This window comes from Thalassophryne amazonica, chromosome 18, assembly GCF_902500255.1.
Source record: "Thalassophryne amazonica chromosome 18, fThaAma1.1, whole genome shotgun sequence".
Taxonomy (NCBI): domain Eukaryota; kingdom Metazoa; phylum Chordata; class Actinopteri; order Batrachoidiformes; family Batrachoididae; genus Thalassophryne; species Thalassophryne amazonica.
In genome coordinates, this window is record NC_047120.1 from 58,974,429 (window position 1) to 59,084,333 (window position 109,905).

The window sequence follows — 109,905 nt, forward strand, 5'->3', positions numbered from 1 at the left end:
GGACTGTTATGTATGTGACAATAACACCCCAATACACACACACACACACACACACCCTGCCAAATATGCCATGGTGGCATATTAGGATTAGGTAAAAATAAATAAAAGTGTGGGGGGGGGGCGGCGGCTCAGTTTTAAGAGAAAAAAATAATTCTTTGAGATCACAAAATAAATTAACAAGAACAAAAAAGAGATGAATGTTCTTTTGAATATTGTGTGTGTGTGTGTGTGTCTCACAGAACCACTTTGGACATAACTGATCAATACCCTGGACCACACTGCAGTATCACTAAATCACAAAAATGAATTTGCATAAATCTGTGTGAAGCCTAAGTATGTCACTCTGTCATCAATATTATTGGGTTATATCTAATATTATGTAATTGTAATAATTTTCCATTTTGTTGGTTATTCTCAGATTTTGCTTTCCCTGTTATTTCATTCTGTTATGATTTTATTTTATGATTATGTATTTATTTTAACTTCACCCAGTGTTTTTTTTTAATAAAACACTTTAATTTGTACCATTTTATTGATAATTTAGTGTGCTTTCATAGCCCATTAATCAACTTGTATGACAAATGTGATATATAAACAACGAGGATTTTTTTTAATAATCGCGTGAGTCCGTCTTCTCGCGCGTTCTTGTGTTTGTTTATGTCGGCGCTTCTGTATCTATGGTAACAGGATCGGTTCTGCTGCTATGGACGGGAATCAACCCAACCTGGCAACTTGCGCGTCGCCGTTCTGCAAGAAGAACGAAGAAATGATGGAAAATTTAGCAATTTGTCGATTAATCGTTCATAGGTAAATGTTAATTTAACTTCAAGGTGAGCCGCAGCAGTACACATTTATTTGCAGTTGTGTCTCTTACAGATACGAAGGTGAAACATGTGAAGGAGAGCTTGATGGAGAAGGTGTTGCTTATTTTCAAGGAGGCCACTTTTACAAGGTATTCAGGGTACTACATTTTATAAATTATATTCAGAACCGCTGTCGTAGAGGAAACCTCCGCCAATACTAGTTTTCAATTCCACAAATTTTTACCTTGGAAAGAAATTTCAAGGTCAAAGTCCTGCGTGGCTTTTCATAAACTAAATTAGATATGATCAAATCGAAATTTTTTGTGGTGTTGCCAGTTTTTTTTTTTTTTTAACTTTTTGCCTATCTCAATTAGCTATTGTTTTTTGGCGCTCGGTTTGCGACTGATAACCGGAAGATTGACACACCGGTGTAAAATTGGAACCTCCATCCAATTTTGGTAGTGTAGGTAAATCCATAACAGAAAAATGAGACTTTACACTGCATTTTTCTTCATTTGAAAAGGACTTACTGGGTTTTGCGTCTGAACTCTTCATATTCTAGGCATAATTTTGTTTTATTTTGAGATGGGTATTTTGAGGAAGACACTATTTTATACAAACCAATTTTTATTTTTTTTAATGAGAAAGTTTTATCTATGACACAAGCAACAGCGACCTCCAGTGGTCACCTGGACCCTGCAATTAGCAACAACACTTCACAAGCAAATGAATAGGCCTGTCTGTCTGTCTGTTTAATTTAATTAATTTATTTGCATAATAAGAGATGCCAAACTGGTATAAATTAAGAGGTCCACTGGGCCTCATTGGTGTCCATCAAAACCCCAAATTTCAGACATGACTATGCAGTAGTTTTTAACTCACTGACTGACTCCTTTGCTTGCCCTGTAAATTGCCATAAAAACAGACCAATTATTCATTTAACTTTTTTTTACTCTTTTGTTCTGAACTTAACTGTGCAATTGCTAATTTGCTTGAATGTAAAAAAAATCTAAATAAAGGATATGCAAAATGAAGCCAGGAAAATACAAAAATCTTTACAAACTGCTGTAAAATATTTATTTTTCAAAAGAAATCAACTGTCATTTTACATGTGCTAGAACAAGGCAATACAGGACTTTCTTTCAGGATGAATCTCATTTGGTGGATGGATGAAATCTCAGATTCCAACTTTAATATGTTAAACAGTACATTTGAAAAGAACTTAATTCATAAAGTGTTGCTAACTTGGGACTAAAGGCATAAAAGTAGCACTGGTGTGTGAGTGTATGTGTGTTTGCAAGCCTGTAAAGTACATTAACTGTGTAGCTGTTAGTTTTTAATCAAATGTTCTTCATCATGGGTCAACAGGACACTTCACTAAAAAAATCTAAAATTGCTGTTTCTCTCTCTCTCTCTCACACACACACACACACACATACATACACACACATATAAGAATTTGTGAAGATGAGAACAGGAGCACATTGTAAATGTTTATTTAAAATGATTACAGTGAACTATATTGATTTTAAATAAATAAATTAAAAACAAAGGTTTATTTATCCCAGTAGTTGAGCCGCCGTTCACTGCACTCTTTTATTTCGTGAGACATTTAGCTGAAAGTAACCCTACAGCAGCACAGAGTCCACCAAAAGCATAAACCCAAGGACTCTGTGTCCTGGATGTTTTCTCCTTTTCAAATGCAGCCTTCTGTTCTTCCAGCTGTCTGAGGAATTTGGCCTCTTGTTCCTCCTGCTGTCTTTTGCTGCTGGCTTTCTGTTCTTCCAGCATTTTCAAAAATTTGGCGTCCTGTTCCCTTCTACTGGTGGCCTTCTGTTCTTCCAGCTTCTTTTTGTACTTTTCTTCTGTGGCTTTCAGGTCTTTGTCATAATAGTCCATCAGACCTGCCAGCTCTTTCTGTAAGTTATCTTTCACATCTTCCAGTTGCTTCTTCAGATGTGCGGGAAAAAAAAAAACCCGTCCAAAAAAAAAAAAACAAAAAAAAAAAAAACGGGGTGGGGGCTTGTCCTGTTCGTGGTTACAACGCGCTCAACTTTTGTTCAGAATCAGCTTATCACTGGTAACGACGCGGCTTTCCTCTCACTCATTCCCGCAGCTTCACAGTGCTTTAAACGGTCCACTGAGTTCAATAGCGACACAAAGAGTGCAGCGAAACGAGACGAGTCATTGGATAAATGCTGGGCTTTGTCCCGCCCATCGGACGCTCAGCGTGTCTGGGGGTCTATGGGGCAGTGAGCTGGCCTCGGCTGTCCCGGACGCTCAGCTTCTGCATGATGATTGGATGATCTGTCTGAGGCTGAATCCCTTTTTGATTGACAGCGAAATGAGCGAATCAGCGGTATTTTCTTTGTTAAAAACGACTAGCGACAAATCGAGTTTCTATTTCTGGTGGGGGTTTTTTTGTAGCTGCTTGTGTTTGGAGACTGACTTCTACCACTCTTTCTGACTTCTATCGCAGTTTCTGTCCCTACCGAGCAGCGGGTGCTGCTGAGCTCCTTCACCGTTACAAAGCACTCACAGGCGGACAAACTTCACACTGGCCTCGCGCCATTCCCAGCTAGCTAGGTAGCAAGCTGCACATAATGGCAGACAATTTGAATGTTGTGGACCGGATTTTGGCGAAGCCATTTGATAGTCTTCCTTACGAAGAAGCCATGGCTGCTGTCATGGCTTCAGCTCTCAATGGTTTGCAGGCCAAAATTAAAGCAATAGCCCCCAGTGCAATGTTTGTGCATTGCTATGCACACAGACTGAATCTGGTTCTGTCTCAGGGGGCTAAATTCCTATCTGAGTGCAGAATATTTTTTGCATCACTCTGGGTTGGCCACATTTTTCTCAAAATCCACAAAGAGGATGTCTTTTCTTGAGTCTGCAGGCTGCTCAAGGTTGCCCAGAAATGCTCCTACTCGATGGAATTTCACATCACGGATAGTGAGCACTGGGGCAAACAATTATGATGCCCTCCTGCTAACTTTTGAGATGATCATTGCAGATAAGTCCATGGATGATGACACATTAGACTGTGCCAATTTCTTTGTGTTTGTTATTGCAGTAGTCATTAAAACCGGAAATTTGTTCTTGAAAATAGCTGTTGTGAGTTAATTTGTGGGCTTGTGGGTATTCTGGACGAAGTTAGTGTTTTCATGGGTGGTGGGGCGGAGGTGGTGGCCATGTTAGTGTGCGCGGGGGGGGGGGGGGGGGCACAGGGGGTTTCGCCCGGGGAGTAAATCACTCTTGGACCGCCACTGGACGAGCTGCTCGGATTTATTCCCCAATGTTGCTCCTGGTGTGGAAATGAGGATGAAAATTTAAGATAAAACGAATGAGTGATGTTTTTTTTGTTTGTTTTAGGGGGTCAAAGCTGTGATCTTTATTGGGACAGTAGACCAGTTATAACGGTAATAGGGGAGGCCGGGGCTGTTTGTAACAGTGTTCAAAGCTGCAGCCATGCTGGTATTTTGATTTCACTTTACACGTTATGAGGATCAGTTCACAGAAGTGAAACATTCTTTGGAGTATTCCACACTCTAAAACAAATTATTTTCTCAGTTTAAAAACAAAACAAAACAAAACCCTAAAATAGCAATTTGCATGTATTTGAAAGGAATTCTAACTCAGCCACTGAGTACACACAAGACACTCCTTTTCTCTCAAAAATTCTTGAAAGGGTAGTTGTAAAACAGCTAACTGATCATCTGCAGAGGAATGGTCTATTTGAAGAGTTTCAGTCAGGTTTTAGAATTCATCATAGTACAGAAACAGCATTAGTGAAGGTTACAAATTATCTTCTTATGGCCTCAGACAGTGGACTCATCTCTGTGCTTGTTCTGTTAGACCTCAGTGCTGCTTTTGATACTGTTGACCATAAAATTTTATTACAGAGATTAGAGCATGCCATAGGTATTAAAGGCACTGCGCTGCGGTGGTTTGAATCATATTTGTCTAATAGATTACAATTTGTTCATGTAAATGGGGAATCTTCTTCACAGACTAAGGTTAATTATGGAGTTCCACAAGGTTCTGTGCTAGGACCAATTTTATTCACTTTATACATGCTTCCCTTAGTATTATTAGACGGTATTGCTTAAATTTTCATTGTTACGCAGATGATACCCAGCTTTATCTATCCATGAAGCCAGAGGACACACACCAATTAGCTAAACTGCAGGATTGTCTTACAGACATAAAGACATGGATGACCTCTAATTTCCTGCTTTTAAACTCAGATAAAACTAAAGTTATTGTACTTGGCCCCACAAATCTTAGAAGCATGGTGTCTAACCAGATCCTTACTCTGGATGGCATTACCCTGACCTCTAGTAATACTGTGAGAAATCTTGGAGTCATTTTTGATCAGGATATGTCATTCAAAGCGCATATTAAACAAATATGTAGGACTGCTTTTTTGCATTTACACAATATCTCTAAAATTAGAAAGGTCTTGTCTCAGAGTGATGCTGAAAAACTAATTCATGCATTTATTTCCTCTAGGCTGGACTATTGTAATTCATTATTATCAGGTTGTCCTAAAAGTTCCCTGAAAAGCCTTCAGTTAATTCAAAATGCTGCAGCTAGAGTACTAACGGGGACTAGAAGGAGAGAGCATATCTCACCCATATTGGCCTCTCTTCATTGGCTTCCTGTTAATTCTAGAATAGAATTTAAAATTCTTCTTCTTACTTATAAGGTTTTGAATAATCAGGTCCCATCTTATCTTAGGGACCTCGTAGTACCATATCACCCCAATAGAGCGCTTCGCTCTCAGACTGCAGGCTTACTTGTAGTTCCTAGGGTTTGTAAGAGTAGAATGGGAGGCAGAGCCTTCAGCTTTCAGGCTCCTCTCCTGTGGAACCAGCTCCCAATTCAGATCAGGGAGACAGACACCCTCTCTACTTTTAAGATTAGGCTTAAAACTTTCCTTTTTGCTAAAGCTTATAGTTAGGGCTGGATCAGGTGACCCTGAACCATCCCTTAGTTATGCTGCTATAGACTTAGACTGCTGGGGGGTTCCCATGATGCACTGTTTCTTTCTCTTTTTGCTCTGTATGCACCACTCTGCATTTAATCATTAGTGATCGATCTCTGCTCCCCTCCACAGCATGTCTTTTTCCTGGTTCTCTCCCTCAGCCCCAACCAGTCCCAGCAGAAGACTGCCCCTCCCTGAGCCTGGTTCTGCTGGAGGTTTCTTCCTGTTAAAAGGGAGTTTTTCCTTCCCACTGTAGCCAAGTGCTTGCTCACAGGGGGTCGTTTTGACCGTTGGGGTTTTACATAATTATTGTATGGCCTTGCCTTACAATATAAAGCGCCTTGGGGCAACTGTTTGTTGTGATTTGGCGCTATATAAAAAAATTGATTGATTGATTGATTTCCGCATAGGGTTTTTCCTTTAAATCTCCCGGTTCAACACCGCAGTGAAGTTCGTTTTACGTTGGATATTTGACAGATATTTGACAGACATTTGCTCTGCTTTTCCCTCTTCTTTACTGCGGGTAAACGTCCTCTTCGCTCCAGTTAAACCTCTTCTTTGCTCCGACGACAGAGTGACTGAGCAAGCCACTCCAACATTTCAAGTGCGCCCGTATTGCAGACGTTACAGTAAACAAGCGGCGATAGTAGACGGCTACATCGAGTTCCAACTTCCTGTTTTCAAAATAAAAAGGTGGGATATTCAAACTAGAGATACTGTGTTTAAAGCTATTGAGAAGCTGTTGAGCGAAAATGCTAATGTTTACATTTAAAATTAATTAAAAATTTGAACTGATTTAAAATGCAAAAACAAGAGGCGTATCTCATGCAGCCAGTGGAGCGCTATGGTTCCACATGGATTTTGAGTCAATTGATCACATGACCTGAAAGCAATTAAGCTGAAATGCTAATATTTACATATAAAAATTAATTAAAAATATAAAAAAAATATGCCAGATACATTAATTTGGACTAATTGGACAACCCTGTCTTGTTTCTCTTTCTAGGTCAAATGAATTTGAGATGACTCCATTAATTCTAAGTTTTGTGTTTGGATTGCGACACAATGCTTGAATAGTTTTAAGTGGAAACCAAATTTTTGTAATACTCTATAAAACTCCCAACTAACTCGATCAAAAGCTTTTTCTGCATCGAGACTTAATAATACTGCCTGAATTTTATTTTTAACTATACGATATGATCAATCACATGCAATGTTCGGCGACTGTTGTCTTGTATCTGCCCTTGCTTGATGATCCTGTTTGGTCAAGGCTTATCATCTGTTATTTTCCATTCTTTTCACCAAAATATGGGAAGATTTTGTAATCTTGGTTCAGTCTATAGCTTCCCAGCTCTAATTTATCTTTACTCTCTTTTGGTATCAGTGAGATCAGACCCCATTCTATTCTGTTCTATTCTATTAGACCCCATTCCTACCAGGCTGCTCAAGGAAGCCCTACCATTAATTAATGCTTCGATCTTAAATATGATCAATCTATCTTTATTAGTTGGCTATGTACCACAGGCTTTTAAGGTGGCAGTAATTAAACCATTACTTAAAAAGCCATCACTTGACCCAGCTATCTTAGCTAATTATAGGCCAATTTCCAACCTTCCTTTTCTCTCAAAAATTCATGAAAGGGTAGTTGTAAAACAGCTAACTGATCATCTGCAGAGGAATGGTCTATTTGAAGAGTTTCAGTCAGGGTTTAGAATTCATCATAGTACAGAAACAGCATTAGTGAAGGTTACAAATGATCTTCTTCTGGCCTCAGACAGTGGACTCATCTCTGTGCTTGTTCTGTTAGACCTCAGTGCTGCTTTTGATACTGTTGACCATAAAATTTTATTACAGAGATTAGAGCATGCCATAGGTATTAAAGGCACTGCGCTGCGGTAGTTTGAATCATATTTATCTAATAGATTACAATTTGTTCATGTAAATGGGGAATCTTCTTCACAGACTAAGGTTAATTATGGAGTTCCACAAGGTTTTGTGCTAGGACCAATTTTATTCACTTTATACATGCTTCCCTTAGGCAGTATTATTAGACAGCATTGCTTAAATTTTAATTGTTACGCAGATGATACTCAGGTTTATCTATCCATGAAGCCAGAGGACACACACCAATTAGCTAAACTGCAGGATTGTCTTACAGACATAAAGACATGGATGACCTCTAATTTCCTGCTTTTAAACTCAGATAAAACCGAAGTTATTGTACTTGGCCCCACAAATCTTAGAAACATGGTGTCTAACCAGATCCTTACTCCGGATGGCATTACCCTGACCTCTAGTAATACTGTGAAAAATCTTGGAGTCATTTTTGATCAGGATATGTCATTCAATGCGCATATTAAACAAATATGTAGGACTGCTTTTTTGCATTTGCGCAATATCTCTAAAATTAGAAAGGTCTTGTCTCAGAGTGATGCTGAAAAACTAATTCATGCATTTATTTCCTCTAGGCTGGACTATTGTAATTCATTATTATCAGGTTGTCCTAAAAGTTCCCTGAAAAGCCTTCAGTTAATTCAAAATGCTGCAGCTAGAGTACTGACCGGGACTAGAAGGAGAGAGCATATCTCACCCATATTGGCCTCTCTTCATTGGCTTCCTGTTAATTCTAGAATAGAATTTAAAATTCTTCTTCTTACTTATAAGGTTTTGAATAATCAGGTCCCATCTTATCTTAGGGACCTCATAGTACCATATCACCCCAATAGAGCGCTTCGCTCTCAGACTGCAGGCTTACTTGTAGTTCCTAGGGTTTGTAAGAGTAGAATGGGAGGCAGAGCCTTCAGCTTTCAGGCTCCTCTCCTGTGGAACCAGCTCCCAGTTCGGATCAGGGAGACAGACACCCTCTCTACTTTTAAGATTAGGCTTAAAACTTTCCTTTTTGCTAAAGCTTATAGTTAGGGCTGGATCAGGTGACCCTGAACCATCCCTTAGTTATGCTGCTATAGACTTAGACTGCTGGGGGGTTCCCATGATGCACTGAGTGTTTCTTTCTCTTTCTGCTCTGTATGCACCACTCTGCATTTAATCATTAGTGATTGATCTCTGCTCCCCTCCACAGCATGTCTTTTTCCTGGTTCTCTCCCTCAGCCCCAACCAGTCCCAGCAGAAGACTGCCCCTCCCTGAGCCTGGTTCTGCTGGAGGTTTCTTCCTGTTAAAAGGGAGTTTTTCCTTCCCACTGTCGCCAAGTGCTTGCTCATAGGGGGTCGTTTTGACCGTTGGGGTTTTTCCGTAATTATTGTATGGCTTTGCCTTACAATATAAAGCACCTTGGGGCAACTGTTTGTTGTGATTTGGCACTATATAAATAAAATTGATTTGATTTGATCATTGCTTTTTTTCCAAGGAGGGGGGGTATGCCTGTTTTTATCACATAGTTGTATGTGGTATTCATTATAGGGATCAAGTAGTCTTTTATTTCCTTGTACCATTGTACATTAATTCTTATATGTAAATATTAGCATTTTAGCTCAATAGCTTCCAGGTCATGTGATCAGTTGACTCAAAATCAGTGTGGAATCATTGCGCTCCACTGGCTGCATGAGATACACCTCTTGTTTTTACATTTTAAATCTGTTCATATTTTTAATTAATTTTTATATGTAAATATTAGAATTTTAGCTCAATAGCTTCCAGGTCATGTGATCAATTGACTCAAAATCCATGTGGAATCACAGTACTCCACTGGCTGCATGAGATACACCTCTTGTTTTTACATTTTGAATCTGTTCATATTTTTTAATTAATTTTTATATGTAAATAATAGCATTTTAGCTCAATAGCTTCCAGGTCATGTGATCAATTGACTCAGAATCCATGTGGAACCATAGCGCTCCACTGGCTGCATGAGATACGCCTCTTGTTTTTTCATTTTAAATCGGTTCATATTTTTTATTAATTTTAAATGTAAACATTAGGATTTTCGCTCAACAGCTTCTCAATAGCTTTAAACACAGTATCTCTAGTTTGAATATCCCACCTTTTTATTTTGAAAACAGGAAGTTGGTACTCGATGTAGCCGCCTACTATCTCAGCTTGTTTACTGTAACGTCTGCAATACGGGCGCACCTGAAATGCTGGAGTGGCTTGCTCAGAGTCACTCTGTCGCCGGAGCAAAGATGTTTAACTGGAGCGAAGAGGACGTTTACCCGCAGTAAAGAAGAGGGAAAGCGGAGCGAATGTCTGTCGAATATCTGTCTAATATCCAACGTAAAACTAACTTCACTGCGGTGAGATACCATGCAAAATGTACACCAAAATGGCTTTTCAATATTAAATTCAAAATCCACGATCCGGATCCGATCCGGATCAAACTTGGTCAGGTGATAAATAGTGAGTGTCAGTCTGCACCTCACTTGGAAATATGAGAGCGATTGGGGCACGTTTGATTAAGATAATGTAAAATATACATTAAACTGGGTTTTCAATGTTCAATTTAAATGGCCACACAATCTGTAATCTGGATCAACTCAACTGGATCAGATCCGGATCAAACTTCAGTCAGTTGATAAAGGATACCATCCTACATAACACTGTCAAATATGAAAGGAATTTGATCTTTTTTGACAGAGGTATGAATTTAAAAAAATCATTTAATGTTAAAGATATGGATTTTTCCAATTTTCTAAGAGTTTTCCTGACTTTGACCTTTGGCCTATGACTTTGAAAATTGAATCACTTTTTGCCTATCAGGATATGAATTTTCAGTAAAAATTCCATAATGATATATGAAAAATTGTGGGGTCCAGGCTGTTCACCATCAGACAAACAAACAAACAAACAGGGGCGAAAACATAACCTCCAACTTCATTGGTGTTTTGTTATAATTACCCATAATCCAATGTGGCACAGCATGTTTGAGTTACACCCACATGTGGAGTTTTATTTTTCTTGCTGTGTCTGACCATTGATTTGTGTTTGAACGAAATAACTCAAAAGACTATTGATTGGATTTGGCCAAAGTTATTGCACTGTTTGAGGATCAGCCAAGAACAAATTGTGTGAAAATCTGTTCAAAGTCAAGGTTACAGGTCAAGACACAGTGTTTATATACAGGGGATGTTTGGCATTACTATCCTGAAGTATTGTTAAAAAAATGCACCTATGATTACTAATAAACACAAATAAGATGCCATATATCGCCTTTCTATTGGCCATAACCACCTTTGGGTGGAAGGGTTGTGTGTTAGTAAAGGATAAAGTGGATTAATTTAGGACGCAGCTGATCAAATGTCAAGGTTTTTGCTTGAGACCAATTCTATCAAAATCAAGTTTTACGCAAAAATATATAATATAATCAAATAATCCAAAAAATCTGCATAGCATCAGGTCCATAAGTATTAGAGAGTGACGAGATTTTTATTTATTTATAGGTAATTATACCTCTGTCCATCACCACAATGGAGTTGAAATGATGATACGGTACACATTGTTACAAACTGGCTGTGGCATCATCACAGCATTTTGTTTGTCTGCAGGGAGTGTTTTCCAAAGGTCTTATGCATGGATGTGGTGTCTTTGAATGGGCAGGCGGTTTGAAATATGAGGTATTATCGAACAATAATTATTTTTTAAAATTCTATGTTTTAATATGAATCACTTATAAAAATGTAAGTTTTTGATCTGACAGGGAGAATTCGTGTCCAATAATCTCATGGGTCGGGGCACGTACACGTGGCCAGATGGCAGCTCCTATCAGGGGGAAGTGTATAATGGTGTACGACATGGGACCGGAACTTCTAAATGTGGCAAAAGTGGTGTGGTGTACAGAGGGCAGTGGCATCGAGGAGCAAGGCACGGCAAGGTATGATCACTGAATGAAAAGCTACATGGCTCCACCTGCAAAAGTACAGGATTTCCCACAAAACAAGATAAGGACCCATGAATAAGACACAGGACAACACTTACTTAATATCATGCCAGGTGGAATCTCATCACAAATGCGTCATTAGAGGCAGATGAAATTGGAGATGCAAAATCAGTGAAAGATGTTGGAGCAATGAAGAACAAACAAGCAACTCACACCAACCCGGGCAAGAGGCTTGCTGGAGCAAAACGCAAGAAATGACTGCAAACACATCCGAGTTAGCATGAACAGACACACAATAAGAAGACTTGAAGACCGCTGAATGAATCCCACTAATCAACTGCTAACGGACCGCCAACTGTCAGCAGTAGTAAACATCATAAAGACTTGATGGACTAAGTCACCACACACACATGGGCCCAACATAATCATCCCTGGTTCTCAAGACCAGGCACCTAAGTGGCTCTAGTCTACTTTTTTCTACTCTCCTATTTTACTCTTCCTTTTTAGATATTTAGATATCTTTATATACTAGCATAGTTCCACCTTAGAATTGGAATACAATATATAACATATACCTTATTGAATTTTCATAAAGCTAAACAAAATTGAAAACACACAAAACCACACTTGAAGTTCAGAAGAACACAAAACCAATTGGAACACCTAACCATATACCAAACTACCAATAGCCAAGCTCAAAATGAAGTACTTCAGGAGCTACAGTGTACAAAACCTTTGGTTAACTTGATAGAATCATCAGTTGTTTACAAGGGCGTAGGTTTGGTCTCAGCTTTGGTAGGGACAATACCCCCCGGCCCCCCTGCCCACCACCACCCCCTAACCCACTCACACCATTAGACGCACAAGTACAGCATAATACATAACATATGACGACACTTTATTAATATTTAACACTTTATTTACATTATTAAGTGTGTAGGCAAACAAACAAATAGCTTAAATAACAAAATTGCACCCAAAATCACTAATCTATTCTATAGGCCTACACCTGAGAGAACAAGACAACAAAAAAATACTTGTGGAGCTAACAAAAAAAAAAAAAAGTTTTTGCAACCAAGATGTATAATCTATTCTCTTCATCAATAATGCAGTTGTAGGTATCTAGCAACCTAATTTGCCAAAAAAAAAAAAAAAAAAAACGATTTCCAATGATATATATGGTGTATTACGGTAAACGAAAGCCTGTGATGTCATAACGCAGAGGAAAAACACGGAAGTTTCACACTAGTGCGCCGCTGAGAAAAAAAATAAATAATAATAAAAAAAAAAAAACTAGTGCGCCGCTGATTCTCATTACCGTAAATTCTCATATAAGCCCTCACTCTGAAAAATTTGACAGCAAGCCAAGAACCCATGCTTTCCAACAGTGCGTTCGGTGACTTTTGAAACGAGGGAAAGTATGAAAAAGAGCGCAAAAGTGACAGAAAAGTACAGAGACAGACAGCAAACATAAATATAGTAATTTTTGAGGAAAAGGCAGGATGTTAGTGTCATTTGTGAAGGTGTGTGCGTGTTTGTATGGGTGTGCAGTTTATTTTAAATGTGGCGCACAGCATTGTTCGCAACCCCCCCCCCCGCCTTTCTTGCTTTTCTGCACCGGAGCAGTGTTGCCAGATATGAAATATGAAACTATCGTACCAAAACCTCAAAATGATCGTATTTTGGGAGAAATTATCGTACACAAACAAAACGCATACAACGTAGCTATTTTAGCGTTTCTTTTTTAAAATTTACAAAGAATTTTGTCACATTTTTAAACAGTAATTATAGTAATGGGGAAACTATGGCACAAAAAGAACGCAAATGCACAAGCAAATGCACTACCAGACTAGAAACATTTTTTTTTCTGTGAAGGGACACAAACGTGTTAATTACCAGACTAGAAAGAGTCGAATTCAACCTCGAGGTCGCTATCATCATCCGATGCCATGGACACTTGTGCAGATTTTGTTGAACACAGAAAAAATGTTGACACCTCCATAAGGAACTTGAACTTTTTATTTTTCTTGTATATCTCTTTGCTCTTGTGTTTTGTTCGTTTGTTATTGCATTTGTTGAAATAAAGTTTCGAAAAAAAAGTTGGCTGGGGAATCTTCCTGTCACGGCACAGATTGGATGGAACTCATTACTCTGTATGAGAGGGGGCGGGCTTTCAAATGACGGTCGCCGAAAGCCAGCAGCAGCAGCCCTGTGTGTGGTGTGTCTTTGATGCCGACTGAGTGCAGCGCCTGCAAAATGATTCTTGGGTGTCAGAGAGAGATGCGTGTTTGGGCAACCAACTGAAATTATCGTACATATTGGATTTTTTCCCCATTATTGATCGTACAGAGGGCACAACTATCGTACAAATACGATAATTATCGTACATCTGGCAACAGTGCACCGGAGCCACCCATCCTCTGTGCTCCGGGACCTCCCACTTTACAAATGAAGCACTGCCTGCCACGAGATGCACTTTGTTTACGTCCATGTGAGAAGAACGTGAGCTAATGAAATTGCAACATGGGTAACCCTGTCACTCTGGCACGTCGAAAACACAAAACATGACGACTAAAATTATAGTATCGAGTTCGCAGAAAAATAGTGAATGATTTTTTTATATAAACAAAAATGCTAAATATTGGTAGGGACTATTTTGCCATCCCAAAATATTGGTTGTGACTTGTCCCTATGGTCCATATGCAAACCTGCGCCCCTGGTTGTTTACCATGGGACCAGAGAATTAAAAACAATAGTTATTCAACCCTGGCTCCCCAAGCACTACTGATCAGGTACCACCATGCTTCAAGTTAACCAGTTCACACACACACACACACACACACACACACACACACATATATATATATATATATATATATATATATATATATATATATATATCTCAAACTCTTTAAGGGCATTTCCGGTGGCGCAGACTGAACGGTCCCCCCATACAATTCGGTCCCCCCGCCTTCACTGTGGATGCGTCGTTTTGGAGCGTCAGCTGATTATCGCCTCATTTCTGCTTAAAATGGCCTCGTTTCTGCTTAAAACTGACTTTAGAAGAATTTAAGAGGTTTTACTTTGTGATCTGATGGTTAATAATCACATTATTTCCTTTGATCAGTTTGGGTGTAGAGTCAGACTCAGAGAGTCAGTCGCAGACACTTTGATGTCTCGCTCTGATTGCTCCCCCGTCTTTTATTATGAAATGATGTTGAATTTATGTGGAAATGATTGTTGTACAAAAGCTTCAGATATCTGTCGCTGAGATAGCTGGTGACTGGAGAGCAGTTTGAAGCAGAGTCAAGGTGATAATCGGTACATTGCTGCCAGAGGTGTCAAGTAACGAAGTACAAATACTTCGTTACTGTACTTAAGTACACTTTTTAGGTATCTATACTTTACTCCATTACTTATTTTTCTGCCTACTTCCGACTTCTACTTATTACATTTTCACACAAGTATCTGTACTTTCTATTCCTTACATTTTTAAAACAAACAGCCTCGTTACTCTTGGCTTCAGCGCCGGTGGATGTGCGCTGCGTCAGCGCACATCCACCGGCGCGGCTTTACCGAGGTGCCAGCGCGGATTTATCTGACCATGGGTCCGAAGAAGGCACTGACGGCGGAGGAGGGAGACGATATCAAGAAGTCCCTGGACTTTTTGTCTGAGGAAATCTCTGTTGTTAAAATGCAGCAGAAATCCATTATGGAGCTGGTGGAAGAAGTGAAGGCTCGCCAGATCCAGAATGCTGAGAAAGACCGGCGTCTGGTGCACCTGGAGAACCGTGTTGCAGAGTTGGAACAGTACACAAGGATGAACGACGTTATTATTACAGGAATTCATATTAAACCTCAATCCTACGCACGGGCGGTGTCAGAAGACAGCGGAGGGGAGGCCAGTGAGCAGGAGGCCAGCTCAGTGGAACAACAGGTGGCTGACTTCCTGCAATCTAAAGGTATTCAAATGGACTGTAATAACATTGAAGCGTGCCACCCCCTGCCCAGTAGAGAGGATGGAGACAAGCGAGCAGTTATAATGAGGTTTGTCAACAGAAAACATAAAATGGCATTGTTAAAACAGGGACGGAAACTCAAAGGAACAAACGTATTCATCAATGAACATCTGACCAAAAGAAACGCAGACATCGCCAGGAAAGCTCGTCTCTTAAAAAAGCAGGGAAAAATTCAACAGACATGGACATCCAACTGCAAAACATTCATCAAACTGAACGGAACACCAGAACAAGCGAAGGTTATGGTAATCGGGAACATCAAGGAACTGGACAAATACGACCAATAAGGTATGAGGACACAAACACATCACAACACCATGACACAGACCAGAGGAACCTATTCATCTACTGCATCATCTACATCTGGAGACAAGAAGGATATAACTCACAGGATTGCTGATCATGGAAAACTAGAATTGAGAACATTTAAATACACAGACCACAATGTACTGGACTTGGAGCACGATATAGACCCGGACAATAATTTCTTCTCAAATATCAATGACAGTTGTTGCTATTATACAGATGAACAGTTTAATCGGATCATTAAAACGGATAACAAATTATCAATAATCCATTTCAACAGCAGAAGTCTGTATGCAAACTTTAACAACATTAAAGAATATTTAAGTCAATTAAAAAAAAATTAACATTATTGCTATATCAGAAACATGGATCAATGAAGATAAAGGAATGGATTTTGAACCAGTCGAAGCAGTGGTTTGCAGATTGAAGCAATGCTTCAACCTATTGTTTCGTTTATTCTTTCTTTCTTTCGCTTAATTTTCCCCGCTAAAACCCTAAAGAGCATACTTCTGTGAGTATTATTTACCTTTTCTATGTTAAACCGACCTATTATGGTCTTCTGAAACAGTTGATAGATGTATTTTATAACTTAAAAATGGGAGCGACACTAACGCGTTAGCATGTCTATGGCATTTTCAATGTTAAAAGTTAGCATGAAGCAGTTCCAGCTGTCTTCACGTTCGGGTGCATTTGTTTTCAAATTGTAATATTTCTTAAATTTATTTTTGTTTATATATTAATAATCTAATGATAATTATTATATACAATTTCAGAGAAAGAGACAAAAAGAACCTGAATAGAAACACAACAGAAAATAAAATATAAAAGCAACTAACAATGAACATACATACATACATACAGAAATAAGTGTTTCCTGTGAACACCTAGTGACTCTTCCACCTCCATTTCGTCCCTGTTTTATTTAAGTTTAATGACAGTTTGTTTTGGTCAAACCATATTGTCAATGTGTTAATTTCTTCAGTGATTTCCTCCAGAACTATCTGCCAAACTAGAAAACTGCTGCATCCTAGTAAGAGCAGAATACTACTGGAATGAATCTGAATAAGGAAAGTTTTTTTTTTCTCACTAAATGGATGCTGCACTCACTGCAGTTTATTGTCTGGAATAGTCCCAGATTGCATTTCAGAGCTTCTAGAATTGAAACATTTTCATGCAGGTGGTGTTGGGGGGTAATTTTGGGTTTTGGGTCTTGGGCCACATGTAGAACGAATCAGTTTTTAAATTAAGCTTTCAATTCATATAGTGGCATCTACTTTTTTTTTTTTTTTTTTTTTTTTTTTTTAAGGTTACTTTATACTTTTATACTTTAAGTAGGTTTTGGAGCACATACTTTTTCACTTTTACTTGAGTAAAGAGGTCAAGTTGATACTTCAACTTTTACCAGAGTGTTTTTAAACTGCAGTATCTATACTTCTACTTAAGTAACAAATGTGTGTACTTTTGACACCACTGATTGCTGCTGACGCTCCGAAATGACGTATGCGCAGTATGCAAAAGGGGACCGAATTTTAGAGGGAGCCAATCAGACCGCAGAATCAGGCTCCTTTTTCATCTATATACCAAGTTTGTTGGAAATAGGGCCAAGAACCTGGTAGAAGTTGGGAGATAAATAGGAAAAACTTTTCTCCAGTTCCAGTTTGATCATTTGTTGTGTTTTTTCTTCTTCTTCTTCTTCTTCTTCTTCATTAGGGTGCAGTGTTTTATAATCAGGATCAGACTTCTTGGTACAAAGGAGATTGGGTGAAGAACAACAGAGAGGGTTGGGGAGACAGACTGTAAGTACGTTATGTGTTTCTGCACATTTATACAACCTGTGAGAACCATGTGGTAGAAGGTGTCATCTGTTTCCTAACAGCTACCCGTCTGGTAACGTTTACTCGGGCGAGTGGAAGAACAATGTGACACATGGAGCGGGCACGATGAAGTGGGTGAAGCTGGGACAACAGTACGTTGGTTCATGGCAGAACGGAGTCCAGGTATTAAAAAGACAAGTGATACACTATAAATGGCAGAACCAGTTCTTTCACAAGAGTCAAACCGACACTCGAACTGTTGGGAACCAGCAGAACCAGTGACTGCTCCAGGGGTTTTTTGTGGTGGGGTGTGATTATTTAGGTGTGTGAGTGACAGAATTTGTAGCAAATGTATCAGATGAAGCCTGCTGGCTCACCCAATGATCATGTTCCTCCACGTCTGTTTAAAGAAGTGTTTCCCACAATGGCTTCCTCTGTCCTACACTGCGTCAATGGAAGCTTGATAAATGGGGTAGTGCCTGCTTGCCTGAAGCATGCGGTTGTTCAACCGTTGATAAAGAAGTCTGGTCTTGATCCTAGTGATCTATCCAACTTTCGCCCTATTTCAAAATTACCATTTTGTCATAGGTATTGGAGAAAATTGTTTTTAATCAGTTGAAAGCTTTTTTAGATGAGCATGAGATCCCTGAGGTCTTTCAATCTGGTTTTAAGAATTTTCATAGTACTGAGTCAGCTTTGATGAGGGTTTTTAATGACATGTTGGTGTCCACTGATTCTGGTCACACTGTTGTTTTGGTGTTGTTGGATCTGACCGCTGCGTTTGACACAGTGGATCATGAGATCCTCCTGGATCGCCTTAAGAATGTGGTCGGCATTCAGGGCTATGCTCTAGAATGGTTCAGATCCTACTTAACGGATAGGAGTTTTTGTGTAAGACTTGGAGATTTTGTTTCCTCCACAGCTCCTCTGTCATGTGGTGTACCACAAGGGTCCATTCTTGGGCCACTTCTTTTTTCGTTGTATTTGCTTCCACTGGGATCAGTTTTTTGTAGATTTGGGGTGTCATTTCACCTTTATGCTGATGACAGTCAAATCTATGTGCCCCTAAAGCGTGAGAATGCTTTTGGTGCCAATCATCTTCTGGAGTGCATTGAGAACATTAAAGACTGGATGTCTGCAAACTTCCTACTCTTTAATGAAAAGAAAACTGAAGTTCTTCTGGTCGGACCAAGTAAATCAGGTAATTGTGGTTCAGTAAACCTTGGACCATTGACACAATGTATTAAATCTACGGTTTGCAACCTTGGTGTGAGAATGGATAAAGATTTTAAGCTTGATAAACAAATCAGTGCTGTTGTGAAGGCAAGTTTCTTTCATCTGAGGCAGCTAGCTAAGATTAAGTCCTCACTTTCAAGGCATCACTTGGAGATTTTAATCCATGCTTTTGTTATGACCCGGCTGGATTATTGTAATGCACTGTACACTGGTATTAGCCAGGCCTCACTTGCACGGCTGCAGCTGGTCCAGAATGCTGCAGCCGTCTTTTGACTGCATTCCGGAGGTATGACCATGTTTCGCCCATTCTTTTTTCCCTTCACTGGCTGCCTGTTCGCTATCGTATTGATTTTAAAATTTTATTGTTTGTTTTTAAATGTCTTAATGATCTTGCTCCACAGTATCTGTCTGACCTGCTCGTGTCTTATTCCTCATCATGTTCTCTTAGGTCACGAGATCAAGCTTTGCTTGTAGTTCCTCAGACAAAGCTCAAACATAGAGGTGATAGAGCTTTTTCTGTTGTTGGTCCCAGATTGTGGAATGACCTGCCTCTCTGTATCAGGCAGGCGGAGTCACCTCTAGTTTTTAAATCTCGTCTTAAAACATACTTGTTTTCTGTGGCTTTTGACTAGAGGGTTGATGATTTTATTGTTTTTAAAAACTTTTATTGTTGCCAATCTATTTATTTATTTATTAATTGATTTATTTTATGTCGTACAGCGCTTTGGTCAACTTTGTTGTTTTTAAATGTGCTCTATAAATAAACTGGATTGGATTGGATGTGCAGATATGACTAATGAAGTAAATTTTAAAATCTTGTGTTGCTTGTCAGCCTGTCAGTTATTTTATTTATTTATTTTTTGTAATCCTCTTGTCTGTTGCAGCATGGCAGAGGCACACACGTCTGGTTCCTGAAGAGAGTCGATGGCATCCATTACTACCAGAGCAACCAGTACACAGGAGAATTCGTTGAGGGTCAGCGGCACGGACAGGGAACCTTTTACTACGCTGGGGGTGCCATCTATGAAGGAGAGTGGAAGAATAATAAAAAATGTGGACAGGTTTGTTTATGACGCAAAGTTACCTGTCATTGTCTTATTTTTCAAAATGCAGAAAATATCCAAAATGAAGAATAATGGCCTGATGCTTTTTCCATGGTGTAACAACAGAATATATTTACCTGTATTGTGACACAAGCAACACTTACTAAAGATAAAATCTAGCTGATTTGACTCAACGTACTGATCTAGCTGAAGCAGTTGAAGTAACTTTAGAAAAGGTAGCAGTGTCTCCATTTCGCTTGACAGATCGGTTAGCAGTTCTTTGTCTTTGTGCAGAAAATTGTGTGATAGAGAATATATATTTTATCTGACAAATCAAATGGAATACACAGAGATGTTCTGATTATACAACCCCAATTCCAATGAAGTTGGGACATTGTGTAAAAGGTAAATAAAAACAGAATACAATGATTTGCAAATCATCTTCAACCTATATTCAATTGAATACACCACAAAGACAAGATATATTTAATGTTCAGACTGATGAACTTTATTGTTTTTGTGCAAATATTTGCTCATTTTGAAATGGATGCCTGCAACACGTTTCAAAAAAGCTGGGACAGTGGTATGTTTACCACTGTGTTACATCACCGTTCCTTCTAACAACACTCAATAAGTGTTTGGGAACTGAGGACACTAATTGTTGAAACTTTGTAGGTGGAATTCTTTCCCATTCTTGCTTGATGTACGACTTCAGTTGTTTAACAGTCCAGGGTCTCCGTTGTCGTATTTTGTGCTTCATAATGCGTCACACATTTTCAATGGGCGACAGGTCTGGACTGCAGGCAGGCCAGTCTAGTACCCGGACTCTTTTACTGCAAAGCCACACTGTTGCAACACGTGCGAATGTGGCTTGGCATTGTCTTGCTGAAATAAGCAGGGATGTCCCTGAAAAAGATGTTGCTTGGATGGCAGCATGTGTTGCTCCAAAACCTGGATGTACCTTTCAGCATTGATGGTGCCATCACAGATATGTAAGTTGCCCATGCCATGGGCACTAATACACCCCCATACCATCACAGATGGTGCATGGTGGAGTTGCACTTGTAGATGTAGTGACGAACTGTGTTAACTGACAGTGGTTTTCTGAAGTGTTCCTGAGCCCATGCGGTAAGATCCTTTACACAATGATGTCGTTTTTAATGCAGTGCCACCTGAGGGATCGAAGGTCACGGACATTCATTGTTGGTTTTCGGCCTTGCTGCTTACATGTAGAGATTCTTTGAATCTTCTGATTATATTATGGACTGTAGCTGATGGAATCCCTAAATTCCTTGCAATTGAACATTGAGAAACATTGTTCTTAAACTGTTGAACTATTTTTTCGCGCAGTTGTTCACAAAGTGGTGATCCTCGCCCCATCTTTGCTTGTGAATGGCTGAACCTTTTGGGGATGCTCCTTATATACCCAATCATGACTTTTACAATTAGTGTCCTCAGTTCCCAAATGCTTATTGAGTATTGTTAGAAGGAAAGGTGATAACACAGTGGTAAACATGCCACTGTTGAAACATGTTGCAGGCATCCATTTCAAAATGAGCAAATATATGCAGAAAAACAATAAAGTTTCTCAGTTTGAACATTAAATATCTTGTCTTTGTGGTGTATTCAACTGAATACACATTGAAGAGGATTTGCAAATCATTGTATTCTGTTTTTATTTCCATTTCACACAATGTCCCAACTTAATTGGAACTGGGGTTGTGCAATCTCATTACCTATAATTTGCTACTCCCAAAAAGTATTAACAGAAATTCACTTCTGTATGCCACAGGGAAAATACACACTCCAGAGTGGGAATATGTTTGAAGGAGAGTTTGTGGATGATCAGATGTTGGTCTCCAACCTGCCTGGAAACAAAGCCAAAAGAATAAAGAGTAATTTCAGTCTCATTGCTCTATTATTTTAACTAGAGCTCTTGTCAGAATTCTATTATACCTGTATTAATGGTAAATGTCCACTAGGTGGAGATATTGCTCCATTTCAAAAACCTTGGGACATGACACGACCAATCTGTTGCTTATAGTAGTAGATAGCTGAAAAGGCATTAATGTAATTGTATTTCTGAAAGTGCCAGGTCCAGATTCATCTATCCTAGGACCACACATGGTTCTGAATATTGGCTCTCTTTTGGAGACAGTTGCTGAGAAAAAACAAGATACGGAGCGTGAACAGGTGGGATCAATCATTACCAATACAACCCTCAGTGTTTTATGATTTCCTGTTTCGTGTCATTATGTTAATGTCTTAGCTCATGTGTCACAGGTGGAGTTTGTGGTTCTGCAGAACATCACAGAGCTAAAGTCTATGTATCGGTTCTACAGCAAACTCTGTGAATCCAGATCCCCAGATAAGAACTTCCTACTGAGCCGCCTGCAGCTCTGGCGCTTGTTGAAAGATTGTAACGTGCACCATCATGACGTCACTCTGTCACAGATAGATTTGTTAATCACAGGTGGGGGTGATCCAGTTCCAGAAGATCTCTGATGTCTCTGTGCAGGATTTTATAATTTCTCTGTCTGTATCTTAGAGGACGCCACCTCATCACAGATCCACTCGCCTTTTACCTCCATCCTGTTCTGTGGCTTCCTCAGATGTCTTGTGATCGTGGCTTACCATATCTACCACAAAGACATGGAGTAAGGAACCACTCCTAACAACCTAACGTTAGCTCCACATGTTTTGGGACATTCAACTTTTATAATTAATAGTCTCATGCAACAAATAGCTTCAGTTCAAGGGTTATTACTCGTACATCTAAATCCGGTGACCTGTGCTGAAATGTACAAAAAAATTTTAAAGGGCCCCCCTTTAAAATTAAAACTTACTCCCGAATTAAACATTTTGCACTCAAAATGCCATTTGGAATGCTACATGATTAAAAAAATAAAACTACACACACACATACACATACATACATACATATATATACACATACATATATATATATATATATATTTTAGTGGCAAGTTTTGACTTCAAGTCCCATTTTTCCTTTGATACAGGTCACAAAAGAACGTTCTGGCTGCCTGCTTTTCCAGACTGATGACGGATGATGTTCTTCCTAATGCTAAGAATGTAAAAGGTGCAGCAGTTAATGTTGTAATGTGATTAAAGCGAGTACAGAAGGACCTGCACTCTGATTCATTATAGCATGAGAAGCTTCAAAAAGAAGGAAGTCTGAATTACTGCTCTCTACATCCCAACAAATCAGTAGATTCAGTTTGGTAATTACTGAGACGAGGTTTCCACTTTCTAACTAGACTCCTAGATAGAAACCTAAAGGCCAAAAAGGCCCCTTGCCATAGAATGTATATTGAAGTAAACTTGAGAATACTGAATGAAAACAAGCATATTGAATGCTACTTGATAATATAGAATGAAACTGAAGAATATACAATTTTATTCAATATACCTATTGAACAAAACTTGCAAATATGGGCAGTGTTAAATAAAACTATAAATGATGAAATAAAATGAGAATATGGAACAAAAACCTGAGAATATTGACTAAAACTTGAGAATATGTAATGAAATCCTGAGAATATTGAATGAAAAATGGAATAACTCAAGAGTAATGAATGGAACTTGAGAACACTGAAGTAAATGCAGGAATATCAAATGAAAACATGAGGATATTGAATGCAAATTGACAAGATAGAAAGGAAATCAAGAACATTGAATAAAAACTTGAGAATATGGAATAAAACTACAAATTATTGAATAAATCCTGAGAATATGGAATGAAACAAAGATTTGGAATGACTGGAAAATAATGGATGGAACTTTGACATTGAAAGTTATCCTGAAAATATTGAAAGAAAGCGTGAGGATGCTGGATACAAATTGATAATATACTATAAAGGAACTCAAGAACATGGAATCAAAACTTGGGAATCGTGACAATATGGAATAAAACCAGAAATTCTTAATTCAAATTTGAATGTATGGAATAATTGAGAATAGTGATTGAAACTTGAGAATATTGAAGGCAGAAAATAGATAGTTTGAATAAATAAAAAATATTCAGTTACAGAAGCTAGTTGCAATGGATGCCAAACCTGTATCTTTCAGATGTAAGTAATCTATTGAAGTAATTCTGAAAAATGATTCTGCAGCAGGATCCATCTAGCCTCAAACAAGTCAAAACCAGCCAGTTTTTATATGGTGGAAGTATGGTGGAAGTGTGTGTGTGTGTGTGTGTGTGTGTGTATATATATATATATATATATATATATATATATATATATATATATATATATATATATATATATATATATACAGTAGTGTTCAGAATAATAGTGGTGCTATGTGACTAAAAAGATTAATCCAGGTTTTGAGTATATTTATTATTGTTACATGGGAAACAAGGTACCAGTAGATTCTCACAAATCCAACAAGACCAAGCATTCATGATATGCACACTCTTAAGACTATGAAATTGTAGTAAAAAAAAAAGTAGAAAAGGGGGTGTTCACAATAATAGTAGCATCTGCTGTGGACGCTACAAACTCAAAACTATTATGTTCAAACTGCTTTTTTAGCAATCCTGTGAATCACTAAACTAGTATTTAGTTGTATAACCACAGTTTTTCATGATTTCTTCACATCTGCGGGGCATTAATTTTGTTGGTTTGGAACCAAGATTTTGCTCGTTTACTAGTGTGCTTGGGGTCACTGTCTTGTTGAAACACCCATTTCAAGGGCATGTCCTCTTCAGCATAAGGCAAAGTATTTTGACATAACCAAACTGATCCATGATACCTGGTATGCGATATATAGGAGAAACATGCCCATATCATGATGCTTGCACCACCATGCTTCACTGTCTTCACTGTGAACTGTGGCTTGAATTCAGAGTTTGGGGGTCGTCTCACAAACTGTCTACGGCCCTTGGACCCAAAAAGAACAATTTTACTCTCATCAGTCCACAAAATATGCCTCCATTTCTCTTTAGGCCAGTTGATGTGTTCTTTGGCAAATTGTAACCTCTTCTGCACATGTCTTTTATTTCACAGAGGGACTTTGCGGGGGATTCTTGCAAATAAATTAGCTTCACACAGGCATCTTCTGTCACAGCACTTACAGGTAACTCCAGACTGTCTTTGATCATCCTGGAACTGATCAATTTGTGAGCCTTTGCCATTCTGGTTATTCTTCTATCCATTTTGATGGTTGTTTTCCGTTTTCTTCCACGCTTCTCTGGGTTTTTTTTTTTTGTGTCCATTTTAAAGCATTGGAGATCATTGTAGATGAACAGCCTATAATTTTTTGCACCTGCATATACGTTTTCCCCTCTCCAATCAACTTTTTAATCAAACTACGCTGTTCTTCTGAACAATGTCTTGAATGTCCCATTTTCCTCAGGCTTTCAAAGAGAAAAGCGTGTTCAACAGGTGCTGGCTTCATTCTTAAACAGGGGACACCTAATTCACACCTGTTTGTTCCACAAAATTGATGAACTCACTGACTGAATGCCACACTACTATTATTGTGAACACCCCCTTTTCTGCTTTTTTTTTTTTTTTTTTTTTACTAATAGCCCAATTTCATAGCCTTAAGAGTGTGCATATCATGAATGCTTGGTCTTGTTGGATTTGTGAGAATCTACTGAATCTACTGGTACCTTGTTTCCATGTAACAATAAGAAATATACTCAAAACCTGGATTAATCTTTTTAGTCACATAGCACTACTATTATTCTGAACACTACTGTATATACACATTATCGAGACCTAGATTTTTTTTTTTATGGGACTGAACCTGAATTACATCTGTTCTCTTAAACTTCAATAACAATTAAATTATTTATTTTTTGAAAATGTCTAAATCCAAGCTGTTTTAATATTATAGCTTCTGTGTCACTCCAGGTTTCCTGTTTAATGAGCCTGGCCGCTCCGAGGATGCTGTGAACTACATGAGCGATTGCTGGGAAGTTTATCAGGATTTCTGCAGGTGCAGTGCAGCCCCCAGAACCGAGCGCACTATGACCTATCGACACCTGCTGTGGATGTTCAAGGTGTGCACATGCTCAACTTTGAGTATAATTCCATCAGGTTTGCTCAGCAGAATGGTGGCACATACGTTTGACCCAAAACTGACATTATCAGCATGTACATATCTTTGTCCAACCAACAGTATTTCATAAATGCATTTAATCTGTGCATTAAACACAAATGTACTGAGCATGATTTAATTTTTGGATGTGATTTCTGGCAGGATCTGGATCTGCTGGACAGTACACTAACCACTGCGAAGCTCCTGCAGATCATCAATGCAGAGAGCCGGGATCCCAGCAACCAGTCATCCTGCTTGAATCTGGAGGTCTGTAATTAATTCTAGTGCCACGTGAAGGAACGTGCATGATGTTCTCTGATGCACTGTTGGTCAGTAATCATGATTTATTACGGGGCCATTATTGTAGCAAAAGCATTTGCAAATGTTTATTTCTATCCACAAATGCATGCAGCGATTTGTATTGGTGTGGAGACTAACCACCAGGGGGCGCAAGCACCAATGTATGACTGATGTCATTGGTGCTTGCGTCCCCTGGTGGTTAGTCTCCACACCAGTACAAATCACTAAACTCATTTGTGGACCTTTCGCGGCAGTCAAATGTCACGTGTAAGAACACATCCAATCGAGTGGCCTGATTTTCACACACGCAAATTTTTTTTTTTTACACATTTGTGTATCTCGTTACGCATTTACAGCTACTTTTGCTACAATAATGGCCCCATGATTTATCTACAGCACACCTCATGAGCACCGTTTTCTTCTGCAGATTACATTCCTGGAGTTTTTTGAGGTCCTGTTGGGCTGTGCTCAGTTAAAATGCAGTGAGATTTTTCAGACCCAGGGAGGTCCCAGATCACCACCAAAAGGCCAACACAACACCAACACAAAGGCCAACATGGAGTCACCAGAGGAAAGCCAGTTGGTCAGTTAGTCCACCAATCCACATGTACCAAATAACATACTGAATTTTGACATGAGGTAAATATAGCAATTCAGCAAAGAAAACCAAAGTAACTAAAGTACCTCCACCAAGTTCACATTTTCTCTGCTGCCAAAATACCCACATTCACTTGTAGTTACCATATTTCCTCAAAATGTATTTATATGTTCATAAAATTTCAAGACCGTTTCTTTTTGGAGGTCAGATCCAGAATATGTTCTATATCAACCCAAAAATTACATGTTTGAGGCTAGACATTATTAGTCTGCTCACAAAATGTTAAATTAATACATTTTATAATTAAATGTTCATAGAATCCAAAACATGTTCCAAATCAAATAGCTTATTTTCTAGCACATAATCCATCAGCTCAATAAACTTCAGCTTCCTTTCAGCCTTTTCTTTGAGTTAGAAGTTACTGTGTCAAGTCATTTCTCTTATACCTCAGCCCCAGAATGTATCCTGGATCACCTCCACAATTGCTGGAAAATTATCTGCTCACCAAGTTTCATTGGAATCTGTTCCATTACTTGAGTTATCTTAACAATCACTGGTGAAAACATTACCTCCTTAACGGAGGTAATAATTAAGACATTTCTCATGTCCAACAGGCACAAATCCTCAACTTAGACATTTGTCAGAAGCTATTAATTTTAATGAGCATTGCATAGTATCCATTTGATTTCAGTACATTGATTGTTCTACTAATAGTATGTAATGATCTTTGTAACATGATGCATTTTTTTTTAAATTATTCCTCTGTTTAAATGTAGACTATGAAATCCAGTCACAAATTCAAACTGTCCACTTCAGAAGATGCAGATTGGCGGCAAGATCTGGAGTCCGTCGTCCACATGAGATCTCATTCAGGTTAGTTTTTGCTCTGGCCGAACAAACTATATAAAAATATTGCATCATTTTACCTTGTTCCTGCCTCACTTATCACACAAGCTTTATTTTTTTTAAAAACACGGTTAAGATCCTGATAACAGACACGCACACACACACTGATCTGTGACATTTAACGCAGCGCCCACTGAAGAGGATATAGATGGAGGAACAGCTGCACAGACCAAAGGAGTAGATACCAGAGGGAAGATATCTGAGCTTTGGATCCAGACACTCCATCAGTTCTTGACAAACTTTCTTGCACGCTTCTGCACATCAATGCTTAATAGAAGCACCATGAAGGAGCTCCAGAGGCAGGTAGTCCATGTGCATAGACTATACAACGATGCACCCCCTAATTAATGGCTGTATGTTAACAAGAGTTAGCTTTATTAATAAAGAGTGATTTATCCGTTTAACAACTGCTGCGGCAACAGTGTCCTCAAACACAGACTACACACTGTAAATTTAAATACACACCACTCACTCAGTTGCAAAACAACCATTTTCTTCCTAAACCTTTATTATGTGATTCTTTTTCAGCAATGCCCCAGTATTCAAAAAGTTAAATATGAGCATATATCTAACTAAAACAGGTAAATAACAGTCCCTGCCTCTCAAAGCTAAAATGCTACACAGCTGAAGGAGGTGTGAAGACCATGAGGTCACTGGGACAGACAGATTGCCGTATTCTGTCATTCAAGTTGGGAGTGAAGAGAAGCATTGTGGACTCCGCTGTGTGGGCCTGAAAGCGCCAAACAGAACAACAGTGAGGATGCTCAGGTTACAGTAAAAGAACGAACTACAGCGGGTAGAGATCAAGGCAGCTTTAGTTCAAATTCAGTATTTCAAGAGGTTAAGCAAGAACTGACCTGCAGCGACTGACGAGGCAAATCTGCAGGTGTCAGAGACAAAGCTGTGGGGGAGATCAAGACATCTGTGAGTGACAAACTGCTTTTACCATTATAAATACAGTTACTGAACTGAAGAGTTATGATAGAATTATGCAGCTACAGAATTTTCTGCATCATTTCAACAATTTCTATTGCAAAAATTCTGTTAATTTTTGAAGCAAATTTTAAAATACCCAGTTCTGGTTTCATTCTGCACGCAAATAATTATAATAATAATAATAAAAAAGGTTTTTATTGTTAAGCAATTTGCAGATAATTTCTTAAATTACTTTATTGAACATTTTAGTGCCTAAACTGTGGAAAACATTTGTTCATCTTTGATCTTATGTTGTGTAAATCTCTTTCTTCAGCAAACTTGGAGAATACAATAAGTGATCACTGCTCTGAGCTGTCTGTTTTTAAGTTATTTCCTTTCAAAACAGGAAGAAAATTAATGTTAGGCAGAGAACCACTTTCACAATAAAGCGCTTTAATGTGCAGCTGCTATTGTTTTAATGTAAAAAAAAAAAAAATGCTTTTATTGTGAAAACTTGTTACCAGTAGCGGCTTTACGTGTTGCTGACTGCTGTGGACAGCAGAACTCACTGCACCGGTGACATGGAAGGTCCACAGTTAAAGTTCTCGACACTAAAAGTGGATTAGTCGAGTTGAATTGTATTATCATATGAACCTGAAAAATCCAGGTGTGTTGTGTTTGCGTGTGCAGCGTCTGTGGGTGTGCATCATACCAGGTACATGCTGCGTTGGAACGTCCTCAGACCGACTCACGGGGCTCTTGAATTCTACATCCACTGTCATCGGGGACAGTGTCTTGCTGTCTACTCTTTCTCTCGGAGACAGACTGCACTGCTGTGAGGGCTGGAGGTAAAGCTCAAAGTCCAGACCAGGAATGTCCTCAAGACACACACATATATATATTATTTTCTTTAAAAGGAGGAGCTTCATCTCTAGCTGGTGGAGAACACACTTGGATCAGTTTTAAACTGAAGCCTGAAAGTTTGTTTACCTCGATAACAGAGTTGTCAGGAGTTGCCCCTGTGGGCTCCGGGGTGTCCACGGGGTCCTGTACTACCAGAGGAGAGGGAACCTCCTCCTGAATGGACTTTGAGAGCTGAGCGGGAGAGGCAGGAAGTGGTGTGTGAACTGGGGTCCGTGATAATGCGGTGGATTGCCGTGTGACTCGTGGTGTGTGATACACGCCGCAGGGAGACGGACGAGGCTGCGCGACGCCATTCAGACGGCTGGATCTCCTCACCGAACCTGAACACAAGCACCTGTTAGTCCAAGTGGCACAAGCAGCAGCTAACACCTGTTGCGAGTTCTCCTCTCACCTGGTGCTTTGGTTGGACTGTCACCGTGGACGACCACAGTGTTTATCTGCCCCGCCTCCTCACAGCTCACTCTGAGGTCGCTCTCTGCATCGGCTGCTTTCTCCGCCTCAGTCCCCTGCTGTCTGGCTTTCATGGCTGCTTTAGCGGCCGCCAGCCGAGACTTGGCGGCCGCTTTGGTCCCTGCTGACTTCACTACTGCAGGTTGTTTCTGTAACAAAGGACAAATTTGCAAAACATACTTTTGTTGTTCTTTCCAGAAAACAGTAATGTTGCCATTAAACTGCATGAATAAATTTAAACTTTTCCCCCTTTTATTTTCAAATTTGAGACAGTATCTCTAATGATCTAAGAGTGGCGTGCTTTGATAGAGACAAAGTTTCTGCTGTAATCAGCTCAGATTTGATGCAACCTAAAATAAATAAATAAGTGTTGAATTTATTCTACAAATCTTTTCCCTCTGGGTGATTTTTAAGAAAACACCACCTTTATGACTTTCTTCTGCTGGGGACGCGGCTTCTCCTCCTCCACCCACCCTCGAGCCTCTGCTTCTTTGAGAGCATCAAACTTCCTGTTGATGTCCTCCACCTGACAAATGACAGATGATTAACTCATCTTTTCCCAGTTACAGTTCTTGCTCATTCATTACACATTTTACTTACCTGGTAATAAACCATGTCCCAGAACCCCTGCAGGTCAGTGCAGGTGGTAATTTTGTCTCCTCGTCTGAACTCGCAGTCGTCCACCAGACCGCTGAACTGTTTAAAACGCTCCTTCATCAGCAGCCTTGCTTGTCCAACAGCTGTACGCATCTGGTCTCTCACTAAATGTGTCGCAGAAGCAGGACAGACAAAAATTGTCTTACAGCTTATGAGTACAAACACCAACACTCTGTGAAGCCTCACACTCAGTGTGTGACTGCAGCTCCGGGTAACAGGTGAGGACTCACTCTCTTCGGTGATCGACTCGTCTTCTACTTTTGGCTCCCAGCAGCCGCAGAGACTCATCAACCTCTCAGTCTCATTAGCAATTTCAGACCTGAGCACAAAAAAAAAAGAAAAAAAAAAAGATTTATAATAAACAGAAGAAAGTGGTTCTGAACTTTAGTCAGGAATGACAAAAAAAAAAAAAAAAAAAATCTGGGTGGTTAATGTTACCAAGCCTCATTTATAATAAAATATATGGGCGGTTCCACAGCCCCCAGCAGACTTGATGTTTGCCAGTAACTATCTGCAAAAGGGAACAGAGTGCAACCATGTCCTAGTGAACACACAACTTTTGAACTCAAGGCACCTTGACACTTGCATGAATTTAATCCCTGCACTGCCGCGCAATTTGTCGTGCCAATATGTCCTGCATGATGCCATGCTATATAAAATAATCATTTTGTAGCTGATGACGCATTTGTTGTCAAAATTTGTGATAAACCATTCTCTCATTGCTCCCAGATTCAGAGGAATTATCTCCAGCTGCAGGTTCTTTTGTGTGCGTCATGCGGTGGAGAATGCATTTCGAATCTTGTCTCAGAGCTAATTTATTATAATATATTTACTGTAATGGATTGGTAAAACATTTTGCATTTTCATTCCTTCTCATGAGTTTAGATAATGTATCTTTAAAGTTATGTTTATTATAGATGTAACATCTCAATCATTCAGATCCCCTCCGCACAATGACACGTAGTGACAGTGTTTTCAAAAAGGTTGCACAAAGTTCAGGATTAGTTCACGCAAGTGGCATTAAATTAACAGTTCCAAGTTTTCTTTGCACACTGGCATGCAGCTGTGCACAGCTCAGTCAACATTAGTACGTGCCAGTGTGCAGATTAATTCGTGTCAAGGTGGCTTTAGATTTACAATGAAGAAAACATGATTCCATGGTGACCACAGCTTATTTTGTTCTCTAAAGCGAGAACAATGACCTTAAAATGTATTTCCAAAACATTTTTCTGAACAGTTCATGTCTTAATTAGTAGAATACATGATTAGAAGAATAAGTTACAGCACAACTAAAACAGAAGACCAGACATGGGTTTGACTCCCTGGAACAAACAGATGTTCAAATTAATTAATAATGCTTGGATGTGCAATAAAACTTGAGAAAATTGTTTATTATGCAGATTAATGCATTTTATGACATTTGTGGCTATAATTAAAAGTAATATTGTTGCTGTTTAAAATGGGGTAATTTAGTACATTTTAAGAACACCACAGTGCTGTTTTTAGGAAGGATTTAGTCATTTTTGTTGTTTCCGACTTCAAGCCAAGTGGAAACACGATTTCTCTCTTAAAACTGCACAGTATTACCCCATTAACAACATCTTCTACAATACTATTATTTAATTATTGATAGACGTATCATAAAATGCATTAATGTGCATCATAAGTAATGTTTCCATTTCCAAGATGTCTGTGAATGTTTCTGGGTTTTAGGATCCACCTTTTTTTCCTTTTTTAAATATCATAATAATAATAAAAAAAAAAATATGTTGAAGAAATGCAGTTCTGGGTTTTAGGATCCACCTTTTCCCTTTTTTAAAATACCAAATGTGTTGAAGAAATGTAGTTCCACAAGAGTTACAGTGACTCATCTGATGCGGTATCTAAAAACAGCCATTAAAAGCACCTGAAATAAGGCACATCGCGCTTCAATCCCTGGGGTGTGACTGGAATTTTATCTGTCAGCATGGAAGACGGACAAGGACGAGCTTTAGTAGAAGAAGCTTGACTGGACCCGGCCGGATGATCAAAGCTCAGCACCGGGGCTGGAGGAAAACTGAAGCTGCAGCTGAGAAAGAAGAACCACAGCGTGGCCATGAGATGGGAAATATCAAGAACTGACTCAAGTTCTTATCCACACACACCCACAGAAGAGGATCTACATTTAAAAAAAACTAACTGTTAGTCATCTGGTTTTTGTAGCAAATTCAGTTCTTTGATGTGAAAAAGCTCAAACGGGCACCAGTGAAACTTTACCCACGTGAACAAAACATTTTATGCATCTTTAAAAATACTGTAAACGTTTATAACAAATGTTTACAGTATAATGTTTAAAAATATTAAAATTGATTTGATGTTCAAAATTTCGATAAGAAGTAAACGTATAACAAAAATGAAACCAGACCTTGGCATGAGGAAGGCGTCCGCAGAGCGAGGGGTGAGCGGCTCAAATCTGAAGGATGACAAACCCTTGGGGGCCTCGAATGTGAAGCCTTCAGGAGCGAACGAGGACAAAGCTGAAGAAGGTTTATCTCCAGCGGGGACGGGGTCCGCCGCCATAGTGCAGGGTGTCGGACTGGAAGGACAAGGATTCTGCTTGGACTCCTGCACAAAACAACCGGCAAGCTTATGGTCAAAAAGAAGAGAGGAATTTATCCTGTTTGTAAACACAGTGTGTGTGTGCGCGCAAAACACTCGCCTTAGGTGCAGACGGCTTATTAACGGATGCTGAAAATGAAAGGAATGAGACACTAAGTGTTTTAACAAACAAAAGTGAACACGGCAAAGGTGTGGGTGGTACAGGTTTTACCGCTGCAGTTCCTTTTCCTGTCAGAATAGGGGGCATTAGCGGTAATGTTCGCTTTGGTCCGTGCAGATCTTAAATCTAAGGAGAACACAGCATCTTTTTCTCTTTGCTTTTACACTTTAACCAAAATGAAATGATAATAAAAAAAAGAGCTAACAGACAAAGTCAGATTTTGTCTCAGTGTGTACCTGCAGACTTGTTCTTTGGGTTGTCTTTCACCGAAGGAACAGCCACAACTGGAGGCCTGTTGGCTGATCGGATGGACAAAGTACGTATGGTGGGGTCCACTGTCAGCAAATGAGAAAAGGCAAGAGGATAAAAGGAATGTGATGGCTGTGCTGTGGGATCAAGGAGATAAAAGGATTTTTCTTGGTACCTGCACAGACTCTGGTACTGGTCAGCAGCGGTGCTGGTGCCGGATTGGCAGCAGCAGCTGCTGCTCTGCTCCTGGTTGTTCTTTCCACTGTAGGAAAAGTGAGAACTCAGATTGTGTTCATTTTACATAAAGTGACTAAAGCTGCAAAATTCCAGGAATTTTCAATTGAAAATAAACTGGAAATTTAAAACGATAGCAGGTTAGCCTGTGTATGTGGAGAGAAGGGGGCCAAACCAAACTTAATGAAAACCTAACGGATGTGTACTGTGCATTCCCCAATCACATGCACAGATAATTTCTAGAATTCTGCACACTATAGCTGAACTATTGAAGCCATATTAATGCATTTAAATCCAAGGAGTACATTTTGAATGGGAGACAAGGTTTTTCTTTAATATGTATGTTTACTTTATTAAACATTCGTGGTTTTATTTGTTGTTCAGTTCAATTTCTACTAAAAAAAAGTCAGTTTAAAAATATGTATTAGAAATGTTTGCATTCATGTCTACTTATGAGCAAACAAAATGTTAATATTTATGCTTGTATGAGATACCGTTTGCATCAATTACCCCAAATCTCCAGTAAATTTCCATTAACTTATTTATATTCCCATGGAACATTTCCTACTCTGAAAACTGCAAATTGTTAAAGTCTAAATTACCTAAATTCCTAAGCTTAAATTCATTCAATACCGAAAGTTTCCACCCATTTGCAGCCCTAAAAACGACAACCATCATCATAAGGCTTTTTTTTCCTAATGCATATCAGTTACACATTAGAACTGCATCAACTAGTCGATTGAAAGACAATAACAGGCAACTATTTGAATAACTGACTCATTCTCATTTAAAATCATATGAGAAAAATTTCAGTTCTTCAAATGTTCAGATCTCATTCACTTCACTTTTGAATAAACTGGTTTGACAGTTTCACATCATTCACAGACATGTTTCAAATGGCTCTAAACCACATTTTCTGCCACTTTAAATAGCGGCAAAACAATGTTGACAGAAAACTGGTTTGCTGCTTTTAACCTATACCTCAAACAGCACATTAAAGAAATTGTAACTCCAAACCAGTGACAAGATGACTAAATTTATGATCAACTGGGTTGTTAGTAATCTGAATGCCGTTTGGATTTTAAAATTGTTAGTAAGTTATTTGAAGAAAACTCCTCAGGTTTATAAAAAAAGAAAAAAGGTTGTGACCATTAATGATTTCATTAATCAGGAAAAAAAGCACAGAAAATACTGTTCGTGTCAATCCTGTTATACATACAAGCATTAGAATTTCATTTTACCTTTGTTCGCAGCAGTATGTCTCTGTGTTTTTACTGGCTGTGGACACTTAAAGAAATATACAACAAAAAACATGTTACGCTGGAAAGACATTTATGATGTGGTGATTAGAAAGATGTACTGAGGCAGTATTGTACCTTCTGCTGCTGTTTCATAGAACGAGTCGTCCGCATACTCTGGGACAGACAAGTCAAAAGTAAAAATCACAAGTCAGTCTATGGAACCATTTTCCAGTACATGATATAAACCACAATGAAAAAGGGGAACATCATGTAGGTAGATTTACAGTTAATAAAAATAGTCTCACCTCCTTAAATCCTGGTGGGACCGGTGGCAGAGAGACAAACATAAGGGTGTCCTTTGGACGATACAGACCCGTCTTAAATACATCTCTGCGCTCCCTCTCTCGCTTTTCCTTCTGTAGAGCCTTACGCTCCTTCCAGCGCTCCAGCTGTTTCATCTTCTCTTCTGCCGCCTTGACTAGAAAATCAAACACACACAGGACACAAGTCATAAATTATCAACATTCAGACTCTCTCAGGATTATGATGCCTAAAATAAAGACAATCTGTGGGATTTTAGCTGTGTACAAGCAACATGGGTATGTATCCAAATGGTCTTGAGTCATTACGTTTAGCAATTTTTGCAGCACTCTGGACATTCTCCTGGACGATTGACATGTTAGTCCTCGCCATAGACAAGTCCAAGGAGGAGCATTCCAAGACAGGGAGCTGGTTAATATTCCGACGTGTGTTTATGGCCCTCTCCCGGTTCTCCTTCTGGGACTGAGACCTCCTACGGGACATTTTGACCCTCAGCATCAACACACTGTTGTCCCGTTGACGCAGCTGAGAAAATCGAGTCTCCATGGTTGAATTTCCTGGTGTGATTAGGAGAAAACAAGACTGTTGAAAGCAGCAAACCTTAATTCTGCTCCTGCAACATTATCACAGAGGACAATTAAGATGGCATAACATGCCTGATTAATCAGATGTGTTTAGGAGAGAAGAATGGTAAAATATGCAGAACTGGGAATCTTACAGGATTTAACCGTGCACAACTAGTAATGTCCACTGGAATCTTTGAGCCAGACATCACACGACAAATGACTGAGTCCCTAAATACTAAAATATTCCTACAACACATTTATATGGGTTGCCGCAGACTTTACCCGAGCGCCCCCTGGTGGCCGTTTTTGGCCGATGAAAACATCGCCGAGTTCAATACAAATACGTGCAATTTGGTTACATAAATCTCATGTTTCAGGCAGTGAAAACTATAAGCTGGTTAGAGACTAAACAAAACCAGCTGATTTCAACAGACATTCAATGCAACCCGAACGCGTTTTCATCGGGCGGCCAGTCGCAAAAGTACGAATTCTCGTCTTCGGATTCGCCACTTCGCCCGAAGTGACGTGGCTCCGTGGGAACCCACAGCACTTTCACGGTCAAAGTGCTTTACAGTGATACCTCACATGCCAAATTTTTGTTCTACCCTTTGAATTAAAGCTAAAGGTCCACATTACAAGGAGATCTTGTTTCATTTATCTCCACTGGGATGATGTGGAAACGAAAAACAAAAAACGTCCAAATACTTATGGACCGGACTGTAGACTCAACAGAATATATACCCACATTCAATAAGTATTTTAAATCAATAGTGATTACAAAATTATAACAATCCGTGTGCCTGATTGTTGGAAACTGAGTATTCTTTTTTAATCTGATCTTAGATAAGTTTCCTACATTTTCCTTGGAGAGTGTAAACAATGTTTAACGCACGCACCAGCGTTCTGTCCATCGACATTCCCAACAACAAAGGTAACCAAAACTAACACCGTTTGAAGTTATAAGTCTTAAAAGTTATTAAAACCTAGCAAGCGCTAACAGCTAACCGATGAAAATCACTAAGAAAAGCTAATTGCTAACTAAGGCTAAACATCCGAGATGTAGATGAACGATATGTTAGTTGATTTATATCGGCAACTTACCTTGAACTCTTTTAAACCACCGACTTTCAAAACAAACCCTCACTTTACTCACTTTAAAAAAAAAAAAAAAAAATGTTGACAGAAGACGGGAAAAACTCGCCACAGAAACGGCGGGTGACTTTTTAAAAATAGTCCAAAGCGATGCTCATTGGCTGGAAACGTATTCTTAGTCTTCTTCCCTGACAAGCGTAATGCACAATAAAAGAGAGCGCCACCTACGTACCTGGAATGGGCATCGCAATCACAGTGAGGGTGAAATTCTACACAATGATCCCGCCTGCGCATTCAAACTTTGGTTTAAGTTAGTGCTCAAGATATCAGTTATTTTTTTTTTATTTAATTTTGATTTAATCTTTACTTAACCAGGTAAGTTAAGAAAAAAAATTCTCATTTACAATAGCGACCTGGTAAATTAATTACTTTAATAAGTGAGGAAATACCCCATTGTCACTAGCTCCTTAAATATGACAGTTTGTTAATTTTGTGTGTGCATATGTGATATTTTTTAAAGTATATTCAATGGTTATTTGACTGATACGATGACAAAGAAGCTATTAAAATTAAGGTACTGCTGGTGTATTAAAGAAACCCCCAATATTTATTCAATGAAATTATGAAGTTAAGAAATATACTGTACTATTTTTAGTTGACTGAAATACATTTTTTGTATTTTACTGCACATAACGGACACAGTAATAATTTCAGAGAAAATGTACTTTTATTTAGTATTTTTAAAAAATATCTGGACTATAATAAACTTTGCTTTAACCCACTTTCCAATTCTCAAATCTTACTTATTGACATTGTTGAGAAGTCTTACTGTACAGTGCATCTGGAAAGTATTCACAGCACTCCACTTTTCCATCTTTTATGTTACAGCCTTATTCCATATTTTTTTTCCTCAAAATTCTGCACTCAACACCTCATAAAGACACTTTTTTTTAAAGATTTTTGTAAATTTATTAAACAACAACAAAAAAGTCACATGTACAAGTATTCACAGCCTTTCCCATGAAGTTCAAAATTAAGATCAGGTGCATCCTGTTTCCACTGATCATCATGGAGATGTTTCTACAGCTTAACTGGAGTCTACCTGGGGTAAATTCAGTTGATTGGACATGATTTGGAAAGACACACACCTGTCTACATATAAGGTCCCACAGTTAACAGTGCACGTCAAAGCAAAAGTCAAAGAAACTATCTGTAGACCTCTGATAAAGGATTGCCTTGCACAAATCTGGGGATAGGAAGGGTACAGAAACATTTCTGCTGCTTTGAAGGTCCCAATGAGCACAGTGGCCTCCATCATCCGTGAATAGAAGAAGTTCAGATCCCCCAGGACTCACCCTAGAGCTGGCCGCCCATCTAAACTGAGCAACCTTAATTTGGGAGGTGATCAAGAACCCGATAGTTACTCTGTCAGCTCCAGCATTTCTCTATGGAAAAAGAACCTTCCAGAAGGACAACCATCTCTGCAGCAATCCACCAATCAGGCCTGTATGGTAGAGTGTCCAGATGGAAGCCACTCCTTAGTAAAAGGCACATGGCAGCCCACCTGGAGTTTGCTAAAAGGCACCTGAAGGACTCACAGACCATGAGAAACAAAATTATCTGGCCTGATGAGACAAAGACAGAACTCTTTGTTTGGTGGAAACCAGGCACCATCTCTAGAGTGAAGCATGGTGGTGGCAGCATCATGCTGTTGGGATGTTTTTCAATGGCAGGAACTGGGAGACTAGTCAGGATTGAGGGAAAGATGAATGCAGCAATGCACAGAGACATCCTGGATGAAAACCTGCTCCAGAGCGCTCTTGACCTCAGACTGGGGTGTCGGTTCATCCTTCAGCAGGACAATGATCCTAAAGACACCGCCAAGATATCAAAGGAGTGGCTTCAGGACAACTCTGTGAATGTCCTTGTGTGGCCCAGCCAGCATCCAGACCTGAATCCAAGAGATGTGAAACAGGCTGTACACTGATGCAACTCCATCCAACCTGATGGAGCTTGAGAAATGCTGCAAAGACTATGGGGGAAAAACTGCCCAAAGATAGGTGTACCAAGGTTGTGGCATCATATTCAAAAAGACTTGAAGCTGTAATTGCTGCCAAAAGGCGCATTAACGATTATATATATATATATATATATATATATATATATATATATATATACATACACTCAACAAAAGTATAAACGCAACACTTTTGGTTTTGCTCCCATTTTGTATGAGATGAACTCAAAGATCTAAAACTTTTTCCACATACACAATATCACCATTTCCCTCAAATATTGTTCACAAACCAGTCTAAATCTGTGATAGTGAGCACTTCTCCTTTGCTGAGATAATCCATCCCATCTCACAGGTGTGCCATATCAAGATGCTGATTAGACACCATGATTAGTGCACAGGTGTGCCTTAGACTGCCCACAATAAAAGGCCACTCTGAAAGGTGCAGTTTTATCACACAGCACAATGCCACAGATGTCGCAAGATTTGAGGGAGCGTGCAATTGGCATGCTGACAGCAGGAATGTCAACCAGAGCTGTTGCTCGTGTATTGAATGTTCATTTCTCTACCATAAGCCGTCTCCAAAGGCGTTTCAGAGAATTTGGCAGTACATCCAACCAGCCTCACAACCGCAGACCACATGTAACCACACCAGCCCAGGACCTCCACATCCAGCATGTTCACCTCCAAGATCGTCTGAGACCAGTCACTCGGGACAGCTGCTGAAACAATCGGTTTGCATAACCAAAGAATTTCTGCACAAACTGTCAGAAACTGTCTCAGGGAAGCTCATCTGCATGCTCGTCGCCCTCATCGGGGTCTCGACCTGACTCCAGTTCGTCGTCGTAACCGACTTGAGTGGGCAAATGCTCACATTCGCTGGCATTTGGCACGTTGGAGAGCTGTTCTCTTCATGGATGATGCGAAGGAGATGTGTTGCACTGCATGAGGCAAATGGTGGTCACACCAGATACTGACTGGTATCCCCCCCCCAATAAAACAAAACTGTACCTTTCAGAGTGGCCTTTTATTGTGGACAGTCTAAGGCACACCTGTGCACTAATCATGGTGTCTAATCAGCATCTTGATATGGCACACCTGTGAGGTGGGATGGATTATCTCAGCAAAGGAGAAGTGCTCACTATCACAGATTTAGACTGGTTTGTGAACAATATTTGAGGGAAATGGTGATATTGTGTATGTGGAAAAAGTTTTAGATCTTTGAGTTCATCTCATACAAAATGGGAGCAAAACCAAAAGTGTTGCGTTTATATTTTTGTTGAGTATATAAAATTGCAAAAAAAAAAATCAATTCATGTTATTATTGGGTGTTGTGAGTACAATTTTGAGGGGAAAAAAATGCATTTTCTCCATTTTGGAATAAGGCTACTACATCAACTCTGGAAAAAGTGAAGCACTGTGAATACTTTCTGGACACACTGTAAAGGTAAGATTTGTGACAAATATTTTGAATTATGAATTAATTATCATGAAAGTCACGTACTGTATTTTACTGCTTGTAACAGACACCCCAAAATAATTTAAACAGAAAACAACACACACACAAAAATAAAGCACTTTGATCAAGTTTTCCAATCCTCAAATCTTTCTCTTTGACTCTTTGATTGTGTTGAGAAGTCTTACTGTAAATAAATGTTTCTGAATTATGGATTTCATTTTATGAAACTCAAACACTTGCAGTTACACACAAAAGGGGGGGCTATTATATTTTGGAAGACCAACATGCGATGAAATCTGACTTCACCTCAAACATCAATATTGAGGGTCGATTTAATTTTTGTAACCTAAACACTGATCAAAATGATTTGACGTACAGCTCAAACACGATTTGCATCTCCATGTCAAAATAGACATTTTTTTTACACTACGTACAATTCTTATGTTTTTAATACAAAGTTTGGCATATGTTATATTGAATCTATAACTGATCAAAGTAAAATGTCCTGGGTGGTCGTCAATATTTTAAGTTATTAATTGATAACATTGTGATTTTTCATTTAGAAAAGCCGTGTGTAAAGAAAACGTACCTTACAATTCTATACACAGGAAATGAAGCAAAATAAAGCACATGTACAGTAAAAATCTGGATTTTTACACTTAATTACAGGAGAAAATTACAACTGTGTAGTTTAAATAAAAAAAAATGTTGTGAAAGACTTCCAGTTTTTTTATTTAACAATGCAATTATTGCATTATGCTGATGCTGTCATTGATACCCTGCAGCCCTGACAGTTTATTGTGGTGAGAGCATTTCCCCCCCAATCAGTCCAAGAAGAAGATATTGTTGAACTGCGTCACACAAAGCCTCTTAACCTCCTCTGTAATGCAGAAAAGACACAAGAGTAGAAGTTAGAGAATCAAGTCAGATGGCCTGTTTGCAATGATGATGATCCAAATCTGTCGTTTGTTTTTTTTCTCTCCACATCACACGTACCGTTCACTTCGATCAGATTGGCGTTCTTCTGGTTCAAGATCACATACAGTTCCCTCTGGTCTGACTTCTTACCGACTACCCAGTAGTCGGTCATAGCTTTTACGATGATTTCTTCATCTTCATCAACCCTGAGGGGAAAAAAAAAAAAAAAAAAAAAAAAACTATGTAAAATATGTTTCACACACACGGGTGTGTGTTGATTTTAAGTAATAACACCTCAAATATTCATTTGCACAGAGAGCAAATGTTATGGTTCTAATCCCATAAATTTCTTTTGAGGCCGTCTTAACCCTCTGGGGTCCGAGGGCATTTTTTGGACAGTTCACTCGCCTGGCATAAATGATTTATTATTGCTGTTAACAGCTCTCCTTGCATCCCACAATCAAGTTTTATGTCTCTTTTTTTCAGGACAACCTGTGCTTTCAGAATATATATGCTTTTGTTGTGTTTTATAAGTGTAATAAAGGCTTAAGGTGCATTTACACATAAGCAAGACGCGTTACGAATGTCATTTTTCTGTCATTCGTGACACATTCCTGACATTCTTAATGTGACTTAACGCATCTGAATAGGTTTCTTAATAGTGCGTGTTGGTGCGTGATATTCTTGATATTCGTGGGACATGTTTTTGCCTGTCAAAAAAAATCTTCCACGAATGTCACACACCACCCTCATTTCGTCTCATGTTGTGGAGGTCGCAACTGAGCGTATTGATCCGTCTTGATGAGTATTGACCCTTAATAGAACGTGACAACGTTCATAGTAATTCTTGGAGCCCAAACTGTCACGCGTTATTACGAAGTGACACGGAAACTGTCAAGTTTTGACACGACTTGTAACGCGGCATCACATTTCACTGCGCGCCACGACGAATCAGTTTTCTGTCACGTGCGCACAATTAAACTCGGCTCCAAGTGTCATTCCACAGTTCCTGCTGAAGTTCCTCAGGACGCTCCTGCAGGTGTTCCACCCGCTGTTGTAACCGATGAACGGGAGAACGAGTCTGAGCCAGAGGAACCAGAGGAGCGAGAGGAGACTCACGTGCAGCCAGACATCTCTGCACCTCCTCCAGTCCGGCGGAGGAAGAAGCACGCGCACAAACCCTGTTGCAACGCATTCAGTTTGATTGCTAACACCAAGTTGGCTAAAAGTCTAATTTCAGTGCTCTTCAGTGCGCTCCTGCAGGTGTTCCACCTGCTGCATGTGCCTGATGCCGCATGAAGCCACACATCTGGCTCTGTCCTCCTCCTCCTCTCTGCATCACTCCATGGCACAGAGCCCAACTACGCATGCAGTCACAAAGTTCTTCTGAAAAACTGGAGCGATCTGAATTTGGTTGGATGAATATGGGTGTGTGTGTGGAGACACTTCACCTCGTTCACAACATGACAGAACTTAACGATGCGCTGTTACGCGCAATAGCGCGCAACAACGCAGAACACTATTCATGACCGTGCGTAATGGTTCCTGATAATTCTCCAACAACACGTGCCATTAATCGTAACGCGTGGTAACAGTTTGCAGCAGTTCCTGAGGACACCTGACGCCTCTGCCCCGAATCATCACATTCGTGATCAGCGGCCAAGAATGTGTACTTCGTGGCATTTATGACTTGTCGTCGTTATGTGTAAACACAGTATTACAAACAAAAATAAGAAAGAAAAAAATAAAGCGGAAAATAATTTTCCACACACATTTATTCAAAACACACAGCAAACTATAACAAACAACTGTTTTGACACTTTATAAAGGTAATTTGAGGTCTTGTGTGAAAGACTGTACAACAAAAAGGTTCAAACAATGAACACAAATGCACATTTTGAACAATATATACAAAATGGTCTATGCGTTTTGTTGTCTTCATCTCAAAGCAATTTCTGTCTGCTATTACACAAAGGTTACAACACAAACTTTTCTGTTCTGTGCTGCTCCTAAAGCCCCTGTCACAGTAGCGTATTCGTAGAGCTGCTCACTGCAGCATTGTGTTTCATTTAAATATGCCCGAAATACGCGCGTACTTAGCCTTTTTCAGTGTTTGTTCATACTTGCAGCTGCGTGTGTTCGCATTTTAATGTGTGCACACAGTCGCGTGTGCCATGCTGCACCAGTTCAGTGCTATTTTCTGCCTCTGTGGAAGTGTACTCTGTTTTCTACTGCATGGTGTGGTGCGGCTCAAAAACAGAGTCATTATTATTATTATTATTTTATTTTTTTTTTGTCTTGGTGGATCACTTTCTTTGTGTCCAGATGCTGCTGAGTCTGGCTGTGGTAAAGGCTGCCCTGAACAAAACGCTGTGACTCGTTAAACTGGGAGAGAGCGCTTTTATTGATAGCGCGCACCGTCTCCCTCTCCCTCTCTCGAGCTATAAATACTGCAAGATCGTTGCTTCACTTTATCATACTGGACTCATTATATGAGGACTGTTCACTGTGTCGCATCGTTTCATAAAAGTGCGCGCGGTCTCTCTGTGACAGAGAGAGAGAGACCACGCGCGCTATCAGACTCCTTAAAATAAAAGCGCTCTCTCGAGAGAGAGAGAGAGAGAGAGAGAGAGAGAGAAAAAAGTGTTATGTAATATCCCATGAACCTGTCTGCCACCTGTTGGACGCATGATCAAAATTAGGAGCAGGTGCGGTTGAACTTGTATGTAGCTTGTCCGCCACCTGCTGGACATGTCTGGCCTTGTTGCAGTGAATAATCACTACACAATAATAGCAATTGGGAGTATGTGTGGGTTCAGTTAAATTACCTTGTTTATTAAACCTTCCAAAGCTTAGGACTGGTGTTCACCAAAAGCAACACCAAAAACAAAATGGTAAATGTACTGCATTTATTTAGCGCTTTTCCATCTGCATCAGACGCTCAAAGCGCTTTACAAATAATGCCTCAAATTCACCCCGATGTGAGGGTGCTGCCATACAAGATACTCCCTACACACCGGGAGCAACTAGGGGATTAAGGACTTTGCCCAAGGCGCTTAGTGATTTTCCGGTCAGGCTGGGATTTGAACTGAGGATCCTCTGGTCTCAAGCCCAACAATTAACCATTAGACCATCACCTCCCCAAAAACAAAATTTCAACTAAGCTAAATATGTATTCATGCAGGGTTTTTTTTTTTTTTTTAAATACACACAAGAATCTGCTTTGTGCTCTGCAACTGTGAGAAACATAATTCCTCACTTTTTTTATCCAAGTATGTGAAATGCACCAACACTTAGCTTGTACTTGGTGGTGGTGGGGTGTCTTATCTTTGGCACCTGGCAAAGTCACAGTTGATGTCCCCGAGTATCTTCATGAGGTCAGGATGGACCGAGGTGAGGCAGATGCTGGTGGTCTTCCTCACGTGGATGGTGCTCTTCTCTGCCAGGTTCATGTGGTTGAAATAGATGAATTTAAACTGGGGCTCCTTCTCTGGACTGAAATATAAAAACAGACAAACATGAAAAAAAAATAAAACAGTCTGAAATAGAGATTAAAATGGAGCACCGCTACATGATATTGGAAGATACAAATACTGTGGCTGTGTTTTATTAATTCATTCCAGGTGTGATAAAATGGCAAGAATGTGGCCACAGCGCCGACTATGGCCGTACTGACAGACCAGGTACCCCGCAGCACCTCTCACAATAAACATTATAATTAATCAAGAGACCAGAAGTGCACAACTCAGTGGTCTTCCTGTTTGGAATACAGTCATTTCTTGCTAAAAATGCTACATTTCAGTTCATCACAGAGCTGCTGCATAAATCGATAAGATGAATCTCCCTTGAAGAAACTTGGTACAACAAAAAACTTTTTTTTTTTTTTTTTTAACTAGCTGTACTTGGCTTCCAGTGTCTCTTTATTGTTCCAAAGCCTAATTATTTACATTTACACCCGGCCAAATCAGGACATGGACCTAATGCCAGCAGGATGATTTGGATCAGCTTTATTTATTCAGTGGATTCTTCAATGAGCTGATTAAAAAGGAGCCCATCAAACTGTTCCGAGCAGGGAGTCCGGTTTTGGATTACATCTGAAGCCAACTGCCGGGGTTAAAGCAGAGTGTGCTAGGATGCAAGTCTTTAAAGCAGCACTGCTTGAGTTACGCTAAGTGGTGCCACGGCGATATCCCGTGGTGGTCTCAGCTATCGCTGTCCGTCAGACAGCTCCCACAAAGCACTGAGTGCAAACTGATGACGGCACAGCTGCTGAGAGACCACGCGCATGTGTGTGTGTGTTCATACAAAGTAACAAAGGGCTGGCAATCATGGAGACACTGTCCTGATCCAGGGGCATAGGCTGGACCAGCAGCAACATCTCTGCAAGTAACTGCACCAAACAGTATCTTCACAGTGCACAGAGGTGTACGTTTGCTCTGCACTCACCCTGAAATCCTGCGATTAATGTTGAACTGTTCACATATATCAGAGGCCAGCAGGGTCAGCTGAGGGCCCACCAAGCTGTCCAGCTGCTCACAGAAGTCCCTCGTCAGTTCCACCGAGGCTGCAAAGTGACAAAAGACAGAAGGCGCGACGGGATATAAAACTGAGGAAATCTCAATTATATTTCACAAGATTCAAAGGAATCCAATACTGATAAATTCCATCTGTTGGGTATCAAACGCGGTATGTTGTCATCTCTGATTTACATACTGAAAAAAAAAGAAAAAAGTATATTTGTCTAATTTGTTGTCACAATATCGAAATAAACTTACTGTAAAACAAAAATCACTTCAGTCAAATTTTCAGTACAATTTACAGACTTGCTCCTAAAAAAATCTTAAGTGAGAGTCTTAGAATCATCTTGTTCCAAGACATTTCAAGGTGAAAAACTTTTTGTTAAGCTGCTGTGTTGTTTGTAAATGATGCCTATAGAAGAAGTGAAAACTTACTCAAGATTTCTTGAAATGAGGTCTTGAAATTAGCTGAGAAAAATTATTCTGAACTTTATTTTATTAGTGTTTTATGTTGTAAAAATAACAGCAGCTTTAAAAAAAAAATCTTCAAAAATCAACAAATGTTTAGTCTCAGATAGGACTCAAAATAAGAGGATTTTTAAGCTGCACATGTTTATCTTACTGAAATGTTATCTTATACCAAGCACAATTAGATATTTTGACTAGACAAATGCACTTGGCAAGATTTTGTTTTTTTTGTGGTGCAGCAACAAGCAAGGCTTTGAACTAGTTCATGGAATGGAAACTTTTATGTTCCAGACTAGTAAAAAGTAAGTAAGTCCCTTCGGCTGCTCCCTTGTATGCACTTGGGGTCGCCACAGCAAATCTGGATCTGCATGTTGAATTGGCACAAGTTTTACGCCGGATGCCCTTCCTGACGCAACTCCACATTACATGGAGAAATGTGGCAGGGGTGGGATTTGAACCCGGGACCTTCTGAACTGAAACCAAGCGCATTAACCACTTGGCCACCACCACTGCTCATGTTCCAGATTAGAACAGTTTATTTAACTAGAACAGTTTATTTAAATTAATGCAGTTATTTTTTAGTTTTTGAAAAGATTTCCATTAGCAATGACCCAGTGAGGACATAGAACTCCATTAATGCTCTAGTTGGTGGCTGTAATGCACCATGTTGGTTTGCAAACCGCCAATAAACTCAACAGAAGAAAACAAAGACAACCTGATGAGCTTCACTGCCACCTGCCATTTATCTTGGATGTTCTTGGTGGGATAAAGGACTGCTGTCCTGTGTTTCACTCTGAAAAACACTGCATCTATTTGGGTCACTATTATGTGCTTTTTTTGTCTTGGTGGATCAAATGGGACTTATTTTAGTGCGCTCAGGTGGCTGAACGCTGGTAGGAATATATTTCAACTTTTAAAATAACTTATTTTTCTTGTTGACGGGACAAAGCGCTGGAGTTCTCTGGTTCAGGCTGAGAAACACCTCGAGCAGACAAACACAGAGAGACTTCTTTAAAAATGGTGCATTTCTTCAGTAAATTCCACAATAAGGAATTAAAGTATTTCCTAGACGTCCTCTTCCAAAACAAGACTGTCTTCTCGTCAGACTGTGATGATGAATCAGACTGAAACAATGTGACAGGTCAGATTAAGACTTTGGTTTTATGAAGTGGCTATTCGTACGCAGCTGTATTAATAACATTCATACGTAGAGCAGCCTTGTTATGGTTATTGCTGTGTGAGGACTGTAGCTTTGGCTAATGAGCCAATCAATGGGCAGCAGTGGGTTAACACTGTCAATTATTTTGGTACCACAAGCTTCTCTGCAAGGCGGAGAACAACACAGGGCCATGCTTTTTTTTTTTTTTTTTTTAACTACATGAACACACTGCTTCGCTTTAAATACACGAGTTTATTTCAGGTGATCAGGGTGGACCCTCTTTCTCTTAAAACGCTTTATTTTAATCAGTGTCCCATTTTGAAAAGTTCCACCTTCTGTGCCTGCTACAGTACGCTCTAGTGTCTTCTCCGTTTTTCATGGGAGCATTACAGCGCCACATACAGGTCTGGCATATACAGTGTTTTCAGTGTCCCACAGCTGACACGGAACGTTATTAACTGGTTTGAGAATTATATTTTTTGTTCCAATCGGTTTAGGAACATCAATTTTGGGGTGGAACCTGAAACCAGAAAGGTTAAAAATACTGTTTCTGTTTGGAACAAACCAGGTGGGAAAAAAAAAAAAGAAAAAAAAAAAAGTAATTCTGGCTCAAAGCCCTGGCAATGAGGATTAATTTCAACAGGATCCCAGTGTTCCATAAACAAACACTAACAGGACAGTCAGGGTGTCCTCAGCACAGGGGCAAGCACACCAAAACCTCCTTTAAATACTTCTTACATTACGCACTTTCAACTAGAAAAATGATGCTGCTGCTTGTTGCTGGTCTGTGACCACTTCCCCACCTCAAACACACACATCACCAGGAATATTAATAACTTAGCAAGACACTGTCATGAAACTGTCAAAGTGGACTAACACACAGACAAACAATATCTGAACATTTCAAAAAAATGGTGAGATGTGTCACACGGTACTCCGAGATGCATTAAAACTAACCAAACGAAGCCAATTTCATCATGTAAGTTAGTGAGCGCTCACCTTTGATCATAAAACAAGTTGCAGCACTCATCGCCTGGAAAACAAAAATCAGAGTCAAGGTCACATGGTTCAGAAAAGTTAACGTGATGCAGTTTCATCATTTTAAAATTATGCTCCTCAGTCACATATCTACAAAACTAAACTGTTCATCTTACATCTACATTTGATTTAAAAGAAAAAAGCACTCCACTCGTAGAGTGCAAACCAACACTAGTTTCCAATCTGGATCAGATCCAGATCAAACCTTGTCTGTCGATAAAGGATACCATCAATCAATCAATTTCAATATTTTTTTTATATAGCGCCAAATCACAACAAACAGTTGCCCCAAGGCGCTTTATATTGTAAGGCAAGGCCATACAATAATTATGTAAAACCCCAACGGTCAAAACAACCCCCTGTGAGCAAGCACTTGGCTACAGTGGGAAGGAAAAACTCCCCTTTAACAGGAAGAAACCTCCAGCAGAACCAGGCTCAGGGAGGGGCAGTCTTCTGCTGGGACTGGTTGGGGCTGAGGGAGAGAACCAGGAAAAAGACATGCTGTGGAGGGGAGCAGAGATCGATCACTAATGATTAAATGCAGAGTGGTGCATACAGAGCAAAAAGAGAAAGAAACAGTGCATCATGGGAACCCCCCAGCAGTCTACGTCTATAGCAGCATAACTAAGGGATGGTTCAGGGTCACCTGATCCAGCTGTAACTATAAGCTTTAGCAAAAAGGAAAGTTTTAAGCCTAATCTTAAAAGTAGAGAGGGTGTCTGTCTCCCTGATCTGAATTGGGAGCTGGTTCCACAGGAGAGGAGCCTGAAAGCTGAAGGCTCTGCCTCCCATTCTACTCTTACAAACCCTAGGAACTACAAGTAAGCCTGCAGTCTGAGAGCGAAGCACTGTATTGGGGTGATATGGTACTACGAGGTCCCTAAGATAAGATGGGACCTGATTATTCAAAACCTTATAAGTAAGAAGAAGAATTTTAAATTCTATTCTAGAATTAACAGGAAGCCAATGAAGAGAGGCCAATATGGGTGAGATATGCTCTCTCCTTCTAGTCCCCGTTAGTACTCTAGCTGCAGCATTTTGAATTAACTGAAGGCTTTTCAGGGAACTTTTAGGACAACCTGATAATAATGAATTACAATAGTCCAGCCTAGAGGAAATAAATGCATGAATTAGTTTTTCAGCATCACTCTGAGACAAGACCTTTCTAATTTTAGAGATATTGCGTAAATGCAAAAAAGCAGTCCTACATATTTGTTTAATATGCGCTTTGAATGACATATCCTGATCAAAAATGACTCCAAGACTTCTCACAGTATTACTAGAGGTCTGGGTAATGCCATCCAGAGTAAGGATCTGGTTAGACACCATGTTTCTAAGATTTGTGGGGCCAAGTACAATAACTTCAGTTTTATCTGAGTTTAAAAGCAGGAAATTAGAGGTCATCCATGTCTTTATGTCTGTAAGACAATCCTGCAGTTTAGCTAATTGGTGTGTGTCCTCTGGCTTCATGGATAGATAAAGCTGGGTATCATCTGCGTAACAATGAAAATTTAAGCAATACTGTCTAATAATACTGCCTAAGGGAAGCATGTATAAAGTGAATAAAATTGGTCCTAGCACAGAACCTTGTGGAACTCCATAATTAACTTTAGTCTGTGAAGAAGATTCCCCATTTACATGAACAAATTGTAATCTATTAGACAAATATGATTCAAACCACCGCAGCGCAGTGCCTTTAATACCTATGGCATGCTCTAATCTCTGTAATAAAATTTTATGGTCAACAGTATCAAAAGCAGCACTGAGGTCTAACAGAACAAGCACAGAGATGAGTCCACTGTCCGAGGCCATAAGAAGATCATTTGTAACCTTCACTAATGCTGTTTCTGTACTATGATGAATTCTAAAACCTGACTGAAACTCTTCAAATAGACCATTCCTCTGCAGATGATCAGTTAGCTGTTTTACAACTACCCTTTCAAGAATTTTTGAGAGAAAAGGAAGGTTGGAGATTGGCCTATAATTAGCTAAGATAGCTGGGTCAAGTGATGGCTTTTTAAGTAATGGTTTAATTACTGCCACCTTAAAAGCCTGTGGTACATAGCCAACTAACAAAGATAGATTGATCATATTTAAGATCGAAGCATTAAATAATGGTAGGGCTTCCTTGAGCAGCCTGGTAGGAATGGGGTCTAATAGACATGTTGATGGTTTGGATGAAGTAACTAATGAAAATAACTCAGAACAATCGGAGAGAAAGAGTCTAACCAAATACCGGCATCACTGAAAGCAGCCAAAGATAACGATACGTCTTTGGGATGGTTATGAGTAATTTTTTCTCTAATAGTTAAAATTTTGTTAGCAAAGAAAGTCATGAAGTCATTACTAGTTAAAGTTAATGGAATACTCAGCTCAATTGAGCTCTGACTTTGTCAGCCTGGCTACAGTGCTGAAAAGAAACCTGGGGTTGTTCTTATTTTCTTCAATTAGTGATGAGTAGAAAGATGTCCTAGCTTTACGGAGGGCTTTTTTATAGAGCAACAGACTCTTTTTCCAGGCTAAGTGAAGATCTTCTAAATTAGTGAGACGCCATTTCCTCTCCAACGTACGGGTTATCTGCTTTAAGCTACGAGTTTGTGAGTTATACCATGGAGTCAGGCACTTCTGATTTAAAGCTCTCTTTTCCAGAGGAGCTACAGCATCCAAAGTTGTCTTCAATGAGGATGTAAAACTATTGACGAGATACTCTATCTCACTTACAGAGTTTAGGTAGCTACTCTGCACTGTGTTCGTATATGGCATTAGAGAACATAAAGAAGGAATCATATCCTTAAACCTAGTTACAGTGCTTTCTGAAAGACTTCTAGTGTAATGAAACTTATTCCCCACTGCTGGGTAGTCCATCAGAGTAAATGTAAATGTTATTAAGATCAGACAGAATGGAGTTTTCAGGGAATACTGTTAAGTCTTCTATTTCCATACCATAAGTCAGAACAAGATCTAAGATATGATTAAAGTGGTGGGTGGACTCATTTACATTTTGAGCAAAGCCAATAGAGTCTAATAATAGATTAAATGCAGTGTTGAGGCTGTCATTCTCAGCATCAGTGTGGATGTTAAAATCGCCCACTATAATTATCTTATCTGAGCTAAGCACTAAGTCAGACAAAAGGTCTGAAAATTCACAGAGAAACTCACAGTAACGACCAGGTGGACGATAGATAATAACAAATAAAACTGGTTTTTGGGACTTCCAATTTGGATGGACAAGACTAAGAGTCAAGCTTTCAAATGAATTAAAGCTCTGTCTGGGTTTTTGATTAATTAATAAGCTGAAATTGAAGACTGCTGCTAATCCTCCGCCTCGGCCCGTGCTACGAGCATTCTGACAGTTAGTGTGACTCGGGGGTGTTGACTCATTTAAACTAACATATTCATCCTGCTGTAACCAGGTTTCTGTAAGGCAGAATAAATCAATATGTTGATCAATTATTATATAATTTACCAACAAGGACTTAGAAGAGAGAGACCTAATGTTTAATAGACCACATTTAACTGTTTTAGTCTGTGGTGCAGTTGAAGGTGCTATATTATTTTTTCTTTTTGAATTTTTATGCTTAAATAGATTTTTGCTGGTTATTGGTGGTCTGGGAGCAGACACCGTCTCTACGGGGATGGGGTAATGAGGGGATGGCAGGGGGAGAGAAGCTGCAGAGAGGTGTGTAAGACTACAACTCTGCTTCCTGGTCCCAACCCTGGATAGTCACGGTTTGGAGGATTTAAGAAAATTGGCCAGATTTCTAGAAATGAGAGCTGCTCCATCCAAAGTGGGATGGATGCCGTCTCTCCTAACAAGACCAGGTTTTCCCCAGAAGCTTTGCCAATTATCTATGAAGCCCACCTCATTTTTTGGACACCACTCAGACAGCCAGCAATTCAAGGAGAACATGCGGATAAACATGTCACTCATGTCACATTTCTCAAAACAGAGTCGCCAATAACCAGAGTTTGATCCTCGGCGGGTGTGTCGTTGAGTGGGGAAAAACGGTTAGAAATGTGAACGGGTTGGCGGTGTACACGGGGCTTCTGTTTAGAACTACGTTTCCTCCTCACAATCACCCAGTCGGCCTGCTTTCCCGGCTGCTCGGGATCTGCTGGAAGTGAACTAACGGCGGCTAAGCTACCTTGGTCCGCACCGACTACAGGGGCCTGGCTAGCTGTACAATTTTCCACGGTGCGGAGCCGAGTCTCCAATTCGCCCAGCCTGGCCTCCAAAGCTACGAATAAGCTACACTTATTACAAGTACCGTTACTGTTAAAGGAGGCCGAGGAATAACTAAACATTTCACACCCAGAGCAGAAAAGTGCGGGAGAGACAGGAGAAGCCGCCATGCTAAATCGGCTAAGAGCTAGTAGCTGCGCTAAGCTAGCGGATTCCTAAAAACACGCAAAGTGAATAATGTGTAAATAATTTAGAGGTGATTCAGCAGAAGGAGTACTTTAGTTAAGGCACGTGAAGATTACACTGGGAAACAAATCGTTATCTAGTTAACTAGATCAATCTAACTGCGCAAATTAAACAGCTAACAGATACAGCAAAACACCGCTGTGCTCCGGAACAGGAAGTGATACAATACCGCAGTGAGAGCCAACCACCAGTAGAGGCCTACATAACACTCTCAAATATGAAAGAAATTTGATCTTTTTTGACAGTTATGAATTTTTGAAAATTCATTCAATATTAAAGGACAGGGATCATTCCAATTTTCCAGTATTTTTCCTGACTTTGACCAATGACCTTGAAAAACGAATCAGTTCTTGTCTATGAATCCTCTGTAAAAATTTCATAATGATATGAAAAATTGTGGGCTCCAAAGTCTTCACAAACAGACAGACAAACAAAAAGCTCCACCCAACTTTGTTTTCAGAAGTGATAAACAAATCCATAAACTGAGGGTGTGGGTGGTTCTGAAACCTCACTCTACCTTATAAACAATCAAATGCAGCTCCTCGTATCCATCCTCTGTGCTGACAAATATTCTGGGAAATCGGAATTTGGCCTCTGGATCTTTAAGGTTGGAAGGTCCCGTTAAAAACCTGGAAACAGGATGGCACGGGTGACGAAAACATTCATTCCTGACACTCAACGGTATGTGAGAGCTCGCCAAACAAACAACACTTTAACAAGATGATAAGAAATGTACAATAATTTGTTTATTTCCATAAAAACCAACATGCTCGACAAATGCCACATAAACTTCCAGTCAGCTGCATTCTGACACCTTCTGTTCATCCAGTGGAAACACTGCTGCTGATGAAGTCACTGAAACATTTAAAAACCACCCTGTATGTAACCACGATGAGCCATATCAATACAATTTGTAGCAGAATGCAAAACTGCATGTTTAATGCACTTCCTCCTGCGCATCCATCCTATAAACATAATGTGTGAGGTCAGTATTCACTGGAACCAGTATCACCCGGACTGGATCGTGCTGTGCACATACGAGGGCTGTCCATAAAGTAGAGGTCCTTTTTATTTTTTCAAAAACTATATGGATTTCATTCATATGTTTTTACGTCAGACATGCTTGAACCCTCGTGCGCATGCGTGAGTTTTTCCACGCCTGTCGGTGACGTCATTCACCTGTGAGCACTCCTTGTGGGAGGAGTCGTCCAGCCCCTCGTCGGAATTCCTTTGTCTGAGAAGTTGCTGAGAGACTGGCGCTTTGTTTGATCAAAATTTTTTCTAAACCTGTGAGACACATCGAAGTGGACATGGTTCGAAAAATTAAGCTGGTTTTCGGTAAAAATTTTAACAGCTGATGAGAGATTTTGAGGTGATACTGTCGCTTTAAGGACTTCCCACGGTGCGAGACGTCGCGCAACGCTCTCAGGCGCCGTCATCAGCCTGTTTCAAGCTTAAAACCCCCACATTTCAGGCTCTATTGATCCAGGATGTTTTGAGAGAACAGAGAAGTTTCAGAAGAAGTCGGTTTCAGCATTTTGTCCGGATATTCCACTGTTAAAGGAGATTTTTTTAATGAAAGACGTGCGGGCGGATTGCAGCGTCGGCTCGCAGCCGCTGCGACGCTCCTCCACAGGAAAAACACCTCTGTTGGAAGCCTTAAGGACAAGTTGGAACATGTCCAGCTGTTAAACAATTTCTCATATACTCACTCCACTGAAAGCCATCAAAAGCCGCCTGGATTTTACAAATGGTTATCAACACAGAGGTGTTTTTCCTGTGCCGCCGCACCGCGTCGGCTGCGTCCCGACGCGCGGACCCGTCCGCACATCTTTCATTAAAAAAATCTCCTTTAACAGTGGAATATCCGGATAAAATGCTGAAACCGACTTCTTCTGAAACTTCTCTGTTCTCTCATGACGTCCTGGATCAATAGAGCCTGAAATGTGGAGGTTTTCAGCTTGAAACAGGCTGACGACGGCGCCTGAGAGCGTTGCGCGACGTCTCGCACCGTGGGAAGTCCTTAAAGTGACAGTATCACCTCAAAATCTCTCATCAGCTGTTAAAATTTTTACCGAAAACCAGCTTAATTTTTCGAACCATGTCCACTTCGATGTGTCTCACAGGTTTAGAAAAAATTTTGATCAAACAAAGCGCCAGTCTCTCAGCAACTTCTCAGACAAAGGAATTCCGACGAGGGGCTGGACGACTCCTCCCACAAGGAGTGCTCACAGACGAATGACGTCACCGACAGGCGTGGAAAAACTCACGCATGCGCACGAGGGTTCAAGCATGTCTGACGTAAAAACATATGAATGAAATCCATATAGTTTTGAAAAAATAAAAACGACCTATACTTTATGGACAGACCTCGTACGTGTTTGCACAGCAACTGTCTGTACTTTTCTGGCTTTTACCAACAAATCCTGTGCTGCAGCATCACATCACCACAAAACTGATTTCAACCAGGTGTAGTGAGAAATCAGTATGAGCAAGATGTTCTTCAGGTGAATATTTACAGTCAAACAGAACTGAAAGCGGGCTTTCCCCGAGGCTACAGTAGCATTCTAGTGCTTTACTTGGGCTTGTTAACCCAGGGAGTCACCTCCTGGACCAATCTGTTTGACTGCAAATGGAACAAAGGTGTCAGTGAGTGGAAACCAAATGATGCAAAGGCACGCCTGCATTCATAATCTGTAGTTACTCAATGTAAACAGATGGGACGTCTGCAAGCCTGCCTGTACTGGTCAGGTCAACAAAAGTTCAAATTATTTTGCACTAGTAGCAGATACAGCATAATACAGTATGTAGCATCCAGAACACCAAGGTGATTTCACACAAAAACAAAAACAAAAAAAATACAAAATCTTTTCTGCAGGCTTGTGTGGACTTGTGACCATGTTATTCTAATTTCTGAACATCTGCAGCTTCTATAAACAGTTTTCAACACCATAAGCTGCTCTGCCCGTATTTACTGTAAGCTTTGTGGTAATGCGAAACACAAGCAGAGAATAGAAAGCACTCCAGCCAAGAGTTTAATGCTTCCAGTTCTAACAACAACACAAGGATTTCTCAAACTGCATCAAGACAACCAGCACAAAGGAGGACAGAGACTCACCTCCCATAGTGCAACAGGTTCCCTGTGACCTCTGGCCTCAGAGGAGAGTTCCTGCCAGCCAACTAGGAGAAGAGTAACAGAGAAAACAAATGAGAAAGAGGGGTTAGGGTGAAAATAAGTAGTTTCTAGTATCCAGGTCATCATTATGCACAACCTGGACCATTAAGAAGAAAAAAATTGTGTGTTTGTGATCACAGGATGAAACCAAAATGGAATGTTTCATTGCTACAACAAAACAAAACTGAGCTGATAATGTGAGAATATGCAAATGATAGCATGTAAAACCAGCTGTATGACAAAAAAAAAAGAAAAAAAAAGACAGTTTTATCAGGAGCTGCTATGTGGAATTAAAGAAATTAAATAAAAACAAGTCTGGAAAACCTCACATCCCCAAACAGGGAATGTCAGGAAAAGAAGAACACAAGGAATGGCATATGCCCCCCCGCTCTACAACTGGCATGCGGCGTATTGACCCCCCTCCATTTTCAAACGGATGCTTCCTGTAGCCGCACCAACACACCACCAACAAATGGTTTCAATCAGCTGAAGCATTCTTTAGTTATTGTGCAGATGAATGTCTTTCTTCCATCCCACCTTAATTTTTCCTCCAAATGTTCATTTTGCTGCCGCTCACCTCTGGTTCAGAGTGTCTGGGGAACAGTGAGGTTGTCAGGTACTTGTACAAGATCCTCATATCATCCTGTTCTAGGCCACTCCTGCAGACAGAAAGACAGACCAACAGTTACACTCTGAGCGCTTTGTTTAAAATGTGCAACAAACATTTGGCGCGGTGTTTCTTTTAAGCACTCCATATGGCTCAGCCCAACTGTAAACGTGCTGCTAGCAGTAGTACAAAAAAGAAGCGTGACGATTCAGTGCTGAAGCCATTTCATCAGAAATCGTGTAATCCCCTGAATTATCGCGCCGAGCGAGCCGGCTGACAGTATAACAAAAGACAAGTGACACGACAGGAAACCCAGAACCTGCAAAGAGGATTAGCAGTCGTGTTTACAGCCACCTGTTTACCCAGCATGCAATGATGTGTTTACAAATGCCAAAGACGTGGTGGTTTTAACTTCGCTGTCAGTGTGCAGCAGGGGAAGACTCATCATACATAACCACACCAAGAAACAATACCAAAGGTGTGCCCCCCCAATTCAAGACTCGGGTTTGGCCCTTTAAAAAGTCTTAAACGTGTGTATTAAAGCTCCGACTCAATCAGCTTCATCGCTTCCTACGCTGCGATTTGTGGCTGCCTCCTTTCAGCCTCAGCTTCTATCACTGAAGTGAGTGAGGTGACCTGCACATTATTTCCATTAACTGACCGCACTCGAGCATTTGTGCAGACATGCAGCAGATCAGTGGTTCCCAACCACTTTTCCTTGGAGACCTGCAAATGCCTCCTGTACTCTGGATCTGTTAAACCTATCCAATCCAAAACGTCACCACATTACGTGCACGTCTCCGTGTTTGATGATAAATTTTGCCATTTTAAATTTTTGTTTGACCTTGTCATGGGACACTGAAGTCAAACGTGAACAGACACTATATTTTATTTTGTGACTCTACCTACACTGTGGCGCATCCCATAAAAACGTGGAAATAGTCAATAAAAACTGATGGATAAGTTGAATTTGAGGGACAAGCCCAGTTTCAAATGTTGCTCAGTACCAGATGAGCTGGTCATTATAGAGGAAGGCCGTGTATTTGATCAGGCTGAGGCTCTCTTCCACTCGGTTGATGAAGGACTGGATCTTCAGGTAGGTCATCTTGTCCAGCGGGAAGAAGCTGATTCCTCCGAACACATCAAGCAGGTCGCAGCACTGCAGATGGAGCGTCTGCAAATACTGGAAATGTACAGGGACACACACACACACACACACACACACACACCACAAAGACACAGGAGAAGAGAAAAGGCGTATGTTTACCCATCTACGGGGGGGGGGGGGGGGGAGACTGATGTTCTGTAGAGACAACTCGATCTCTGGCACTGACACTTAACCTCTGATACGCTCTCACTTTCTCTGAGTCTTTGGGTTACATAGCAGAAAGGGGAAGCTTGCATGAACATAAGAAGGGCATCCCCTGATTAAAAATGAATTTTTTATACATCTTATGCCTGGAGTTGACTTCTTTCAGAGAAGGACACAGTGAGCAAATTCCAGTATCCATGGAAACACTGCTGATAGATTCCAAACTCCAACTCCTGAGAAAACACTTTCAGGCCTGCTGAGTTTTTAAGCAGCAGTATTGTGTACACAAAGAAATCCACATAACTGCTGCTGCAAGCTGCGTCAATACATACAGCATCAGGCCTATGAGGAAAAACTAATGATGTCACACAGTCATCTGTCGAGTGGTGAACACGTGTGGGGACTTGGTTTGTTGCGTTTACCCTGTAGAAGAACTTTTCAAGCTTCTGTGTGAGCAGCTCCACTCCGCCAGCCTCCATCACTCTGCCAAAAGTGCCGTTGAAGAGCTACGGCATCAGAAAAACAAAAGTGTTACAGACAAACTGATCTCTTCAGTTCAGCTGCACAGTTGCTGTACTGCTATATGACTTTGCAGAGCAGGAGTGTGGCTTCCTTTGTTTTTTCTAAATACAGTGTAAACGTGTCATACATCAACTATATGGATAAGTGACAATTTTTTAAAAATAAGAAAAGAAGGGACACCCATAGAGTGAAACACCCATCACACCCATTCATCTTTGTGATTTACAGAAGACATAATTTATGGTTCTGCGTAGCTTTGACATTTGATCAATTTTGTCCAAAACCGAACCACTTCATCTCTGACAAATCCACAACCCTACCACCATGTCTAATCCACATCGGCTGCAAAAAAAAAAAAAAAACCATTCACCAGTTGGTCTTTTTAGGTCACGTATCCAATGGAGAGGTGATATATGAATTTGTATTAGTGTCTATTAGTAACCGCAGATGTATCTTTGGGCATTTCCTAGAAGCATCCATTCTAAATTCCCCCTATGGGTAAGCAGTGGACCCAAATTATGACCATTCTTGTCTCCCTCAAATCAAATCACTTTGTGCTTCACTGACTCTCAATTGTCCCAACTAGTTTAATCCACATTAGGGCAGCCTTGGAGTTATCTTGTTCACAGAGATGAAACCATCTGGATGTGATACAAAAAGCACGAAGAGCTCCGGAATTAAAAGAACGACTGATTCCAAAATATACCCGCACTCACCTTGTACATACTGTAACACTGCCTTACAACTGCACCATAAACAGTGTCCTGCAGAGGACACGGTACATTAAGAACGGCAATGACAGAAATGATGTTGAGCAAACAAGTCAAAAATACTCACAAGTATTTCTTCTTCTTGATATTCTATTGTGGGAGGGTTACTGTCTTTATTTGTTTTCTCTACCATGGGGTTTCGAACAACCTAAGCAACAGACACGCCGAGAATTAAAAAAGCAAACCGAAAGAGATCGGAGATCCACAGTTAAAACACTCAGTAGTCAATTAAGCTTTGAGAATAAGCATATAAGCCTTTAAGATACCATGACGATCCAGAAATTGTCTTCGGGCTCAAAGAAAAATTGCCGGTTCTTCTGAGTGTGCAGGGATTTAGCTGGCTTTGTTGGACAGAACGTCCTGAGAAAGAAAGGAAAGACATGCAGACAAACTCAACCAATACAATAAGTGAACTGTGTACTCTTGCAAACTACAGATATGCATCAGCAGATATCTGCTGCATTTCCCCATTTAGGTGAGCTGCCACCTTCCTGTCTTACTGCATTAAATGCAAACAATGAAAATTTGCAACATTTTACTTCACACTGTCTTCTAATCATGCCTTAAACACGGGAGAAGAAAACTGTAGTATACTGCTTCAGTCCTCAGATACCTACCTGGTGAACTGCACAATAGCTTCACAAAGGCCCACATTTCGTATTTTCTCATTCTTCTCCACCTCACTGGGATGGTAAAACAAAATCTTTTTCTCCTCCTTTAAAAGAAAAAAAAAAAAGACACCTCACATTAGCCAAGGCTTTGACAATGTTCACATTCTTTTTTTCTTCTGCAGTGTTTGCTCATCTGGTCAATAAGTTCACCTCTCCTTCCCGTGGTCCAAACAAAGGGTTATAAATGAAAAAGCTTAACAAAGTTGGTGTGTACTGCTTCTCTTGCATTCCTGAAGCCATTCTGGGACTGAAACACACACAAACAACAATCCAGTGAACAGATAAATGAGGAAAGCTCTCCATGTCTTATAAATACCAGTCATAAATAATAAAAAAAAATCACCAGTCTTACCTAATCATCAGCATTAGAGGAACTTGTGTCTGGATTTCTTTTGCCCCAAAGAGAGTCTGGTTAGCATGCCGTGTGCCTAGAGAATACAACAGGGTATATAAAGTACACAGAGAGTATTAAAGCGAGTCAGTATGTGCGCAAATTACAAAGTTTTTCACTTTTTAAAGGGTTTATGCATGCACAGAACATAAATGCCATGTCCCTTCTGAATGCTAGATTTCTGGGGTGATTTCAATGAAACTTGGGGAAATTGTCAGTTTTAACAGGAGAAAGCTTAGTGGAAATTTTGTTTTTGATCATGGCACAGATGTGAATTTCAGAGCATTATTAAGAAATGGGCATCTCTGAAGATTTTGATCAATTCTTCAGTTTTTCACTTATCACAAAACTTGATGGAATCATCAGCATGCAGTGGTGACCTTGACGTTAGAAATAAAATCAAATAAGCCTTTAATTTTAAGCTAAATGTAACTGAGTGCATCTGCTCCTAATTTCCATCATGCACATGATAATAAGATTAATCTCTGCAACAAGCATCAGACGGGTCTAAAGTGCAAAATTCATGAAGGCAAAGTCGCTTTTTGGATGATCAGGTCAGGTACAAAGTTACCCAACATGTAGCCAGTTTATCCTCATTACATGCTCTTAATTTGATGATTTACAAGATAACAGCATTTGCTGTTTTCACCAATTGTGTGCCAAAGCTTTTCCAAAGCCTAAGAATTTTGTCAAGCGAAACAGACCATAAAATTTTGGTGACAATCAGGATTCCACATTCTTTTACTTGGTGAGATGCAAAATCTTCTGAGGTTTAAATCAGTTTTTTTTGAAGAAGTAACCCTCTAATGTTACAAAAGCTATAAGTCAACACAAAAATGTCACGGAACCTAAGACACTAAAACTGCTGTATTATAGATGGAAAAATGACTTCAATCATGCAATAATATTGTTTGTGTCAATCCAAAATTCCAGAAAAGTTCAGCCCTGGCGGAGATATGCACTCCACAGTGTGCTCATCTGAATATAAATGCAGCTCTAACGTCAAATACAACAACAAAGACTGTCCGTCACCTCTATAAAGACGTCAATGAGTTAAAACGCAACTAATCAAAGAGTCAACATTTTAACTTTTACAATTACAACTGAATACATTGAAAGTGGCTACTGAAGCAGTTTCTAGCTAACAGACTAGTCGCACTGCTTAAACAGTTTTGTTTGCAGAAAAGTGTCGGAAAGACAAACAGCACAAGAAGACAAGAATGCTCACCTTATATTGCACAAATTCGACACGTCCCTCTGATAGTGTACGTAGAAGTTTAAAAAAAATAGGAAATGAGTTCCAATGCCGCATTTTACATTCTTCACTTCCTGTTTTTGACACTGCGGCGTCACAGTTTTACCCGTTCGGCGAGAATTCCCGATAAAAAAGAAAGTTCCTAGCTTAAGGATCCGGCTCGTTGAAACTAAGTTCTTGGTCATCAGACAGCATACCTGTTCATTGTTTTGTTCATTGTTCTCTGTTAATAATAATAATAAAAAAGACAGCATACCTTTATGGAACTAATAAGCACTATGAAGCACATACAGTAAAACAAGCAATTACAGACAAATATTGGGATTGGAATGTGTCATGATGTGGATACCAACGTTAGCTAACACGTGAAAAAAGTCGGACCTCCCACAATGCACTGCATACCATAGCAACCAGTGCAAAGGGTAAATGTAACTGCAACCACATCTGCTCACAATGTTGTTCAGTAGGTCTCCAAGGGCAGATTTGTGGTGTTTCTGTTTCATAGTGCCTGAAAATTGTGGTGCATTGGTGGCTGCATCAAGAACAGTGCTTAAAAAGGAAGATCTTTCATTTTATCTGAACCTGAGCAACTGAAATGAGCCAGAAAAAAGAGAAATAGCTTCAGTTAGCACTAAACTACAGCAGCCCAAATCAGATTCTCATCAAAATTTCTCCTCACATTTAGTCTACGTTTGCCGATTCACATTTAGTCTCTGCTAGTGTAATGCCAATGAATATTTTGACCATTTTCAGTGAATCCAAAATACATTTTTATTCAGTATTATCAACGGGGCTTTGGCTCACACGACTCCTGAATATGCATTCCAGACAACAGTTTTTCAATTCACATGGATCGCAAAGTAGTCTTTTAAAGTGAAACCCCAAAATGTTTCCATCTGAGCTCTATTATGAATAGTTTTTTTTGGGTTCAACACAAAAACAATCACATTTGGTCAAGTATTGAATTAGAATGCTAATCCTGTCACAAGCTAAATAGCTGTACGATGTAAGCCTGTGGGGCAATAGCTAAAAGTCTGATAGTGAACTGCTTTTTACCACCACCCAAAAAGGCAAAAATGCCGTTAGAAATGTGTGATAGCATGGAGAGGATCCGTACGGAGGTACACGTGTGCATGTTTACCTCACTTACTGTAAAGAAACTTTTTTAAACAATGTATTACACACTCAGTCACGCCTTCTTCCCATTTGTCAAAGCTGCTCTCCATGCTAGTCAACGTCAACAACAGGTTCAAGAACTTGTCAAAAATGACAACTGTCTTAAAAATGTTTGTGCCTAACAGTGTTTTGCTTTGTTTTATTTTGTTATTGTTGTTTGTGTGATACAAAATGATATTTACAGTGCTTATAAAGATGTGGAATTGATTAAGAATGTATTATGCTATGCTGTTTGCTTAGCATTTAACATGCACTATCTTAAAATGTGGACCTTTACCCAAAACAGGTGGATGAGGGGAGTCCAACTCTCAAAAGTAGCCTGCAGCAGCCAGGCGATACGTGGACCTTTCCCATTGTTGGGGTCCTCAACACTGAGATTATACCTTCATTCTTCTGCAAAGGTTTTGTCTTTGCCAAACATCTCAGTCAAGCGTCCAGGATGTCATTGAAAGTCTCGATCTTAGTCTTGGTAAAACTGATAGGAAGTATTACAGTGTTGCATTTGCATACAAATCTCTCATTTCTTATGCTTTTATTTGTTCAATTTAAAGTGTGAAATTTTCCACATTTATTTGTTGACGTAATTCACTGTCTGATAAGGTGTGACGTGACCACGAAAGAAAAGAACAGAAACTGTAAACAGAGACAGTGAACGTACAAATTAAAACCAGTTGCAATTAAATGGGCAGAACCAGGATGCCATTAAAATAATGTTCAAGTACACCTTGCAGAGCACAAAAGAATTTGGTAGAAAACAATAGAAGTCCAAAGGAATGAAGGCTGGGATCAGCGGGGAGAGGATCAGTTACTGGAACACTTTCTTTGCTAAACTCAGGAAAACACCATGGACTGGAATTCTAAAAGAAAAAAAGACAATTAGCCAGATATTACAGCACAAATTCCAAAATTATGTAGAATGTTGGCTGTGTTTATCGTTAACTGTGTGTTGTTTTTCTATTACTTTGGATTCTTCCAAAAGTGTTCCAAATAAAAATGTTTTTCTCTGTCAGAAGTGTAATTGTTATGAATTATAAACAAAAAAGGGATTGTTGCTTCTGTTTATTTGCTATTATATGTGTGATTTAACAACATATATGCAGTAGTTCCTCAAAATGTACTTTAAAGTGCATATTGGCACATTTGCTACAAATGACTGATTCCACCAAGAAAAAATAAAATAAAATTCTGGAGTCACGTTCCCATGGGATAAAAAAGCTTTTCAACCTACCATCCCTGGTTCTAAAGACCAGGCACCTAAGTGGCTCTACTCTTTTATTTTACTCTTCCTTTTTAGATATTTAGATATACCTTAGTATACTAGCATAGTTCCACCTTAGAATTGGAATATAATATATAAGATATACCTTACTGAATTTTCAGATAGGATATGAAAGGTGTGTGGTGGCTTCTAATAGGATACAATACAAAAAGACCTAGTGGCTTATCGTTCAATATTGGTGCACACCTGTTTCTGCTCTGTTGCCATCCACTTAAATTTAAAGCACCCAGCAAGATTATTTTCACGGGCATTAAATGCTTATAAAATCCCATCTGAGAAATTAGAGACTGACCCTCTGCTCCAATTCGGCCGTCACTGTCATCGTCAGCTGCTGAGATGAAGCTCTTGGTTTCTGCTTCGGTCAGCGTTCGTGCTCCTTTCAGGAATCTTTGCAAAAAGTACCTACAGGCAAAGACATAAACTGTAAAGTCTGCTGCCGTTATTTAAATGCAGGCAGGTTGAGATACGCAAGGATGCACAATCAAAGGCAATCTGTGCAATTCCCAAATCGCACAGCTTAAGACATCACACACTCACACAAAAGTAAATGAAATAACAGAAATTTAGCAATGACATGTTGGGTATAATGGATAATTAAGCAATGGCTTAGTGGTCCCATTCTAAAAATGAAACTGAGTGGTTTACTAAATCTTTTATGCAAATGTAGCCTATATTAAGCTCTTTAAGACAATGGAAAAGCTTTTACATGAAAATAATATTTGCCTTAAAATAAAACCGTGAAGGAAAGCATTTACAACTTCCTTCTTATTGACATTCTCTTCTCATCCCGATCCTTGATCCTAATCAAAGGATTGGAGATAAGTCTAATAATTTACCTTTGATCCTTATCTGTTTAGATTTGAGCACTTGTGAAAGATTAGATTAGATTAGATAGAACTTTATTGATCCCTTGGGAAGACTCCCTCAGGGAATTTGAGGTTCCAGCAGCATTGTATAGCAGCACACAGAGTAAGAAACACACAGAGTATCAAAAGTGAAAGTAAAGAAAAAAAAAAACAGTTTGCAAATATAAATAATAGACACTGCTCAATACTGGCTACTACTCTCCTTCCCGTCCCCTGTCTTCCTGTTACCTCTCCTCCCCCCAAGTGAGAAGTTGTACAGTCTGATGGTTTGAGGGACAAAGTAGTTTCTCAGTCTGTTGGTCCTGCACTTGGGAAGGAGCAGTCTGTAGGCGAAGAGGCTCCTTTGGTTGCTGATGATGGTGTGCAGAGGGTGACTGGCATCATCCATATAATGTCCAGCAGTTTGCCCAGTGTTCTCCTCTGCCACTGTCACCAGAGTATTTAAGGTTTCATGTCTTACACACACTGGCTTTATAGTATATAATAATTTGTTACTGTACTTGAGCTCAGACTGCTCGATGTAGCCGCTGTTATCCTCATCGAGGATCCGGAAGACATCCCTGACCTCCTGAGGTGTCTTTGAGGAGAGGCCACACAGCTGGAAAAATTTCTTGTAGCTGAATGAATCTGGAGCTGTTAACACATTCAAACACAATGGTAGAATAAAAAATAATAAAATATAAAAATTGGGTTAGCGTTGCCCTACATGCCTGCTGCAGGAGATTAAAACTACATGCAACTGCTGTCATGGTTTTTTATTATTTTTTAAGGGCACATGTCTCCATTAAAACAGAAAAGATGATTAAAAGCCTTTTCAAATGCATATTTCATCACAAGAAGCAGATATGATTTTTTTAATGGATATGATGAAATAATCAAAACAATGCACATATTAAGAAGATTATGCACCTTTCTTTGCAGAAGATAATGTTGAAGATCTAAGCATGATTGGATGCAGCTCATCTCATGGGGCAGCAGATAGGATTACCATGCATTTTATTAAAATTGTGTGCAAATATTCACCGGTATTTCTAGCTTTTGAACTGGTGATGGTATTATCTTAATCGGGGAGATGAGTCATGCACAGGTTTGTGTTTTTACCCTGACAGTCCTTGACAGCATTTTCAATATCCTCAGCTGAAAGGATGGAGGTGATAGACATAGTGGTCCTGTGGGATAAAGAAAAGATTCATGTGTTTAATTTCTTTTGCATGCATGGACCTGCTTATTTCCCCCATATTTCATTTTGCAAATATCACTAATATCCACTTGAATCAATCAAACAACTAGAAGCACTCAGAGAGTGCAAACCTCCGCCAAGGCCATGGGGTCACTGACGCCATAACATCTACACGCCGTGGAATCATTGAACCTAAAAAAGTCTAACAATGATGTTTGCTCAGTAATAAAAAACGTTTCATCTGCTGTGACTGGATAGCATGTATCCTTAGCGCTTGGCATCACAGTTTATTGCAACTTGCACCTTTCCCAGAAGCTACTGTCATCTGAGCACTGATATTGATATTGCATGTGCTTATAGACAAAAACAAATAAGAGACAAAATTCAATTTATTATTCAACTAAACTGCAAATATATGAATTTTTTAACATTTATGAAATACTTCTCTAAACAAGGCCATAGGGTCACTGACCCTAAAGAGATTCCCTCCTTGGCACAGTGATCTGTTCAACAATTCAGTGTTACAACCAAAACTATGATACATACACTTTTCTTTCCTTTATATTTGACATCCTTGACCATGAAAACATACCACTAGAACTTGGAATCACTTTTATGTCTTTATTAGTTCAAAAGTTATTGTATAAAAACGATTTTTTGGTAATGGCGGTTTTCTTCCGGATCTAGCTCCATAACATTTGAAGCTACATCAAATCTGATGACACCTTACTGAATCAGTACAGATTCAGCTACAATTTGGTGTTAGTTGTGCATCTCTAGCTTCATTTGTCACCTCACACTGACACATTTTCTGTTTTTCTTCCCTATATTTTTGCATATTTTGGATCACCAGATCCGGAATCCGGATCCGATCATCACCAAACTTTGTTGTTTGATAGAACATTTGACTATGTTACACCCTAATTTTTTTCAAGCCTTTCTGTTTTGTTTTTGTGGAGGTAGAAACTAGAATGTCAAAATTCCCCCTATCCCGCAATGGTGAAGAATCCTTTAAAAAATTCCTGGATCCGGATCGTGATCTGGATCACCACTAAAATGTAATCACTTGTTCCTCTTGTCATTTCCAACCACTCCACAACATTTCATCAAAATCTGTTCAAAACGTTTTGAGTTATCCTGCTGACAAACAGACAGACAGACAAACAAACGCAACCGAAAACATAACCTCCTTGGCGGAGGTAATTAGTCTGTTTAATACATGACAATTCTACAAGTCACTGAGTGTATTTGTTTAATTGGTTAATTGTCTGAGAAGATTTTGGCACTGAAGCACCCAAGTGGTTAAATGGCATTTAATTATTTTTTTGTTTTGTTTTGTTTAGATTAATCCAAAAATTAGATTCTATCAAAACCCAGTCTGCATAAAAAGCACAAATACTCTGCAAAATTAATCTTATTTAATTACTCAAATTATTGAGAAAAGTATATTATAACATATTTATTTGATTTAATCAGCTATTCAGTTCCATTTTCATTAAGTTGTTGTTCTAAAGCTAAAATGGTAATTCAGGTCAGTCTTCAAAATATGGGATAAATTCCACTTTCAATTCTGCATATAGAATCAAAGTGAATTCTCCAATTCAAAAATGTACTTGTAGTTTTTTTTTTTTTTTTTTTTGGAATACATGCAAAAGAAAGAAAGAAAGAAACAAAGAAAGAAAGAAAGGGGGGAAAAGGCATTTAAAGTCAACATTTATTAACTCCTTGAACAAAATTCTTTGTGCACACTGTGTTGGTTGACCTCAATTCAAAGGCAGTTTTTAGTGCATTTATTTACTTTTCAGTCATCAAAAACAATTCAGTATAAAAATCCCAAATTAAATTGAAATTTAAAATGTATTATATGAGTAATGTGGAATGTTATGCTATTTTCTTTGTATATTTTGAAACATCAAGTGACAACTGACATATTATTTGATGAAAAAAAGTTAATTAAATTAAAATAATTAGAAAGTACATGTAATTAGAATTAATACCAAAATTAAATGTATGTAAATGTTACAAATAACCTTGTGACACTGCAACACAGAACATGGGAAATTTAAAAATGAATGTTATGACTGAATATGGTATACAGTACTCCATTCAAAAATTCTGCGGAGAAAACAAACAAACAAAAAACAACTAAATTCTTAACTTTTTCATTTTCAAAGATTGCATCGCCATTTCTATAATTTTTTTTTCTCAATTCTGATTTTACAGTTCCATTTTGACTGGATGTCAAACCTGCATCACAAAACACTCTCGCCCAAAATCACTCATGAAGCTCCTATAGTGCCATATAGTTTTCTAGCTCCACCCCTTTATCCAAAACCTGGCCGAAAATATAACAAGCAGGTCACACTAAACATTTTCTCCAAATGTTGTGAAAAACTGTTTTTTTCCCATCCAAGCTTCCAGCTCCGCCCCTTTATCTACTTTCACCATAAAATACAATGAAATCTGATTAGCGAAACCTTTTCGCGAGTTTCGTGACACTTGCTTCATTTTGTATTCCTCGTAACAAATGAACTCAGGTGAAAAGATGACAAACACCGTATTATGACTGTAGGTAAGCAGAGGTGGGAGTAAGTCACCATCAAGTCACTCTCAAGTCATGAATCAGCAAGTCCCAAGTCAACTGTCAAACACTTGGTGGTCATGATGACTTGACAATTCATGACTTGAAAGTGACTCGATGGTGACTTACTCCTACCTCTGCAGGTAAGTGTCCGGCTGCCAGTACACCTGGTCGACACCTGTGACCAACGACTCGGGTGTGGGACTCACCAGTGTCGGCTGTGATTCAGTCTGGAGCCAAAGCAGCAGCTTTAAGACTTTGTGGTGGCTGACGACTGGCTCAGTCTTATAAATGCACCGAACGATGTTTGGTTTTCCAGCCCGTGCGTGGCTCAGGTTTCCCTTGAGTCTGCCACCTCCTTCTCGTGTTCACCTCACCTGTCCAGGTAACCTTTTCTGCTGCTGTTGTCTCTCTTTGTCTTACGCTGGGTTTTGTCTCATCATGTTTTCTCCTGTTGCTACGCTCTTCCTCCTCCCATCCGCTCTCTGTGCAGGTGCATGAAAGCTTATACATCTCACTTATAATCCAACCTCACCGGTTTTAGTCACTAATCTCTAAAATTCATGCAGCCATGGCAGCAGCAGGTCATAAATCATCTTATAATTGTGATCTGTCCATTAATCTTACGCGATCACGCTGTTATTACACCACACCAATGACAACAAGCACTAAATCCTCACTGTCTGGTTGTTATGGACTGATAGAGCACTATCATGCTCAAAGGGCTTTATAATGATGCCTCACATTGACATCACTGATGTCAACCATACAAGGCGCTCAAGTGCACACCGGCACCAAGTTGGGGATTTGAACCAAGGATCCGCTTGTCACAAGCCCACTGTGTTAACCACTTGACCATCACCTTCCCCACATGAGCCAGTATTTGTTGATCAGTGGAACATCTTTACTGTAGCAAAGCTCATTTTGGACACACCTCCGCCATCGCTGTGTGGTGTGTCATGGAGGAATGTGATGCACACTGCAGAGGTGCGCCACATCAACTGGTCAAATTTGTTGCAGAAGCGTTGACCTTTTTTTTAGCACATAGGGATGGGAATCTAGAACTGGTTCCAATTTTTTTAACCCATCAGAATCATACGCATCAGATGTTATAAATTCCTCTTATTAATGTTGGCGTGTTTCTTGCCAGTTCAGCGTTACAAGCTCATGTGTCATATAACAGAACTGAAAAAAAAAGAAGTTGACCAATAGGAAGAATTAAGGTAATCAATTCCCATTGCTATTAGCGCAGCCAATAAGTGTAGGGCGAATGACTATGCTTATAACAGATGAGAAGCTAATGCTAATAACATATGCAATGGAATTTCCAGAATTGTGCAACAACAAAGTTTCATACCGATACCCAGGTGAAAACACAAACCTGCAAAAGAAACCAGTTTGTTCTGAAAAAATACCTTGTTATCCCTAAGATGTGCAAAAACATAGCTAATGCTAGCAACACTTGGTGCAAAGTAGAAGAAAGCACCAAGAGGCAGTTCATTTCCTGCTGCTTATCCCAGTCCAGGTGATGGTCGCAGTAGACCAAGCAATTCCCTATCCTTCCTGAGCACAAGGCTGAAATAATATGAACATGCACTAAAGGTGAACTCTGAGAGATAACAAAAAAGGTTCTATTTTGGGGGCCTTCTTTTCACTCCAGATAAAAGTGAAGCTAATTGGTCAATTTTTTACTTTAAAATGCAAACAGCATCTCAGACTAACTGGCTGTGTCTTATAGAACAAGCCCCTTATTGGCAATCGACTTGTAAATACTCAGTGGAGAGCAGCACCAGGAGATGACAGCAAGGCTAAGGTAAGTGGCTAACTGTATCATTGGTACTTTTAAAAAGTTTCCTTACATTAAGTGATGTAAATGCATGTTTACTTCCGCAGAGATCCTCTCCATGATACTGGACACTTTTAATGACAATTATGCCTGCTCAGTGGTGGAAAAAAAGAAGAATTTCCTGAGAATATTTTTACCTTACCCAATGCCAATACATTACTTAGCCAGTCAGGCCTTTGTGGCATTTGTAGTCTAAATCAAGTTTGCACTAATTAATTACATTTTTATCTGAAAAGATGACCCCGAAAACATCTAAAAATGGAGCCAAAATTGTAAAATCCCCAAATCCCTTTTGAAATTGTACAAATTGCTTAAAAATGTACAGATACGCCTTTGTAATTGTTCATTTGCAAAACAGTACCCCCAAATCATTTTCATCCTCGTGGTTTTGTTTATTTGAAAATAATGCATATAAGTTAAATTTTTCCAATAGAAACTGTGTAGTGGGCCTAAATGCACAACTAGAGGATATTGTTTTGCACTTTTATGAACAACTCCATTTAAAGTAAATTAGTTTGGAATGATAGGAATAACCTGCCTTAATTACATTCACTTAAATTTGCTTTTCATGAGTAAAATAATCATAACATCAAGCCACCTCACCTCACAGAAATCCTGGATACGCCCCTGAAAATAGTAAAGCTACAAGTTAGTCACACGTTTTTGATTATCTACAATAACAATAAGGTCATTGTAGAATGATTTGGGTTTATTCAGCATTCCAAACCACTGTACACTGCAAACAAAGAGAAAACCTGATTAATTTGCTTAAATTGCTAACGCTCAAATGAAGTGTTTGTTCATATATATATACAAGGTTGGGTAGGATAATCTAAATGTATGTACATACATACATGTAATCCACATGTATTCTTTCAAAGTAATCCTACCCAACCTTGTGTGTATATATATATATATATATATATATATATATATAGTGTAGTGCATTGTTAGTTAAATCCAAATCTATAAATTTCAAAGTAAACAAAATTATCTTGAGATTACACGCGGTGTTGAATTTAGAACGTAATAATAGCATCAGTAAAACCAAAGCAGCAAGCTACGACTCACCCCCCCCCCCCCCCCCCCACACACACACACACACTGCAGCTTTATTATATGCATCCAAAAACACTTAATAAATGAACACACCTGAACTGTTGCAAAGGGTTCAGGACTTTTTTGTTTGTTTTGTTTTGATTCCCTCTGGATGCTGATGCTGTACCTGGTCACCATGGCAACTAAACTTTCTAATCCTATGAGCTAGGATGCCTTACAAACTGCATCTCTGGGGAATCCAGTCAGCACGAATCAAGCTAGAAGATACTTTTCATAACAAGAACCGAGGGAATAAATCCATCATGCTTTGAAGTTTAAAGTCACCCTCTGAATAAACTCTTTCTTTAATGGCGTAACTGCTTAATTTATTGTGCAATATTTGCTGTAAATCCAAGGGGAATTTATCAATCAAAGGAGATTTTAAGTCAATTTTCTAAAAAGATAGATAGATAGATAGATAGATAGATAGATAGATAGATAGATAGATAGATAGATAGATAGATAGATAGATAGATAGATAGATAGATAGATAGATAGATAGATAGATAGATAGATAGATAGATAGATAGATAGATAGATAGATAGATAGATAACAAGTGCCACCTGATGGTTGATTTACAACAGCACTTATGACATGGTGAATTAATGTTTTGTTGTTGTTATTATTATTATTATTATTTTATTTACATATTTCTATGGAGCAGCATGAGTCAAATTTATCATTTCATCAAATGAAGAGAATTTGTTGCATTTTAAAAAACATTCTAACGTTGGTCCAAGTCAACTCAATTGTTCTGTTCTGTTGCTTCTTGTATAATTAAAATTGTGTGAGACAGTAAGTGTTTCCTGAGTCAAATGGTTAAAAGTCTCAAACTAATGACCTGAGGGCCAGATAAGGCCTATGAGACACAATTTTTATCCTATATCAGGTCAGGTTAGGGATAGGAGCATGTGCTGATGCTGCGTGTTGCCACATCCACCACACCATGGAACCATCCCTAGTAGAGATGTGCTCCCAGTGGCAGAGCCCAGGAAGTCTTGAACCAGGACAATCCAGGTCAGATCAGCGCTGGGTGAATGTCATGCCTTATTGTTTCTTTATAAATATAGTCTGTGTGATACTTCTATGGTTTTGCATGTTGTATCAGCATTAAATCTTTGGATGGTGTTCGCCATCTGTTTGTGAATGAGATTCCAAACAACCACTTATTTTCCAGTCATGTCCTATATTTTATATATGCATGACGCCATGTTCATGCACGATTTCTGATTGGACAAGAGTCTACCATGCTAACTGAACGGTTCAGGAAAAATACATTTGCGTCCTGGACCTCTACGTGGACTTAATAATTCTCAAAAATTTGATGTTCCTGTGTATTGTTAAAAATGTTTTTATTAGTATGACCTAAGCAGTAGGTCACCCCTTTGAGTCTGGTCTGCTTGAGGTTTCTTCCTCAAAATGATCAAAGGGAGTTTTTCCTTACCACTGTCACCTGTGTGCTTGCTCTAGGGGTTGGTAAGGTTAGACCTTACTTGTGTGAAGTGACTTGAGGCAGCTTTGTTGTGATTTGGTGCTATATAAATGGAATAAATTGAAAATTGAAATTGAAGTGACTGATCAATGACTTGCAGACGTGCGTTATTGAAAAAGAACCTTTATTGTTGTCTCATTGTCCGTCCGTTTCCCGCAAAAGTGCATCATCACTGATCACACAGTAAGCAAAAACTCACATAGTAAAACGATGACAGAAGTGAGAGAGAGAGAGAGAGAGAGAGAGAGAGAGAGAGAGAGAGAGAGAGAGAGAGAAAGACACAAGTCAACCACACGTTACACTTAGTCAGGTACATTCACTGCGGACAGCAAGGGTGAGCACGGCCAGAGGGGGCAGTTTGGTTCCGGTCGGGGTTAAAAGGTCAAGTGTATAAAAGTGATGTGGAGGATGGAAGAGAGAGAGTGAGAGAGAAGGAGGAGAAGAGAAGCATGCCTTGGCTCAAGTTGCTCCTTTGGAGTAGTTAAGTAGCACGTTGGTCAGGTGGTGATTTACTGCTTGACTAAGGAAGCAAACTCTGCAATGAGACAACAAAGAAACAACAAAAGAATGTGTTAGCTCTTCTGCAAGCAGGAATTCAACAGTGAAAGTACCTCATGTCATTTCTCACCATCAATTCCGATCTTGCCATCACCATCGCTGTCTCCGGCTTTGAGAAATGTTTTGGTCTCATTGTCGGTCAGAGCTCTGGCACTGCTGGAGAAGTTCTGCAGGAACAGCCTGGACAAAAGAAGATCAGGGAACAACACTGAATACACCTTTTTAAAACAGGTGATGCATCATCTGAATGGAGTTCCAATCATCTTTAACGTTCAGATGCTTTTAGGAAACAGCCCACAAGCTCCAGCTGACTATGTTTATCCTCCTCGTCTGCCCACTAACGAGATGATACGCCAAAAGAGAGAACCGGCATGCCGTTACTCCCGAGGAGGACGCCCGCTATCCACACTCAAAAAAACAACTTGCTCAGTAAACATAAAAAAAATATGTAAAGTATTTCCACCCAAGTAAAATGCATTAACCTAGCCAGAAACAATTTTGCTGAGTGACCTAAGTGTAAATTTGTTGGGTCAACATGATGAATTTGTGTTACTGTTACATAATTCCCATGGTATAGGCCAACTAGATTTAAAAAGGTAAATGTAGACTTAAATGTAAATTTGTTGGGTCAACATGATGAATTTAGGTTACTGTTACTCAATTACCATTGTTTAGGCCAACTAGATTTGTAAGGGTAAATGTAACAAAAATAAAAAGTAAGTCCCTTCAGCTTCTCCCTTGTTTGCGCTCAGGGTCACCACAGCAAATCTGAGGTGGCTCTGCATGTTGAATTGGCACAGGTTTCACACCAGATGCCCTTCCTGACGCAACTCCACATTACAAGGAGAAATGTTGGCTGGGGGTTTGAACAGGGGACCTTTCTTACTGAAGTGCTCTAACCACTTGGCCACCATCCCTGCCCTGTAAGTAGTTACAACTATTTTTGAAATAGTACAGTTACATCAATCAATCAATCAATTTTTTTATATAGCGCCAAATCACAACAAACAGTTGCCCCAAGGCGCTTTATATTGTAAGGCAAGGCCATACAATAATTATGTAAAACCCCAACGGTCAAAACGACCCCCTGTGAGCAAGCACTTGGCTACAGTGGGAAGGAAAAACTCCCTTTTAACAGGAAGAAACCTCCAGCAGAACCAGGCTCAGGGAGGGGCAGTCTTCTGCTGGGACTGGTTGGGGCTGAGGGAGAGAACCAGGAAAAAGACATGCTGTGGAGGGGAGCAGAGATCGATCACTAATGATTAAATGCAGAGTGGTGCATACAGAGCAAAAAGAGAAAGAAACAGTGCATCATGGGAACCCCCCAGCAGTCTACGTCTATAGCAGCATAACTAAGGGATGGTTCAGGGTCACCTGATCCAGCCCTAACTATAAGCTTTAGCAAAAAGGAAAGTTTTAAGCCTAATCTTAAAAGTAGAGAGGGTGTCTGTCTCCCTGATCTGAATTGGGAGCTGGTTCCACAGGAGAGGAGCCTGAAAGCTGAAGGCTCTGCCTCCCATTCTACTCTTACAAACCCTAGGAACTACAAGTAAGCCTGCAGTCTGAGAGCGAAGCGCTCTATTGGGGTGATATGGTACTACGAGGTCCCTAAGATAAGATGGGACCTGATTATTCAAAACCTTATAAGTAAGAAGAAGAATTTTAAATTCTATTCTAGAATTAACAGGAAGCCATTGAAGAGAGGCCAATATGGGTGAGATATGCTCTCTCCTTCTAGTCCCCGTCAGTACTCTAGCTGCAGCATTTTGAATTAACTGAAGGCTTTTTAGGGAACTTTTAGGACAACCTGATAATAATGAATTACAATAGTCCAGCCTAGAGGAAATAAATGCATGAATTAGTTTTTCAGCATCACTCTGAGACAAGACCTTTCTGATTTTAGAGATATTGCGTAAATGCAAAAAAGCAGTCCTACATATTTGTTTAATATGCGCATTGAATGACATATCCTGATCAAAAATGACTCCAAGATTTCTCACAGTATTACTAGAGGTCAGGGTAATGCCATCCAGAGTAAGGATCTGGTTAGACACCATGTTTCTAAGATTTGTGGGGCCAAGTACAATAACTTCAGTTTTATCTGAGTTTAAAAGCAGGAAATTAGAGGTCATCCATGTCTTTATGTCTGTAAGACAATCCTGCAGTTTAGCTAATTGGTGTGTGTCCTCTGGCTTCATGGATAGATAAAGCTGGGTATCATCTGCGTAACAATGAAAATTTAAGCAATACCGTCTAATAATACTGCCTAAGGGAAGCATGTATAAAGTGAATAAAATTGGTCCTAGCACAGTACATGTCAGCTTAACTTTGCTGTGTTGGATCAGCACAATTTATGCAGATCCACCTTGGGTTTGCTGTGGCGACCCTGAGCGGAAACAAGCGAGCAGCCAAAGGGACTGTTTTTTTTTTTTTTGTTACATTTACCCTTACAAATCTAGTTGTAACAGTAACGCAAATTCATCATGTTGACCAAACAAATTTACTTTTTAGGTTACTCAGCAAAATTGTTTCTCGCTATGTTAAGGCATTTTACTTGGGTGGCAATACTTTCCATAACTTTATTATGTTCACTGAGCAAGATAAATTTAAAGTTGTTGCATGTTATGTTAAACCTACATGATTTGAATGTGTTCACCCATAAGACTTGATTTTATATCACACCCATGTTGGTTTTTTTGAGTGCATACTTCTCAGATGTTCCAGGTACTGACATCATAAAGTAATACTCTGAGAAGTTCATTCAGGACATGAAATCTAAGAGAGGCTGCCTACTTCAGCTCATCCTCCTCAATGAAGCCACTCTTGTCCTGGTCAATGACAGCAAATGCCTTCTTGATGTCATCAGAGCTCTTGGCGGACAGGCCAACCTTTGCGAAGAAGTCCTTGTGCTTGAAGGAGTCGGCAGCTATGGTAAGAAAAAACCGGATTGCATCAGGCGCGTGTCGCACATGATGTAACGTGCAGCAGCTTTTAAAGCATACACAGTCAGTTTTGCAGAGTAGAATATACTCTACCAGGATAACATTTGGTCCCAGTTCAAACAGAGTTAAATGAAATCTGCTCTACCGTCTTGTCAAATCATTTTTCAACATTTTTCAACTCCAATAAGAGTCATTCACAGCATGACAGAGGTGGGAGTAAGTCACCATCAAGCCATTCTCAAGTCATCAATCTGCGAGTCCCAAATCAAGGCTCAAGTCAGCTTGCAAACAACTGGTGGTCATTATAACTTGAGGCTTGCTGATTCATGACTTGAGAGTGACTTGATGGTGACTTACTCCCACCTCTACAGCATGATAGAGTTGATTTTACCCTGTGATGGAACTGATTTAGCACTGTGATAGAGTATATTTAACTCTATTTGGACTGGGACCAAATGTTATCCTGGCAAAACTTACTGTGTATTCTTTCCTTCCCTCAGGATTTACAAAACTGCCAGAAAAATAACACCCTGCAAGCATGCTGCAATCTAAGTTCTACTTGAACAAAACCTACTGCCAGCGATCCAGTTCATTGACTTTACCTTGGCAAGCAGCAAGGGCTGCAGAGATGTCAGCATCACTCAGAATGCCAGCGAATGCCATTTTCAACTGAGGGAGGAGAGCAAAAGGACAAGTTGTCAGTTCGGCAGCAGCAAATCAGTGAGCATGAAGCAGTTATTTCATATCTAAGCATGAAATCTGTTAGGCACAACAATTCAAACAAATATATCATATATAATATAAATCTCCGGGTCACTTTACTATTGCACCTTGCACTGTACAACATTCTTTTAAACTCTTATATATTTTTAAATTTTAATCCTATCCCAAGCGCACTGCAGTGAAATTTCTTTCTGTGCACATTTGTTGGACACTGAATGACAATAAAGTGTATCTAAGTCTTAGTCTAAGTCTAATATATACACTCTTCATTATATTTCACAGTCACTCTCTGCGAGTATTCCTCTCTGGCAAAAAAAAAAAAAAAAAAAAAAAAAAAAAAATGCAGAAATGATCAGAAAAGGTAGTCCAAATTTTCCCAAAACCAAACTCTCCAAGGCAAAGTATCCTTTGCAGCTGTGGTTGGTTGGCAAATAGTTTTTTCCACTTGGATCCACGGTTCATCCAAAGCCAAGCTCTGAGGTTCTGACAGTCAAAATCTGACCCGGCGTAGGGCCCTTTCCTCGTCTTTATATCCCATCGCATGAAGGCAAAACGCTTGTGTGGAAGGCTTGTTTAAAAGTCTGCATCTCTTTAGTGAAACTCACCTTCGGGTGATGTCTAAGTCTAGAGTGGATTCGCTCAGATAAAAATCTGCTCACTGCAGTGAACTCCTCAGTGGCACTCGCGCTCTTATATACCTTCACCCGGAAATATGAGGCATAGGCGATGTAATAGACACTGCGTGCAAAGCAGTCAACGCAGTGTGTCAAAAAAATGTGTCCAGTAGACAGAGCTGTTCTATTTATATGTACATAAATGAAGATGCTTAAATGGTAGGCCCAATGCAAAAGTGCTTGATATTGCATAGGGCTAATAATATATGCTGCTGATTTGAGAGAATCGTTTTGCATTGGGTTGCATGTACAGAGCACCACGGCTAGAAGGTAAACTGTGCTGTACTGTACGCCAGCTAATGCAAATATGATTCATGCACATGCAGCTTATTTTATTATAATCAGCTTTTGGTAATTATCACAGTAAGTGCTTTTGACATGTTGTAAAGAGCTTTTGTAATTATTATATCTGTCAAAGCTGTACCAAAATGCAGTTGTCTCTCTTTTTCTTTATTAAATAAACTAAATAAAACCCAGTGTGGTAACTGTTTGTGCAACTATAATTAATGATAATTGTAATTATCATTAATTAGCCACAGGTGACCGCTCAGTTCAGTTTTGGCGTCAGTGTGGCTGATTTCCTCAAGTTAAACTAAGATTTAAACAGAAGAAATCTCAATTAAAATGATATCAGCTGTATCAGTGCCACAAACTGTTATCTACGAATGAGAAAAGGTGAGGCATCCAGTGTAAAATATGTGCCAAAACAAGATACCAGATCTGCTGTGGCAACCCCAGCCAAAAAGGGGAAAAGCTAAACGCAAATGACTAGATGTTTGAGATGTGCATTATTATCCTTTAAATATGAATATTTCTCTGTTTTTGTTCATCTGAAATTTGAAGAATTTCTGGGCAAATCTAACCAACAAAATTGATTTGACTGAGACAGTGTTTAGCTATTTTTACAGTCAGTTAGCTTGATGTTCAGTTCGCTGTTTTTACAGATTTTATTAAGTTAGCTGCTTTTTTTTATAGTGTTATAGTTGTTGTTATGGATTCACTAGGTAGTGTGTTAGCTTGTTATAATCAATTAGCTTTGTATTCAGTTAATTTTTATGTTTAGTTTTATATTCTATTAGCGTTACGTTAATTAGCTTTTCAGGTTTAGCTTGTATAGATTTAGTTAGCTAATTAGGTTGACAGTTAATGTGCTATATATTCAGTTCGCTCTTCAGATTTTATAAATTCTCAGTTAGCTAATTAGTTTCTTATGTTTGGTTAATTTTATATTTAGTTAGCTCATTGGCTAGTTTAGTCTTAGCTCTCTTTTTTAGATTTAGCTAGTTTTTAATAGTCTCATCCAGCTAATCATTACTTTATGATTATCTAGCTGTATATTCAGTTGGATTCACATTCAAGTAACTATAGATTTAGCTGATTATTTTTACATTTCATTAGTTTTATCAGTTCATTTCGCTACTCAGTTAGCTTTACTCTGCATATTAGATTCAGATTCAGTTAACTGCAGGTTTAGTTGATTATTTTTTCATTTCATGAGTTTTATCAATTCAGTGAGCTATTCAGTTAGCTTTACTCTACATATTAGATTTAGATTCAGTTAGCCTGATATTCAGTTAGCCTAGGTTGAGATTCAAGTAGCTTTCAGTTATATCATATATTTATTTTGTAAGCAGTGTGATAAGCACTTTAGCTTTATGGTAACAAGGTTGTTGGCTTGGTTCCACCAAATCCCAGTTCCTTTTGGTGTGAACATTTTAGGATGTGTTCTCCCCATGTCCATGTGGGTCCAGGTTCCTCCCATCATTAAGACATGCACAATAGTTTCACTTCCCATAATGGTTTGCTGTCACGTTTGGTATTCCACTTACTGTAAAAACATTCAACCACTTCAAAACTATATGAGGATGAAGACTGGTGTGGTGCCAAAGTGTCTTCCCCGTAAGGATGGGTCAACGAGGAACCAAGGCATGCTCCACAATCTGATCTGTCTGATATTTTTGTTGGTGACAGAACTATTGGCAATAAATTTGAATGAGGAGAGTGCATGCTTCCACTGGGGTATTAATGACCAAACATAATTATCGCTGCCAACCAACATAGGTGGGGAATCAATCCAAAGTATTTGTGACATCATAAAAAGTCTTTAAAACAAACCATCAAAAAATAAATAAATAAAAATTGCATTGTCAGACAAATGGGAGGAAGTGATAAAAGTGATCTGTTAAAATCCTTTTAACTATGGACTACAAAAAAGTATATGCTGATGATGCAATCTTTTTTCTGCAAAATGTAATCACCTAAAATTTGTAATTATGGACAGACAAATTTTTCTATGTTATTGGGCTTTTGACTGACTTATGAAAAATGCATTATATTGTGAATAGGAATACTATGTAATTTTTCTGCGCATAGTATTGTGTAATATCCTTGACCAAGAAGGTTACGTTTTTATGGTTTGTTAGATTTTTTTAAGTAATGTATCTTGAGAAAGTTTGCTGGAATAGGGCATGAGCCAGTAAAGAAAAGTTGTTAGAAGTAGGAAATAATTTTTTAATCAAATTCTGATATTCTTACATTATGACATCAAAAAGGCTACAAAGGAAAACCTTAAAATCTTGCATTATAATGTTGTATGACAGTATGTATAGGTTTTTTTTAATAGATTTATTTTTTGATATATTTCAGACAGGTTGAGAACAAGGTGTGATGAGTGATCCCTCTACCTGTGCTTGCACAGGGCTGTCAAGTTATTTAATTTAATAGTACATCACCTTGAGCTAGGTGCACGCAGCTGTCATATTTTTGGCTGGTCCACAACTCTTACACCCATTCAGACAATTTCTGCTTATGGTGATAAGACTATATGTAACACTATTTCAGGAAAGCCTGAAAGATGACACAATATCATGATCATCAGGGTCATCATCATTCATCATTATCTTTACCTGTGTTTAAGTGGCTTCCATGTGACTGCATGAAAAGGCCTCACCTTTCTAAACTGTGAAACTGTGAAACTGATAAACAACACGAAGGATCTTTCCATGCTCATGGCATTAACTGGTACAGGCCTGTAATACACCAGTGGTAAGATTCCCTTCTTGAGTTGTACAATTTAGAGATAAATTTGAAAGGATAATGACATGTGTCATCTGCCTGAACAAACTGGAGTAATATGAAACATTCTTAGTTTATTTCTAACAGCAGGTGGCTCATCAGCCAATAACAAGCCATTATTTTTAATTTCTCTTCTCATCAATCTTCTTAAAAGCTCTGGAAAAGTAATCTTTGGCCTTTAACATGTGTGGTGGTCAAATAAGGACTCTCACCTCAAATGACTCAGCCATAGATACTGTAACTATTCCTGCCCTTCTTCAATATCAGGCTTAAATTACAAATATCTCAGTGCAGCAGGAATGAAACTCATCATGCGAGGCTATGAAGTTGGTTACTGTAATTCAAGACAGTGAAGAATGACTTGATGTGTCAGTTTGAACTGTACATTTCAAATTTAAGATTATGAAAATAAATATAGGGATTTTATTATTTTTTATTGTATATTGATCATCTGGAAAGTATTCAAAGCACTTCACTTTATCCACATTTTGCTATGTCATGTATTCCAAATTGGATTAAATGAATTTTTCCCCAAAAATTATACTCACAACACCCCATAATGACAACATGATTTTTTTTTAGTTTATGCAAATGTATATATATATATATATATATAAACTAAGAAATCACATGGACATAAGTATTCACATCCTTTGCTCAAAACTTTGTTGATGCACCTTTGGCAGCAATTACAGCCTCAAGTCTTCTTGAATATGCTGACTAGTCTCCCAGTTCTTGCCACTGATAAACATCCCCACAGCATGATGCTGCCACCACCAGGCTTCACTGTAGGGGTGGTGCCTGGTTTCCTCCAAATATGACACCTGGCATTCATACCAAAGAGTTCAAGCTTTGTTTCATTAGACCAGAGAATTTTTTGTCTCATGGTCTGAGAGTCCTCCAGGTGCCTTTTGGAAACCCCCGGCGGGCTGCCTTCTGCCTTTCATTAAGGAGTGGCTGCTGTCTGGCCACTCTACCATACAGGCCTGATTGGTGGATTTCTGCAAAGATGGTTGTCCTTCTGGAAGGTTCTTGTCCCTCCACAGTGGAATGCTGGAGCTCTGACAGATTGACCATTGGGTTCTTGGTCACCTCCCTGACTAAGGCCCTTCTTCCCCGATTGCTCAGTTTAGATGGGTGGCCAGCTCTAGGAAGAGTCCTGGTGTTTCCAAATGTCTTGCATTTAGAGATGATGGAGGCCGCTGTGCTCACTGGGACTCAAGACAATCCTGTCTGAAAGGTCTACAGACAATTCCTTTGACTTCATGCTTGGTTTGTGCCCTGACATGCACTGTCAACTGTGGGACCTTATATGTAGACAGGTGTGCGTCTTTCCAATTCATGTCCAATCAACTGAATTTACCCCAAGTGGGCTCCAGTTAACCAGTAGAAATATCTCAAGGATGATCAATGGAAACAGGATATACCTGAGCTCAATTCTGAAATTCATGGCAAGGGGTGTGAATACTTATGTGCACATGATTTCTTTTTTATAAATTTGCAAAAGTCTAAAAAAAACAAAACTTTTCACATTTTCATTATGGGGTATTGTGTGTAGAATTTTGAGGAAATAAATGAATTTCATCCATTTTGGAATAAGGCTGTAACAAAACAAATCTGAGTTTGAAGTTGACCACTAAAGAAGGAGAAAGCGACATACCCATTGGCTGACCTGAAGTAATGATCTGGAAAAGATGTGCAGATAGTAATATGCTGACAAATTACAAGAGTGTGTTCAGGTGGAGGGAGTATTTTGAGGAGGTGATGAGAAAAGATGATGAGAGAAAGAGAAGGTTGGATGATGTGGAGGGAGTGAGTCAGGAAGTGTGATGGATTAGTAAAGATGAAGTGAGGACAGCTTTAAAGAGGATAAAGAGTGGAAAGGCAGTTGGTCCAGATGACATTCCAGTGAAGGCATGGAAATGTTTTGGACAGGTGGCAGTGGTGTTTCAAACTAGATTGCTGAATAATACCATGGAAAGTGACAGGATGCCTGAGGAAAGGAGAAGTATAGTAGTACTGATTTTTAAGAATAAGGCTGAGGTGCAGACAAGTAATCAGCCACAGAAGGAAGTTATGGGAAAGAGCTGTGGAAACTAGGTTGAAAAGGGAGGTGAAGATCTGTGAGCAGCAGTAAGGTTTCACTCTGTCCAAAGAGCTCTAAGATACAGTATGTGCTTTCAAAGTGCTGATGAAGAAGTACAGAGAAGGCCAGAAGGACAATCCCTTTAGCCTTCTTAGAAACACTAACTGTTGTGAAAGTGTAGGAACACGGACCCACAACAGGGGGCGCAATGAACGGACAATGGAGAAGGTAAATAACAAGGTTTACTATTGTGAAACGAGCACAATAAATACAACAATCACAATTTGGGGTCGAATCCGCTGGTGTCGTGTGGGCAGGCTCGAAGGTAGGAGACGTCCGTCTCAGTCGAACCGGAACCACCCAGATCTCCTCTGCCACCGAACCCTGGAAATACTGGAACCGCCAAGTCCCGAATTCCCAGGTGGCCACTGCCTCCGCTCGTCGGATCCGGTACTGCTGGCGGGAGAGAGCAACAACACACAGGTGTGGATGCGACCGCACCCAGTAACGGAGAGGGGAGAAGCCGCCTCCACCTCTTGTCGAAGTACAGCAGGAAGGTGAGTACTTATCCAAGCAATGAAGCTATCAGTAGTCAACAGTCCTGAAAAGGTTTAACAAGTTTAGCTGGTTGTTCAGAATATAAATGCAGAGAATATTACCTCAGTCTTAGGCGATATCTCGGCACTGAGGTGGAGATGCCGTCCTCCAGATATACCTCTGTGCTGAGTGGAACAGCTGTGTCTGGTGATGGGTGACAGCTGTCACCCAGGCTACTCCCATAAGGCGGCAGCGCCCTCTGGTGCCTGGAGCCCACACTCCAGGCAGGGCGCCCTCTGGTGGTGGTGGGCCAGCAGTACCTCCTCTTCAGCGGCCCACACAACACTAACCATCAGTTGTTGGATCAGGACTTTATGGTCGGGCAAATAAAATGCAGACATACAGTTGTATGTAAAAGTTTGGGTACCCCTGATGATTTCTCTTTATAAATCATTGGTTGTTTGGATCAGGAGTTGCACTTAAATATATCATATAGCAGACAAACACAGTGATATTTGAGAAGTGAAATGAAGTGTATAGTATTTACAGAATGTGTGCAATAATTCTTTAAACAAAATTCAGTAGGTGCATAAATTTGGGCACCCCAACAGAAAAAAATACATCAATATTTAGTAGAGCCTCCTTTTGCAGAAATAACAGCCTCTAAACGCTTCCTATAGCTTCCAATGAGAGTCTGGATTCTGGTTGAAGGTATTTTGGACCCTTCTTCTTTACAAAACATCTCCAGTTCAGTCAGGTTTGTTGATTTCTGAGCATGGACAGTCTGCAGATTTTCAATAATATTCAGGTCTGGGGACTGAGATGGCCATTCCAGATTTTGAGCAGTGTTTAGGGTCATTGACTGGAATCCATGTGACCCTCAACTTTAACAAGATTCCGAGTACCTGCACTGGCCACACAGCCACACAGCATGATGGAACCACCTCCAAATTGTACTATAGGTAGCGTTTTTCTTGGAATGCTGTGTTCTTGTTCAGCCATGCATACAGCCCCTTGTTATGTCCAAATAACTCAATTTTAGTTTCATCAGTCCACAGCACCTTATTCCAAAATGAAGCTGGCTTGTCCAAATGTGCTTTAGCATACCTCAAGCAACTGTTTGGGGCATATACACAGAAAAGGCTTCCTCTGCATTACACTATCTGCAGCAAGATCATGTTGTAGGTCTTTAGAGCAGGTCTGTGGGTTGACTGACTGTTCTCACCATCCTTCGCTTCAGCTTATCTGAGATTTTTCTTGGCCTGCCACTTCGGGGCTTAACTAGTACTCACAGTTGAAACTGACAGCTGATATCTCTGAGATAGCTTTTTGTATCCTTCCCCTAAACCATGATTTTGAACAATCTTTGTTTTCAGGTCATTTGAGAGTTGTTTAGAGGCTCCCATGTTGCCACTCATTAGAAGAGATGCAAAGAGGGGAAACATTTGCAAATGGCCACCTTAAATACACTTTCTCATGATTGGATTCACCTGTATAAGGAGGTCAAGGGTCAATGAGCTTACCACCCAATTTTGTGTTCTAATAATTAGTGCTAAATGTATTCAAGTCAATAAAATGACAAGGGTGCCCAAATTTATGCACCTCCCAATTTTGTTTAAATAATTATTGCACACTTTCTGTAAATACAAGTAACTTCATTTCACTTCTCAAATATCAGTGTGTTCGTCTGCTATATGATATATTTAACTGAAATTTATGATCCAAGCAACCAATGATTTATAAAGGAATATCATGAAAATTATCAGGGGTGCCCAAACTTTTACATACAACTGTACATACAGGACGGGTCCTACATTTGGTCACACACTAAATGGGAATGTGTGTCCAAACATTTGACTGGTAGTGTACATCTGCTGCCAAGGTCCATCAGTTCTCTGTTTATATTTCTGTTGACATTTTTGTTTACCTTATTATATTTTGATCACTTTGCTTGCATTCTGAAAATTACTTGTTGATCGATTGCTGAGCTTTGATCTCGATGACTCGTCTTTGACCCTGGTCACTGATCTGTGCCAGGGAGTTTATGTTTTCATTGCCATTTGTCTCGCTGTCTGGCTTTGACTCTATTATCAGGATCAAAAGAATAAGGATCAAATGGTGGATCAGCAACTAATCAGCAATCCTGATTACAGGATTTAAAGACAGAATCTGAGTTACAGATCAAAGGAATGACCACAATCAAAGAAGTCAGAATCAAGGGGTGGATCCTGTCCTTTGATCTTGATAGCTGAACTAATCACCAATCCTAATTACAGGTTAGAAAGTCAGGATCAAATACATAGAACAAAGGACTGGGGATGATCAAAGGAATAAGGATCACAAGACACGATCTGCCACTTGGTCTGGATCCAGACAAACAGTGTGCACCAATAAGTAACCTTATTGGTGCACAAGGGTTTAAAATACAATTGTTTCAAAACTCAGGTGAATTAGCTTCATGACTTTAAACTTTTCTTGTGCATTAAACTATTTCTTCTGTGGTTTCACACTGCGGTTGGCAGAACAAAAGACTTGGTTCACACTGTGGTAAATTGCTCATGTTGCACTCTGGAGAAACCAAATCCTCCTGATCCCTCCATGCTGCATTGCTGTCCCTTCTCAATATAACATCATAATGTGAGGCACAAAATTTTGCTCATCTTTCAACAGCAGAAACTACACGCTGGGATTTTATTGGCAACATGATCTTTATTTTCTGATTTGCAGGGAAACACACAATATTTAATGTAATAATAAGTTTAAAACATAAAATTTCCCTGAAAACTATCATTCCAAACACGAGATTCCTGCTGAGCCTATTATGTACATGAGGTCCACATCACGATGAAAAGCCCAGAATTCCTCAAAGCCGTCCTGCAAGTCTTAAGACGACTTGACTAGTGCAGAAAATTCTGGAATAAAATCAAGAAAAAAAGAAACATTTTACACATGACATGATGCTTTCACATATTGATATGATAACAAACCTCACTGTCCAAATCAAGGACACTGTAAGAAGTGATCAATGCAGCTTTTTTGTGTAAAACTACAAGTTGGTAAAGATTGTTTCGATAAAACAGCCATAATTAGGATTCTGGATCATGCTTTCACTTTATATGGGTTTTTAAGGATTACGTCAAAACTACGTCAGGGATTCTCAGCAAGTTTACACACCAGATAGATAACAGGCCATGGAAGACTCCACTGAATTTTGGAGGTGAGCCACATCCGGATTCTGGATCAGGATTTCAAAGTATGCTTCCCTTTGTCAGATTTTGAGGATTACATCCAAATTACTTAATGGATTTTCATCAAATTTTCATTACACATTGGTGTTGGGCCTTGGAAGACTCCATTAAATGTTGGAGGTGATCTGGATCCAGATTCTGGATCAGGATTTCACTTTGTCGACATTTAACATTACATCAAAACTACACTCAACAAAAATATAAACGCAACACTTTTGGTTTTGCTCCCATTTTGTATGAGATGAACTCAAAGATCTAAAACTTTTTCCACATACACAATATCACCATTTCCCTCAAATATTGTTCACAAACCAGTCTAAATCTGTGATAGTGAGCACTTCTCCTTTGCTGAGATAATCCATCCCACCTCACAGGTGTGCCATATCAAGATGCTGATTAGACACCATGATTAGTGCACAGGTGTGCCTTAGACTGCCCACAATAAAAGGCCACTCTGAAAGGTGCAGTTTTGTTTTATTGGGGGGGGGGGGGATACCAGTCAGTATCTGGTGTGACCACCATTTGCCTCATGCAGTGCAACACATCTCCTTCGCATAGAGTTGATCAGGTTGTCAATTGTGGCCTGTGGAATGTTGGTCCACTCCTCTTCAATGGCTGTGCGAAGTTGCTGGATATTGGCAGGAACTGGTACACGCTGTCGTATACGCCGGTCCAGAGCATCCCAAACATACTCAATGGGTGACATGTCCGGTGAGTATGCCGACCATGCAAGAACTGGGACATTTTCAGCTTCCAAGAATTGTGTACAGATCCTTGCAACATGGGGCCGTGCATTATCCTGCTGCAACATGAGGTGATGTTCTTGGATGTATGGCACAACAATGGGCCTCAGGATCTCGTCACGGTATCTCTGTGCATTCAAAATGCCATCAAAAAAATGCACCTGTGTTCTTCATCCATAACAGACGTCTGCCCATACCATAACCCCACCGCCACCATGGGCCACTTGATCCACAACATTGACATCAGAAAACCGCTCACCCACACGACCCCACACACGCTGTCTGCCATCTGCCCTGGACAGTGTGAACCGGGATTCATCCGTGAAGAGAACACCTCTCCAACGTGCCAAACGCCAGCGAATGTGAGCATTTGCCCACTCAAGTCGGTTACGACGACAAACTGGAGTCAGGTCGAGACCCCAATGAGGACGACGAGCATGCAGATGAGCTTCCCTGAGACGGTTTCTGACAGTTTGTGCAGAAATTCTTTGGTTATGCAAACCGATTGTTTCAGCAGCTGTCCGAGTGACTGGTCTCAGACGATCTTGGAGGTGAACATGCTGGATGTGGAGGTCCTGGGCTGGTGTGGTTACACGTGGTCTGCAGTTGTGAGGCTGGTTGGATGTACTGCCAAATTCTCTGAAACGCCTTTGGAGACGGCTTATGGTAGAGAAATGAACATTCAATACACGAGCAACAGCCCTGGTTGACATTCCTGCTGTCAGCATGCCAATTGCACGCTCCCTCAAATCTTGCGACATCTGTGGCATTGTGCTGTGTGATAAAACTGCACCTTTCAGAGTGGCCTTTTATTGTGGGCAGTCTAAGGCACACCTGTGCACTAATCATGGTGTCTAATCAGCATCTTGATATGGCACACCTGTGAGGTGGGATGGATTATCTCAGCAAAGGAGAAGTGCTCACTATCACAGATTTAGACTGGTTTGTGAACAATATTTGAGGGAAATGGTGATATTGTGTATGTGGAAAAAGTTTTAGATCTTTGAGTTCATCTCATACAAAATGGGAGCAAAACCAAAAGTGTTGTGTTTATATTTTTGTTGAGTGTACTTCATGGACATGACATCACAATGCAAGACAAAGATCAGGAAGACACTATTTTGTTTCATCTTGTGTATTAAATGTCAGATTGCAACATCTTGATCAGTCCATTCTGGATCAGTATGCAATTATTGCATTATGTTGTGGAATCCGGATTTGGATGTGAATCACATATCTTTTATTTTGAGTCCTCGTCAGCCCTTGGTGGATGTCAGAAATCTCTGATTGCTTTGGTTAAATTTGTGGTAGATCAGTGCTAAATGGAATCATAAAATGTTTACACAATGCCCTGATCTGGCAACACTACAAGCTAATAAGACATCTACACTAAGGGTTGATCAGAAAAACTAGACATGTCTCCCTGGCTACCTTCCCATCCAATCTTCCCATCTCCATCCGAGTCTCCTTCCAGGAGGAAAGCTCTGGTCTCGGCCATCGTCAGGAGCCTTGCTCCTTTGGAGAAATTCTGCAGGAACAATCTGACAGAGAGACACCGTGAGACAACAAAAAACTGAAATTGATTCATTGCCATGGTAACATGATGGATTTTTTTTTGTCTGTGTAGTTATGCATGGACTCAACTGTAGCTCGTGCTGTTCTATGTAGCCACTTTGGTCCTGGTCCAGAATCTTAAAGATTCTCTCAATCTCTGTTGGGGTTTTCTTGGACAAACCCACTGTTTTGAAAAATGTCTTCGGGCTAAAGGAATCCTTTGCTGAAAGTCAAATGACAGAAAGAAGCTCTATCAAAATAGTGATAGATGACAGACAGCGTTACTGAAGTTCACAAAAATATTTTGCAGTCTTGCAATGTCCACCACTGTTTCCTGATGTAAGTCTGCTTAAAAACAAACAAACAAAAAAAAAAAACCATGAATATACTTCCTTTGACACATGACCCAAGCCTGCTTTACCCAACCCCTGTTTCATGAAAATTGATTAAACAGCTTTCAAAAATTTTTTATAAAATCTTGAAAAACATCATGTTTCACAACATTAAAGAAAATTAAATTCCTGGATCCTGAGTAGCTTTTTGTTTGGATGATTTCTGAGCTGTCCACCTACCGCCTTGAAAATTGGTTAAGAGGGTTTTGAAAAATTGTCAAAAATGCCTTCAATTCCTGTAAGACAAGACACCAGACTTCCGGGTGAGCGCTTCAAGATGGCGGTCTAGAACCTCGACGGTCCTGATCAGATGTTAGAAAAACTCCTCAAAACTCGATAAATTGACTTTGTACATGTTTATAATGACATATTATGCGTGGAGTTAGATCAAAGAAGAGACAAGGGGGTCCAAAAAACGACAGCCAAGAGAAGATTAATTCTTCAAACGCTGAGGACCAGATAAGCATGATGCAGGCCGTAGAGCCAGACGAAGGAAGCGAGCTAACTACTGCTAAAGCCTTACAGAATTTATGCGGTAATATAAAAGAAATGCAAAATGACATTAACGTAATGAAGAGGGATATCAAACAAGATTTGAGTAACTTCAAGGCTGAAGTGAATCAGAAGCTGGAAGAGGTGAGCGCGGATATTCGCAACCAGAGCTCAAGGCTAACAGAGTTGGAACAACGTGTGGACGATCTCGAGACAGTGAACATGGATCTGAGGGACACACTGCTCGATTGTCTTAAACAGCAAAAAACACTTCAGGACAAAGTTACCGACTTAGAAGGGAGATCGCGCCGCAACAATATCCGCATTTACGGTGTTAAAGAAGGGGCCGAAGGGAGCGCTATGTTAACGTTCATGACAGCATTCCTAAAAGAACAACTCTCCCTGAAGGAAGACCTGGATCTACAGATACAGAGAGCACACCGGTCATTAGGTCCGAAACCCTGGGATAATACGGTAACAAGATCTATCTTGGTCAATTTTTTCACCTACGGCATGAAAGAGAAGATATTAAAAGCGGCATGGGAAAAAAAGATAACCTTTGAGGGTAACAGGATCGCATTTGCACATGACCTGCCGACAGAAGTAAACAACAAGCTTAAAGAATATAAGCACATCAAGAAGATCCTCAAAGAGGCAAAGATTCGTTTTCAAACACCGTACCCGGCTAAGATGAGGATCCACTGGGAAGAAGGTCCATGTTTGTACAAGGATGCGACGGAGGCAGCTGAGGACATGAAGAAAAGGGGATACTCTGTACAAGTGCCAAGCCCGAGAGATGAGGATGGGCCTCGACTTTCCAGAGACACACACTGGAACAAAGTGAGCTGTTCACACATTGATCGCGCCCGCGAGAAACTCCGTGAATTCCAACGACAGCAAGTATAATCTGTTTAACAATGAGACCTACTTAATGTCATCTGAATATTTATAACTAGAAGACTATGTCTCGTTGACCCCCTGTCAACTAAACTTTTTAGTGATCATCAGGATAAATAAATAACTGTTTGCTATGCTTAAAGGAGAAGGAACACTGTTTCAAGTGGAAAAGGAGACCCTATCATGGATGGGATTATCTCTCCTACAAGACTGGATAGGACGTACTGGGTGGATAGGGCAGAACGAGGCCCTAAGGTTGGAAGTCTTTATTTCATTCTTATTTTTGTTTTTTTTACTTTTACTTGTTCCACGTTCAAATGGTTTTTGTTCTTATTGTGTAGTTGGCGTAAGTAAACAGGTGTACGGGTATGACTAATAATAATTTTAGAGCAGCTTCATGGAACATTAATGGTATGAACAACCCTATTAAGAGGAGTAGAGTAATGTCCAAAATAAAAAAGGAGAAAATTCAAATTATGTTCCTCCAGGAAACTCATTTGTCTCAAACAGAACACGAGAAATTAAAAAAATATGGATTTAGAAACACTTACTACAGTTCTTATAAATCAGGGAGCAAAAGAGGGGTAGCGGTTTTAATACATAATTCTCTGCATTTCGAATTTATTAAACAAAAACGGGACAGCGAAGGCAGGTATATAATGGTGCAGGGAAAAATAGAGGATAAATTGACTACTCTCCTCTCCGTTTATTTTCCACCACACTATGATCGGCACTTCCTGGGTAAAATCCTAGAAATAATATCCTCTGAGTCACAAGGTATATTAATATGCGCAGGTGACTTTAACACAATATTGAATGCAAATGATACAACCAACAATAAGAGGACAGTCACACCACAGGGTAAGCTGTTAAAGAAGGGCTTGGACGATTTACATTTACTGGATGTATGGCGGGAGATACATCCATTTGAAAAAGATTTTACCTACTTTTCCCCCCCTCATGCAGTATACTCAAGGATAGATCTCTTCTTGGTATTCAGGAATGATAGACATAGAATAGAAAGCTGCGATATAGGTACCAGGTGTTGTGAAAGTGTAGGAACACGGACCCACAACAGGGGGCGCAAATGAACAGACAATGGAGGAAGTCAAATAGCACTTTTACTGTTGTGAAATAAGCACAACAAACACAACCGATTACAATAATAGACAATAAAGTCGAATCACAAAGGTGTCATGTGGGCAGGCTCGAAGATAGGAGACGTCTGTCCAAAGCAGAACCGGAACCACACAATTTCCTCCGCCACCGAACCCCGGGAATACTGGAGCCGCCAAGTCCCGAACTCCCAGGTGGCCACTGCCTCCGCTTGTCGGATCTGGTACTGCTGGCGAGGAACAGAAACAGTCAGATGTGGGTGTGCCTGCACCCAGCAACACGTATGGTGGAAAAACCACCTCCACCTCTCGTCAGGAAAACACTGTTAGTGCAGGAATGTGAGTACTTATCCAAAGGGTCCAATACAGTCTCCTGCTGTTCTACTCACTATCTGCGTGAAGGCAAAAAAGTATTTATGGTCAAAAGACAACACGATTGGCTGGATACGTTACCTCCTCGGTAGAGCGATATCTCGGCAAAGAAGTGGAGATGACATCTTGCTGTTATACCGCTGCGGATCAGATGATTGGTAACAGCTGTCGTAGGTGACAGCTGTCACCCCGGCTGCTCCTGTGAGGTGGCAGCGCCCTCTGGTGCCTGGAGCCCGCACTCCAGGCAGGGTGCCCTCTGGTGGTGGTGGGCCAGCAGTACCTCCTCTTCAGCGGCCCACACAACAGGACCCCCCCCTCAACGGGCGCCTCCTGGCGCCCGACCAGGCTTGTCCGGGTGGCGGCGGTAGAAATCGGCCAGGAGGGCCGGGTCCAGGATGAAGCTCCTCTTCACCCAGGAGCGTTCTTCGGGTCCGTACCCCTCCCAGTCCACCAAATACTGGAAGCCCCGGCCCATCCTACGGACATCCAAGAGCCGGCGCACAGTCCAAGCCGGCTCGCCATCGATGATCCGGGCAGGAGGTGGTGCCGGACCCGGAGTACAGAGGGGTGAGGTGTGATGCGGCTTAATCCGGGACACATGGAAAACGGGATGGATCCGCAGTGAGGCCGGAAGCTGAAGCCTCACCGCGGCTGGACTGATGACCTTGAGGATTTTAAATGGACCGACGTACCGATCCTGCAGTTTAGGTGAGTCCACTTGGAGGGGAATGTCCTTTGTTGACAACCACACTTCCTGCCCTGGCCAATACTTAGGGGCTGGGGTCCGCCGACGGTCTGCATGGGCTTTCGTCCTCATCCGGGCCCTCAGCAAAGCAGAACGGGCTGCACGCCACACCCGACGGCACTTCCGCAGGTGGGCCTGGACCGAGGGCACACCGACCTCTCCCTCAACCACCGGAAACAAAGGAGGCTGATACCCCAGACACACCTCAAAAGGGGAGAGGCCGGTGGCTGACGACACCTGGCTGTTATGGGCATACTGGGTACTCCAGGCCGCCGGGTGCGCGGCCATCACGCAACGCAGGGCCTGTTCCACCTCCTGATTGGCCCGTTCTACTTGCCCGTTGGTCTGGGGATGATACCCGGATGAGAGACTCACCGTGGCCCCCAGTTCCCGGCAGAAGCTCCTCCAGACTTGCGAGGAGAACTGGGGACCGCGATCGGAGACGATGTCTGTTGGAATCCCATGCAGCCGGACGACGTGGTGGACCAGGAGGTCCGCTGTCTCCTGGGCAGTCGGAAGCTTCGGGAGGGCCACGAAGTGGGCCGCCTTGGAGAATCGGTCCACTATCGTGAGGATGGTGGTGTTGCCCTGGGACGGCGGGAGGCCCGTGACAAAATCCAGGCCGATGTAGGACCAGGGGCGATGAGGCACAGGCAGCGGCTGGAGCAGTCCCGAAGCCCTGCGACGATCAGCCTTGGCCCTGGTGCAGGTGGTGCAGGCCTGGATATAATCCCGGACGTCGGCCTCTAGGGACGCCCACCAGAAGCGCTGCCGGACAACTGCCACGGTTCTTTGCACCCCTGGATGACAGGAGAGCTTGGAGCCGTGACAGAAGTCCAGGACTGCAGCCCTACCCTCTGGTGGGACGTAGAGTCTGTTCTTCGGCCCAGTTCCGGGGTCCAGGCTTCGTGCCAGGGCCTCCCGGACGGTTCTCTCTACGTCCCAGGTGAGGGTGGCCATGATAGCGGACTCCGGGATGATGGGTTCCGGTGGATCCGACAACTCCGCTTTGACTTCATCTTCATGTAACCGGGACAAGGCATCCGATCTCTGGTTTTTGGTCCCGGGACGGTAGGTGATCCGGAAGTCAAAATGGCCGAAGAACAGTGACCAGCGGGCTTGCCTGGGGTTCAGCCGCTTGGCGGTCCTGATATACTCCAGGTTCCGGTGGTCAGTGAAAACCGTGAATGGCACGGACGTTCCCTCCAACAGATGTCTCCACTCTTCAAGAGCCTCTTTCACCACAAGGAGTTCTCGATTGCCGACGTCATAGTTCCGTTCGGCCGGGGTCAACCTGCGGGAAAAATAGGCACACGGGTGAAGGACCTTATCGGTCTTCCCGCTCTGGGAAAGCACAGCTCCTATCCCTGAGTCCGAGGCGTCCACTTCAACCACTAACTGGCGACTAGGATCGGGCTGCACCAGAACGGGTGCAGACGAGAAGCGCCGTTTCAACTCCTTGAACGCGGCATCGCAACGATCCGACCAGGTGAAGGGGACTTTTGGTGAGGTCAGGGCTGTCAGGGGGCTAACTACCTGACTGTAGCCCTTAATGAACCTCCTGTAGAAATTCGCAAAGCCGAGGAACTGTTGCAGTTTCCTACGGCTGGTAGGTTGGGGCCAGTCTCTCACCGCCGCGACCTTGGCCGGATCAGGAGCGACGGAGTTAGGGGAGATGATAAACCCCAGGAAGGACAAAGAAGTGCGGTGGAACTCGCACTTCTCGCCCTTCACAAACAGCCGGTTCTCCAACAACCGCTGCAGGACCTGACGTACATGCCGGACATGGGTCTCAGGATCCGGAGAAAAGATGAGTATATCGTCCAGATATATGAAGACGAATCAGTGCAGGAAATCCCGCAAGACATCATTAACCAATGCTTGGAACGTTGCGGGGGCGTTTGTAAGACCGAACGGCATGACCAGGTACTCAAAGTGACCTAAGGGGGTGTTAAATGCCGTCTTCCACTCGTCTCCCTTCCGGATCCGAACCAGGTGATACGCATTTCTAAGATCTAGCTTAGTGAACATTTGGGCTCCATGCAGGGGCGTGAACACTGAATCCAACAAGGGCAATGGGTATCGGTTACGAACCGTGATTTCGTTCAGCCCCCTGTAATCAATGCATGGACGTAGTCCGCCATCCTTTTTCCCCACAAAAAAGAAACCTGCACCCATCGGGGAGGTGGAATTCCGGATCAACCCGGCAGCTAAAGAGTCCCGGATGTAGGTCTCCATTGATTCGCGCTCAGGTCGTGAGAGGTTGTACAGCCTGCTGGACGGAAACTCAACGCCTGGAACCAAATCAATGGCACAATCGTACGGGCGGTGCGGGGGAAGGGTGAGTGCCAGATCCTTGCTGAACACGTCCACAAGGTCATGGTACTCCACCGGCACTGTCCCGAGATTGGGCGGGACTCTGACCTCCTCCTTAGCCTGGGAACCGGGAGGAACCGAGGAACCTAAACATACCCGATGGCAGGTCTCGCTCCACTGAACCACTACCCCGGACGGCCAATCGATCCGGGGATTGTGTTTTAACATCCAGGGGAACCCGAGAATCACGCAGGAGGTGGCAGGAGTCACAAAAAACTCGATCTCCTCCCGGTGGTTCCCTGACACCGCCAGAGTTACTGGAGGTGTCTTATGTGTGATTAAAGGGAGTAGGGAGCCATCTAGTGCCCGTACTTGCACAGGTGAAGTAAGTGCCACCAGAGGGAGCTCTGCCTCCCTGGCCCATTTGCTGTCTAGCAAATTCCCTTCAGAGCCCGTGTCCACCAGTGCTGGGGCCTGAAGGGTTAAATCCTCATAAAGGATTGTAACCGGGAGTCGTGTGGCAATATGGGTGTGTCCCACGTGAATGTCTTGGCCCACCCCTAGCCCAGTTTCTAGGGGCGGGCGTTGGTGTTTAACCGCTCGGGGCAGTCCCTCACCTGATGCTCTATCGAGCCACAAACAAAGCACGCTCCGCGGACCAGCCTCCTCTGTCTATCCGGGGGTCTAAATGTGGCCCTGCTCGTGTCCATAGCTTCATCAGCAGGGGGAGCTGTAACCACACGGAGCGTAGGGGCCGTGGAGCGTGGGGAGGGCAGAGCTCGGTCGGAGCTGGAAGGGAGAGGGACGGCGCGTGCCCGGCCACGCCCTTCGTCTCGTTCCCGACGGCGTTCTTCTAACCGATTGTCTAATCGTATAACGAGATCAATAAGCCCATCTAAATCCCGCGGTTCGTCCTTAGCCACCAGGTGCTCCTTCAGGACCAACGACAGTCCGTTTACGAAGGCGGCGCGGAGGGAAGTGCTATTCCAGCCGGACCTCGCAGCCGCGATGCGGAAGTCGATTGCATAAGCAGCTGCACTCCGGCGCCCCTGTCTCATTGACAGCAGCACGGCTGAAGCGGTCTCTCCTCTATTTGGGTGATCGAACACTGTTCTGAACTCCCTCACAAACCCATCATATGTCTGAAGGAGCCGTGAATTTTGCTCCCAGAGCGCTGTGCCTCACCGCGAAGCAGATTTATCACATAAGCTATTTTACTGGCATCAGTCGCGTACATGACGGGACGTTGTGCGAAGACGAGCGAACACTGCATAAGAAAGTCCGCGCATGTCTCCACACCACCCCCGTACGACTCTGGAGGGCTTATGTATGCTTCCGGGGAAGGTGGGAGGGGTCGTTGAACGACCTGTGGAACGTCACTGTTACGCACAGGGTCGACAGGAGGGAGAGCCGCAGCAGCGCCCTGAGGGCGCGCTTCCACCTGCGCGGCGAGAGCCTCCACCCTGCGGTTAAGGAGAACGTTCTGCTCGGTCATTAGATCCAACCGAGCCGTGAAAGCGGTGAGGATTCGCTGCAACTCACCGATCATTCCTCCTGCGGACGCCTGTGCGCCCTGTTCTTCCATTGGCCGTTCAACAGCCGGTTGACGCCCCTCGGGATCCATGACGTTGGCCGAGATATCCTGTTGTGAAAGTGTAGGAACACGGACCCACAACAGGGGGCGCAAATGAACGGACAATGGAGGAAGTCAAATAGCACTTTTACTGTTGTGAAATAAGCACAACAAACACAACCGATTACAATAATAGACAATAAAGTCGAATCACAAAGGTGTCATGTGAGCAGGCTCGAAGATAGGAGACGTCTGTCCAAAGCAGAACCGGAACCACACGATTTCCTACGCCACCGAACCCCGGGAATACTGGAGCCGCCAAGTCCCGAACTCCCAGGTGGCCACTGCCTCCGCTTGTCGGATCTGGTACTGCTGGCGAGGAACAGAAACAGTCAGATGTGGGTGCGCCTGCACCCAGCAACACGTATGGTGGAAAAACCACCTCCACCTCTCGTCAGGAAAACACTGTTAGTGCAGGAATGTGAGTACTTATCCAAAGGGTCCAATACAGTCTCCTGCTGTTCTACTCACTATCTGCATGAAGGCAAAAAAGTATTTATGGTCAAAAGACAACACGATTGGCTGGATACGTTACCTCCTCGGTAGAGCGATATCTCGGCAAAGAAGTGGAGATGACGTCTTGCTGATATACCACTGCGGATCAGATGATTGGTAACAGCTGTCGTAGGTGACAGCTGTCACCCCGGCTGCTCCTGTGAGGTGGCAGCGCCCTCTGGTGCCTGGAGCCCGCACTCCAGGCAGGGTGCCCTCTGGTGGTGGTGGGCCAGCAGTACCTCCTCTTCAGCGGCCCACACAACAACCAGGGATATATCAGATCATTCATCAATTTATTTAAAGCTTCATCTTGACAATAGACCTAAAAAGACAATATGGAGATTAAACACAAGCTTATTAAATAATAAAAAAGTTATAAAAGAGGTCAAAGCAGAAATAAAAATTTTTTTACAGCTAAATGACAACGAACAAGTTAACCCTAATATTTTATGGGACACTTTAAAAGCTGTTATAAGAGGGAAATTTATATCATTGAGTACAGCTATTAAGAGGGCAAAAGAAAAACAACGTAATGATTTGGAAAACACATTAAAAAATTTGGAAAGTTAACATATTAGGAATCAATCTACTCAGACCCTTGATTTAATTCGACAGATAAGACAAAAATTTCAGATATCCATAAAGAAGAGGAGGAAAAGAAATATAAATTCTTGAAACAAACATACTATGAAACAGGACCAAAGGCAACAAAATTACTGGCTAGGAAAATCCGCAAAAAACAAATACAACAGTCAATACACACAATAGTAGATCCCAGCACAGGGAAATTAGAAAACAACCTTGAAGGAATAGATAAAGCATTTCAAACTTATTACAAAATTTTATATACACAGCCCGAACAAAGAAATTTAGAAGAGGTTAAAACATTTCTAAATTCATTAGACTTACCATCAATTGGAGAAAAGCAGAATGAAAGTTTAATTAAACCAATTGACAAGAAGGAGCTGAAAATGATGTTGAGAAAACTAAAAAATAATAAAACACCAGGTACAGATGGCCTGCCAGCCGAGTGGTATAAAATGTTTGAAGAAGAATTATTACCGGTATTATTAAAATCACTGAACTTGACACTAAAGAAAATGACTATACCACCTTCATGGTCAGAGGCGATTATCACAGTTATACCTAAGGAAGGCAAGGACAAAACACTGTGCAGCTCCTATAGACCAATATCAATTTTAAATCAAGATTATAAATTATATGCACTAATAATATCCAACAGACTGAATTTATTTATTTCGGAATTGATTGAAGAAGATCAGACCGGATTTGTTACTGGTCGACAAACTCAGGATAACATAAGACGCTCTCTACATATAATTCACCACATTCAGGCAAAAAAAGAGAAAGCAGTACTGGTTAGTTTAGATGCTGAAAAAGCCTTTGACTGTGTTAGCTGGGAATATTTATTCTTAGTTCTGAAACGTTTCGTTTTTTCTGAAAGCTCAATGAATAGCATCAAAACATTATACTCAGCACCCACAGCAAGAATAAAGATAAATGGACGTTTAACAGACCGAATAAAGCTGGAGAGATCCACTCGTCAGGGCTGCCCATTATCTCCTACTTTATTTGCTTTATATATAGAGCCACTAGCCCAGGCTATAAGAGGAAATAGCAATATTCAAGGCTTAGAAATAAATTCAAGAGAACACAAAATAGCACTATATGCAGATGATGTTCTTTTATACCTCTCGAATCCAGAACAATCCATTCGGGCCCTCTTAGACCTATTAGACACATTTAGTAGTTACTCAGGATATAAACTAAATATAGGTAAAACCCAAATTATGACTTTTAACTATACACCTTCAAAAGAGAATAAAAATAGAATCACAGTAGACTGGTCTAAGAAAGCAATTAGATACTTGGGAGTATGGCTTACTCACAGGAGATTTATATAGGAAAAACTATGACGATGTAAATAGGAAGATTAAGGAAGACCTCACACAATGGACAACATATATATTAGATCTTAGAGCAAGAACAGAGGTGATAAAGATCTCGATACTGCCCAGGTTATTATATTTATTTATGTCATTACCTGTTAAAATTCCTCAATCGCAGTTTCATGAGTGGGATAAACAAATATCCAGATTTATTTGGAAAGGTCACAGACCTAGAGTTAAATACTGTACACTGAAGATCAAAAAAGAAAAAGGAGGACTTTCTCTTCCTAGCCTACACGACTATTATCTTGCGGCCCAACTTAGGGCAGTTATACTGTGGTGTGATAACACAAATGAGGCTAGATGGAAAGAAATAGAAAGGAAAAACGGAGATATTCCAATACAAGCTTTGATTGGCAATTATAAATTGGCGGAGGCATGTCAAAAAGATTTAAGTCCGCTGGTTTCTTTTACATTATCGATTTGGTTCGGGGTGGTGAAAAAATTAAAAATGTGGGATCAGATAAGAGTTTTAAGATGGGCTGCATTCGACTCAGAGTTCATACCTAACCAAATGGACTCAACATTTAAAAACTGGTCTTATAAAGGTATAACTGCATACTGTAAATTATTAAATAAGAATGCCATGCCGAGTTTCCAAAATTTACAACAGAAATTTAATATAGAAAACAGAGATTTTTTTAGGTACTTACACCTACGTCAATACTTACTTACAAAAGTGGTGAAGATAACAGAATATAATGAGATAACGCGTTTGGCTACACAGACATACCACAATCAATGCAAATCGATCATTTCTAAACTCTACCAAGGTCTATTGAATGGCAACCGTAAATCAACAGATTATATTAAAAGAAGATGGGAGAAAGAACTAGATAAGAATATTTCAGATGAACAATGGGAAAATATGTGTAAATCAGCAATGTCTACCTCTTGTTCTTCTTATTGGAGGGAATTTTGTTGGAAATGTTTGGTCCGATTTTTCATAACCCCAAAACAACAAAGGAGAAATTCGGGAGCTGTTAAGTGTTGGAGAGACTGTGGGGACATGGAGGCCAACCACACCCACATTTTTTGGTCCTGCTCAAAAATTGCTGGATTTTGGAACAGTGTCATACTAGAAATTGAACGGATTATGGATTTAGAACTGTTGCAACCCATGTCGACATTATTATTAGGAGACCTCCCAGAGGAAATTACAAAAAACGACAGATATCTAATTAGAATGATGGGCGCTGCTGCCAAAAAAATGATTACCCAAAAATGGCTTCACCCAGATCCACCAACGTTGGAAGATTGGCTGAGAAAACTTGAAGAAACTCGCAAGATGGAAAGACTAACATATATGCTTAGACTACAACCAGATCTCTATGTAAGAAGGTGGGGGAAATGGCCTAATTTACATGGATCTGATGAATGATTGATCTTAAGCTCCTTCCAAATGTCATATAAATTACTGTTCATAAAACTTAAGTTTTTGCTCATGTTCATCCCTGAATTCTGTTTATATCATTCATCGGATAGATTATGTTACAATAGCCGACTGTTAATATGTTGTTTTGTCATTGTGAAATTGTTATGAAATGTTTGTATAATCAATTGTGAAACCTAATAAAAATCAAAAGTATTAAAAAAAAAAAAGACAAGACACCAGCCTTCACCTTATCTGAAATTTTTCTTGGCCTGCCACTTCAGGAATTTAACTAGTTCTGTGCTTGTGAGGAGCTGATGAGAAAAGATGATGAGAGAAAGAGACCCCCCCCCCCCTCACACAGCCACGGGCAGTCCCCATTTACAGCTGGGTGGACTGAGACAATGCAGATGCCGTAACATAACCATAGCCATCACCATCCTGAACTCACATTGGTGCATGAGTCTACCCCCCACCAGACTTTCTCTACCCACCTACTGTGAAATACATTACTGTGCAATATCTGTATCCATCCCCACATCTCTCTGTCCAATATCCATTATTCACTGCATACGGTCAATACTAATGTGCAACATCTAAGTAATAATGTTCAATATATCACGCTGTACATAAATACATATTCAGACTTCTTGCAAATACATAGTACTTTTTTTTTTTTTTTGCAATTGTATATACACCTCAGACTGAGCACCTCATTGTTTTATATGTTTGCACTGAGCAGGAGCTGCTTTTAATTTCATTGTACATGCGTATAGTGACAATACAGGCTTTCTATTCTATGCTATGAAATATCTTTTCCATGGGCAGAAACCCAGTAGGTCTACATTGGTACCCCAATTCCTTATCCCACTGAGGCACCTATTCCACCATTTCTGAATGCTGCTCCTGAGAAATTGGACAGCAAATGGCTTTTCTTGCCAAATTTGAATGGAAGTGCAAAAATGAATCAAGATGCATTAAGAAAGCACTGACATCCCAGGATAGAGAACCAATCATCAAAGGCTCTGATGTCCTTCAAACAGCCCCCCCCCACACACACACACACAAACACACTTACCTTTACAAGCATTAATGGCTGATGTGATGTCCGACGCGGCGAGAAACTCGTTAATAGCCATGGTGGAGGACGATCTGGGGCTCAGTGCTGCGGCTCGGGGCACTATGTGGTTCACTGATGGAGAAAAGAGTAAGAACAGGTGACAGGGAGCTTTACCCACCGGTGTCAGAAACCACCAGTGTCTTTGTGTCTGGTGTCAGTCACAGCTGACTACTTCACCATTGTGTGTAAAAGAGGTCAAAGGACAGGTGCTCGCCTTTACACAGCTCTCTGAAGTGGACTGTGTCAGGGTCAGAGGTGTTTACCCAAACCGCTGGCTATATTTGTTGGGTGTGTTTCCAGTTTCAGGCTGAAGCCTTCGACAGTGTTTCAGCAGGCCATAAACATCCTGTTATTACGACCTCTGACACTTTCATCCTTCGCCGCCACTCACCTTTTTCCCACGCACTGCAACAAGAAAAAAAAAGGTCTATGCTTTTGTCCTTTAGATGTTCACTAATTCTGGTCCTTCACCTACACATGTTGGTTTGTTTGTCGAACCCGGTGGTGGTGCAGCATGGGTCAAGGAAGAACCCGTTAAATTTCAGTGTGGCATGCGCAGGTGCCCACGTGTCGCTGTGTCTTTGGTTCTGGATGGTGATCACCGAGGCAATTCTAGTCAGTTTTATTTGTACAGTGCCAAATCACATGAGTGAAAAGTGCTTTGCCTTTCATGTCCCCAGACCACTGTCTGTGTTGTGTAAAAAGACAGAAACTCTGGTTCGTTGTTTGTTTTGGGTTTGTGATCGCCTTTGATTTTACCCAGAAGCCTTGGCAGTGCTCAAACTGGAAACTGTCTTATCAGTAGCCGACAGTGTACGGAGTCAGTACTAAAAGTTAACGGTTAGCTGTAACTTCCGCAAATTTTTTTTTTAGCGGTTTATCAGTTTAGTGTCATAAAAGTTAACTTTTCAGTTAGTGGATTAGCATTTATTGAAGGTAACTGTTTGCTTAGCTGTGCCCACCACTGGCCAAATGTACAAAATGCATGTGGAGTGAAAAAATATGAGTCTCTTTATGTAACCATTGGTTAGAAAGAAACTTACTCAAGCAGTACCCAAGGATCCTTCAAAGAGATTTGGTATCTGAGACCTCTAGTCATTGCTTTAGGTCGCTGTTTGCATCCAATACTCACAACCATACGGTCAGACAGGAAACACCAGGACCCTAAAGACTTGAACCTTTATTCTAATGCAAAGATATCGCTTTGCCAAACGCATCGATCCAGCGACCTTGGAAACAAGATGCAGACATATTTGTGGCGGTGTCCCAGCAGGTTCTGATTGTTACTACCACCTGAAAAGTTGAGATCACATTTTTTTTTTCTTCCTTACTCGTGTGTTTGATGGGGCGCAGTCACTGCCAGGTGGCACATGTGGCCTCCAGGCCCGGCTGGAGTGACGTCACCGCGGTTTCCTCAGGAAGGACGACCATACCTGCCCCCCGCGTCTGTGTCCCTTTCCTCGCTCCCAAGGCTTGTTTTCAGGAAAACCACACTTCCTGCACAATGGAGCGCTGGATGAGAGACGGAAGAGGGGGGAGATTTGGCAGAGAGAAAACAGACAGCTACATGCAGCTGGATGGATGACAGCAGCTTTTCTTGATGAATAGAAAGATGTGATTTCTCTTGCATCTGAGCAGACAGACAGACAGACAGGGCCTGTCGCTCTGCTGGATTTAATATGGGGAAAAACCCATAAAACCAGGTTTGACTGAGCCTGAGATGTGATTATTGTACTTTAATGTGGCTGAAATTCAGATTGTTCAACTGTTCTTCACTTTTTGATTGGAAATACTTAACAATGGCAAAACCACCAACGGACCCAGAAGCAACCACAGGCAAGTACATTACATTACATTGTATACATACATATCTATCTATTTATTTTTTTAGAAAATTGACTTCAGATAAATTCCCCTTTGATTTACAGCAAATATTGCACAATAAATTAAGCAGTTACGCCATTAAAGAAAGAGTTTATTCATAGGGTGACTTTAAACTTCAAAGCATGATGGATTTATTCCCTCGGTTCTTGTTATTAAAAGTATCTTCTAGCTTGATTCGTGCTGACTGGATTCCCCAGAGATGCAGTTTGTAAGGCATCCTAGCTCATAGGATTAGAAAGCTTAGTTGCCATGGTGACCAGGTACAGCATCAGCATCCAGAGGGAATCAAAACAAAACAAACAAAAAAGTCCTGAACCCTTTGCAACAGTTCAGGTGTGTTCATTTATTAAATGTTTTTGGATGCATATAATAAAGCTGCACTGTGTGTGTGTGTGTGTGTGTGTGTGTGTGTGTGTGTGTGTGTGTGTGTGTGTGTGTGTGTGTGTGTGTGTGTGTGTGTGTGTTTGTGTGTGTGTGTGTGGGGGGGTGTTAGTGTGTGTGTGGGGGGGGGGGTTAGGGGTGTTTATGAGCAGAAATTGAATATTTATAATCACACCTATAATAAACCGGTGTGAGTCGGAGCTTGCTGATTTGGTTTTACTGGCGCTATTATTGCGTTCTAAATTCAACACCGCGTCTAATCTCAAGCTAATTTAGTTTACTTTGAAATATAGATTTGGATTTAACTAACAATGCACTACACTATATATATATATATATATGAACAAACAATTCATTTGAGCATTAGCAATTTAAGCAAATTAATCAGGTTTTGTCTTTTTTTCTGTGTGAGCCAGAATTCTTGCTGGTTGGTAGGGGTCAAATACTTATTTGCAGCAGTAACATACAAATAAATTATTAAAAAATCATACATTGTGATTTACGGATTTTTTTTTTTTTAGATTATTGTCTCACAGTGGACATGCACCTAAGATGAAAATTTCAGACCCCTCCATGATTTCTAAGTGGGAGAACTTCACTGGGTGTTCAAATACTTATTTCCTCACTGTACATGTATGTATGTATGTATGTATGTACGTATAATTATCCAGTGTGTTGACACTGATTTATGTAAATGATCTTTTCTTTGTGATTAATTGATACTATAATGTACATAGTATCACATCGCCTTGACACTTCAACAATTCTGTCCAAAATGGAATTACTTTATCGTTGACCATCCCACAACCAAATTGGTGCCAACTTGTTTGTGTTAAATACTTGTCCTTTCAAGCCCACCCAAAGTCACAGGTAATGTGACACACAGAAAGGTGACACATGACCTTGTACTTGTGCCTATAGTAATCATAAGTGTGTCTGGAACTAATTCCTCACAAGTTCACAACAGCCATTCTAAAATCTCTTATATATGAATAATGGACCAAAAATGTGACCTTGGCCTGTAACCTTGACTTTTAACTGCTTTTTCTCAGAAACAGATCACTCTGTTCTTGGCTGACTCATTTGATTGATTGAGGGCGTCAGTCTATTCCACCTAGCATGGTCCAGCTCAGATCTATAGCAAGTTGTTCACACAAGGACATATATCTTGAAAATGTATTGGTCCATGTGGTAGTACTTAGGTCTTGTCTTGTTTCAGTCTGTCCATGAATATCTTGAATCCACAGGAAATCTGATCATAACCTTTAATGCCCAAGGGTACTGGCTTGCAATAGTCTAGTTTAAACTCCAGGCTGGGAGAGGGATACACAGCTACGAAAACAATACCTATGTGTGCACAGCCACTGCATGTAACTGTAACAAAAAAAAAGGAGAAAAAACATTATTGCAGTGTCTCATTGCTGACAACTAGCACATTTATTATCACAAAGATAGCAGAAGTCTTTGCAGAATCCAAGTTTCAGAATCTCATCTGATTCCCGAGATTTGACTTTAGACCTTTGATCCTGACATGACTTGTATTGTGAGGTTTAATTGAAATTGCTCTTTGCATTTTGAAGATTTTGCAGCAGACAGACTGGAGGTCACTGGAATGTACTTTGTAACAATGTTGTGAGTGCAGTAACTTGTTTCATAAGTGATCGCCACTGGTTGCCACCACACTTGGTATGTGTGTTAGACATGGTGGCCCCAAGGAAGCTACTGCTTGTCTAGTCAAAAGGACAAAATCACTGCACTGCACTTTGTAAAAGCTTTGCAGAATGCGTCACTTATCAATGACGATCATCAAAGGCTCATCAACATTTGCCCTGTGCACCGAGGGTTAGTGCAGACTGTGCACTTGATGTCAGGAAGAAACACCGGATCTGCTAATCCATAGGCACACTGTGGGTCAAACATCTCCCACATAGACTCCATTTGTCTATGTTGAACTAGCTGGGGTACCCAGCGCTGCCCGGGTTAACCTGTTTTAGACATAAGCCAAATGCCAATCATTTTAATCAAAACAACTGCCCAACATTTGTTTTTGTAATGCTGATGTCTTATAAATATAATAGTTGATGGGCTAAAGTTTGTCCAACAGAACTATAAGAGGTGGACTCCCCAAACTAAGTGGAAATATTTGGTTAAAAGTCAAACACATTTGAAGTCCTTCATGCAGACTTTGTTTTGCAGTCAAATTTATAACAAAATTACATATGAAAGATAGGTAACAGTAAATGTAAATATCAGTGAATCAAAATTGAGATAGTGGTATATTTCACTGTTTTTACATTGCAATTTTACAAACATAAAATGAATGTATTCAGACAGGAAGGCAAACTGGGTTGTACAGGACAGTCAGGTGCTTAACAGTTGAGAACATAAAGTAGCTGAAGAAAGGGATTAAATAAACAGAGATGGCCAACACATATACAGGGCTGGAAATTTGAATCTGCCTGGTCATATCCACAGCCGGCTATTTTGGGGGGTAATTTTCAGTTCAACTTAAAAAAAAAATGGTATCAGTTTGTTCCCCATGTCATGAGGATTCATAATATATATAGTTTTTAGGGCTACATATTATAATTTGGGAGTTTATCCCGGACAGACAGAAAGACGGACAGAAGTGGCAGCATGAAAAGCACATGGTACAACACTGTATGGTCTTACACAAATGGCTATTTTGGGGGTAATTTTCAGTTCAACTTTTAAAAAGGTATACCAGTTTGTTCCCCATGTCATGAGGATTCAGAATATATATAGTTTTTAGGGCTACATATTATAGTTTGGGAGTTTATCCCGGACAGATAGATAGACAGACAGACAGCCAGACAGACAGACAGACGGACAGACGTAGCCCTTTATGTATATAGATGGTTCCCTCAGGTGTGCCACTGACTGGCATTTATCCTTTGAGCTTTTTAATGCTTTAATGCTACTTCTGCCTGGAAAGCCTGATGTTCCTGATGTTCTGCACAAAGGTGAAGCGCTTACTGGAGCAAAACCTTTTGTGTGTCTAGAGAAAGTCTTAGATTTTGCAGTTCAACTCACGTGACATGGATGCAAAAACAAAAGCATTTATGTACAGTAGTGTTCAGAATAATAGTACTGCTATGTGACTAAAAAGATTAATCCAGGTTTTGAGTATATTTCTTATTGTTACATGGGAAACAAGGTACCAGTAGATTCAGTAGATTCTCACAAATCCAACAAGACCCAGCATTCATGATATGCACACTCTTAAGGCTATGAAATTGGGCTATTAGTAAAAAAAAAAGTAGAAAAGGGGGCGTTCACAGTAATAGTAGCATCTGCTGTTGACGCTACAAACTCAAAACTATTATGTTCAAACTGCTTTTTTAGCAATCCTGTGATTCACAAAACTAGTCTTTAGTTGTATAACCACAGTTTTTCATGATATCTTCACATCTGCGAGGCATTCATTTTGTTGGTTTGGAACCAAGATTTTGCTCGTTTACTAGTGTGCTTGGGGTCATTGTCTTGTTGAAACACCCATTTCAAGGGCATGTCCTCTTCAGCATAAGGCAACATGACCTCTTCAAGTATATTGATATATCCAAACTGATCCATGATACCTGGTATGCGATATATAGGCCCAACACCATAGTAGGAGAAACATGCCCATATCATGATGCTTGCACCACCATGCTTCACTGTCTTCACTGTGAACTGTGGCTTGAATTCAGAGATTGGGGGTCATCTCACAAACTGTCTGGGGCCCTTGGACCCAAAAAGAACAATTTTACTCTCATCAGTCCACAAAATATTCCTCCATTTCTCTTTAGGCCAGTTGATGTGTTCTTTGGCAAATTGTAACCTCTTCTGCACGTCTTTTATTTAACAGAGGGACTTTGCAGGGGATTCTTGCAAATAAATTAGCTTCACACAGGCGTCTTCTAACTGTCACAGCACTTACAGGTAACTCCAGACTGTCTTTGATCATCCTGGAGCTGATCAGTGGGTGAGCCTTTGCCATTCTGGTTATTCTTCTATCCATTTTGATGGTTGTTTTCTGTTTTCTTCCACGCGTCTCTGTTTTTTTTTGTCCATTTTAAAGCATTGTAGATCATTGTAGATGAACACCCTATAATTTTTTGCACCTGCGTATAAGTTTTCCCCTCTCCAATCAACTTTTTAATCAAACTACACTGTTCTTCTGAACAATGTCTTGAACGTCCCCTTTTCCTCAGGCTTTCAAAGAGAAAAGCATGTTCAACAGGTGCTGGCTTCATCCTTAAATAGGGGACACCTGATTCACACCTGTTTGTTCCACAAAATTGACGAACTCACTGACTGAATGCCACACTATTATTGTGAACACCCCCTTTTCTACTTTTTTTTACTAATAGCCCAATTTCATAGCCTTAAGAGTGTGCATATCATGAATGCTTGGTCTTGATGGATTTGTGAGAATCTACTGAATCTACTGGTACCTTGTTTCCCATGTAACAATAAGAAATATACTCAAAACCTGGATTAATCTTTTTAGTCACATAGCACTACTATTATTCTGAACACTACTGTATATATATCTTTATTTTTTTTACTGCGCATTTTGATGAGTACGCTTTTCTCAGACCTTTAATTTCCCCTGAGTGCACAGAAATAAATACAAATGATATTTGACGTAACATGTGTCAGATGTGAGGTCGTGACGAGCTGTAAATTCTCCACCACGAACATTTTGTCTCAGAAGCCCTTTCAGTTTAGACGAACCACACTGTCATCAACCCTGAATGAAACATTCTGACAGCGTGCGAAGAAGCAACGCGCCCTATTCGTTCATCAGTGCATTGGTGAGGACAGCGGCCGCTCCTCCTCTCCCCGGGCTCAGTTACCGCCTCGTCTATTTTTATCAGACCAGCGGCAATCTCAAATTCAGCCAAACTGCACCGCTGTCAAACATTCACAGTTTGTTCTCACTGCTCTTCCAAGTTTTGCACCAATCGTTCAGCTCTGAGGGTCTTCTCGGGGCGTGTCCGTCTGAGCAAGCGCCAGCGTCTGTGTGCAC

At 40.5% G+C, this 109,905-nt stretch overlaps 6 protein-coding genes across 7 annotated transcripts; 1 reads left to right on the forward strand and 5 right to left on the reverse strand.

Annotated features, from left to right (window-relative positions):
* The first annotated feature begins 676 nt into the window (after positions 1–676).
* rsph10b (radial spoke head 10 homolog B) lies at positions 677–27,003 on the forward strand. The gene is made up of 15 exons (XM_034193500.1): positions 677–807; positions 877–952; positions 11,287–11,355; positions 11,439–11,612; positions 17,654–17,739; positions 17,820–17,940; positions 19,878–20,054; positions 21,829–21,931; positions 22,126–22,229; positions 22,320–22,509; positions 22,585–22,693; positions 23,060–23,139; positions 25,925–26,073; positions 26,274–26,378; positions 26,839–27,003. The coding sequence occupies exons 1-15, from the start codon at positions 704–706 to the stop codon at positions 27,001–27,003; spliced, it is 1,812 nt and encodes a 603-aa protein (XP_034049391.1). The 5' UTR covers positions 677–703.
* Positions 27,004–28,238: 1,235 nt separating this feature from the next.
* dlgap5 (discs, large (Drosophila) homolog-associated protein 5) lies at positions 28,239–36,426 on the reverse strand. The gene is made up of 18 exons (XM_034193501.1): positions 35,973–36,426; positions 35,649–35,821; positions 35,479–35,517; positions 35,344–35,389; positions 34,044–34,130; positions 33,856–33,954; positions 33,671–33,745; positions 33,560–33,588; positions 33,266–33,465; positions 32,768–32,929; positions 31,092–31,180; positions 30,805–30,965; positions 30,629–30,730; positions 30,146–30,353; positions 29,821–30,074; positions 29,543–29,708; positions 28,773–28,816; positions 28,239–28,645 (listed from the first exon to the last, which is right to left on the reverse strand). Exons 1-18 carry the CDS (start codon positions 36,208–36,210, stop codon positions 28,532–28,534), a joined length of 2,286 nt encoding a protein of 761 aa, XP_034049392.1. The 5' UTR covers positions 36,211–36,426; the 3' UTR covers positions 28,239–28,531.
* Positions 36,427–40,828: 4,402 nt separating this feature from the next.
* Positions 40,829–62,137, reverse strand: ccz1 (CCZ1 homolog, vacuolar protein trafficking and biogenesis associated). The gene is made up of 17 exons (XM_034193801.1): positions 62,001–62,137; positions 60,734–60,809; positions 60,532–60,628; positions 60,328–60,425; positions 59,977–60,070; positions 59,778–59,858; positions 59,657–59,704; positions 58,841–58,924; positions 58,114–58,289; positions 57,077–57,158; positions 56,443–56,504; positions 53,842–53,953; positions 48,857–48,890; positions 46,160–46,277; positions 45,050–45,208; positions 41,792–41,919; positions 40,829–41,675 (listed from the first exon to the last, which is right to left on the reverse strand). The coding sequence occupies exons 2-17, from the start codon at positions 60,745–60,747 to the stop codon at positions 41,620–41,622; spliced, it is 1,443 nt and encodes a 480-aa protein (XP_034049692.1). The 5' UTR covers positions 60,748–60,809; positions 62,001–62,137; the 3' UTR covers positions 40,829–41,619.
* Positions 62,138–63,758: 1,621 nt separating this feature from the next.
* On the reverse strand, positions 63,759–69,612 carry pvalb9 (parvalbumin 9). 2 transcript variants are annotated; one of them, XM_034194130.1, is made up of 5 exons: positions 69,407–69,612; positions 66,450–66,517; positions 65,849–65,981; positions 64,775–64,884; positions 63,759–64,060 (listed from the first exon to the last, which is right to left on the reverse strand). In XM_034194130.1, exons 2-5 carry the CDS (start codon positions 66,508–66,510, stop codon positions 64,035–64,037), a joined length of 330 nt encoding a protein of 109 aa, XP_034050021.1. In that variant the 5' UTR covers positions 66,511–66,517; positions 69,407–69,612; the 3' UTR covers positions 63,759–64,034. The 2 variants fall into 2 exon arrangements, with proteins under 2 accessions (XP_034050021.1, XP_034050019.1); XM_034194128.1 differs by having other exon boundaries at positions 69,319–69,612.
* Positions 69,613–73,893: 4,281 nt separating this feature from the next.
* On the reverse strand, positions 73,894–78,650 carry LOC117531090 (parvalbumin beta-like). The gene is made up of 5 exons (XM_034194127.1): positions 78,375–78,650; positions 77,649–77,715; positions 76,898–77,030; positions 74,175–74,284; positions 73,894–74,081 (listed from the first exon to the last, which is right to left on the reverse strand). Exons 1-5 carry the CDS (start codon positions 78,633–78,635, stop codon positions 74,056–74,058), a joined length of 597 nt encoding a protein of 198 aa, XP_034050018.1. The 5' UTR covers positions 78,636–78,650; the 3' UTR covers positions 73,894–74,055.
* Positions 78,651–86,836: 8,186 nt separating this feature from the next.
* On the reverse strand, positions 86,837–102,927 carry LOC117530768 (parvalbumin, thymic-like). The gene is made up of 4 exons (XM_034193696.1): positions 102,564–102,927; positions 89,777–89,909; positions 89,564–89,673; positions 86,837–87,053 (listed from the first exon to the last, which is right to left on the reverse strand). The coding sequence occupies exons 1-4, from the start codon at positions 102,622–102,624 to the stop codon at positions 87,025–87,027; spliced, it is 333 nt and encodes a 110-aa protein (XP_034049587.1). The 5' UTR covers positions 102,625–102,927; the 3' UTR covers positions 86,837–87,024.
* Positions 102,928–109,905: the final 6,978 nt, after the last annotated feature.

Coding starts and splice junctions, on each gene's coding strand:
- rsph10b (XM_034193500.1), top strand. CDS start 704: ATGGACGGGAATCAACCCAACCTGGCAACTTGCGCGTCGCCGTTCTGC. Junction 808..876: donor TGTCGATTAATCGTTCATAG/GTAAATGTTAAT, acceptor TGTCTCTTACAG/ATACGAAGGTGAAACATGTG. Junction 11,613..17,653: donor GAGGAGCAAGGCACGGCAAG/GTATGATCACTG, acceptor CTTCTTCATTAG/GGTGCAGTGTTTTATAATCA.
- dlgap5 (XM_034193501.1), bottom strand. CDS start 36,210: ATGGAGACTCGATTTTCTCAGCTGCGTCAACGGGACAACAGTGTGTTG. Junction 30,075..30,145: donor CAGTCCAACCAAAGCACCAG/GTGAGAGGAGAA, acceptor GCTTGTGTTCAG/GTTCGGTGAGGAGATCCAGC. Junction 28,646..28,772: donor TGCCTCGTCAGTCGCTGCAG/GTCAGTTCTTGC, acceptor TGGCGCTTTCAG/GCCCACACAGCGGAGTCCAC.
- ccz1 (XM_034193801.1), bottom strand. Junction 59,859..59,976: donor ACAATTTCTGGATCGTCATG/GTATCTTAAAGG, acceptor TCTGTTGCTTAG/GTTGTTCGAAACCCCATGGT. Junction 58,925..59,656: donor AGTGTTACAGTATGTACAAG/GTGAGTGCGGGT, acceptor CTGATGCCGTAG/CTCTTCAACGGCACTTTTGG.
- pvalb9 (XM_034194130.1), bottom strand. CDS start 66,510: ATGTCTATCACCTCCATCCTTTCAGCTGAGGATATTGAAAATGCTGTC. Junction 65,982..66,449: donor TGCTGTCAAGGACTGTCAGG/GTAAAAACACAA, acceptor ATGTGTTAACAG/CTCCAGATTCATTCAGCTAC. Junction 64,061..64,774: donor CGGCCGAATTGGAGCAGAGG/GTCAGTCTCTAA, acceptor TTTTTCTTTTAG/AATTCCAGTCCATGGTGTTT.
- LOC117531090 (XM_034194127.1), bottom strand. CDS start 78,635: ATGCAATATCAAGCACTTTTGCATTGGGCCTACCATTTAAGCATCTTC. Junction 77,716..78,374: donor GACTTAGACATCACCCGAAG/GTGAGTTTCACT, acceptor CTCCTCCCTCAG/TTGAAAATGGCATTCGCTGG. Junction 74,285..76,897: donor ATTGAGGAGGATGAGCTGAA/GTAGGCAGCCTC, acceptor TCTTTTGTCCAG/GCTGTTCCTGCAGAACTTCT.
- LOC117530768 (XM_034193696.1), bottom strand. CDS start 102,624: ATGGCTATTAACGAGTTTCTCGCCGCGTCGGACATCACATCAGCCATT. Junction 89,910..102,563: donor AGCCATTAATGCTTGTAAAG/GTAAGTGTGTTT, acceptor TTTGACTTTCAG/CAAAGGATTCCTTTAGCCCG. Junction 89,674..89,776: donor ATAGAACAGCACGAGCTACA/GTTGAGTCCATG, acceptor TCTCTCTGTCAG/ATTGTTCCTGCAGAATTTCT.